The 106300-nt window shown below is 34.8% G+C and overlaps 1 protein-coding gene across 3 annotated transcripts; it reads left to right on the plus strand.

Moving 5' to 3' along the window:
* The first annotated feature begins 9541 nt into the window (after window positions 1–9541).
* LOC121376904 (transmembrane and coiled-coil domains protein 1-like) lies at window positions 9542–100090 on the plus strand. Of its 3 annotated transcripts, XM_041504688.1 has the most exons (17): window positions 9543–10588; window positions 19481–20345; window positions 36854–36961; window positions 51558–51681; window positions 66428–66484; window positions 72071–72266; window positions 73107–73260; window positions 74787–75015; window positions 75908–75952; window positions 79200–79232; window positions 86077–86156; window positions 86848–86902; window positions 87687–87909; window positions 89194–89325; window positions 89830–89919; window positions 93464–93642; window positions 97152–100090. In XM_041504688.1, exons 2-17 carry the CDS (start codon window positions 20147–20149, stop codon window positions 97276–97278), a joined length of 2031 nt encoding a protein of 676 aa, XP_041360622.1. In that variant the 5' UTR covers window positions 9543–10588; window positions 19481–20146; the 3' UTR covers window positions 97279–100090. The 3 variants fall into 3 exon arrangements, with proteins under 3 accessions (XP_041360623.1, XP_041360622.1, XP_041360624.1); XM_041504689.1 differs by lacking the exon at window positions 66428–66484 and having other exon boundaries at window positions 9542–10588; XM_041504690.1 differs by lacking the exons at window positions 9543–10588; window positions 19481–20345; window positions 36854–36961 and having other exon boundaries at window positions 51600–51681; window positions 66395–66484.
* Window positions 100091–106300: the final 6210 nt, after the last annotated feature.

Below are 106300 nucleotides of genomic sequence, written 5' to 3' on the forward strand. Positions count from 1 at the left end.
AGTATCATAGAACAGTACTTAAGCAATACGACTGGTACCACTAAAAGTAGGACAGCAGTGTGTCGGTCTCCTTACTACAGTCCGTCCCACAGGGAATGTTTTTTTCATATAAAATTTACTACAAAATATTTATTTGAGAGCCGATTGACTTGTAAATTGCACACAAAAATATTATTTGTTTGTTATTTCCAAAACACGTTTACGGTTTTTTTTTTTTTTTTATGTCAAACCAAACTTTTTATAGAATGATGGGGACAGACTATTAATCTCCAAACATGGCCGTGGTCATCACGAAGTGGCAAAAGTGGTATTGTGGATCTAGACTCAATTACTGCACCAAATAGATGAATTCTCCACAAGCGTCTCTTCTGCGTAAGATGGCACGCACATGTATGATCTGCGCTATCTGCGTCATCGTTTAATTTTGGTCATTAACCAAATACACATTATAAAATAAATTTTGGAATAAACTGTATATATTGTTAGCGCCATATTGCAGAAATGAATGTTTGTCACAAGAAGTCTAAATTGATGTGGTGTTGGCGTTAACGCTGCTCGTCAACGGCGATAGTGACGTTTCTCATTGCAACGTTGCTCAACGCTGACGATATCGCTGCCGCAACCGAAATATAAAGCCGGCTTAAATCTGTAAATATGAAATATTTATTTTCTTTAAAAGAAAAAACTAAAAATACTATCGATTTATTGTTCATTACACTGCTGATATAACACAATGTAGGTCTAATGCAGGGGCGGATGCAGCATTTTTCTAGGGAGAGAATGCAACATTTAAAAAGGGCACCTCCAGTATTAAAGGCGCAGATCCTAGTTTCAGCCCGTGAAAATGCACGCCAAGTTTAGTTAATCTACACATTTGGATAAGGTTACAACAGAGACAAGCTATAATCTGTGATGTTTAAACGCGGAAATGCGGTCTAAAAATACCCACGGTTTGTCTCCATAACCATTACTTCTCAGATGAACGTGCGTTTTTAGAATTATGATAAATGCATTTTGGGGTATTGCAAAAACCTGAATGACCAGAACCAATTCAGGTGTACGAAAGTTAATATTCTAAATAATAAAATGTGAGTACTTCTAATATATAATTATCAAAAACGGCTTTAATAGTGAAAAAGACGTCACAGTGTTTAAAAACTAAGGTCTGTCACTTTCAGGGAGGGTATGCATTGTTAAAAACAGCGCCTACAGCATGGGCTACGGTGCAATGTGTGTATGTGTGTGTGTGTGTGTGTGTGTGTGGTAGCCATAACTACCCTCCCATTTTTCACTGCTCAGAAGGCAGGAAATGCCGTATTTTAACACCTTAAATTCAACATTTGTCTCTGTTGTAAAAAGATGAGATAACTACTACTGGGTTTTTTTTTAGCTTATAGTAAAAGGGCTAAGGCTAATCGTGAAACAAAATGCAAATTGTTACCCATTATTGTTTTTATTGTTATACAACATGAAGTTATGAATCGTGACATCAGAATACGATTGGAGGTGGATGGGGGGGGGGGGGGGGTGCAAAAATTATAGAAAAATTCAAGCAAAAATCAGCTGGCCTGAACACTTTCACAAGGTACTTCCATCATTCTACCCACAATTTTAGTTGTAATCCATATAAAAATACGTGGCGATTCGTTTGCAACTCTATATAGCTATTTGGTGGTAATGCTAATTAATATAAATAAATGTTGTAATCCAGATTCGACACTTTTGTTTAATTAGGGCACCCCAAATTTTTGAATTACTCCAATATTCACAAAATGCCCCGGCTGTACCCCCGACATAGCCTAGTTTTTAAATATTAAGGCATATCTTTTACTATTAGCGCCGTTTTTGTTAACTGAAATCATACTTTACTCAGATTTTATAGTTTGGTTTTTGGTCATCCTGGTGTTTTTAATATCACAGAATGCATTTCTCATATTTTTAAAAACGCAAGTGTGTCTGAGAAGTAACAGTTATGGAGTCAAGTTTCAAAGTCACAGACTCATGTTTCACTCAGTTGTAACTTTATCCAAATGTGTTGCAGGTTTGTAGATTAACTAAACTTAGTGTTAATTTTTACGGGTTGAAACTACGATCTGTCCCTTTAAACTTTATTTTTAAGAAGACCACCAGAGCACATCGATTTATTAATCATAGACTACTGGATGTAAAACATTTCATTCTGACATGTAGTCAAGAGAAACCTAGGCCTAACAGCACATACAGCCTTTGATATAGCCTACCAGTCGTGTGGTAATGGTTGGGGATTTCAATCATTGCTATTTTATTTCGTTTGTTCATGTATTACTATTATAATACTTGAACAAACAAAATAATATAGCAATGATTAAAATCGCGATTTGTTAAAATACAGGCTGATATACAATTAAAAAACAATCTAAATGGCATAGAGTAATTATAGGTATTTCATTTTTATATTAATCAATATTATAATAATGTGTGTTCTATGAAAGGACATTTTATAAGTCCATGATGAAAATTATATACAGAACATGTAATAAATGTCAGTGCTCCCCAAACCGTTTTAAATCACAATTATATGTATCCTATCATGTTAATTAGCAGGTTTTGATGGGGAAGGGAAGGAAACTATTTTAACGTGCCCACATCCTTACGGTTCAGGCACGCCAACTATGGATTCAGGTACTGGCATAGCCAGTCCATGATTCCATGGCCGGGTTTTGATGAGTTCATGTTAGGTCGAAGTATTTATTTTTAAAATATTGTTAAAGGGAGATAACTTATAAAAATAGAAATGCCCAGAATTAATAGAGTGATTGTTCTTTACATTTTCCCCATAATACTTCCCAACATTGACTTCCGCTGATGAATTTTTGGAAGTAGTGAGAACGTTAATGTGAGTATTTAACATATATTACATTTAAGAAATAATTGAAGCAATGCTTAGTGATAGCAAAATATATACTTAATGATATGGAAGTGAATATAAATGTTGAATCAAGTCTGTTTATTTACTACTTAAGACTGACATTTCTGATTTTGAACTGATGTTTAGCCTTCCACACCCGACGATGATCCGTGACATTGCCTGTCAGATGAGTAATTAATGTTTTTTGTTTTGTTTTTGGCGCAAGTTTGATCTTGACTGTGAATTTTAATTGGTGGTGTCACCCTTAGAGAGTCAGTTTAATTGTTAACACAAACTTATGAAGAAATAGTTAATTACAATTAATGTAAACAGTGAAATGTTTTTTTACTATAATATTATAATTTAATATTAATTATAATATTATATAAATATAGCAAGGTGAACAACAATATGTCAGTAGGTGGCACATCGATCATATGCAGTCAACTTATTTTTTAGACAGTTTAAGATTATATACAACGGTGCATAATAACACTGAAACTTATTAAAAGAATGGGGGTGGTACGGGTCGAACTGTTGATTAGCAATATTTCTAGTTAATTGAAAATTGATTAGAAACTACTGTTTGATGTTTCAAAATTTTGAAACGATCTCTGAAAATCGTAGTGAATTGCGACCGATACTGAACAAAATGTTCCCCGACATAGCTGTAAGGTCAAAGAGGATAGTAATAAGTTACTTGTTAGCTTATAATTTATATATAATAATACACTAATATTTGCAATATTTTCTCCTTTCCATTAAGGGTATGAAACCAGTTTCCCTATTTAATGACTGGTGTGGTGTTTCTCTAACAGCACCACAATTCTAAGGAGAAAATCTAATTGCATAGACATACAGGCTCTAATGTTTTTTTGTAGGAGGGGAAGCCTGTTTTAAACAAAAATGCCCAGATCTGGATAACATTTAAATATTCATATTAGCATTACTACCAAACAGCTACAATGTATATAAGGTTGCCATCAAATCACTCTACATTTTTACAAGGATTACAACTAATATTGTTGTAGAATGATAGAAATACATGTACAGTTTGAAAATGTTTTAGATAAGCTACTTTTGCCTGAATATCTCCATCTTATTTGCTCAAATTTGAGGTTTTGCTCCAGCCCTGGGTATACAGCTGTTACCTCCTGCCCCCTGTCTTTTATATGCTTAAATGTCTAACGCAATTTTTAAGAGAGTTTGTAATATATCAACAAAGTCAAATATAGGAAGAATAAATTATCTATATTTTTTCTAATAACCACCCAGATGAGGCCTCTCCATTTGAAAATAGCAGGAGAGCAATCCACTGCTCTCCTGAATATGATCCCAGGCGAGAAATACCAAATAAGGAGAGCAATTTCAAAAATTAAAAATAAACAACAAACAAATTGTGTATAGCTTTATTTAGAATGTAATAGGTTGATAGTTATACAAATTTTCCTTTTGCCATCTTGGCAATAGACTGGAAACCCCTTTCAGCTACGATCTAACGTCCACCGGTGTATGATAGAAACAGATTTCTCACGCAAGCATGCGAAACATTTCTATTTAATAATTTGAAACAGTTGACAGATTACCAAACTCACATATTGAAATATATTCAGTGGTGGAATAACTAATTATTTGTGTGCAAACCATTTTGACTTTTAAAACTAGGGTTATTTTTCAAGAGGTATTTTCTTAATCGTTTACCGGTGGACGTGACGTAGAGGCAGTAAGTAACACTAATAATAATAGCCCGTTATCAACGTTTACACTTCTGTTGCAGTGATAGTTTAGTGTTAAAGAATGAAACGGCTGTTTTTACGATATTGCCTTAATGGGTTTACAATTTGAAACAATTCTTTAAGTCATGACTTTTTTCAACAATAGCCTATAGCGAAACGATTGAGGCGAGCAATAAACTACTCCAGGTTTTAGGTTTTAGGCGAGTATGAGGCACGCGAGAGTCACTGCTAGCCTCTCACGGAGAGGCCTGCAGATAATCTACATTTATCATTTTACTGGCTTTATCAACCAGCCTTTTATGTGAGAGTCCCATATTCCCGATTTATGGAATGTAAACTCCCATGTTTTTATGAACCTCAACCTTTGATTTTTACGGGTACATTATCTGAACATAACCTAAGATTATTGGTGTTATCTTTTTACGACTGAAATTCATGGTTTCAGTTTTATCGGGACTAAGTTTTACACGATAATCTATTTACTGTTCAGGTAAAATTTCTACAGTGCTGAATGGTATTTTGCTGGCCACTTGACAACCCTTCCACCAGCAAACATTCTTGGTCGACATAAAAAGTTAAACAAAAAACCAACAACTTTAAAACTGTTATTTAAATGGGTGTGAAGGAATACTTGGACTACAAATTGGAGATGGGCTTCATGATCAAGCATACCCACATCCACTTCAGCAAAGTACGGTTGATGTGAAATAGACAAAATGCTGTGCGATGTGAATGCAATTAAAATGGTGACAGTAAGAACTTTCAGCACTATCAAGAGCAGCCTTTCACCTTTGAAAATATCAGGGAAGTGATAAATTATTTGCCTTGTAAGCTCCCTGGAGGCGAGTGATTACGGTGATGTTTATGATACTCACGGAACATAGAAATGTAAATAATCCCAACTAATATGTAATAATAATAATCATAACTTACGGGTATATGATCAACAGAGAATATTTTGTTCAGTATCGCGTCACTATACATGTACATTACACAAGTTTTAGAGATAGCTACAAATTAAACATTAAACATTAGTTGGTAAATTTTCAGTTGACTAGAAATATGCCTAATCAAGATTTTGAAAACAAATTGTTTTTAGTATCAATTGTTGGGGTCGGCTGAGTGTAAACCACCTTCTGTGAAAACAGTGAGTGGAATGTGTGCAGTTACTATATTTTAGTTTAACAATTAAAATATATAAAAACGCTTTTGAGATGAAATATAAAGATCACTTAGGTACACAAGTGCGATCGTGCACCTCATGTGAAGAACTGAAGTATGATAAACATAATTAGAAACATGTTATTTCGTTTGGGTATTGTTTGTTACAGTAAGCATTGTCACCTGAGAAAATCATAAAAACCATGCATTGTGAGCAAAAAACTTGATCGCAAACAAAGCATCTGTTACAGGACCTGCTGTTTTGTTTGTGACATGTTTTGAGGGCTGTTAATGTAGTCCTGGATGCAGATCTATGCCATGGCAGTTTTTCTGCCAGAAAGAAATTTTTGGGTATGGCACTATGGAATTGAATGCAACCACAGTCAACAGAGGGTATGCGGGGGCCTCCCCCAGAAAGAAAATGGGTTAAGTTTAGTGTTAGGGTTAAAAAAAAGCATACAATAATGATAAGAATAATTAATTTTGTCAGAAAATTGACTTAAAAAAATAAAATCTGCCAAATATTTGGGTATGGAGCCATACCCATTTTACCCTCTGGCAGAAACCCTGCTGATGGTGATAGTAATACTTTTGACCAACACATTAAACCTGGTTGACCATTGTCAGCTTATGTTGAGCCCTGCATTAACATATTGTAATAAATCTTTTAGTTATGCACTATTCCGCAGGCAGGATAGCACATACCATGACCTTTGATATACCAGATGTGGTGCACTGGCTGGAATGAGAAATAGCTCAAACCAACCGTGCATCTAGCAAGCGCTTTGCCACTGGGCTATGTCCCACCCCTTATCGAATAAAATAACTTTATTGAATGAAACTAATGTGCGGGGTGTGTTCAATTCTAGTTCTCACTGCTGCGTACACTGACAAACTAATGTGCGGGGTGTGTTCAATTCTAGTTCTCACTGCTGCGTACACTGACAAACTAATGTGCGGGGTGTGTTCAATTCTAGTTCTCACTGCTGCGTACACTGACAAACTAATGTGCGGGGTGTGTTGAATTCTAGTTCTCATGTGCGGGGTGTGTTGAATTCTAGTTCTCACTGCTGCGTACACTGACAAACTAATGTGCGGGGTGTGTTCAATTCTAGTTTTCACTAGGGTTAAAAAAATACAACTACCAGCCCGACGGTCTGTTTTTTAATTTTGTTTGATAGGTGATGTTGATCACTTACATGTACCAAGAGTTTTTAATAATGTTTTGTCATATATCTATATATTTCATTTGAAGTGAAGACACTGTATATTATAATATTGTTGTAATGTATTGTTCCTTTGACTTACGGACTAATAGAAATTCTGGCGATCGAGCTAGTAAATTTTAGTTGGTTCTGGTCTGGAAGGCTAGTTAATATTTTCCATTTCTGCACCCCTGTATATGGGTATAACTTTAGAAATGGTATATTTTAGGATATACATATACGTACAGTCCTTACTGAGAAAGGCAAGTGATCACCAACCCCTGCAATTTAGAAAATGTCCACGGCAAAAAAGCATGCCATTGAAAAACAAAACTGAATATAGTCCACAGCAAAAGAGTGTCATGGAGAATTAAACACTCCACGGCATTATCGTGGACAATTGCAGGGGTTGGATCACTGTATATTAAAAGTATTTGTAATAAAATTTATAATGAATTTCATTTGAAACTTCGTGTGATTGCTTACCTGACATCATTTAAGGAGAATGATCCTCAGATCACCTTGACTTTGCTCATGGTGAAGTCTGCATGTACATGTATTTCAATAATAATGAGAGAGAGAGGGGAGAACTAAAATAATAATTCATTCCTACATTGTGTGACTTGGTTGAATGTCCATCATGGTATATAATATTACAGGGTAGTTACTAGTGATTACCACCACCACCTATAACTGGATACACATAATGGGGCTGAATTTACAAAGTCTCTTTTAGACTTACACACGTGTAACTACATGCATTTACTATGCTTAAACACCTGCATTAAAGAAAAACTAGCTTTGAAATTTTGGCCCCACTATGTGTAAGTAAATGAAATGCATGAATGGTAAAAAAAGAAGAAGAGAGAAGCTCATTTAACAGTGATGGTGTTACTTTAAGTAAAATAAAATAAATACCTGGCACACAGTTATCAGGTGCATTCAGTTGTTCCTACCTGTACATATATCTGGGCATATATGATGGCTGAAGCATCTTTTTACCAGAAGTTATACAATGAACTGTTACAGTATTGGTGTTGAGTACAACATGCACTACCTCTTCTCGGATAATGTCATTGGATTATTGTGGGAACACTTTCTGTTAGAATTGAATTGGTGTTTATATTGTTGTGATGGAAAAACAATGGTAGGTGATCCGACTGTTTGAGTTGGTAGGCCATGTCCATTGTGTAATGTGTAGTTGTACCCAGTCGACATTGACAGGCTGTTATCACAATATTGTCTCAGCGGCCAGTGTTTGTGAGCATTCTGTGATTCTGCCAAGTTCGTCTAGCAAGATAATACTTGTTGTCAGTACACGTGTATTATTTATAGTCTGTCATATCATCCTACAAAAATAAGTTTTGTAATAATTTCACTTTGGTTTGACATAAGAAGAAAAGTAAAAGTGTTTTAGAAATAACCCCAAAAAAACCCAAACTATTTTTGTGTGCAATGTAGAAAACAATAGGCCCAGAAATAAATAATTTGTAGTAAATTCCATAGCACAAAAAAAGGAGTTCCCTGTGGGAAGAACTATAAATAAAACTTGTACACTTTGAAAATTGTGAAAGCCACTTGAAATGTTTGTGCACATGACATGTTCATTTTATTAAAGTTTGTTTTTAAAGTTTCTTTTGTTTAACAACACCACTAGAGTTCATTTTATTATTACTTGTTTGTAAAAGGATAATGTGTTAATGCACTAAAAGAAAAGCACAGGCACTGCCTCATAAATAATAAGCCATGAAATAATCAAGTATTTTAAAAATAAGGCAGTGATGACAATGTAGATGTTGTTTCCATTACAACTACTACTTCTGACTGTAACTTTGAAGCTACCAGGCCTACATATCTGCATATACAGGGTTTCTGTCAGAGGGTATGAAGGGTAAAATTACGTACCCCAAAATCTTGAAATTAATTGATATATTTTTTGAATTTTGAGAAAGATTATAGTAAGAGAACTGCTGTTTAAAATGTGTGCAATGTCCAGTTCCTGAAGATTTCAAACCCATAACCCCCTTCTTGGGGCACTCTTATTCTGTTTTGTATTTATTATGTACTCTAACAATTGTTTTCTGGCAGAAAGCCTGATGTACAGTTTATCAAATTTTTAAAGAGCTATTTCATTATCAATGGTTTGATTGTGTTGTAGATGTTTATTAAACTAAAAAAAATCCCACAACACTTAATTTATACTTGATTTGCTGTTCATTTATACAAATAGGGTTTTGCAAGGAAAGTTAAACACACCATTCAAGGTCAACAGACAGACAGTACATGTCGGAAGAGACAAAGAAAATTGTAAATTTATCCTGGGATACTGTTTGTTGACAAAAGTATGACCACTCAAAGATTTGCCTCATTGTTGACAGTGTCTCTTTGTGTTTGCTCTTTATATTGTAAGACTTGAACTGTCTTTCTCGTAATCTGTACTGGCCCTGACTACTGGCGAAGAGAGAAAGGCCGGTTCAAGCCTGCACAACAACGGGATTTATCATTCTAATTGTGCACAGATCAGGAGATTATTAAAGGGAAATAACATTGTAATATTTCATGTCTTGCACTGGGAGAGTTATTGACTTGTGGTACATGTATGTGTGTGACATAGGCGAAAGTAATAAGTATAGACTTTGCCTTCACTAATGCTGAAGTAATACAAGTGAAAATGCTGAAGTGTGTGTCAGTGTTGATTATAATAAGATTACGGTGACCAGCTGGTGGTGATTGTGAAATGCAGGATGTATACTGAGACTACCCAGTCAGACTGTTAGTTAAAGCTTTATTTATCAGTTCACTTATCCATGCAAAAGAAGCCTGCATTAACACTGACATTTTAGTAATAGCATGAACGTTGACAAAGTGTTACTGCATGGTAATAAACATACAAATATTGTGGTGTATCACAACATCGGGGTTGACCAGTACTCCGGAAGGTTATATACACACACACATTTACAGTGTTACCGGAGTACGCAGTAATGAACAGGACATGAATTATCTGTGGATGTGATATCAATCATAAAAGTGACAGCAGGTTCCTATACGTTGTGATTGATGAGAAAATACATGTGATCAATGCATCGGGAGTTTTAATTTGACACCAAGAACTGAGATTTAATATAGCGACATGTAACCGAGAATGTTAGAAAGTATTAACACTTTGTTTCGCAATGATACTCATTCGTTTTTTGGTAACAAAATCGCTGTGAAATGTATCAACTTGTTTTAGTATGAAAAGCTTGTTTTCACATTGTGATTGGTATGTTAACTTAAACCATGGAAACTGTGATATTTGTCCGAGAAGTTTTGTCATACGATTGTGATGTCGGCCTAGGATCCAGTTGCCGTTGTAGCTACATCATTCTGGACCTACTGTGTAATTTGGTCATTGTGTTTAACCAGTGTTAGTCCCACCCAATCATCCATGGTGCAGTTTGTCCGCGGAGTATCTGTTTAGTTCAAGAGTATTTAGAATGAACTGAAGCTAACGTGACAGCCCTGCCTGATTCCTACATCTGTACATACATGTACATTTGTATGCTGGATGTGACTTGGAATTTATTGAACATCCTCATGTGATGAGTCTTTAAAAAGTATCCTTTATACTTTGGTGAAGATTTTGACAAATATTTTGCTAATGTTGGATAGGGCTTGGAATTTATTAAACATCCTCATGTGATAAATTTTTAAAGTATCCTTTGTACTTTAATTGGTAAAGATTTTAAATATTTTGCTAGTATGTTGATTAATGGAACAGTTTCTAAAATCAATTAATTCCCAGGTTGAAGTTCAGTTTGGAGTTCATCATTATAATATTACTGCAGGTATGATGAACATAAAGAATGCTGCCTACATTGTAAAGCATAACATTCTGTAATAGTTATAAACATAATTTGAAAATAAAAAATAGTTATTTAAACAGTTATAGTATTCAAACAGATTGGTAATGAAATATCCATTTTAACTTTGCTGCATCTTTTATTAAGTTCATGCATGCTGTCCTGGACACAAGTCATGTTTAAGGATTGTCTTTTATTTCATTTACATTCATCGGGGTATGAACCAAAAAAATCATCTGCAAACTGAATTGGCGAAGCCGTTCACACATAAGTTTGAAGATGATTTTTGTTGTTTATACCCCGATGAACGTAAAAGAAATAACAGATAATTATCAGGGCTCAACCTGTTTGTTGCCAAATTAGCAAACTGGTAATTTTTATACAAAGTGGCTACAACATTTAGTCTTTGCATGACTATGAAAATATTCTTTGAATTAGCAAGTTTTAAATAATTTTCAACGAAATATTCCACATATCTGAAAATTGGCTACTGGTAAACGAAAATTTGTTCCAGTGTTAAGCCCTGAATCATTATACAGTATAATTAAATTTGAAACATACTTACTAATAATAACACTAAATGTTCCAGGGATTCTATAATTTTATAAAAATCCACTAGCCATGGGATCAGTGATTTTAAAAATGTACTAACCATGATTAAAAATTCACTAGCCCTACTTTAAATAATACACTTTTACTAATATTAGTAATAATCAGATATTCCACCTACAGAGGGAGATAGCTATTAAAAATCCTTAGATTGGGGGTGGAAAGAGGAGGCAGGATATTCATATTTACAAAATATGTAAATGTAGCATTTGACAAGTTTTTTTTCTACTACCTGTCGGGCTAGTTATGGCCCAACACTGAATATCACTAGCCATGGGAGTGGGGCTACCATAATTTAGAAGCCCTGATGTTAATATTTTACTTTGAATTTTTTTTGTTTTTTTTTTGTTCTAGTAAAAAAATAACATACAATTTAAAGTGACATCATCAAATATGACTTTCTCTGACAATGTTATTTGTGTTTATTGAGAAATAAATAAACATGCATTGCTACGACTGGATCAATGGGATGATGTTTAATTGTAATGAATGTAATGTAAATTTAATTATAATATTTTGTATCCATGAATTTCAACAGCTAAAGTAAAATTAAATGTATGTTAGATTCTTTTGAGTATCCATGGATACATTAAGATTTATTTTTTGAATGAAAACTAATTCTAAATACTTTTTAAGGCTTATGTGTACATATATGTGCAGGTATCTAGACTAAAATAAGTAAAGTAGTCTTAAAATATTTTAAATTTGTATCATGCTACTTCCTGAAGGAAATTTGTTTGCAGAATAATGACAAATATAACAATCATTGCATTCCTGCATTAAATACTCTCTAGATGTTTTATCCATGATATATCTGCTGAGCTAATCTTTTGAACTATTTTAACAGTTTTACCATATTGATACAAACATGCTTGTTTAAATGATGTTTATTTTATAAGATATGTAGATTTGGCTGATTATTAAAGCTGAAATATATAATGCAAATGTATTCAGAACATGAAAAAATTATCTTGTGTTAACTTAATTCAAAACACATAAAAGAATGGAAATACTTTTTATTTAAATTATTACAAGTTTACTTTATTTGAATAAATATTATAATCGTAATATTATATTAATATGAATGAATATTAAAACATATTTCAGGAACATGTTTAACGTTATAGGATATCCTGTACCTGTGTTATCACACTTACATACACATCACTTTTGTGAAAACATCGATCTGCATGACTGACTCTATAGAAGTACATGTAGGTTACCTTCATTTTACTAACTACAGATTTTTGAAGTTGACTTACATGTACATGTATGTCACAGGGGACAATATTTCGAAATCTGAGGGAACCGGAAGTCGGTTCACGTGGTTTTAACCTAGGTAACCAATTGTTCGGTTACGTGAATTGTATTTGTGTAACCCGTGGGTTACCTGATCGGTTACCTCAAAATTACGTTGAAATTTTATTTTAAATACATAGTTTTTAGCTGAAACATAAAGTTAAAACAAATACAAAAGAAAATATTTTACCAAAAAAAAAAAAATGTCTTTAATGCTTGCTAAAGTTAACAATATTATAAAAGAACTGAACCTCAGCTCCAGTACTGAAATAAAATACAGGGGCGTAACCAGAAATTTTCTTAGCCCGAGCGGGGATATTTGGGGAGCCTCCCTCTGTGAAAAGTTTGAAACTCAGGATACCTGTAGATGCAGTCTGAGCCTTTTCGGAGGCCTTTTTTTTTTTTTTTTTTTTTTTTTTTTTTTTTTTTTTTTGTAATCTTTTTTTTTGAGTCGATTTTAAGAGGATATTTTATAGAACAATTACAGACAGCCTCGACCTATTCCCAGATTTAGTTTTTGCATTACGTCTTTGAAATATATACATAATCATTTGGAGGAATTCCGTTTTGCGGTGGCTATGCTACTTTCACTTTATTGATGGTACTTCTATACTACAGTGACGTTCCAAATGTTTGTTCTTTTAAAGCTCATTGTGCGATGTTAGTATTTTTCAATTTTTGTGACACTTTTGGATTCCTGTTTACGTTAAAACTGTTTTTAACGTGTAAAATTATAGGCAATCCAATTTGTCGAAATACTAGTAGTATGTCTGCGTGAATAAACGTCCTGTAATCGTGAAGTTTGCAAGTTTTAATTTCTGAATGTTTACAAGTCATGACGTAACCAGTTTGCGGGTCACGTAAATTTAACTTTGTGTAACCGACACGCGAACCGAACGGCGGTTCGCGTGAAATATTGTGTCCTGATGTCATAAACAAAGAACATGTTGCCTTTGGAATTTGTCAAATGTTGCATTGTTTAAAGTTAGAAATAAACATAATCTTTAATTAGAAATGATCCATATGTTATACCTGATTAAATGTCTCTAGATACACAATCTATCTTATTAGTGAAAGTACAACCACCTACATGTATCTACATCATTGACAATTCAGAAAAAATACTTATATGTAGTTTTACTTAAAATTTTCTTATCCTTATTAAATTTTAAAAATTAAAATTGTTTTTAACACGTTATGATATGATATAAATGACTATACAAGTGATTATATACAGTTTTCACTAAGGTCCAAATTTGCGTATCGAATAAAGGCCATCAGTGGAAAAACTAAACATTGATCCACATTGAATTAAACACATCTTCTTCTTTTTTTATATCAAGTGTCAGAATGTGATGACATTTTTAAAAGGACAAATCTAGCATTTTAAATGTTTTTCAGTGGACAGTAAAATCAGTGGTAATGTAAAAAAACCCAAATAAAAAAAAAAAAAAAAAAAAATGTTTCTAGCTTCTACAATGTTTACACAATCCACTAACTATGGGATCAGTGATTTAAAAAATGTACTATAGTCATCATTAAAAGTTCACTAGCCCTGCTTTACTTTAAGTTAATACAATTTTACTAAATAATAGTAATAAAAATCAGATGTCATCTAAAGAGAGAGAGATATAGCTTAAAAGCATGGCAATAGTAGTTATATACTAGCCCAACATTGAATATCACTAGTAATGGGAGTGGGGCTACTATAATCTAGAAGCCCTGAGTTCTCTAGATTGTGTTTATAATTTTTATGGTGTCACACTACATTGACTTTTGTGAAATTTTTTTAAACCTGAATGCTCTATTATTCCAGTCTATGTCCAAAAAATAATTTTTGTTGTTGGCACTATCCAAAATCTATGGAGGAATCATTTATGAAATATTTATCGATTACCATGTTTTATTTTATATATGGATGTGTAAATGAAATATAAAAGGCTACACTTAAAAGTTGGTAAAAGCTTTCATTATTATTTTGTAAGGGTGAGTAGTAACTATCATAATCACATACATGCTTAGCCCATGAAAAATGAACTGAGGATGTTATTTGCATACTTTAGTTAATTTAACTAAAACTATCTCACTGTAGATGGAAAGAATGATCTTTGCCAGTTTGCTACTTTGATGTGTATACATGTAATAAAGTTGAATTTCATTGGTGATTATATTCATGATCTTGTACAGGCTTTCTGCCAGAAAGTAATTTGAGGGTAGGTAATAAAAACAAAACCGAACATAAGTGCCCTTTTTAGGTGGTTATAGGTTTGGAATCATTTAAAATTGGACCCTGTATTTCATGTACTTTGATTTAAACAGCAATTTTCTCACAATACATTTTGTAAAAGATAAAAAAAAAAATATCCATTAATTTCCAAGATTTTTAGAGTACATAATTTTACCCTTCATACCCTTTGGCAGACTGCCACACACACCCTGTTGTAAGTATCTACTATAGGTGTAAGCATCAGTACCCCTTTTTGAGAAGTTGAGTGACCTGTATTTAAGTAATAAGTATAACACGGTGTGTCAAAACGAGGTTTGCTTGACCCAGGACACTGAACTGCTGTTGTTGTGTCCATGTACAATGGTGATGTCATGCAGTTGCCAAGACTTCAATATTAACAGTCTTGGGCGTGATCCACAGCATGACATCACAGTATATATAGACACTTGATCTGAGTCACTTCATTTTATCAGCAGGAACGGAAATGCTGATTCTATTACCTTGGTCAATAAATTGTTTATATGTAATGCATTGAGTCATCCAATCGTGCAAATAATGTCTCTGTTCAATAAATAACTGTAGCTGTCGGACGATCTTGAAATTGAAATATGAATGGTACAATGTGAAATGAAACAAAACGATCATTGCAGTTAAGTTGAGTTCTCCGACAAATGGTAATATATATCCTTTCAAGTGACATGTGACACTTTTATTGAATGTAAATTAATTAAATGCTACGTGTAAAACATGTATAGATAGCATTCCTCTTACACATAGCATACATATTTTAACTCTATGAGTTAATTTGCTTTTATTGCCTCAGGGGTATACATTGTTGGTTTTGATGTATGGTTAAGCCATCAGACTACAGACTGGTAGGTACAGGGTTCGCAGCCCAGTACCGGCTCCAACCCAGAGTGAATTCTTAAATGTTCAATTTTAATGGGTAGGTGTAAGGCCACTACACCCTCTTCTCTCACTAACCACTAACCAACTAACAACTAACCCACTGTCCTGGACAGACAGCCCAGATATCTGAGGTGTGTGCCCAGGACAGCATACTTGAACCTTAATTGGATATAAGCATGAAAATAAGTTGAAATGAAATTGATAATACATACATGTACATGCATGTACTCAAAATGATTCTGTGTCATTCCATAGAACACAGCTCAAATGTTTGCACATAGCTACAAATAACTGATAATACTAATAGTGGTAGTCAAAACTTTTTTGTGAAATTTCGCTATAACTTACTAAAATAATGAAAGAATATAAGCCTGCTTGAAATAAAATATCAGTTAAGATTTATATGTTTAATAATAAAATTACCATCATCGGAGAATAAAATATCAGTTAAGATTTATATGTTTAATAATAAAATTACCATCATCAGGAATAAAATATCAGTTAAGATTTATATGTATAATAATAAAATTTATGTTGTCTGATAATGTGACTTTATATTGGTACTTGTACATCAAAGACTGTGGTATGTGCTATCCTGTCTATGGGATTGTACATATAAAAGATCACTTGCTGCTAATTGAAAAGAGAAGCCCATGAAGTGGTGGTAGTGGGTTTCCTCCCTCAATATCTGTGTGGTCCTTCACCATATGTACGATGCCATATAACCGTCAATAAAACATTTCCCTCCTTCCTTATATTGGTACTTAGTCTTACTGAACATTACTGTTTGAGAACTAAACAAATAATTCAAAATAAAATATGAACTTTTTGTGATATTATTCGTAATTAGAAATATCTTGGTACTATGATGTCACACGATGGCATCATCGGTTGGCGCATTACAACCTTACAGGAACGTTAGCAAAATGAGTTGAGTGATGTAAACTAAGATCAATTATGGGTAATACTCTCGTAAAGCTTGTGACGATTGAAAATTATTTCACTTGGGACATAAACATGATACGAAATTGAAGCTTGTTTAATATTCTATAAGTCTTTTTTAAATTTAATTATTATGATTCAACTAGAGGGGACTATAGGTTTCATCCTTCTGTCTCTCTCTCGGTCTGTCTGTCTGTCCCACATAGAGTTTTATTGATTGTTTTTTCATAATGCTGTGAGATATTGAGCAGAAACTTTGTGTATAGCTTTTTCAAGTACTGTTACAGATCACATTTGACTTTTATGGTGATTTGTACTCTTTTTTTTTCTCTCTCTTTTTTTTGACAGTTATGGCCTTTTAACTCAGGAGATTCAAAAGTTTGTTTTCTGGCCTTTTTGTTTTTTGCAATGCCTCAAAATATTGAGATAAAATTTTGTATATAGGTTTATTGTGTACTGTTACAGATCAAATTTAACGTTCATGGTGATTTACCCATTTTGGGGTACCCATTTATCCATTTTTGACCGAGTTATGGCCCTTGAACTTGGGAGATAAGAAAAACTGTTAGTCTCGGTATAGGACATGTATTGCTTTAGCAGTGCTCTCAGAATGCTTGTTGAAAATGTTACGTTGTCATCAGTGGCAATTGATTTTATATAATGCAACCTCAAGCTGTTTACTGACATTAGATACATATTCACTTGACCAGTTTCCTATTGTAGTTCCTGTAATTGTTATAAGATATATATGTGTGTGTGTGTGTGTGTGTGTGTGTGTGTGTGTGTGTGTGTGTGTGTGTGTGTGTGTATATATGTACATGTATATATATATGTGTATATATGTACATGTATATATATATATATATATATATATATATATATAAAAATACATATCTCGAAATAATATGAATACATACCGGTAGTCATGTATGCACAGGACAAATTGTTTAGTATTTCAACCACTTGAATATTCATAGCTTTAAAAAAATTTTTTTTAGATTTTTCTAAATAGGGTAAATCCATACATGAAAGTTACATAACATCACTAATCACGCAATGTGTATTGAAAACACAAGTACATGTGCATTGTCAATAAGACATAAAAGATTCAGTTGAATTCTTGTCATAAGAATGATGCATTTACATGTAGTTAACTACAGGTATAATTGAATTACTATATGCACTGTTCGAAATTAATTTTTTTGGCCAGTATCCCATTTGGATACTAACATTTCAAAATGTGGTATCCCACCTGAGAATTTAGTATTATATGGTATCCCGGTGGGATACTAGGTCTGGTATCCAAAATTAAATTCTGGTATCCCTGGGATATCGGGATACCGTTAATCTTGAACACTGGTATGTATTCTACAAAAGTTCTCATACAGTATTTATATTATAGACAACTAAGCAAATATACACAGATAAATTTTCTCATTTTACTCTGCATACAGTTATATGTTACTAATAGAAAACATTAATTTAAGAGTAAATGTCCTGCAATTATAAAACATTTAAGACTGGTAATCTATTGGGATATTATGAGCACACGTGAAAAGGAAGTGCGTATAACGAATGTGCTCTATAATACTCCATCATAAAAGTGAGTGACTGTAATCAGTGGATAATTGGTCCGATTGGCAAGCCGTCAAGGCTGGACGGATTTGATTGACGGGAACATCACCTCTGGTACTAACACACTCAGTAATATTAGTATTGAATAATAGAAATAACAAACTGGATGAACACAGGAAAATAAGTGTGTTTACACTATGATATGTGATATATACATGTAAGTATATCTGGACATAGGAACTAATGTTTGGGTTAGACAGTTTTTTAATACGTAAAATATTTAATTAAAAATGACTCAAAAATGGTTTTATTAGCCACTGACTTAATGTTGTAGCAACTTTATATAAAAATTACTAATAGATTAATTTTACTTTGTGTATAGGGTGAGCCCAGCTAATGTAATTAATATAATTGGACTTATCATGATATGCATGCATGGATAAACAATTATATACAGGTAAAGAGGTAGCTTCAGTAAATTGATTTATTGTCCAGTGCATGTAAGTGATATTCTTATTGTTCATATTATAATATGCAATGGTTAGTCATCACACATAAGGCTAGTACGTTGTAACTGCTGGATTTGTATATCCTAATGTGGAGGTGTATACATTTATCAATCTCTCAAAACCAATAAAAGCAGAGACGCACCACAGACCAATCTGTTTAATTGGATTGACCAAAACTTGTGACCATAAGACACCATCACCTCCAGGCAAAGTGATTGGATTCAGTAACTTTTAAGTCAAGGTTAAAGATTAAAGGAAAAGACCACTGTTCCTAATTCATCAGTACCATTCATGAAATTAAACCTTACTGAAATGTTAATTAATTATATTAGATTTCTTGAATGCATTGCTAGTTTGAAAAAAAAGAAAGAAAAAAAAGAAGAAGAAAAATCCCACTCAAAACAACCACAACCTCAAAACCAAAAAAACCCAAACTTCCCAAACAAAACAAAATGCCCCCAAAGCCATCAATGTATTTAATGTTATATATGTGTTTATTTTATAAAATGAATAGCAACTTTTGAAACCTTGTGTTTGTATAATCTGGACGAAAGCTTTTACCTTAACACTGAACAGTTACTCTTACATAAGATGTGGTCAACTTGATGATGAACAGTTTAACTTGTCAAGACCAGCCGACAGATGAAGTGGTGTGAACCCTGGAGATTTCTTAATAGTTTGTGAATAATACGAATCGACTTCTGTTTGAAAACCGTATACCTGTTGACTTTGGATTTACTGGAGGAAGAGTGGCTTATGAAGAATATTGATAAAACCAATCTGGTGAACTAAGCTTATTTTACACAGCAGGTTCTGAAAGTCTTCCAGTTATCGAGTTTGTTCTGCTTTCTTCAAAAAATTTTAAACTGTTTTCGATCAGTTGAAATATAATGATTTCAAACCAACCTTCAGGTATCGTATTGCCTGGATGGTTTTTCATTTGAGTTAGCAGAAATCTAGTAAAGCAAGTATACACAAAAGATGTACAATGTTTTCAATCAATTGAACTATTTTTATTACAAAACAAAGTTTCAGATATCGTTTTAACCGGATGAGTTTTCATTTGAGTTAGCAGAAATCTGGTAAAGCAAGCATACAAAGTGTAAGCAAGCATACAAACTGTACGTTCTGAGATTGGAAATTCAGAACTGGTCAAGATCTGTTCCTTCTTGAGCCATGTATGAAACAGTGACATACAGAATGACATTTGTAGATACCTTTAATATACTTTGCTCAGGATGAATGTGTTTGTTCCGAGTTTTGAATATATATTTATGTCATCAATTAAATGCTGTTGATGTGAGTTCACTCGGTATGAAAATGAAGGCATCACTGCATGATCTGGATAGCTGGTATCGGGAGCACATGCGCAAGCGCAACATAAGCACACCAGGCACTCGTACCGAACTGTTGTGGCAGAAACAGCGACTCAACCTTCCAGGTATTTGTCAGTTTTGTTAGATTAAGAGCCAGGCGAAGATTGCTGTTGGAAGGCTTCCAAATAAGCAGTGTGTCTGGTAACCCATGTACAGGTTACCACAAAACAAAGGCCTTTTTTGAATTTAATTTAAATTTAAATTCTCTCTTTCCCTTGACTTATGTCTCATTTCTTCCCGATCTACCAGCTCCTCCTGTCTTTCAACTTCTTTCGCTGTCCACCTCCACATCCCAGTCCTTGTCTCTTCAACCATAACTGGTGCTTGTCTTTTGTGGCTATCTGTGCCACACACCTGCCATTTCCCATCGGGTTTAGCTGTGGGATTATTTTGACCACTCCGGAGTGTTCAGTAGTTACTTCTGGCATTGCTAAGAGGCACTTGCAACCATCTACATGTACTATACTCCCTTACTACCGGCAGTCATTACTATTACTGTAAAATACCTTCACAGACACACATTACTACTCTGTTACACATTCTCACTGTACTGATACTGTATGTGTATCTAATTAATACTCAGTTGGCGAAAATTTACGTGGTATAGTTTTAGTTTCATAAAAAATTTATTACCGTATATCGCTGTGTATTAGCCGACTCCATGCATTAGCCGACCCCCTAGTTTCACCCTCCAAATCGGCTTTAAAATTATCGACCTTGTATATAAGCCGACCCCCCTATATAAAACTAACCAAGTCAGATGTGTGTGTGGTCTCTACAAAATGACAAAGTACATCTGCTTTCAAACGTCATTTGTCACAGCAAACTTATCCGGAAGCAGTAGCCGATTTCTATTTATAGAAACGATGTCCGGTTAATTTATTTCTCGTAAAATATAAGTACCAAGATAGCGAAATATACCTAAACATTCTTGATTGCAGCCACACATTAAAAACACAGTGACTGTTTGCATTGTTGATTGTGCTAATCGGTCTTTTCATTACTAGTCGGCTATACCCTACCATACCCAACCACCCGTGTCGATTAATCCCAAGCCGACAAACAAAACAAATGAAGCTGGAACAATTAACGTGTTCACCGGTTTAGTAAGCAGTTTTGTAATGACACGTGACCTGCGAAGTTTTCCGAAATTGTTTTGATCGGTCACCATTTATTGTTGTTTAAACAGATAAATATTACTAAATAACTTTTAAACACCAACATTTATTAAAGATGAACATATATATACAATTTTAATATCTTTTATTTGTAATAGCTTGTGTTAAAATGCAATATTAAACCTTTATGAAAGCGGAAATGCAGAGCACAATAATGACAATAGATCGAGTCGAGCCGTGACGTCACTATTCTAACTTTACATTTCCAATAAAATGTTGACTCCTTAGATAAGCCGACCCCAGCCTTTGACTTGATAAATTTTGTATCAAAAAGTCGGCTAATACACAGCGATATACGGTATATAATATTTAGTGAAATATCTTAAAATATCAGTGAAATAAAAGTGTTATTAATCACTCAGTGACAGTAACACATTTTAGAGTGAAAGTTTCACTATTTCACTCTAAAATGTGTTATTGTCACTGTAGAAAGTGTTATCTTCACTGTAAGAAAGCCGGAACGATTTCGCTGCTGGCATTTTAAAAATAAAGGTAAATTGCCAAAAGTTTTATAATAAATAGAAAATTTCAAAATCTCGTGAAATTTGCAGTCGTATCACAAGCAAGCGTGACTCGTGAGATATGATTGCAAACTTCACTCGATGAGATATAAATCATATTTGACAAAAAACATGAAATATCCTATATGTAGAGTATGAAATACTCTTCTCAACTTTCTTGATGCGTGGTAACCTAGTAGCCTATAGTCCTTTCCATAGGGCCACCGTTTTCTTTCTATGGTATTTGTACTTCAAGTTATTTATTTCTGAGCTGATTGTTTTCTTAATTGCACACAAAATAGTGTGTTTTTTTAGTTGTTTTGAAAACACTTTTACTTTTCTTCTTATATCAAATCAAGCTGGAATTATTTACAAAAAACATTGTTGACTTAGTCTCATGCCTGTCTATAGTCTGTCCCACAGCAAACACCTTTTTTCTTACTATGGACTTTTTAACAAGTTATATATTTCTGAGCTGATTGATTTGTAAATTGCACACAATTAAAAAAAAAAAAACTGTTATTTCCAAAACACATTTAATTTTCTTCTTACGTCTAACCTAACTGAAGTTATTTACAAAAATATTTTTATAAAATGATGGGACGGACTATACATGTAGGTCTACCGGTAATCACGTTTCTCTCCTTCCACCCCTGTGAAGTTCACAAAAATTCATTATAACTTCATTGGTATAGCTGAGGGTGTTAAAGCCAACAACTGTCTACATGTACATAACGTGAAAACCTAGTTACGTTTAGGTCTTGAACACACACTGATGGTTAATAAAACAATTCATTATAACTTCGTTGGTATAGCTGAGGGTGTTAAAGCCAACAACTGTCTACATGTACATAACGTGAAAACCTAGTTACGTTTAGGTCTTGAACACACACTGATGGTTAATAAAACAATTCATTATAACTTCGTTGGTATAGCTGAGGGTGTTAAAGCCAACAACTGTCTACATGTACATAACGTGAAAACCTAGTTACGTTTAGGTCTTGAACACACACTGATGGTTAATAAAACAATTCATTATAACTTCATTGGTATAGCTGAGGGTGTTAAAGCCAACAACTGTCTACATGTACATAACGTGAAAACCTAGTTACGTTTAGGTCTTGAACACACACTGATGGTTAATAAAACAATTCATTATAACTTCATTGGTATAGCTGAGGGTGTTAAAGCCAACAACTGTCTACATGTACATAACGTGAAAACCTAGTTACGTTTAGGTCTTGAACACACACTGATGGTTAATAAAACAATTCATTATAACTTCATTGGTATAGCTGAGGGTGTTAAAGCCAACAACTGTCTACATGTACATAACGTGAAAACCTAGTTACGTTTAGGTCTTGAACACACACTGATGGTTAATAAAACAATTCATTATAACTTCATTGGTATAGCTGAGGGTGTTAAAGCCAACAACTGTCTACATGTACATAACGTGAAAACCTAGTTACGTTTAGGTCTTGAACACACACTGATGGTTAATAAAACAATTCATTATAACTTCATTGGTATAGCTGAGGGTGTTAAAGCCAACAACTGTCTACATGTACATAACGTGAAAACCTAGTTACGTTTAGGTCTTGAACACACACTGATGGTTAATAAAACAATTCATTATAACTTCATTGGTATAGCTGAGGGTGTTAAAGCCAACAACTGTCTACATGTACATAACGTGAAAACCTAGTTACGTTTAGGTCTTGAACACACACTGATGGTTAATAAAACAATTCATTATAACTTCATTGGTATAGCTGAGGGTGTTAAAGCCAACAACTGTCTACATGTACATAACGTGAAAACCTAGTTACGTTTAGGTCTTGAACACACACTGATGGTTAATAAAACAATTCATTATAACTTCATTGGTATAGCTGAGGGTGTTAAAGCCAACAACTGTCTACATGTACATAACGTGAAAACCTAGTTACGTTTAGGTCTTGAACACACACTGATGGTTAATAAAACAATTCATTATAACTTCATTGGTATAGCTGAGGGTGTTAAAGCCAACAACTGTCTACATGTACATAACGTGAAAACCTAGTTACGTTTAGGTCTTGAACACACACTGATGGTTAATAAAACAATTCATTATAACTTCATTGGTATAGCTGAGGATGTTAAAGCCAACAACTGTCTACATGTACATAACGTGAAAACCTAGTTACGTTTAGGTCTTGAACACACACTGATGGTTAATAAAACAATTCCTCAAGCCACTCTTTAAGCCAGATATATCTGTTGCAAATTAACAAAGTGGAATCACTTTGGCTGATTTGCATTCTCTGTTGGCTATTGTCACCTGATTCGCAGACGCCAAAAACTAAAATGCAAACTTGCGTGTATTTAGGCTGTCGGAGACATTTTTGGTCAACGTATGTCCATGACACAGGTGTGTAAAAAATTTAATTTGAAAAGTGTGAGGACCAGTTAAGCTGTATCCTAATTGAACGCGAGCGACACAATAATATTTATATTCTAGCCAGACGCGACTATAACGACAGTCTCCCAATTTTGAAATTATCTTTGACTGTTAAAATCATTATTGTAAGACATGTCTGATTGGTTAAAATGTTTGTGTCGCTCTTGTCACATGAGAACAATAGAAACAATTCCTATCGGTATTGTGTCGTTTTGCTCGACTAAATCAGTCTGTTACGCTGTACACGTGCAGTTAGGATGCAGCAATTGAAGTCAGTGGTTTCTAAAACAAAATTATCGCATTGTTTGTGTCCCCAGCATCTGGTTAGGATAGCATTGAAAACTGCCCAGTTCAGGAGGGTGGGCAAAAGTTAAAGTTTGTTTTGTTTAACGACACCACTAGAACGCATTGATTTATTAATCATCAGCTATTGGATATAAACATTTGGTAATTTTGACAAATAGTCTTAGAGAAAAAACCTGCTACATTTTTCTATTAGTAGCAAAGAATTATTTATGTGCCCCTGCGCGTGCTGTAACCTCACCGTGGTGCAGGGGTGTAACATTCTCTTTGAGAATGGCCAATACAGCACAATTTGAAGTTTAGAGTAAAATTCGGTGTCCGTAAAATTCTGTGATATTTGTATTTGTATTTTTGCACAGTTCTTTACACTGTTTTTGTTTAAACCTTGAATTTTTATATTGATGTTGATCATCACTTTATTTATTTGCATTACCATAGTTTGACACCCAATAGCCGATGTATTTTTCATGCTGGGGTGTCGTTAAACATTCATTCATTCATTCATTCATTCATTCATTATTATTTATGCGTACCATCCCACAGACAGGATAGCACATACTACAGTCTTTGATGTACCAGTCGTGGAGCACTGGCTGGAATGAGAAATGGCTGGGGATCAATGCTAGACTGACCGTCTTTACCACTGGGCTGTATCCCGCCCCTGGAGGGTGAGCAATCACAGTCCCTCGCTAAACTGGTTTTCACATCTAACGTTAAATAAATGTAATGTGTTAAAACACAATGGTGCCAACCAAATTGGTCAGGGGTGCTTGCCAGGGTTTCTGCCAGAAAGACAATTTTTTGGTATGGCGTTATGGAATTGAATATTTACAATGTATGTGCTGAATGACAAGGGGGTATTTGGGGGGGGGGGGGGGGGGGGGGGGGGGGCGGTGTCCTTTCCCAGAAAGAAAATGGGTTAGATTTAGTTTTAGGGTTGAGAAAATCATACAGTAAGGATAAGAGTCATTAATTTTGTCAAAAGGTTAACTTAAAAAAATTAATCTGCAAAAATAATTGGGCATGGGCCATACCCATTTTACCCTGTGGAAGAAACCCTGCTTGCTCTCCTGAAGAAGCCAGTTATGAGAAGAAGCCATTTATCCAGAGCCATCACCATGACGGCGAGGACCCCAACCCACAAACAACTTGTCTACCTTGGCCCACCAGGACCATTGTGTGAAATTTGACACTCTCAGTTAAGAAGTGTATTACTTTCCAGGTCAGACATAAACAAAACCCGTTATGGCTTTAGTCTAAGTAGCTCACTGAACATTATATAATGCAGTACATTTGTAACACGAGACTGCAGGTCTGAATAAAAGTAATATGCCAGTCGTTTTTTTGTGTGTACTAATGCTATTTACTCTGCCTGATTATTTCATACATGTATAGGTCTGTGTTATGCAAGGTACACTGAAGTTGGAAACTGATATACGGTAGGCCTGTTAATAAAAACATTCTCTAGATCTATATTTTATTGCTGTATACAGAATGTATTTTTTGAATGGCTCATGGACAACTGCACCCCATCCCCCTTTTCTTGCCCATCAGTTCAATCTGAGTTGTGTGAAATATTGAGTCATATTTGTTTTATTCAACCACGTTTCTCCTCTAGTTGGGGCAGATGTAGCCCAGTGGTAAGGTGCTTGCTTTATGCACGGTCGACTAAGATCGATCACCATCGGTGGGCCCCAACAGATTTTCTCTCTAAGACTTTATGTCAAAATTACCAAATGTTTGACATCCAATAGCCAATGATTAATAAATCAATGTGGCCTAGTGTTGTCGTTAAACAAAACAAACTTTAACTTTTACTTCTAGCACTGAATATAGTTTGATGAGTGTGATTTTCCTCTCTTTGACATTTCGAGGAAGGCAATTTTTCACTGTGGCTTTGTCAAAAATAAAAGTCTGTATGTTAGACCCTGTAATTGTGCACAAAGATCAAAAGACAATATGCCAGTATGTTTCTACTGGTACATTGTACATGTATTAATACTGCCTGGGTGGCTGACAATGTACTTACTTACTGTGCATGCATGTATACCAGTGGTGGATCCAGAAATCTATTTTGGGGGGGGGGGGGGGGAGGCAATGATATGTGGCTGAAGGCACAAATGTTCCCGAAGTGATTCCTCGGGTTCTCCAACATAAAAATTAAAAAATATACTTGTCGCAACATTTAAGGGGGGCCCTGGCTCTTGGGGGGCCCCCTTAGCACTGCCACTGAATACTTATGGGAAAAAAAGAAGGGAACACCTGGTATTTGAGACCAAGTTTAATTCACTACTAGGGTAGTTACGTCTGTGTAAAATACAGAGATGTACTGTGGGATCTAATGTCAGCACTGGGATTATCTGTCAGCTGGTGTTACTGTTAACTTCCCGATATTGTGGACAACGTTTGGGTTGACCGTTAACTTCCCAATACTGTGGACAAGGGTTTGGGTTGACCGTTAACTTCCCAATACTGTGGACGACGTTTGGGTTGACCGTTAACTTCCCGATACTGTGGACAAGGGTTTGGGTTGACCGTTAACTTCCCGATACTGTGAACGAGGGTTTGGGTTGACAGTTAACTTCCTGATACTGTGAACGAGGGTTTAGATTGACTGTTAACTTCCCAATATTGTGGATGAGGGTTTGGGTTGACCGTTAACTTCGTGATACTGTGGACGACGGTTTGGGTTGACCGTTAACTTCTTCCCGATACTGTGGACGAGGTTTAGATTGACCGTTAACTTCCCGATACTGTGGACGAGGGTTTGGGTTGACTGTTAACTTCCCAATACCGTAGATGAGGGTTTGGGTTGATTGTTAACTTCCCAATACTGTGGACGAGGTTTGGGTTGACAGTTAATTTCCCGATACTGTGGATGAAGGTTTGGGTTGACAGTTAACTTCTTGATACTGTGGATGAGGGTTTGGGTTGACAGTTAACTTCCCGATACTGTGGATGAAGGTTTGGGTTGACAGTTAACTTCCTGATACTGTGGACGAGGTTTGGGTTAACTGTTAACTTCCCGATACTGTGGACGAGGTTTGGGTTAACCGTTAACTTCCCGATACTGTGGACGATGTTTAGGTTGACCGTTAACTTCCCGATACTGTGGACGAGGTTTGGGTTGACCGTTAACTTACCGATACTGTGGATGAGGGTTTAGATTGACTGTTCACTTCCCGATACTGTGGACGAGGGTTTGGGTTGACCATAAACTTCCCGATACTGTGGATGAGGGTTTGGGTTGACCGTTAACTTCCCGATACTGTGGACGGGGGTTTGAGTGGCAGTTAATATTTGCTGTTACTATTTATGTGTTCCATTATTTCTCTACATCAGTTTATATGTTTTTATTAGCAAATACCTATGATAGTTGATTTGGTGTATGCACAGTACCACATTATGTACAAGATGGAATTGTGAATATATGGAAATAAGTAGATGCATTTTGGCTGATATCCCAACTTTACGATGGCAATTGCATGATCATTATGTACAAGATGGAATTGTGGATATATATGTACATGCATTCTGGCTGATATCCTAACTTTACGATGGCAATTGCCCGGTCATTAAATACAAGATGGATTTGTGGATATATGAAACATGTAGATGCGTTCTTATTGACCTCTCAACTTCACAATGGCAACTTTACGATGGCAATTGCATGTCATTAAACATAAGATGGAATTGTGGATATATGGAAACATGTAGATGCTTTCTGGCTGACATCCCAACTTTACAATGGCAATTGCACGATCATTAAGTTGGAAAGTAATGTGTAACTATTTTTTGCAGACCAGCAGGGGTGATTTTCTTCAATTCCAAGACTATTTTGGTCTTGTTTTTTTCCCAGTGGTTAGCACCAAGCAAGATGATCTTTGTGCCAGTGTTTGTGTTAACTGGCTGGGTCTGAGGTCTGTATACAATGTGGCAGGGTGTGTGTGCTTTCAGCAGATACCACTCTACCTATACATATTACAATTGTTTACAGCAGGGAAATGGCCCGGCTCCTGTACTAGGTGATTGTGTGCATTTCATACAGGTAGACAATGTACCTGGACCACTATTGATAGCTTTAGAAATGCTGCTACTTCTCTAAAAAGCTACACATTTAAACAATGCTGCATTTTATAAATAATGTACCATGCTTTAGGGTGCTTGAGGTAGAAATAAAACCAGAGGCTGAAATAGTCCATTCCTGTTCAGATACAAGTACATGTACATACATGTATACTGAATTCTCTGATTCTCTCTGTTTGTCTGTGATCAAAGAAACTCTAGTTAGTTGTATTTTTAGATCTGTTGCTAAGTTCACCTTGGCTTCATGTTAACCTCTGTGCCCTTTCCCAGGCAACTGGCAGAAATTATTGTTGGTCAGGAACCCTTTTCAGTGATTGTCATCTGTTAAATATATTTCTTTCTTTCATTATCATGCATCAATGTACGTATACATGAAATTGTTGAATCTTCACATGCCTAAATTTAACACACATTATCTCCCCTTAATGGATAAGTTTGCAAATCTGACAGTGGGAAATTTTAATTTGTTTTTGATTTCAACTTATTTTCGTGCTTATATCCAATTAAGGTTCAAGCACGCTGTCCTGGACACACCTTACTATCTGGGCTGTCTGTCCAGGACAGTGAGTTACTTGTTAGTTGTTAGTGGTTAGTGAGTGAGAAGTGGGTGTAGTGGTCTTACATCTACCCACTGAGTTGTTAAAATTGTGGCAGCCGGTACCGGGCTGCGAACCCTGTACCTACCAGCCTTATGTCTGATGACTTAACCACGACACCACCAAGGCCGGCCAGTGGGGAAATGCCTGAGCTGTTTGACTGTCTTTGAAGAGTGTAGATTTTATTGTTGGTACCCCTCTAAAAATATACATTATATTTTCAAAATGATTAATGTTTTTAATACTTTATTAAAAATGTTGTCGTTCCACCTGTCAGGATTTATATTTATGTATACCGTATTAATTAACTAAAAGGTTAAAGTCACAGACCCAGCATGTAGTTTTAACCAGTGAAAATGGACACTGAGTATGATAATCTACAATGTACAAACCTGTAACTCATTTGGATAAAGTTACAATAGTGTGAAACAAAAATACCCTCTAAATACATGTATAGACTAGAACTCACCTCCATAACCATTACTTTTCAGAGGTATGTGCATTTTAAAAACTATAAACAAAATGCATTTTGTGAGATTAAAAAGAAGTTTATTTTGTTTAATGACACCACTAGAGCACATTGATTTATTAATCATTGGCTATTGGATGCCAAAAGTGGTAATTTTGACATATAGGCTTAGAGAAGAAATCCACTATATTTTCCCATTAGCAGCAAGGGATCTTTTATTGCGCCATCCCACAGACAGGATAGCACATACCATGGCCTTTGAATATACCAGTTGTGGTGCACTGGCTGGAACGAGAAATAGCCCAGTGGGCCTACCGACGGGGATCAATCCCAAACTGACTGCGCATCAAGTGAGCACTTTACCACTGGTCTACATCCCGCCCCTTTTGTGAGATTAGAAACATCAAGATTACCCAAAACACTTTGGATGTACAGAAATGGATAATCTAAACAATAAAATCTAAGTAAAGTATATGTACGAATCAAAAATCGGTTATCAGAATTGGCTCTAATAGTGAAAACTACATGTATGCTGTAAAAACTAGGGTCTGTCACTTCAACGTGAGAGTGGATCATCAGTGCGACTGTTGAGATTCTTGACACGAGGCCTTCAACACTATTAATTGTATTACAGGTATGGGTTCTTGGTTTTCTTCACATAGAACTAGAGATACAGGTATTCTGTGCAGGGCTCAAACTTATAACCACCACACTGACAGCAATTGCCTTCGTTTGAGATATAAATTGCTGAGTGTAAGGAGTATCACCGAAGGCTGGATAAAAATTACTGCCATTGATAAAACTCCTCAACGACAGCAAAATGAATATACCTGGCATACACTATCTGTCAGTATTTAACATTTGTTCATCTGAAATATGTCCATGTGCAACAAAATAACATTTCAATCATATTTATTGGCTGCAAAAGTCACTTTTTAAAAAATTGCCTTAAACAGGCTTAAAATTGCTGCCGGTGAGCCGTTTACCCACATAATTAAAAAAAAATAAGCTATGGATAAAAGAGTCTTAAGTTCGAGCCCTGTTGCGTGTTATTTGTTATTTGAATCGGAAGTTTTCTTATACAAATAGCAACACTCGTCCAGTTTTGACCGGTTTCCCTAATACACAGCAGATGGTGGAAAGCCGGGATTTATTCCAGCAAACAGTTTGATAACTCTTATTGATTATGGATGCTATTTGCGGCCATGTTCGTGACATTAGGCACTATTAGCCCCATTACAAGGTAATAGGAAAATTGACCTGATAAGGAAAAGAAGCATCAATGTGTAAATACTGAATTGTTATTTAGTGCACTGCCAGCAGAATGAGACGCATTGCTAAACATTGATAATCTTGTTTTTTGTGATCATCATGGTATTTGTCAATATTTGCTGTAAGTGCGTGCAACTCGGTATGGAAATGAGACCATATATATGAAGAGTTCATTTCCAAAACGCGATATATAACCATTTGTGTTATTTTGAGAAAAACATGGTTTCATGCATTGCAATATAATGAAGCATGTATTATATGGAGCACAGTTTTACCGTCCTTTTCAATGGACATAAATTGCGTTTTTATGAAAACTTGATTGTCTCATTGATTAGCTCCAATATTTTCCACAAAACAGCATATAATGTAAATAAACAGGGATGCACATGAGCATCGTTACTTAATATACTGGATATGATATTTGGCCATGCAGATGCATTAGAAAAGCTTGTGGTTAAAATGATATACCCAAAATGTCCACTCCGTTATTGTGTACAAAAGCACATATTATCGTTACGGAATAGCAAAACTCCCTAAAATACTATGTGTAGCTTTTAAACTGCAAAATGTAAGTTAACCACTCACAAATTTATATGTTTCTTAAATTTTAATTTAAAATATTAAAATAAAACTACATGCAACTTTTAAGTTGCACCTTTTATTTTTTATTTTATTGTCTTATTGTCTTTACCGTTATATTGTCTACAAAAAGGACCAATTTTTTTTATCAGTTTGAAAGTTGTCCACCAGATGGCACTGTCACATCTACGTCAAGCTTAAATCAACATGTTAAGTACATGAATACTAGCTGGGTATCTTTATAGGCAAGTTATTTTTAATTCTTGAAAACCTTTTTCAATGTCACAATTAGTGTCTATCTTTACTGTTAGTTTAATAAAGTATCCTGGAAGCATGAGAAACCCATCATTTCTATTTTTTCATTCAGTAAATCTGTTTTTAAAATCCATGTGCATGATTGCATTGCTGAAGTACATGTACATTGAAGATGACACAAATACCATATCATGTGTCTTTACCATTATAATGTTTATCTTTACCCTTATCTGTTGAATAATGGAAAATACTGACTTGACACTTTCACAATCATTCATTCTAGCATTATATCTTACATATATACCTGTAATAGTAACAATGTCTATGCTCATTTATAAAAGTATTTACCATTATTAATTTTCTGTGCCAAGACATAATGGTAAAGCCAATTGTTTACTATAATGCCTTACAATTAAGGGTAAAAACAGAAGCATGAAAATATTTTTATGTACATTTAAAAAAAACTATACATCTCTACCGTAGTTTTGCTACTTGAAATTATTCATCACTGAACATATCTGCTTTAGAGTTTACTACTAAAAACATTAAAAACAACATTTTATATAATTAAAAATTCTTTACCGTTATTTGCCCCTTTTTGTGAAAATAACCCATACATATGTACATGTACCTTCACTGCTAACTCCAGAACTGGAAAGTGGCGAGGCGTAGCCCAGTGGTACAGCGCTTGCTTGATGCACGGTTGGTTTGGGATCGATCCCCATCAGTGGGCCCATTGGGCTATTTCTCGTTCCAGCCAGTGCACCACAATTGGTATATCAAAGGCCGTGGTATGTACTACCCTGTCTGTGGGATGGTGCAGATCCCTTGCTGCTAATCGAAAAGAATAGCCCATGAAGTGACGACAGTGGGTTTCCTCTCTCAATATCTGTGTGGTCCTTAACCATTTATCAGACACCATATAACTGTAAATTAAATGTGTTGACTGCGTCGTTAAATAAAACATTTCTTTCTTTCTTTCCAAAATTGGAAATTAGTGTATATATGTGTTTTGGCACTGAAATCTTCAAATATTCCCCTAATATTTTAAGACCGATTCATAATTTTGATATATAATACTCAAAAGAATTTAAGGGTCAAAAATGTATAACCAAATAAGTTTCAGAGTGTATTAGATTGATGATGTAAACTACACCAAAAATTTAATTTATTGTTCCATATTTACAAAACCCCACAAATAAACGTCACTGTATACAAGAAAGTCACATGACATGCTGTCAAAGTTGAAGGTTGTCAAACATGGATTTTACACATTAGAACATTCGTTTAATAGTGTGTGAATCCACCCCTGGCGCGAATACACTCGACACATCGTTGCCTCATGCTGTTGATCAGACGTCTGAAGAACTCTTGGGGAATGGCCTGCCACTCTGCCATAAGAAGTTGACCCAGATCATGAAGGTTGGCCGGAGGGGCATGGTTATCCTGAACTCTCCTGCCTAATTCGTCCCAGGCGTGCTCTGTTGGGGCCAAGTCAGGCGAATATGCTGGCCAATTCATTCTGGCGATACCTTGTTGTCTGAGAAAGTCCGTTACCACCCTGGCGCGGTGGGGTCTGGCATTGTCATCCTGCAGAACTGCCCCGCCACCAATCTGCTGAAGGCCTGGGAGAACCAACGGCCGGATAATCTCATTCAGATAGCGGATTCCATTCAGATTGCCATCCACCACATAGAGGGGGGTCCTGTGGTGGATAGAGATGCCGCCCCACACCATGACGCTGCCACCACCGAACCGGTGACGTTGTCTAACGTTAACGTCAGCGAAGCGCTCCCCAGGACGTCTGTAGACACGAACCCGACCGTCGTTAAACTGGAGACTAAACCTGGACTCATCAGTGAACATCACTCGACCCCACTGAACACGTTGCCACTGCAGATGAAGTGTGCACCAGTGACGTCTGGCCGTTCTGTGACGTGGTAGGAGTGGTGGTCGAACAGCCTGGCGACGGCAGCGTAGATTATTGGCTCTCAGACGATTGCATATGGTTTGATCAGACACTCGAGTTCCAGTCGCAGTCCGCAGATTGTCACGTAATCGGCGTGCAGTGGTTGTGCGTTGACGTAGAGCCATATTGGTGATGTAGTGGTCCTCTCTATTTGTAGTGCTTCGGGGTCTTCCCGAACATGGACGATTTCGAACAGAATTCGTTACTTGGTACCGTTGCCACAGTCGGCCAACGACACTCTGACTGACACCAAGTCTCAGAGCAACATTTCTTTGCGTATTGCCATCCTGAAGCCAAGCAATAGCCCTTCCTCGATCTTCGATAGTCAGTTGACGTCGTACCATTGTCGAATTTGGAGTGTGCACCATACATGAATGCAAGCTCCAATTATATGGAAATTCAGCATTGGGAACATGGAATACACATGCAAAGCGTGCAAATGAAGCGCTTTGTGAAAAAGCAAGTTATGGGCACTTAGCAGACCTTTCACTTTCGCCCTAATCTACGTGCAAATGTAAGCATGTTGTCGACAGTGTCAATGACAGTGTATTTTAATTTTTTTATGGGTTGCTTAGACCCACTTTCGTCAAAATGGAACAATACCATGCATGACATTATGGTCTAGCTAATATAATTGACATTCAGAAAATAATGTCGAAAATATCGTCTGACCCTTAAATTCTTTTGAGTAGTATATATATATATATAATAATCTTCTATGCAAGACTATATTTAGTGGAGTAAATGAAAGTTGACACCTGTGCCTATGACAGGCATACGCTGCCCACATGTTGCTCTGAATGTGCACATTAAAGCAGTAGACCATGACCATGGCTGTTAGTAATTGTGTGGTTTCTTCTCTGTATGTAGGAATTGTAAATTACTAAATCAAACATTACCTTCCTTTTATGTTAAAAAGTTTTAATAAAAATGTTCATTTTGTTATGTTTTAACATTTGTACGTACAAGTCAGTGTTCGAAATAAGCACTTGTCCGTTTGTCTCGGCAAGTGCAAATCTATTTGGATAAGCAAAATGTGCCTTGGTGGTTGTCCAGTGGACAAGTAAAATATTCAGTGGAGTTTCATTTTGAGCAGTCAAAAACATCATCCTGATGCTTGAATGAAACAAACCATTTATTTGGACAAGTGAAAATATTGGTGGACAAGTAGATTTCTAGATGTATTTGTCCGGTGGAATAGTAAAAAATTCTGCTTATTTCTATCTCTGCAGGTATGTTGTTTGTAGTATTTGTAATTACAAATGCATATACTGCAGTGACTGCCATTTAACGTATAGCGCCCGTAAAAATCATATCTCGGCATGCAAAAAAATGCTCCCCTTAACAAATTTGCAAGGTGAACATTTTATACTGTTATCTTATATAATTTTTGAGAAATTGAAACTGAAACCAAAAGCTTTCGTTCAGAAAAAGAAAAACAGTGGTGTCTTCCTTAATATAACATGTATCAACTGTTCTCATTGGATGTATGTAAGCCGAAGTCATACCGTCTATCAGAATATTCCAATCATTCAGAACACTTCGGCCTATTTCTATTCGTAATCAGCCGAGGTGTTCCGAATTATTACAAATTTGCAGAACAGGGGGGTGAGGTGTGTTGCTTTTGTAGCAATCTCGCAAATTACTTGTAACCAATGTCAAAATAAAACAATATTGTTATGTTTATTTACTTGTTTACTTACTAGTAACTCCCTGTTATATTTAATTATTGGTTTAAAGTTTTACTTTCAAAATGTTTGAGTATTGTCAGGGGATGGAAATTAGCGTTTGCCGAATTTGTCGTGTAACACTTATGCCTGACGTCAGTGAAAACTTAAATAGAACAGTCATTAATAATTAACTGTTTGACAGTGGTAGTTATATAGTGATAGTCGTAAAGTTAATCAGTGAGAATGGTTAGTAATTAATTATTAATGAGCTGTTAAAACTTCAAAATGACAGTTATTAAATTAATATTTGTTTGATGATTATTAGTGGTAAACTTGTTAATAGGACTAAAATGAAAAGTAAGGATGGTTAGTATAATTATAAATGACAGTGAAACATGAACAGATATTAATATTATTATCAGTTTGGTGACATTTACATTTTAACAATTAAGGTACATGTATGCTAATTTCTGAGGAGAGCAATGACTCTCGCAAAACAAATTCAGGGGAGTTTTTTTTAGCTCCTGAAGATTTTACAAATGGCAGTCACTGATATACTGGTATATGTACATACGTGTTGGACATGCACTAAACAGCCATTTAAAACTGATCCTTTATTGTGAGTTACAAATGTTATGATGTGCACTAAATAGCCATTTAAAACTGGTTCTTCTTTGTGAGTTACAAATGTTATGACATGCACTAAACAACCATTTAAAACTGGTTCTTCTTTGTGAGTTACAAATGTTTTACCTGTACGTGTGGAGTAATGCTGGCTGTTTACATGTTTAAACACTTTCCAGCAGGAATGTCATGAGTAAGTCAATATATTGATCACGGACATTATCACCGATACGACAGACCAGTCTCTCAACTTGCGAATTGTCTTTCTCTCAGACTGGCCAATGTTTACGATATTGTGCTTTGGATTAAGACATACATCGTGTTGCGTGAAATCGTGCTTTAAGTGGATTATTGGATGAAGTACTTCTGTCAAAGGCTAGTAATAATTTGTGTCTTGCACATATGTCTTTATGGTGTATTGACCCGTGCTGATAAACTGTTCAGTCCTGGTTGTTTTGGGGTGAGTGTTGTTTCGTAATTTAATCTTACTGATGCCAGTATTTTGCATATTTCTCAGACAACAGTGTCTGCAGTATTGTACTTAGAACTGTTGTTGATGAAGAGCTGGTTGTATGCTGTGAACTGAGTAATTTTTGTGTTGACAGGTGTAATGTTGTCATTTTCAGTTCCGGATGACCGCCCCGCCCTCCACGTGTCGAGCAGTACAGGAGAACTAGTTGAGTTTGGAGCCTCCCCGAGTGTGACGCCTCACAGCAGGCACTGCTTCTCAGCAGGTATAGTACTTCTCAGCAGGTGTAGTACTTCTAGTATGTGACGCTTCTCAGCAGGTGTAGTACTGATAGTATGTGATACTTCTCAGCAGGTGTAGTACTGATAGTATGTGACACTTCTCAGCAGGTGTAGTACTGATAGTATGTGACACTTCTCAGCAGGTATAGTACTGATAGTATGTGAGGGTGGGATTTAGCTCAATTGGTTGAGTGCTCGTTTGAGGTGCATGCATTGCAGGATCAAACCACCTCAGTGGATCCATTCATCTGATTTTTTTTCTTCTGTGGTGTGGTCTTTCCTGTCTGTAGGAAAGTGCATATAAAAGATCCCTTGCTGCATTAGAAAAAATGTAGTGGGTTTCCTCTGATGACTATGAGTCAGAATTAATCAATGTTTGACATCCAATAGCCGATGATGAATTAATCAATGTGCTCCATTGGTGTTGTTAAACAAACTTTCTAGTATGTGACACCTCACAGCAGGTGTAGTACTGATAGTATGATTGCCTCTCAATAGATATGGTACATCTATATTTCAGCAGGTATAGTACTTCTAGTATTTGACACCACCCAGCAGGTACTGCTTTTTTCAGCAGATACACATCTAGAAAATATACACATTGGAAGTAGACACACAAAACTTGAAATATATCAATGTTGCACAATAATTAGCTTTGTTTTTATAAACACAAATGTTTGCTAATCATTGTTGTCCTAGGTAGTACAGTTATAAAGTGTTTAAAATATTTCTCATTTAGCCGACATCCGGTGGCCAGTCACCATTCTGTTGATATACTCGTTAGGTTGCAACCCACCATCCAGTCCTCTGTGAATTTCCGTGAAAATATCGCCTTGGAATAAATTCCATGTAAAATAGCATGATATCACAAGGAATAAGTTAAAATTTGGTTTTGTTTAATGACACCACTAGAGCACCTTGATTTATTAATCATCGGCTATTAGATGTCAAACATATGGTCATTGTGACACATTCATTGAGAGGAAACCCGCTACATTTTTTCGTTAGTAGCAAGGGATGTTTTATATGCACCATCCCACAGACAGGATAGCACATACCACAGCCTGTGATATACCAGTCGTGGTGTACTGTCTGGAACGAGAAATAGCTCAATGGGCCCCTTGACGGGGATCGATCCTAGACCAATTGTGCATCAGGCGTGCACTTTACCACTGGGCTACATCCTGCCCCTAAACACAAGAAAGAAAGAAAGGAATGTTTTATTTAACGACGCACTCAACACATTGTATTTACGGTTACATGGCGTCAGACATATGGTTAAGGATCACAAAGAGTTTGAGAGGAAACCCGCTGTCGCCACTACATGGGCTACTCTTTCCGATTAGCAGCAAGGGATCTTTTATTTGCGCTTCCCACAGGCAAGATAGCACAAACCATGGCCTTTGTTGAACCAGTTATGGATCACTGGTCGGTGTAAGTGGTTTACACCTACCCATTGAGCCTTGCGGTGCGCTCACTCAGGGTTTGGAGTCGGTATCAGGATTAAAAATCCCATGCCTCGACTGGGATCTGAACCCAGTGCCTACCAGCCTGTAGACCGATGGCCTAACCACGACGCCACCGAGGCCGGTGCTAAACACAAGAAATAAGACCCCACCACTTTTTGAATTGTGAACCTATAGTCACTTGGTAATTGGTGTGAAAAAATTAAATTAATACATTTACGTTATTTACCATTTTGCTCTTAGCTACCCATTTCTATTTGGCCACATATGGTACCACATTCGAAAATGCTGTTACATTGTAGCAACAATAACAAATAATGTCCAAAGATAGTTACTTAAAGATTACGAATGTTAACCTACATGTAGCTGTAATTATGTATTAACTTAAAAAAAAAAAAAAAAAAAAAAAAGATACAAAAATTGCAATTATCAATTTTTAATTTATTAAACAAAATTAAAACCAATTTTCTATACCCGGCTTTATAGTTCCTTTACATAGCATATGAATCAACAACAGAAGAAATATTTCAAGAGTTTCAGTCATTTAAAGATAATTATTTTAATTGTAATATAGATGAAAAAATACATTGTATATAAAAACTTATCTTTAAATTGAAGAGTTTAAGGCTTTTAGTGAAACTTAATGGGACATAAACCATTTTTAAATAAACCTGCAAAATTACCACAAAATATAACGACGCGTGACAAACTGATGTCTTTAAACATACAGGTAGGATCATATACATTCAGGTACCTGCATATATAAAACTTTCAGCACACTTTTATCTGATTTTGACACAGTCTAATGGTTAGCCACCTAAGAGAAAGCATCATTTTAATGACATACACTCTCGATCATAGTGTAGTTATAGCCAGCAAGTGAGAGAATATTTAAGTGGTATAACAGACTTCGTGGCTTGAGGATGAAATTGCTCTTGTGCTCCATAATGTCTGTCTAGGGAGCTATTAACATTTATCCTGCAATCAGTACATACATTGGCAAAGTATGTTGTGTAGATAAATTTCTATATATTCGGTCATAACAGAAAATATACATGTAGGTCACAGAAATAATCTTAAATAATTTATTTGTCAAGATAAAATGTCTAGATAAATATCTATATATTAGGTCATTGACCAGAAATATAGATAGTGGGTGGGACATAGTCCAGTGGTAAAGCGCTCCATTGATGTGCGGTTAGTTTGGGATCGATCTCTGTTAGTGGGCCCTTCGGGCTATTTCTCATTCCAGCCAGTGCACCACGTCTGGTATTTCCAAAGCTGTGGTATGTGCTATCCTGTCTATGGGATGGTGCATATAAAAGATCCCTTTCTACTAATGGAAAAATGTAGCGGGTTTCATCTCTAAGGTCTCACTACACAGTTCACTTCTGGTGGAGAGTTTATTCATCACGGTTCACTATAGTTACTAATTGTGACATGTGTTAATTGTGGTTTACATATTCACTTCTAGGAATTGAGGAAGAATTAAAACGATATGTATGTTTAATGGTAAGCCTTGTGGCTGTATTTTGCCCATGTTCTTTTGTATTATTGTGCATTGACCTTTTGCGACATGGGTATATAGCGCAAGAGACATCCGGAGTGAATCGGTTAATGAACCACCTGTTCGGACCGGTACTACAGCCAGATGCGGTCATATAGCAAAAAACTGACACGGAAATGTTCTCAATTTTGGAGTAAAAATAAATGCTTATACAGTGTATAATGTATGTTCACAATGGTATATGTTGTTAGTGCCAACGAGAACCTGTTCTATTGGCAATCTTCATTTGAAGTTGGCAATTTTAACATGAATTTCAATGGCTGATGACATCTGTGTAGTCAGACCTAAGACTATATATCAAAATTACCAAATGTTTGACATCCAATAGCCAAAGATTAAAAAATCAATGTGCTCTAATGGTGTCGTTAAAGAAAACAAGCTTTTAAAAGATATAGGTCACCTGATGTAAGCCCTAATGTGACAAATGTAGCTAGCGTCTTCATTTGGAAGACCTCTAGATGTGTTTTGAATGATGTCATACTGCTTAAATAAGCATTGCTCATTTTATAGTACTATTTGCATACAAAATTGGGATAAATATGATTTTCTGACTATTCTTGTATGATTTCAGGATACATAAAATAGCTGGTTACTTTCTTAAGATATCGGCTTTATCCTGCTGAGGTCGAATGGCAAATGCCATTGGCAGAGCCTCTCTACATTAGCCATTCTAACCTTCGCAGGTTAAAGCTAATATCTTAAGAAAGTAACCAGCTATTCTCCATGTATTGAGCTCTTTAGTTTAAAAAAAAAAAAAATTCCCAGCATCATATTAAAAATAAATATACTCTAAGCAAGTGATTAATGTAGTGCCGTTATGGAACTTCTATCAAAGGTTAAGTACTTCACAAGTCACTACATGTATATTCAGTATTTATAGTCACACAATTGCCATCACATGCATTTTCATCTCTGCATAAATCCTGGTTGGAACGACTGGCCAGGTGGCCACATTCAAAAGATGGAATGTAGGGCCTAAACACTAACAGGGCAGAACTGATTTTGAAGATGATCGAGAAGATATATAAATGTAATTTGTTGAGGCCAATATTAAGGGCAATATTGATGACAGACTCCTGTAGGAAGAAAAGCTCGACAGGAGCTACCAAAACATGTGAAGAGCATAAACTAGGTAACGGAAAATGAGGTTAAGAGCAAGGTTTTAGCTGTCATTCGCCAAATCTTAATTGAAGTTCAATTTGGCAAGTATATTTCATTGTTAATTCGCCAAAATACTAATTTGAAAATCACATACTGTTTGTAGATTTATAAAACTATATGTCAGAATTACCAAATGTTTGACATCCAATAGCCGAAGATTAATAAATCAATATGCTGAAATATTTTGCTTTCTTATAAGAGCCTCAAAGTACGTTACAAAATAACTAATATGCTAAATATTCCAAGCTTTATATAGAAGAATGACATCTTTATTCATATGTGAGGTTACTCTAGATCTTTTCTGTGTGTACACTACACCAGTGTAAGATATTGCTTATGTCATAACAATTACTCAGTATCTAACTAGTGTAATATTGGCATGTGCAGACTGGCATGTTAATTTTTTTTTAATTACATTAGTATTCGAATGACGTCACTTTGAATCTCCCTGCAATAAAATAATTGGGTGCATTACACGTCCTCTTTCAGAATGCTAGAAAACATTAAGTACATAATTGCTGTTAATGTATCTAACTGTGTTTGTACCAAATAGTTTAACTTAAAAGTGTACCATCACGAAATATGGCCATGAATTGAAATTGCGATAAGATAGGCTATTATATTTCGGTCTATTGTATACGAAGCCAAAATGATGTGGCAGCAAGTTACTGTCATATACAAAATGTCAGCATCACATTTAGTCAATCCCATTCACCCGTCTTTGCTGGTCTGATCAACAATTCAGTTATTATTGTGAATTTCAACTCCTCATTAACTGACGATAAATGCAAGCTTCACGCCAACATCTAAACTGTACATTGCTGATGTCTTGTTGCTCATTGTGACGTCATTTAAGTTTATGAGTGATGTAGATCACTTGCTGACCCATTTCATAGAAAAATAGGTGCTTACTTTTGTGTTGCAGCTTGTTTGCAGTTTGTTTGTAATAAATAAAATACTAAACGAGCTCGCCTGTCTTACCATTTTCATGAAACTCATGAACAGTGTTTGTATCTGACTCACTTTCGCTCGTCGGATACCAAAACTGTTCACTCGTTTCATAAAAATGGTATGACAGGCAAGCTCGTTTAGTATTCTATAGTTACATCATTCAAGGGACTTAACTCTTGGTCATTTTTCCTTTTAGTCAAAAAGCAATTTTAGGTACAATTTTCATAAATTTTTATAAAATTTAAATAACCTTTATTGGAAATGAAAATATACATAATGTTTTCTCCTGATATTTGACTACAACTTGGCAAAAAAAACAAGTTGTCTGGTTTAAATTTTACTTCATTCAGAAGTTAACCTTTAAAGTACTTGTATGTTTATATTTGGAGAGACAAACACAGCTATGGTAAGTATAGGCCTTCTTGGCAGTCCCAACATACATTGTACACATCCCACTGAAATAATCCATGTTTCCAACACATCCATCTTACACTCTTAAACATTTATAAATTGGCCTTAACTTAATTTTCTCTCAAACCACAAGAGATTGGTGAAAGTACGTCTAGTGAGCAACAGACAGCGGTGGTTGTACACATATTACAGTTTACAGCAGATCGATAGCTGATACCGCATTACAAGTAGTTAATTGACTGGTGTGTATCAATATGCATTATAGATGACATTTACACACCATGCACCTCTTCATGATATTAATCTTGTGTGAGTTGTTAAGTCTTAAAACAGGGCTTTATAGATCTGAATAATATGAGTACAACAGGTTTTTTTATGTTTCGAGCACTCTGAGGGCTTGTTAGTATAGTAACGCTATTAACAGCTAAAAGGTTAAAGTTTGTTTTGTTTAACGACACCACTACAGCAGATGGATTTATTAATCCAGGGAACATTTTGTTTTCAAAATCTTGCTTAGCTATATTTCTAGTGAAATGAAAATTGATTAGCAACTACTGTTTAATGTTTTAAAATTGTGTAGGAATCTTTGAAGCTTGCGTAGCGAATCGTGATGTGATACTGAACGAAAGATTCCCTGTAATCATTGGCTATTGGATGTTAAACGTCAAACATTTGGTAATTCTAACACGTAGTCTTAGAGAGGAAACCTGCTTCATTTTTCCATTAGTAGCAAAGTATCTTTCATATGCACCATCCCACAGACAGAATAACATAATACCACAACCTTTGATATACCAGTCATGGTGTGGTGGTTGGAATGAGAAAAACCCAATGGGCCCACTGATGGGGATCGATCCTAGACCAACCATGCATCAAGCATTATAGATATTCAGAAATGCATTTCGAGTTAATTTAATATGACAACCACTTAACATTTCAGTGGTTTTCAGGTGAAAAGTTTTGATCTCAGCTTGCTTGTACTTAAATTAATTTGGGCTTGTACTTAAATTAATTTGGTGCAATCTAAAGCTCTGCTTCAAATGACGTTATATACATGTATATACGTACTGTCAGTTGGTACATGTGTATCAGAAAACATTTTCTTTTTAAAATTCTGATTCACAACATTTGGTGATCAGCTGAAAATTGTGTGGCAACAACATACATATATACTACATTTTTGTATTTAATGTTTCAGAATATTGTAGCGATCTTTACATAGCGAATTACGATGCGATACTGTTCCTTGCACTTGCTTTTCTTTTGATGTCCTTAATTTATTTACATACATGTACTGTCCTTATCCATAAACATACATAAGTCAGGCCTGTCAACCTTTAGACAAGAGAAAGCAGGAGGTGTGTGTTGAAAAAGCAGGAGATTTTGTCAAAAAGCAGGAGATTTTTAAATTCACACAATTTAACCCAAAATCGCTAGATTTAAAAAAAAACATTATTACAATAAGTTATATGAATACTTTATGATGTCATATATACTTCTTAACCTTAGATCTTGGCATTAAAAAAAAAAAAAAAATATTAATTTTTTTTTTTTTTTTTTTTTTTAAAGTTTAAATATTATTATGATTTAATACATATTTAAAAAAAAAAAAAATATTATCCAAAAATGTTAAGAACATGAACAAGAAATAAAAAATTTAATTAGTACATTTACGGTATTACACTTACAGCCTTACAGGTTGCGTTACATTATCATTTGTGGTTAGTGTACCTAAGTACCAAAGACAAATTTATATAATCTTATAAATTATATTCAGTTTTTACTATAATGAGGAACGGTGGCGTGGTACTTATTTAAAATCATTATAATGATGCAATAAACATTGTATTTTCATTAATCATAAGTAAAACCTCATTACGGACATCGTGTGAAATATACCGGAATTATACCCATTTCCGTGAGTAACTTTATGTCATGTCAAACACAACATTTTTTAATTGTACAAAATAATTTCTTGAAGTGTACCCTTATAACCAACATTTTACTGCACAAACATACAAAATTAACTGACACAAGTATGTTTATACAGTTAATTGGTCTTTTCGTTGTCTTGCTGTGACATGTGATTTTAACATGCATCGTGTGTATCGCTGTCAACTCGGAGTCTGGCAGTTCAGATTCGTCATACATTATGTAATCCAGTGGGAAGACATTTTACAATTCAGAGGTGTTATTAGAACTAAATTGGATAGTTTTTTTTTTTTTATATGGTGAATGTCAATACACAGCCTGTTGAATTAGCGGCACAACACGCTTTTGTAGCCATTACGATGACAACAACATTATAATTACATGTCATTTTATAGCACTCCATGTGCTTTTTTAACAATATAAATAGGCTATCCCACAATTTTCACTTCGGCAAAGGTTAAACAGTCGGGACAATTCGGCCTGTTACATTCTCAGAAGCCGAAAGTAGTCGACATTTGCCGAATGAGAAAAAAAAAAGGCAGAGTTACTTCCCTTCTGTTATTTTGACAAAAGAGGATCGATTTTTTTTTATACTTACAAAAATGTCATTTAAAAGGAGAAACTGTCTCCCGCACAGGTGAAAGGAGATTTGATCAAATACCGGGAGACTCCCGCGGAATCCGGGAGGGTTGACAGGTCTGACATAAGTCAATGTATGATACTTATACACTTACTTAAATTACTTATGTAGATAAGTATCATATTGATTTAGGTGTATTTTTTAATATGAAACCTGGACTCGTACATTAGCAGGTCAAAGGTTACTGGTTAGTGCTTAGTAAGAGAAAAGTTGGTGTTATAATATTACTCTCTCCCTCGGTTGGAGCCCCTCTAAGATGTGGAAGAAAGAAAGGAATGTTTTATGTAAACAATGTTACTTAATTATGGCTATGTGGCATTAAAGACCACACAGATAATGAGAAAAGAAACCTGCTGCTGCCACACTGTGGGCTACTCTTTCCAGTTAGCAGCAAGGGATCTTTTGTATGCAACATCCCACAGACGGGATAGTACATACCACAGTCGTTGTTGCACCATTTGTGGAGCTCTGGGTAAAATTAGAAATAGCCCAATGGGACCACCAATGGGGATTGATCCCAGCCTGACACCAGGCTGCGTCCCGTCCCCTCTAAGATATGGACCCATGTACATGTAGTATACATGTAGTATTAGGTTTGTTAAGCACTTCTTTGTGTATGTCACTGTTGATATTCCATTTTGAAGCAGAGTGCTTGCCTAAGGTGCTTGGATCAAAGGATCTAACCCCCTCAGTGGAATCATTCTTCAAATTGTTTTTCCATTCCAGCCACCAGTGCCCCATGACTGGTACATGTATATCAATGACTGTGGGATGTGCTATTCTGTCTGTTCAAGCTCCCTTGCTACCAATGGAAAGATGTAGCATGTTTTAGAGCTGAGTGGTATACCATATATATAACTGTTCGGTATAATATCGGTATCATGTCAATACCGAATTACTTTACCGAGCAAATTTCAAAATAGCTAAATTGTGGTGTTGAAAAATGTTATCTGCCATTTAGTAAAGAACTAACAATATATCTAATGAACACAAAACAGCTGAAAACAAGAGAGAGATGGAGGCCTTGTGTATGGAATTGAATTTTATTTAGATGAAATTAGTGGGTGAGACTTAACTTGGGCATGCATTCATAGCCGAGTATATTGAAAATACCGCTCGATATCGCTATTGGTGTTGTATCAATACCAAATACCATACTGATATCGAGATAAATTGCCCCAAAAATACTGATTCAGAGTTTGAACCTGAAATTTCAATTCCGTCCAAATCTAGCAGGTTTCCTCTAAGACAATGTGGCACCATTACCAAATGTTTGACACCCAGTAGCTGATGATTAATAAATTAATGTGCTCAAGTGGTGTCATTAGGTAAAACAAATTGAACTTAATTTTGTATTTCAATACTTCAAAATACATTTTCAGGAAAAAGAACATTTCACTATAGGTGTAGATGCATAAAGCTGCTAATTACAGTAATACATATATGTATTAATATATTATTACAAATTATTGTTTTATGTGGATATATATATATATACACACACATGTATATATATATATATCTATATATATCTTATCCTTTAATAATTTAGTATTATATGTTTATTTGGCCTAAACCAATATAGGAAATGTTCAATAACTTTGGATTGGCTGGAAACAAAATCGACCGAGGAACCTACGTTCAATACCCTTGTGGCATATACTGATTATTTGGTAATGAGGAAGTGCTAATCTCCGGGGCATATTGGATTTTCTAATTGTTAATAACATCTTGGTAAACAAGGTTTTGTTACTGCTTTTATCTGGCAGTCACTGAACACACTGGAATGTTACATCTACCTGTATGAAGACTGGAGACATTTGTCTATTTTTCATCACATGACATTATGGACTCATTTACTTCAGGGGGGCAGGATTTAGCTCAGTAGGTATGTGACGCTTCTCAGCAGGTATAGTACTTCTAGTATATAACACTTCTCAGCAGGTGTAGTACTGATAGTATATAACACTACTCAGCAGGTGTAGTACTGATAATATGTGATACGTCTCAGCAGATATAGTACTTCTAGTATATAACACTTCTCAGCAGGTGTAGTACTGATAGTATATAACACTTCTCAGCAGGTGTCGTACTTCTAGTATATAACACTTCTCAGCAGGTGTAGTACTGATAGTATGTGATACGTCTCAGCAGGTATAGTACTTCTAGTATATAACACTTCTCAGCAGGTGTAGTACTGATAGTATGTGACACTTCTCAGCAGGTGTAGTACTGATAGTATATAACACTTCTCAGCAGGTGTCATACTTCTAGTATATAACACTTCTCAGCAGGTGTAGTACTGATAGTATGTGATACGTCTCAGCAGGTATAGTACTTCTAGTATATAACACTTCTCAGCAGGTGTAGTACTGATAGTATGTGATACGTCTCAGCAGGTGTAGTACTTCTAGTATATAACACTTCTCAGCAGGTGTAGTACTGATAGTATGTGATGCTTCTCAGCAGGTGTAGTACTTCTAGTATATAACACTTCTCAGCAGGTGTAGTACTGATAGTATGTGACACTTCTCAGCAGGTGTAGTACTGATAATATGTGATACGTCTCAGCAGATATAGTACTTCTAGTATATAACACTTCTCAGCAGGTGTAGTACTGATAGTATATAACACTTCTCAGCAGGTGTCGTACTTCTAGTATATAACACTTCTCAGCAGGTGTAGTACTGATAGTATGTGATACGTCTCAGCAGGTATAGTACTTCTAGTATATAACACTTCTCAGCAGGTGTAGTACTGATAGTATGTGACACTTCTCAGCAGGTGTAGTACTGATAGTATATAACACTTCTCAGCAGGTGTCATACTTCTAGTATATAACACTTCTCAGCAGGTGTAGTACTGATAGTATGTGATACGTCTCAGCAGGTATAGTACTTCTAGTATATAACACTTCTCAGCAGGTGTAGTACTGATAGTATGTGATACGTCTCAGCAGGTGTAGTACTTCTAGTATATAACACTTCTCAGCAGGTGTAGTACTGATAGTATGTGATGCTTCTCAGCAGGTGTAGTACTTCTAGTATATAACACTTCTCAGCAGGTGTAGTACTGATAGTATGTGACACTTCTCAGCAGGTATAGTACTGATAGTATGTGACACTTCTCAGCAGGTGTAGTACTGATAGTATGTGACACTTCTCAGCAAGTGTAGTACTGATAGTATGTGACACTTCTCAGCAGGTGTAGTACTGATAGTATGTGACACTTCTCAGCAGGTGTAGTAGTACTGATAGTATGTGAAGGGTGGGATTTAGCTCATTTGGTTGAGTGCTTGCTTGAGGTGCTTGAATCGCGGGATCAAACCACCTCAGTGGATCCATTCAGCTGATTGTGTTTTTTCTCATTCCAACCAGTGCACTACATGTATATTTCTGTCTGTGGGAAAGTGCATATAAAAGATCCCTTGCTTCATTAGGAGAAATGTAGCGGATTTCCTCTGATGACTACGAGTCAGAATTACCAAATTTTTGACATCCACTAGCCGATGATTAATCAATTAATGTGCTCCAGTGGTGTCGTTAAACAAAACAAACTTCATTTGCTTCGAACTTGTGTTCTTTTTTTGCCAAAAGTCAGCTCTAGTCGCATTTATTAGCAGTAAAAATAAGATGATTGTTTTGTTTAATGACACCAGTAGAGCACATTGATTAATTAATCAGTGGCTATTGGATGTGATACATTTGGTAATTTTAACATGTACATGAAGTCTTAGAGAGGAAACCGACTACATTTGTTCATTTGTAGCAAGGGATCTTTTATATGCATTATCCCACATACAGGATAGCACACACCATGACCTTTAAATACCAGTTTTGGTGTTCTGGGTGGGACGCAAATACCCCAATGGGCCCACCGACGGGGATTGATCCCAGACCGACCATGCTACGTTGTCTCACCCCCACTTATTAGCAGTAGTGATAAGTTGTAATGCTTCGGACCTGATTTCAAAACAAATTCCCACAATAGACATCAAGACCGTGACTTTGTTTAGTGTCACCGACCTCGGTTGTGTCGTGGTTAGGTCTACAGGCTGGTAGGTACTGGGTTCAGATCCCAGTCGAGGCATGGGATTTTTAATCCAGATACCGACTCCAAACCCTGAGTGAGTGCTCCGCAAGGATCAGTGGGTAGGTGTAAACCACTTGCACCAACCAGTGATCCATAACTGGTTCAACAAAGGCCATGGTTTGTGCTATCCTGCCTGTGGGAAGCGCAAATAAAAGATCACTTGCTGCTAATCGGAAAGAGTAGCCCATGAAGTGGCGACAGCGGTTTTTCCTCTCAAAATCCGTGTGGTCCTTAACTATATGTCTGACACCATATAACCATATGTCTGACACCATATAACCATAAATAAAATGTGTTGAGTGTGTTGTTAAATAAAACATTTCTTTCTTCTGTTTTTTTTTAATGTCAGAGCTCGATCACTAACACCTTGGTAGTCTGTTGGTTTACTTTTGGTGAGAGACTACCATGTTTACAATTAAGTTTGTTTTGTTTAATATCACAGCTCGATCACTAACACCTTGTTAGTCTGTTGGTTTACTTTTGGTGAGAGACTACCATGTTTACAATTAAGTTTGTTTTGTTTAATGTCATAGCTCGATCACTAACACCTTGTTAGTCTGTTGGTTTACTTTTGGTGAGAGACTACCATGTTTACAATTAAGTTTGTTTTGTTTAATGTCATAGCTCGATCACTAACACCTTGTTAGTCTGTTGGTTTACTTTTGGTGAGAGACTACCATGTTTACAATTAAGTTTGTTTTGTTTAATGTCATAGCTTGATCACTAACACCTTGTTAGTCTGTTGGTTTACTTTTGGTGAGAGACTACCATGTTTACAATTAAGTTTGTTTTGTTTAATGTCATAGCTTGATCACTAACACCTTGTTAGTCTGTTGGTTTACTTTTGGTGAGAGACTACCATGTTTACAATTAAGTTTGTTTTGTTTAACAACACCACTAGAGCCCATTGATTTATTGATAATCGACTACTGGATGTCAAACACATGGTCATTTTAAAAATATATCTTAGAGAGGAAACCTGCTACATTTTTTTTTCAATTAGTAGCATGGGATCTTTTATATGCACTATTTCACAGACAGAAGAGCACATGCCACCGGCTTTGATATATCAGTCGTGGTGCAGTGGCTAGAGCGAGATATAGCCGAATATGGGCCCACCGATGGGGGTTGAGCGCTGCAGTGAGCTACTTCTGCCCTAGCCTGCTGTTCATAGTGAAAAGTTTTACAGTGAACAGTTAAATGTTGTTCAGTTCTTGTCTCAATTCATTTGGGCAATACCCTAAAATGGTAATTATTCTTTTAATTTTAAAGTAACAGTGACACATTAATTATCAACCTTGTATAGTTAATCAGTATTTGTCTCTACCGATTAACATAGACTCGGTTGACATTTTCCATATTAAAAATACTTGTGCGGAATCGTCTATATGTATGCGTGTCACAAGTGTATCTACTTTGATGTAGGTTTCATTGATTACTAAAGTATGTACACCACAACAGATGGCCTAATTTGCAGGTGAAATGTCTTCCTCGCTGTAAACCTATGCCAAGTATTGACTAATTTACTCATTTAAAAATCAATGGCACATCACACACTTACAGGCCGAGGCACGCAGACCGTTCACATACTGAAGTGGCCAGCAAAATAAAGTTAGTTTTTTTGTTTCTTTACTGACACCACTAATAGAACACATTAATTTATTTAATCATCAGTTATTGGATGTCAAACATTTGGTAATTTTGACATATAGTCTTAGAGAGGAAACCTGCTACACTTTCCCATTAGTAGCAAGAGATCCTTTATATGCACCATCCACAGCAGGATAACACACTCACATTTATCACCAATCGCAGGACTTGTAATATTAACTGCTCTATCAAAAGTTGGGTGAACCTCAAACTTTGATCCGGCAAGAAGTTATTTGGTTTAGTACTACCTAATCACCGGCCTCAGTGGCGTCGTGGTTAGGCCAGGGGTCTACAGGCTGGTAGGTACTGGGTTCGGATCCCAGTCAAGGCATGGGATTTTTAATCCCAAATACCGACTCCAAACCCTGAGTGAGTGCTCCGCAAGGCTCAATGGGTAGGTGTAAACCACTTGCACCGACTAGTGATCCATAACTGGTTGAACAAAGGCCATGGTTTGTGCTATCCTGCCTGTTGGAAGCACAAATAAAAGATCCCTTGCTGCTAATCGGAAAGAGTAGCCCATGTAGTGGTGACAGCGGGTTTCCTCTCAAAATCTGTTTGGTCCTTAACCATATGTCTGACGCCATATAACCGTAAATAAAATGTGTAGAGTGCGTCATTAAATAAAAATTTTTTTACTACCTAATCAATACACTGCCAAAAACAAGAATTAATGTTTTTAATGACAATGTTTTTCTCTTGTTGAACAGAAAGCGTTTCGGGTGGCAATGATGCAGCTATCTGTGGTGGGAGGAGTCTGGACGACATAACGAGTGCAGGAAGCAAGTCCTCCTTGATTGGGACATTGCTGAACAAGATCAACAGACCAGCCATGTGAGTGTCACGTCTACCTTCTTCTTACTCTTGTACTTATACGTATCTTGTATCTGTGCTTAGTTTTCTATACATATGGTACTTCCTTGCTTGCAAGAACTGTGCTGCTGTTTGCGTGTGTGTGTATGGGCATGTGTATGTATTACGAAACTGTAGACTTTATGAAGTGAGATATATACATGTAAATCATATTTATAATGCACAAAAAAGTTAAATTTTTGTGTTTATTATATAACTTTAAACATGAGAACTTTCAACATTATACTTTTATTAATTGTCAGAAAACACACCACAAGTTGATATTCTTTGAGCAATTAATGTAAATTGTTTAACCAAGCAATGATATCATTTTGATAAGTGATGTCACTACAGTGGGAACAGTCCTGTTTACCCATACACATTTTCCATACTTACCATGGAAAAAACTGAGGAATATAATGTATGTATTACGAGTTGACAATAAAACATTATGCATATGAGACAGAATCAGAATAGTCAGAACAATCACAGATGCTAAAAATTGTCTCCCATACTCTGTCCCTGTCCCTTTTTTTTTATTACACGAATTCTTGCGCTTTAGATTACATCAAAGTCAAGGCGATAAATGTTGTTCCAATAATAATCAAGCCCAAATTAAGTACAAACATGCTAATCTCAAAATATGTCGCCTCAAAAGCACTGAAATGTTAAGTTCAATAACATTCAAATAACTTCAAAATATATTCTGAATATTAACAACTCTCCAGCGGCTGTTAATGACAGTACTGAACTAAAACAACATTCGATCCTGCATCAAGAAAAGACAAAAGTCCCCATTGTGCCCAAATTAGTGAGATCTAAAGCCCTAACATATTTCACCACCCAAATGTAACTGTCAGTCCAAAAATATTGGCAGGAATTAATACAGTATTCTACATGCCAGAGAGACCATGTCTAAAGTACATGACTGTTCACAGCATATGCTCTGCACTATTTGCAGTCTGGACTGTTTTTGATCATGTTTAGTGGCAGGACCGACTCGGGTCATTTCTCACAGTGACAGATCTCTCAAATTACTAACAAATGGTCTTCTGATGTCTGATGGTCCCTAGTATGGGTAAACAGGTCTGTGAACTCTAGACTCAGAATTCTATTTACGTGCCCATATACCCCAATGGTTTCAGGCACGTCTGTACCAGGTCCGGTCTCTGGCATGGCCAGGTCTGTAGGAATAAGACCTTTAGGTTTTAAAGTGATAATAGTTTATACAGTCAAATCTTACTAGTAGCATGTGCTGTTTATTTCATGATGAAGAAAACTTGAAAAATGCTGTGACTTTTAAGTTATGAAATGACGATTACAGCCAAAACATACTAATTGCTGGTATAGCATGTGCTGTTTATTTCATGATGAAGAAAAATGTGAAAAGTGCTGTGGCTATTTCTCACATGTATTCAAATCTACCTGTATTAAAATGTGAGTTTATTCCATATTATTGATCAGATGGAAGTTTAAAACTAATTTAAATACAGATAGATAAAAGATAAAAAAACAAGCAAACAGTGTTTACGTATGTTCATGACATTTATCTAGTTGGAGTAAGATGATATGACACCATATGGAAGCTAACATGTAACATAAAAAATTAAAGCTAAGTGTCAGTTATGTATAAATAATCTTGCATATACATGGCAATAACATCAGATGAGCTGAATCATCTCAAATTGAAGAAACCATTTTCTATTATGCAAACCATACTTTCTTGTACAACTGCAATAAGATACCAATTATTTTTCTTTTAAAAAAAAATACAGATTCCAAATAACTGATTTTAAAAATCCCACAATTTTTTGAAAGATTATTTTCTACTTTTTGAATATTAATTATGTGCAGTGAGCACCAAACTGAAAATAACGTAAATCTACAGTCAATACCAAACTCAAATCTACATGTATCTCTACAGTCAATACCAAACTGAAATCTACAGCTACAGTATATCTACAGTCAATACCAAACTGAAATCTACATCTATCTCTACAGTCAATACCAAACTGAAATCTACATGTACCTCTACAGTCAATACCAAACTGAAATCTACATGTACCTCTACAGTCAATACCAAACTGAAATCTACATGTATCTCGATCTGCAGTCAATACCAAACTGAAATCTACATGTATCTCTACAGTCAATACTAAACTGAAATCTACATGTACCTCTACAGTCAATACCAAACTGAAATCTACATGTATCTCTACAGTCAATACTAAACTGAAATCTACATGTACCTCTACAGTCAATACCAAACTGAAATCTACATGTATCTCGATCTGCAATCAGTACCAAGCTGAAATCTATATGTACATGTATCTCTACAGTCAATACCAAACTGAAATCTACATGTATATATATATCTCTACAGTCAATACTAAACTGAAATCCACATGTACCTCTACAGTCAATACCAAACTGAAATCTTCATGTACCTCTACAGTCAATACCAAACTGAAATCTACATGTATCTCAATCTACAGTCAATACCAAACTGAAATCTACATGTATCTCTATACAGTCAATACCAAACTGAAATCTACATGTACCTCTACAGTCAATACCAAACTGAAATCTACATGTATCTCTACAGTCAATACTAAACTGAAATCTACATGTATCTCTACAGTCAATACCAAACTGAAATCTACATCTATCTCTACAGTCAATACCAAACTGAAATCTACATGTACCTCTACAGTCAATACCAAACTGAAATCTACATGTACCTCTACAGTCAATACCAAACTGAAATCTACATGTACCTCTACGGTCAATACCAAACTGAAATCTACATGTATCTCTACGGTCAATACCAAACTGAAATCTACATCTATCTCTACAGTCAATACCAAACTGAAATCTACATGTACCTCTACAGTCAATACCAAACTGAAATCTACATGTATCTCGATCTGCAGTCAATACCAAACTGAAATCTACATGTATCTCTACAGTCAATACCAAACTGAAATCTACATGTATCTCTACAGTCAATACCAAACTGAAATCTACATCTATCTCTACAGTCAATACCAAACTGAAATCTACATGTACCTCTACAGTCAATACCAAACTGAAATCTACATGTATCTCGATCTGCAGTCAATACCAAACTGAAATCTACATGTATCTCTACAGTCAATACCAAACTGAAATCTACATGTATCTCTACAGTCAATACTAAACTGAAATCTACATGTACCTCTACAGTCAATACCAAACTGAAATCTACATGTACCTCTACAGTCAATACCAAACTGAAATCTACATGTATACAGTCAATACCAAACTGAAATCTACATGTATCTCGATCTACAGTCAATACCAAACTGAAATCTACATGTATCTCTACAGTCAATACGAAACTGAAATCTACATGTATCTCTACAGTCAATACTAAACTGAAATCTACGTGTACCTGTACAGTCAATACCAAACTGAAATCTATATGTACCTCTACAGTCAATACCAAACTGAAATCTACATGTATCTCTACAGTCAATACCAAACTGGAATCTACATGTACCTCTACAGTCAATACCAAACTGAAATCTACATGTATCTCGATCTGCAGTCAATACCAAACTGAAATCTACATGTATCTCTACAGTCAATACCAAACTGAAATCTACATGTATCTCTACAGTCAATACCAAACTGAAATCTACATCTATCTCTACAGTCAATACCAAACTGAAATCTACATGTACCTCTACAGTCAATACCAAACTGAAATCTACATGTATCTCGATCTGCAGTCAATACCAAACTGAAATCTACATGTATCTCTACAGTCAATACCAAACTGAAATCTACATGTATCTCTACAGTCAATACTAAACTGAAATCTACATGTACCTCTACAGTCAATACCAAACTGAAATCTACATGTACCTCTACAGTCAATACCAAACTGAAATCTACATGTATACAGTCAATACCAAACTGAAATCTACATGTATCTCGATCTACAGTCAATACCAAACTGAAATCTACATGTATCTCTACAGTCAATACGAAACTGAAATCTACATGTATCTCTACAGTCAATACTAAACTGAAATCTACGTGTACCTGTACAGTCAATACCAAACTGAAATCTATATGTACCTCTACAGTCAATACCAAACTGAAATCTACATGTATCTCTACAGTCAGTACCAAACTGGAATCTACATGTACCTCTACAGTCAATACCAAACTAAAATCTAGATGTACTTCTACAGTCAATACCTAACTGAAATCTTCATGTACCTGTACAGTCAATACCAAACTGAAATCTACATGTATCTCGATCTGCAGTCAATACCAAACTGAAATCTATATGTATTTCTACAGTCAATACCAAACTGAAATCTACATGTACCTCTACAGTCAATACCAAACTGAAATCTACATGTACCTCTACAGTCAGTACCAAACTGAAATCTACATGTACCTCTACAGTCAGTACCAAACTGAAATCTACATGTACCTCTACAGTCAGTACCAAACTGAAATCTACATGTACCTCTACAGTCAATACCAAACTGAAATTTTCATGTACCTCTACAGTCAATACCAAACTGAAATCTTCATGTACCTCTACAGTCAATACCAAACTGAAATCTACATGTACCTCTACAGTCAATACCAAACTGAAATCTACATGTACCTCTACAGTCAATACCAAACTGAAATCTACATGTACCTCTACAGTCAATACCAAACTGAAATCTACATGTATCTCTACAGTCAGTACCACACTGAAATCTACATGTATCTCTACAGTCAATACCAAACTGACATCTACATGTATCTCTACAGTCAGTACCAAACTGACATCTACATGTATCTCTACAGTCAATACCATACCAAACTGACATCTACATGTATCTCTACAGTCAATACCAAACTGACATCTACGTGTATCTCTACAGTCAATACCAAACTGACATCTACATGTATCTCTACAGTCAATACCAAACTGAAATCTACATGTATGTCTACAGTCAATACCACACTGAAATCTACATGTATCTCTACAGTCAATACCAAACTGACATCTACATGTACCTCTACAGTCAATACCAAACTGAAATCTACATGTATCTCTACAGTCAATACCAAACTGAAATCTACATGTATCTCTACAGTCAGTGCCAAACTGAAATCTACATGTATCTCTACAGTCAATACCAAACTGAAATCTACATGTATCTCTACAGTCAATACCAAACTGAAATCTACATGTATCTCTACAGTCAGTGCCAAACTGAAATCTACATGTACTTCTACAGTCGGTGCCAAACTGAAATCTACATGTACCTCTACAGTCAGTACCAAACTGAAATCTACATGTACCTCTACAGTCAGTACCAAACTGAAATCTACATGTACCCCTACAGTCAATACCAAACTGAAATCTGCATGTACCTCTACAGTCAGTACCAAACTGAAATCTGCATGTACCTCTACAGTCAGTACCAAACTGAAATCTACATGTACCTCTACAGTCAGTACCAAACTGAAATCTGCATGTACCTCTACAGTCAGTACCAAACTGAAATCTACATGTACCCCTACAGTCAATACCAAACTGAAATCTGCATGTACCTCTAAATGTACAGTCAAAACCACATTGAAATATGCATGTAGCTGTAGGACGAGATGTAGCCCAGTGGTAAACCGTTCGCTTGATGTGCGGTCGGTTTAGGATAGGTCCCTGTTGGTGGGCCCATTGGGCTATTTCTTGTTCCATGCAGCCTGCGCACCATGACTAGTATATCAAAGGCTGTGGTATGTGCTATCCTGGGTGTGTGCATATAAAAGATCTCTTGTTACTAATGAAAAAATGTAGTGGGTTTCCTCTTTAAAACTACATCAAAATTACATAATGTTTGACATCCAATAGACGATGACTAAGAAATCAATGTGCTCTAGTGGTGTCGTTAAACAAAACAAACTTAAGTCTGATGTCTATAGCCTCAGTGGTGGTGGTAGACTACTAGCTGACACTGATGGCATAACCACTACACCAATGACACTGATGGCATAACCACTACACCAGGGACGCTGACATGTCAAAAGGCTTTACTTGTGTTGGTAAACAAAACCGATCTGGCGGTGTTATGAAAACGCATTTGAGTAAACACTGGGATGAAACTCAACACTGATCTAACTGGGTTACTGCATGATGGTATCTTTGCAAAGCACAGTTTACTCTGGAGAACCCAGGACATAATGCAGTCAGCCATGTATTTGATATAAAAGAAGTCTATTTTGTTTAAAAACACCACTAGAGCACATTGATTTATTAATCATCGGCTATTGGATGTCAAACATATGGTAATTTTGACATATAGTCTTAGACAGGAAATTTGCTAAATGTTTTCATCAGTAACAAAGGATCCTTTATATGGACCATCCCACAGACAGGATAGCACATACTACAGCCTTTGATATACCAGTCGTTGTGCACTGGTTGGAATGAGAAATAAAATAGTCCAATGAGCCCACAGACGGGGATCGATCCTAGACCAACTGCGGATCAAGCGAGCGCTTTACCACTGGGCTATGTCCCATTCCATATTTGGTATATGTCACATAATTATAGCGAACTTCACTGAAAACACATGACCCAATTTCCAATTGTTATTGTTTTCGCATGTGTGAGGTTGCTAAACAACACACAGTAACCCTGACTCATGAATAAAAACATTGGGTTATTTATTGCCTGCCAGAATACAGCCAGTCATACAAAATCATTTTTAAAAGTATTCTAATATTTTCTTTCCATATCCTTTTATAACTACAAATGTGATAGGTGTGTTTTCAGTTCAATTCGGTATATTTGGCTATGTTTCTCGATACCGAAATGCACAGATAGTTTTACTAAATGTTTTCAACAAATCACTTTTCGCCCATGAGAATACTTGCAGTTATGAGGTAACACAATGGATCAAATGCAGTACTATACAAGTATTGACTTTGTGTGTCTTGATGCTGATTAGTGAGAAGTGCAGTGTAAATCTGTGCAATATATTGATCGATTGGTGCTTAGTTTGTCACAGATTTCCCATTGTGTGTTTAGCAAATGTGCTTAGGAAATCATTAATACTAATACAGTGAAACTCCACAAAACCGAACCCTCATAAAACTAAAAATCCTTCAGACTTGAGTAATACAACATGCTAATGGTGTTATCCATGTTAATAAGTCGTGTTTGTGGGGGTGAGGGGGTGGGGTAATTATAGCATGTATGTGTAGTAGAAATAGAGTCTTCCAGCTAAACAAGAAGTGCACTTCTAAACAAAAAAGGCACTTCTTAATAAAAGACACATCTAAACAAAATGCACTTCTAAACAGAAAGAGATCTTCTTAACAAAAGGCATTTTAAAGAAAAGGGCACTTAAAAATATAAAACTTCTTAAAAAGGGCATTTCTAAACAACGAGGACACTTCTAAACAAAAATGGCACTTCTTAACAAGGACATTTCTAAACAACAAGGACACTTCTAAACAACAAGGATACTTCTAAAACAACAAGGACACTTCTAAACAAGCAAGGACACTTCTAAACAAAAAGGACTCTTCAAAACAACAAGGACACTTCTTAACAAGGACACTTCTAAACAACACGGACACTTCTTAACACAGACACTTCTAAACAACAAGGACACTTCTTAACAAGGACACTTCTTAACAATGACACTTCTAAACAAGGACACTTAAAAAAACCAAGGACACTTCTTAACACGGACACTTCTAAACAACAAGGACACTTCTTAACAATGACACTTCTAAACAACAAGGACACTTCTTAATAAGGACACTTCTAAACAACAAGGACACTTCTTAATAAGGACACTTCTAAACAACAAGGACACTTCTTAATAAGGACTCTTCAAAACAACAAGGACACTTCTTAACAAGGACACTTCTATTAGTTCTAAACAATGACACTTCTAAACAAGGACACTTCAGAAAAACAAGGACACTTCTTAACACGGACACTTCTAAACAACAAGGACACTTCTTAACAATGACACTTCTAAACAACAAGGACACTTCTTAATAAGGACACTTCTAAACAACAAGGACACTTCTTAACACGGACACTTCTAAACAACAAGGACACTTTTTAATAAGGACACTTCTAAACAACAAGGACACTTCTTAATAAGGACACTTCTAAACAACAAGGACACTTCTTAACAATGACACTTCTAAACAACAAGGACACTTCTTAACAGTGACACTTCTAAACAACAAGGACACTTCTAAACAACAAGGACACTTCTTAACAATGACACTTCTAAACAACAAGAACACTTCTAAACAACAAGGACACTTCTTAACAATGACACTTCTAAACAACAAGGACACTTCTTAACATGGACACTTCTAAACAACAAGGACAGTTCTTAATAAGGACACTTCTAAACAACAAGGACAGTTCCTAACAACAAGGACACTTCCTAACAACAAGAGCACTTCTAAACAAAAAGGGCATTCCTTAACAACAAGGACACTTCCTAACAACTAGGGTACTTATTAACAAAACAAGCACTGCTTAACAAAAGTGAACTTTTCCATGCATTTTGGGAAGTCATGAGGATCTTCTAATTATGACCCATAGTAATAAACAATAGTAAAAAATAAACTGGAGAACAATATTTAATGTTACAAAATATATTATTTTTCATAAGAATTTGGTTAGCCTAATTAAAATGTAAAAAAACCGAAGGTAGTTCCTGACATTCAACATGTATAGGTTTGTATGCTTTATCATATTTTGTTAAAACCTGTGAATCAACAAGGCCCTATTTGACATGTTAATTAAGATGCTGGCTTTATCCTGTGCAGATCCAGTGGTGAATGTCTTTACTTCATACATGATGTAGCATTTGCCATTTTAACCTCTGCAGGATGAAGCCGATACCTAAAGGCAGTAACCAGCTATTCTCTACAAATACATCTATGTGGGCATCTCATAAACACTGCTCAGTTTAATTAACCCCTTTGATGAAAAACTGCATTGTGTGTACTCGGGATAGTAATGTGATAGGTACATTCAGTGATGATATTAATGTTTACCAAATTGAGCAGCAGAGTGACCAAGAAATTAAATCATCACATTCAGCTAGGTTTCAGGGATGGGATGTAGCCCAGTGCTAAATTGCTCGCCTGTTGGTGAACCCTTTGGGCTATTTCTCATTCAAGCCGGTACTCCACAAATGGTGTAACAAAGGCGGTGGTATGTGCTATCCTGTTTGTGGGATGCTACATATAAAATATCTCTTGCTGCTAATTGGTAAGAATAGTCCAATGCATGGCAGAAGCGGATTTCCTTTCTCATTACCTGTGTGGTCCTTAACAATATATCCGATGCCATATCACATAATTAAAATGTGTTAAGTGTGTCATGGAATAAAACATTCCTTCCTTCCCCTAGTTTCACCTTTTTCTTGGAATTTTCATTAGCTACATGTAGTTTAAAATCCTTTCCAGCAATTTGCAGCATAACATATTGTGACAAACATGCTATATACCTGCTGCATTGTATTTTAAAAAATTATCATCTACTTTCTGGTGTATATTATTATAATTTTTGTCCTGTCAGCCAATTTTTTGTTTTGGTAAATGCAAACACTAAAACCTTGTTTCATCGAACACCTCTCTGAAGCAGACAGGAACAGGATTTAGCTCAGTTGGTTGAGTGCTCGCTTGAGGTGCTTGCGTTGCAGGATCAAACCACTTTGGTGGATCCATTCAATTGATTGTTTTTTTTCTCATTACAATCATTATGTCAAAATTACCAAATGTTTGATGTCCAATAGCCTGTTGGGGTTCGATTTAGAGACATTTGACTGTTAACAGCAAATTACACTGCCATACTGAGTGTTTAACAAGACTGGTATTGGAACTAAACGTTCTGAAGATTTAAACATTGTGCGTTACTATTAGTCCAGTTAAAGTGTTAATGTTAGACTAATACAACATGCAAATTAAAATATTGTTACTAATTAGATGATATTATTAACATAGGCAAATTGTTAGCGGTCTATTTATGTCTTGGTGAAGGGGAATGAATGTTTTAATACTGTAGTATAGTGAGTCATGTTACATGCATGTACATTTTACTATAACAAAAGCTACACACAAATGTACTCTGGTAGATATTCTGTACTAATAGCTTTCACTACAGTTAATACCAGTATCACATATTTTGAAATTGCAGAGTATGTACCGCCTTATCTTGTTTATATAAGAAGAAAAAAACCCCAAATGAACTTGTAGGCAACAAGTACCATGAAATTGTATCATCTGCATCAAATATTTGAATTTCCTTATTTCGAATGCTTCAAACTGTAACATTGAATGAATGAATGAATGTTTAACGATACCCCAGCACGAAAAATACATCGGCTATTGGGTGTCAAACTATGGTAATGCAAATAAATAAAGTGATGATCAACATCAACATAAAAATTCAAGGTTTAAACAAGAACAGTGCAAAGAACTGTGCAAAAATACAAATACAAATATCACAGAATTTTACGGACACCGAATTTTACTCTAAACTTCAATTTGTGCTGTATTGGCCATTCTCAAAGAGAATGTTACACCCCTGCACCACGGTGAGGTTACAGCTCTCGCAGGGGCAAACTGTAACAAGACAAATTACTATAGTATTCCATATATAATACAGATATCCTTAAATTACTATAGTATTCCATATATAATACAGGTATCCTTAAATTACTATAGTATTCCATATATAATACAGGTATCCTTAAATTACTATAGTATTCCATATATAATACAGGTATCCTTAAATTACTATAGTATTCCATATATAATACAGGTATCCTTAAATTAGCAATGTTCGTAATTACTGGTTATATTCTCTCCACAGAATCATCAATTGAGGTGTGTTTTTTTATTATTTGATTTACAGATTTTTTTTAGGGACCCTTGGCCATCCCCAACCACACCTCTTCCCCTCCATAACCTTTTATATTTAACTGGTGCCACCCCCCCACCCCACCCCCCCGATGTGCGTGCTCCTCAAGTATAAAATCCTGCCAATATTACAGCTTATAATACGGGTACATTCGTTTAATTCAGCTACTTAGCATTTATGTTGAGTTGGTTTATACAACATGCCAGGTCATAACAAGGTGTCGGCAAAGAATTGGCTAATACACAGCCATACACAATACACACATATTGGTTACTGTACTAACAGATCAACACCTGAAATTAATATTCCTAGAATGAAATTGTAAGTATTAAATGTGATATTCAAGTATTGCAGACCTGTCAACCCTCCCGGATTCCGCGGGAGTCTCCCGGTATTTGATCAAATCTCCTTTCACCTGTGCGGGAGACAGTTTCTCCTGTTAAATGACATTTTTGTAAGCATAAAAAAAAATCGATCCGCTTTTGTCAAAATAACAGAAGGGAAGTAACTCTGCCTTTTTTTTCTCATTCGGAAAATGTCGACTACTTTCGGTTTCCGAGAATGTAACAGGCCGAATTGTCCCGACTGTTTAACCTTTGCCGAAGTGAGAATTGTGGGATAGCCTATTTATATTGTTAAAAAAGCACATGGAGTTTATAAAATGACGTGTTATTATAATGTTTGTTGTCATCGTAATGGCTACGAAGCGTATTGCCGCTAATTCAACAGGCTGTGTATTGACATTCAGTGTTGCCATATAAAAAAACAGAACTATCCAATTTAGTTCTAATAACACCTCTGAATTGTAAAATGTCTTCCCACTGGATTACATAATGCAACTATGACGTATCTGAACTGCCAGACTCCCGAGTTGACAGCGATACACACGATGCATGTTAAAATCACATGTCACAGCAAGACAACGAAAAGACCAATTAGCTGTATAAACATACTTGTGTCAGTTAATTTTGTATGTTTGTGCGGTAAAATGTTGGTTATAAGGGTACACTTCAAGAAATTATTTTTGTACAGTTAAAAAATGTTGTGTTTGACATTGACATAAAGTTACTCACGGAAATGGGTATAATTCCGGTATATTTCACACGATGCCCGTAATGAGGTTTTACTTATGATTAATGAAAATACAATGTTTATTGCATCATTATAATGATTTTAAATAAGTACCACGCCACCGTTCCTCATTATAGTAAAAACTGAATATTAATTTATAAGATTTATATAAATTTGTTTTTGGTACTTAGGTACACTAACCACAAATGATAATGTAACGCAACCTGTAAGGTTTAAGTGTAATACCGTAAATGTACTAATTAATTTTATTTTTTCTTGTTCATGTTCTTAACATTTTTGGATAAAATAATTTTTGTTTTTTAAATATGTTTTAAATTATAATATTTAAACTTAAAAAAAAAAAAAATATATATATATATTTTTTTTTTTTTTTTTTTTTTTTTTTAATGCCAAGATCTAAGGTTAAGAAGTATATATGACATTATAAAGTATTCATATAACTTGCGATTTTGGGTTAAATTGTGTGAATTTTAAAAATCTCCTGCTTTTTGACAAAATCTCCTGCTTTTTGACAAAATCTCCTGCTTTTTCAACACACACCTCCTGCTTTCTCTTGACTAAAGGTTGACAGGTCTGGTATTGTACAGTGAATATTATTAGACATTAGTAGACCGCAGTAATAAAGGGAACTTATACTTTTAATACAAGAAACCTAGCATTTTTAGCATGAACATTACCAGTATTGTAAAATCCGACGTGATATTTATATTAAAATATTTAAATGATTTTTGTTTTAGGGGAGTGGGTGGGGGAGGTTACTAACATTTGACCTACTTTCTTCCTACTCTTACTATTATGAATTTGAATGTTTTTATGTGCTTAGTATTTGTACGTATCTGGCATGTGTGTTTTCTTTTACTTGTATGTACATGCATCTACCTGTTTGTTTGAGTCCACAGTACATTTAATATTGGTTAGTCTGGCTAAACCTGTAATATATAAAACAAACAAATCAGTAATGAATCAATAAATTCAGTTAATCTAAAAAATATAATAACTTTATTAACACATATATATATATGCAACATGTATATTTTGGTATAGTAGTTAACAAAATAGGGTTTAGATTTTTTTCCAAATGATTGACATATATTAATAAATTAAATACAAACTATATTTGGACATTTTAAATTTATTGTTGACTCATACTAAAATTTAAAAGCTGAGCTTATAATAATACTTAATTTACCCATGTGCAATCAACTTTGAATTTGAAAGAATTAAGTTTATAAAGTAAATAAATTTGAATCTGAATTTATGAAAGGTGATCATTGCAGATTAGCAATAGCATGTTGTTATTTAGATGAGTTTAAGTTTTAAATGTATGCGGACAAAGTAAGACATGATGTGGCTAGACACATGTATGTATTTACTGTAAATTATTAAACATACCCAGCTGTTTAGGAATGTTACACATGACTAAGTGATAATACCTTTCATAAATATAGCCCTCGATATTTGTGGTTTGTAATGAAGTTCCTCAACAGATGCAATTCATGTTGGTATGAAAAACAGAGGATAAGACCCTTTACTTTTAAAACTGTTTAGAGTCTAAACTTAAAACTCCAACGGAGACTGAGACTTCAACGTCATGGCAACAAATTGCATACATGTGATGTCATTAAAGATTTGAATCTAGAATTTTATAAACATGGGCCAAGATTTTCTGATGAGCAGTGCACGTGTTGTACTGTAGATTGCTTGACCAACTGGCATGTTGCCTGTTCCAGCCAGTTCTCTACAACTGGTTTATTAAAGACCATTGTATGTGTATGTGCTGACTTGACTGAGAAAAGTGCATATAAAAGGTATCTTTCTGATAATCAGAAGTAACCCATGTGGCAGTTTGCACTGTCACAATGACCACAATTTGATAGCTGGCCATTGTCAGTTAAACGATGGACCAAAGTTTAAAATCACAGACCCTAGTTTCAACCCGTGAAAAGGGACACTAAGTTTGGTTAATTTACAAACCTGTCACCAGTGTTTCTGCCAGAAAGAAATTTTTGAGTATGGCGCTATAGAATTGAATACAACCACAGTTAACGGGCTATGGGGGGCCTCCCCCACAAAGAAAATGGGTTACATTCAGGGTTAGGCTTAAGAAAATCATACAATAATGATAAGAGTAATTAATTTTGTCAAAATGTTAACTTAAAAAAAAAAAATTTTTGGGTATGGCACCATACCCATTTTACCCTCTGGTAGAAACCCTGGTAACACATCTGAATAAAGTTACAACAGAGTGAGACAAGAGTCTGATGTTGAAACGGGGAAATACCCTTAATAAGTAGACTATAGAGCTCCTCTTTATAAACATACATCTAACTTCTCAGAGAGACGTGTGGGTTTTTTTTAAATATAAAAAATGCATTTTATGGTATTAAAAATACCAAGATACCAGATACCAGAAACACTTAGAATGTACGGAAATGGCTAATCAAAACTATAATATCTTAAGTAATATCTGATTTCAGTTGTTAAAAACTGCTCTATTAATAGTGAAAAATGTCGTAGTGTTTAGAAACTAGGATCTGTCACTTAGTAAACAACTATTAGTTTCCCACCCAGTAAGCTCAGCCTGTTTTGTCGTCTTGTCTTGTCTTGTGTGTGTAGTAGATTTAGTTTTAATAATTGTAGGACTGGCTCATGAATGGTGTTGTGTTTTGTTAGTTTTAAAAACAGCATGGATTCTGTTCCCCGAACCCGGAGAGCGAGCTTGCCCGTCAGGTATGTGATGGATGTTAACATAGTTACTTACATAGAGCGCTGCCATAGTTACGCTGCTGTCCACTTTTATACGCTGCTTTACATGGTGATTAGTCCTTTCTGTTACGTCTTTTTCTAGTGGTGAATCAGTTAATCAACACCTCGCTTAAACTGCTTAAGCAGCGTTCTCATTAGGTGATTTATCACACCGACTAGTTGCATGTGATTTGTGGTAGCGAATCGCAATCATGTGTGTGGGAAGACGTTACGTCTTAAGATTCCATGACGTAAAACAAAGCTTGTCAGTTTAAAAATATTTTGCGGGAAATGTAAGTGCATACAAACTTCCACTGAAATAAAGAAAACATGAATGTAGACAATTTACTGATGGCATTATGTACCAAAACAGTTATTGACCACATCTCGACAATAATAGCTAGGTTTTATGTGGACCCATGAAATCTGGACATTTTGACATTTGTATAAACAAACACAAACCCCATGAGGTGACAAAACTGACAGTTGAATTGTAATGCGATTTGATTGGCTGAGACCTTACGATTTGTTGTAAAAAACAGAACAAATTGTAATCAGTACAATTCCGACACGACTTGTATAATATTAAAGTCATTCTGATTTAGGTTTTCCCACAGTACGATTCGATCGCATGCAACAAGTCGGTACGACTACTCGCATAATAAGAATGCCCCTTCAAGTTGTATTTAAAAGTTGATGTTGAAGAAGCTTTTTGGATTGGATTTACAATCTTAACATTTGGCGAAAGTCATGGTTCATGGTTGGTTGGCCATCTGCTGTCTCATTGCAACATATGTCCTGGTATGCATTGTGATCCTTAAAACAAAATTGTAAACCTTCATCATTTGTGAATACAACTAGCAATAAAGTTATAACACAAATAACATCTTATGCATATCATTTCAAAGCATTTTGCCTCCAAAAGTTTGACATCCAGTAACATAAATTATATCTGTTTGTTTTTCTTTGGGATGTTTTGCATTCATTCATACAATACTTAATTTTGCACCAAAGTGATTGTAAACATGTTTTTTACATGCAAGATCACAGTGATAAGCTCTTGAATGATGAATCATCATGTTTTGATATACACATGTACATGGCATATGCTAATAAGCCCATGCCACTTTACCAAAAGGTTTATGTTGTTTGAATCATTAATGTTGACAGCTGTATTTCACCACTAACACATCTGTTTCATGTTGTATTTTGTTATACTTAACATGTACATATCTGTTGTGTGTGTGTGTGTGTGTGTGTGTGTGTGTGTGTGTGTGTGTGTTTGTTTGTGTGTTTGTTTGTCTTTGTTTGTTTTTGTTTGTTTTTCAATGTTACTAATCCAGCTAGTGAATTATTGATTCCTAACCTAACATAAAATCGTTTAACATTGCATTCATGTGAACTAATTGGCACCCTCCACAATAAACTAACATAATGTCATTTGCAGTTAAAGCATATATTCTGTGTTTTGTTTCTAATGATAATTAACTTTATGCATTGTGTAAGCTTGTCACCCACTTGCATGTATGAGTTGAATGTTGTGTTTTATTTTTGTTTTTGTTTTTTTATTTGATATTGTGTATTTTTGGCATGTACTGTTAATTGTTGCACATAGTTCAACTATGTTAACTGTATATCATAATTATCACTTACGACAATTTAACACTTAAATGTTTTTATTTTTTTCATATAAATGTCAGACCTCAACTTAAAAAACAAAATTAAGGAGAGTGATTAATTGCTCCCCTGATTTAGATTATGGGGAGCCATTTAAGATATTACCATATTGACACCATATAAATTGACATACTAAGGGGAGCTAAAAATTACTCTGCTTCAAGGAGTGATGGAGAGTAAGAGTGACGGTTCCCCTTAAACAGTGTGGTGTGGAATTCTCCAACCTTCCTGTATACCCTTAAAATTAATGATTATAATTAATAGATGTGTAATTTTTGGATTTTTGGCATCCTAAAAAGTGTTTCTGTACTTGTTCTATGCTGAAAAGTTCACAGTCATCCCTGGCTTTTCTAGACCCATGCAGTGTATTGACCATGTTTTGCCCAAGGTCATGCTCATTTCCACTTTAACAAAAAGTTTATACTCATGAAACAGTTGTAATCAAATTTTTATACCCTTATCCTAAAAGTGCCTAATCAGTGAACTGTGGTAAAGCAGTGACTTCCCTTGACGGAGAAAAGACTAACACCGTGAAATTACTTTTGTTCATTGTCATCTAATTTTCGTGTAATTCATGGACTATTTGCAGTCAACAAATTTAAATACAATGAAACTATAATGCATGTACATTTATACATATATAATACAAATATATGATAATAACTTTTTGATCCATGAATTTAAGTACCAACAAAATGTATATTTGAGCAAAACCATCAAAATTTAAAGCTGTCAAAAATAAAGGATTTTACAGTAAACTGCAATATTTTCCATAAAGTCATCAACTGTCACTTGTAAGTGATATCACAGACATAATGTTGGCTCATAAACGAACATCATTGCCCATAGTTTTGAAGCTATCTCAGCACTATGATATCATAAAACTGTTGTAGGCTATATGGCATGTCTTGTAGTGACGTCATCATAGTATATGATGATTGTATGATATTTGTAGAGCTGAGATAGCTTAGCAAATCTGTAATCTGGTTATTACATGCAATATTCGATGGTAGTGTAAGTAAACCACATGATTGTGGTTTGTCTGTCACAAACCAAGTTCATCTGTTCTTTGTTATTAGCAAAAAGTTCCAAAACCCACCAAAATGGTAACATGTTAGATTTGCACATTGCAGGAGTGTTATTTACACAGCCTTATACCTCAGTTATAATATACAGACTTGCAATGTTTTTAATATTGTTTTTATTATAGCTTGGTAAACATTAATTTTATTAGTTAAGCTATAAAAGTAGCATATCAAACACATCTCCATGTTTTGCTGTAACCTAGCTGGTGCCAGTCAGTGCTGACAAAATCAGGTACACAATGTATACATGTAGAAAGCTAGTGAAGACAGTTATCTGCTTTTTCAACCCGATTCTGAGCCTTGTACTTCCATAAAATAAAGGTAAATTGTGGTGAAGACACATCTGATAGTTTTGTGCAGACAGTACATCACATGGCCTTGAATAGACCAGTCATGTGCAGACGCGGCATAATGTACAAAATAGTGATACGGCTCGAAGTTGCCAGACTATCCTTTCAAATTCACCTGTGAAGGACATTTTTACAGATACAACAAATACAACAAATATAACACACACACACACACACACACACACACACACACACACACACACACACACACACACACACACACAAAACAAAGGTTGTACTGCCATGCCGTACCTCTTTGAAAACTGGTTCGGCCATGGCTGTATCGGCCGTACTGTATGCACCGCCATTGATGTAGCATTGGATGGGGCAGGACACATTTTGAGTAGATTGAGGATGATTGATCCTATGAATCATCGCCCAGCAAGCGAGTGCTTTACCACGAAGTTACCTTGTATAATACTTGACAGGAGTGTTCACAGCTTCTGTAGCAGTGTCTCAGCTGAACAGCTGAACACTGATAACAGTATAATGATCAAATATTAAACATTCCAAACTGAACAGTCAGGGTTGATGCCACAGGGTACGAAGGGTAAAATGATGTACCCTAAAATCTTAGGAATTAATGAATATATTTCAATAATCTTTTGAAAAATTATAGTAAGGTAACTGCTGTTTAAAATTTGTAAAAGTACATGAAATGCAATGTCCATTTTCTAAAGATAGTAGGAGTATTTATGATCCTGACAGTGTTAATAATAGTGATGCAGTAACACTGCACATTGTAGCATTTGGTTTGTGCTGTTGAACACTTACTACATGTGTACCTAGCTTCACTGGTATACGCGTTATACATCTGACATGCATGGCCATCCTGCACTGTGCACAACATTTGGCATACGAGGTTAATTGAAATGATATAACTATTATACGGGATTTATCCAGGATTATTTGGCAGGATCCCAGGTCTAATGAGATTGGGAAAAATAGGGCGATTTAATCATTGGGATTTCTTTTTGCTTTTAAGACCATTGAATGATAGCAAAACACTATTGTTAAATTAATTTATCAAAACAGTCAGGGTTTCTAGAATTTTTATAAAAGGTACTAGCCACGATTAAGAATTCACTAGCCCTACTTTACTTAAGTTAATACAGTTTTACTAAATAATAGTAATAATCAGATATGTCATCTATATAGAGCTTAAAAACACTAACATTGAGGGTTGAGATCGGGGCAGGCTATTCATATTTACAAAATAGACAACTGCAATATCTGACTATTTGTTTTTCACTAGCCATGGGGCATTGCAATATTAGTTATTTACTAGCCCAACATTGAATATCACTAGCCATGGGAGTGGGGCTTCCACAATCTAGAAGTCCTGAAAACAGACAATAATTACAAAAAAAGTTTTTCATCAAATTGTGAATTTTCAGTGCCACTTGCTTTTGGGAAGGGGCCTAAGTTTGGTACTGCAAAATGCCTGGATAAATTTCTGATAGCACAAGAAAAAAATAATTAATCTAAGTTAAAGGATAGGTTTTGTAAATCTTATTTTTCACTTTAATCACAAAGTTGTGAAGACATAAATACCTTTAAACAAAATTACAGTAACAGCCATGTTCATCGAACTAGTGATTCTTAGCAGCTTTGTTTTTCTAATTTATGAACTTGATAATTTATCATCTTAGTTATACTGTAGATTAGTTTAACAGTTAATATTAATGCATGCTTACATACAGGTGTAGTCCTTGTGGAATTGCAAGAATTATTTCCTTCTTGCATCAAACTAAAACCATTTCATGTTTGCAAAATTTATGTCCACGACAACTATTAGCTATATGTTCAGATGGTTAAGAATTAATAAGATAAATAGGTAATTTCAGTACAAATTATACATTTTTATGTCTTTGTTACTAAGTGCTGAGTATATGTAACCTAACAGTGCTAAGAAGATGCTAGTATTTTTACTGTTGCCATTTTTTGTTTGTGTATTTTGTGGAATTGAAGTGAGTTATTCTTATCATGTGGTCTATTGATTCATAAATCATGACCCATCATTAACCTTTGTGCTCAAAATTCATTAGTCCATGATCCAAGTAGCATATTAATTCAATAATCCATATCCCATAAGCTCTTTTTACTTGTTAATCCATGTCCCATGTTTTTAATTCATTAATCTATTACCCATATAATCTGTTAATATTTTAATCTATTACCCATATAATCTGTTAATTCATTAATCCATGATCTTTGTGTTCTGGTAATGTGTATTCCCAATCACTATTCACTGATCAGACTAACCAATATATCCCATTGTATTAAATTTTATGAAGTCCATTTTCCTGAAATTTGATATCATGAACTCCTGTATCACCCACAGTTCCTGCTGTTAGAGTTTAGTCAGTTTTAATTGTCACAGAGCACCAAGTACCTAGTCCTAATTGTATCATCAAATTAATAATACTAAGACATTGTTTTGTTTGTGTATTGATCAGGAAAAAGTCAGATCCTGGCAAGGTGTTGACTATAAAGAACTTCATGAAGGGATCCAGCAAGAGTCCCAGCTTGCCACGGAAACCGGTGTCTTCAGAAGTGGCGTTTGTGAGTCGACCGTACCACGGGTCTGGTAACCTGGTGCCACCTGCTGACGAGGGACCGCAATCAGCTCACAGCACTGAAGATCTGGAGGCTGTGAGTAGAAGTTGACCACCCCACCATCACCACCACCTTCCACCTCCCTTTTATACTTGTAGTGTGTGGTCCCTAACATTTCTATAGGATGTTTATAGGAATATTTGTTTATGCTTCTGTTATATATATGTGTTTTCTTCACAGTGCTAAATACTTGAACTACACCATACCACAGTACAAATCGCCATATCACAATACATGACAGAACCATGTCACACTACACAACAGAGCAACGCACCACACAGCATTGCAGTTTTCACTCTCGCTCCCCTCCACAATCACCTGGACAGTTTTAGAAGAGTTGCAAATTTATCGCTTCCAACAAAAGTTGGTAATAAATTTTATTTGAAACTTCATGTTATAGCTCGCCTGGCACTGTTTCAGGAGAGTGATCTTCAGCTCACCTGGATTTCGCTCATGGTGAAGACTGTTGCACCTCACCGCACTGCACCGCACCACACCACACCGCACCGCACCACACCACACCACACTGCACCACACCACACCACATCACACTACTCCTCACCACACCACACACACCACACCATACCACACCACACCACACCACACCACATCACACCACACCACACCACACCACACCACACCACACCACACCTGACCACACCACACCACACCACACCACACTTCACCAAACAACACTACACCACACCAAACAACACCACACCACACCACACCACAATGCATTACACGTACATAACATGTCACATGATGTGTCAATTTTTTTATTATTTTTTTTAAACAATTTAATATGCAGTGTTTTTATTATTATTGACTAACTGACAATTGAAGTTGAAGTGAATACAAAATGTTTTGAATCAGGTGGACTCTGGTAAGGAGAATGGATCAGACAATGTGACAGATGAAGACACGAACGTGGACGAGAGTCTGAAACGGGAAGCTGCCATTGAGCGAATACAGAATAAGTTAGCCAAGACCAAGGATATGATAAAAACAGAACTGCAGCTAAAAGAAGGTTAGTTATACATTAAATATGTCATTAAGCAGGCATTAAATTTTAGAAATATGTTTTAGAATTTTGCCAGATTCATTGTAAACGTAATTTAATATAGATGTTTTGTGACCCTATCTCATATGTTACGCTTCTGACCCAAAATCTGGGATTCATGGAAGCACGGAGCTTAATTCCTTTTTTTTTTTTTTTTTCAGTTTTATTTGATAACACTTAATATTAAAATCTAAATTATTTTTCATGTGCGTGCGTAAGGCTTTCACATGCTCATATACATGTACCACTTAGGTTTCGAGCACGTCCACCCCAGGGTTTGGTCTCTGGAGGCCAGGGGCCCAATTCGGGGCAGATTTATTTTTCAGTGGACATTTTGTTTTAAAATTTTTGAATTGTATTAAACAACTACTATTTAATGTTTCTGAATTGCACTGTGATATCTGAAAACTGAATTATAAATTGTAATGCAATACTGAACAAAATGTGTATTGCACTATATATATATATATATATATATAGGCTTTGTTGTTTATGAATGCTGTTCTGTTTTCAGAAAATATCAAGGCGTTCCTGAATACCACAACACCAGTGTTTGTTGTCTGTGAATGTCAGCAAGTACCTGACTAGGACAACACTAAAGTTTATCGAAAGCTTGTTTTTTAGTGAATGCCAAAGAGTACCACGACACTAATGTTTGTTGTTTATTAATACTGTCGTGTTTTCAGCGAACGTGAACAAATACCTGTATACTACAACACCAATGTTTGTTGTTTATTAATACTGTCGTGTTTTCAGCGAACGTGAACGAGTACTGTATACCACAACACCAATGTTTGTTGTTTATTAATACTGTCGTGTTTTTAGCGAACGTGAACGAGTACTGTATACCATTACCACAACACCAATGTTTGTTGTTTATTAATACTGTCATGTTTTCAGCGAACGTGAACGAGTACCTGTATACTACAACACCAATGTTTGTTGTGTATGAATGCTGTAACTTTGTCATGTTTTCAGTGAACGTGAATGAGTACCTGTATACTACAACACCAATGTTTGTTGTCTATGAATGCTGTAACTTTGTCGTGTTTTCAGCGAACATGAACGAGTACTGTATACTACAACACTAATGTTTGTTGTCTGTGAATACTGTTTCTGTGAACATGAACAAGTACTACAACACCAATGATTGTTGTCTATGAATGCTGTCATGTTTTCAGCGAACGTGAATGAGTACCTGTATACTACAACACCCATCTTTGTTGTCTGTGAACGCTGTAACTTTGTCGTGTTTTCAGTGAACGTGAATGAGTACCTGTATACTACACCACCAATGTTTGTTGTCTATGAATGCTGTAACTTTGTTGTGTTTTCAGTGAACGTGAATGAGTACCTGTATACTACACCACCAATGTTTGTTGTCTATGAATGCTGTAACTTTGTCGTGTTTTCAGCAAACGTGAACGAGTACTTGTATACTACAACACCAATGTTTATTGTCTATGAATGCTGTAACTTCGTCCTGTTTTCAGCGAACGTGAACGAGTACCTGCGGGTGGCGGCCAGCTCGACAGACAAGCAGCAGGCTCAGCGGATCAAGGCCGTGTTCGAGAAGCGGAACCAGAAGTCGACGCAGATCATCAGTCAGCTGCAGAAGAAGCTGGAGGGCTACCAGCGCAAAGCTCAGGACATCGAGATGCATGGGGTCTCCGGACACAAGCAGGCCAAGGCCGTCCTCAAGGACATCGGGCAGGGCATGAAGTCAGTCTATACGTTGTCTTGTCAATCTATAATCTATACGTTATCTCGTCAGTCTATATGTTATCTTGCCAGTCTATACATTATTTCGTCAGTCTATACGTTATCTTGCCAGTCTATACATTATCTCGTCAGTCTATACGTTATCTTGTCAGTCTACGTTATCTTGTCAGTCTACGTTATCTTGCCAGTCTATATGTTATCTTGTCAGTCTATATGTTATCTCGCCAGTCTATATGTTATTTCGTCAGTCTTATGCATGTAGCTAACGCCAAGGACATTGGACAGGGAATGAAGTCAGTCTATATGTTATCTTGTCAGTCTTATACATGTAGCTAATGCCAAGGACATCGGACAGGGAATGAAGTCAATCTATATGTTATCTTGTCAGACTATATGTTATCTTGTCAGTCTGTACATTATCTCGTCAGTCTATACATTACATGTATCTTGTCAGTCTTATACATGTAGATAATGCCAGAGATGGACCATTATATAGCATAGTATGGCATAGTGACACAGTGCTATTTTTATCTTTTTCTGTGATGTAGTCCTAGTATGGTTACTAGATCTCCCATATGTATAAAACTTTAATAAAAGTCCCTAACTCATAACTTTAGCAACATGTTCATTTTTGTAATACTGACAAATTAAACTCATCTGTTTCACATTAACCACTGAAGTGCTGTGGATCCATGGCATATGTTTTGCCATGGTCATGTTCTTAATTGTCTGTGTTATAAGATATAATCATATGTTTTGCCATGGTCATGTTCTTAATTGTCTGTGTCATAAGATATAATCTAATGTTACATTGTTAATGCTGCATTCAATGAGTGATGCTTATTTTTATATTAATTTTTTTTAAATTGAATTTGTTCTCTCTCTGTTTTAGGGATGTAGGAGCCAACATAGTGGATGGTATCACTGGTTTCTCTGGGTGAGTTTTCACAACTGATCGCTGTATTTTTACTTACATATTCAAGGATCTGTTGTAGATTGTAGCCAGGACATTCTATTGGTTCCTTGGAAAAACATATCAATTTATTATAGACACAATGGCAGGGAACGTTTTGTTTTCAAAATCTTGATTAGCGATATTTCTAGTCAATTCAAAATTGATTAGCAACTACTGTTTAATGTTTTAAAATTCGGTAGCGTTTTCTGAAACTTGCATAGTGAATCGCGACTTGTTACTGAACAAAGTGTTCTCTGAATGGACTTTTTAGATTTCATTCTTTTACCAAATATTACACTTTCTTTGTGTTAAACCAATAGCTGCTAAGGGTATGTTCAGCTCAGAGAGTTGGTTGCAGATCGTGATTACATTTTAATATTTTTTTGATTCTACTTAATTACCAAAGATAAGTGAGGTTTTCTGTTTTCTTCATACATTTAATGTCAGTGTATGGAAAAAATGCCAGTAATCTTATGATGACAGATTTGTTGGTTGATATCTTGTCAGTTTAAGCCTCTGATATCTTTACTTATTAAGATGTCAAGTGCTGTATAGTGGTAATAACACATGTTATAGTGAACAGGGTGTTATCTTCACTGATAACAATATTAATATTATTACATTGACATTTTTGGCTATTTTAATGAATGTTTAGGGTGTATACTACCAAATCAAATCCCATAGACGACAATAGTAACATATGTGGCTAAAACTCCTACCTGCAACGTATCAACCGACATAAACGCCACGGATATAAATACTACCACCCCTTACACTTAAAGTGAATCAGAAAAAAATGGGGGTCAAGCTGCTCGTTTCTGAGATAACGGGTAGCGTCTATGACTACCCTAGTTTCGCACAAAATTCGAGTACTTTTTTTTACAGGTACCCCATACATGTTTCAAGCACAAGGCTACTTGACACATTGGTACTAGATGAAATAAAATTGCACATTTGTTTTACCCAGATGAAACTATTATTTTTTACAACCAACACACTCACATTTATAACCAATCACAGGACTTGTGGTGTTCACTTCTCTATCAAAAGTTCGGTGCACCTCGAACTTTGACCCAGCCGGAAGTTATTTGGTTTAGTACTACCTATACTGATAACATACATTTTTCAAAAAGTGTCCAGCTATGTGTCTTTATGACAACCAGGGTCTGGTGTATTCTGACATAAACTGACAACCTCACTGAAACTGTTGTTTCTACAGTGCAACCTAATATAATGTACACCTCATAAGGCTTATATATTGCACACAGTTTTGTACAAATGCAATATGTCATATTAAACAACAAAATGTTTTAAAATAAAACTGCTGAAGATATTTACTTTCAGTTGGGTGTGTGTACTCAGGTATATATGTAGAGACAACAAAGATAGTCAGAGTACCTCTACCCCTTTAAAGCATTCCATTAAAACACATGCACTTGATTGGCCCCTACATTTTGAAGACCTTAACAGGCACATCAAAGAAATATCAGTATTAAAAAACTACACTGCCTGAAGAAGGAAACACAAACATGACTGTACCTGTATGAAGTAATGACTTAATGTCCTGTACATTAGTGTTGGGCAGAAATCCTGTATGCTGGGTGTGGGTGTCTTCAAGTTACCAGGTGTGGGAATTTCAAATCCATCGGCCATGCTGATTTTCATAATGAACCATCAAAACTATTGGCAGCCACCAATATTCCTGACTATATTTTATTTATAGCCTACTGTAGTTGGAGGTTTTAATAGTTGTGATATCTGGAATAATCATGCAGCTTTAACACATTTATTTTTGATTAATTACTGAAAAAAACTTTTTTTAAATGACAAAATTACCCGAACATCTATTTTCTTGCATTATTTTCTTATCCGGATGAATACAATATGTACATTAGATGTATTCCTACAATCTGTAATCCAGCATTTTATTTAGCTAGTAACATTAGGTAATACAGCTTTAACAATAAAATAAATTATCAACTTAATCCAAGGCAGATAATCAAATCTGAAAAAAATTGGTTCTGAATCTAGTATAAACTCAAAATGCTTTTCATGAGAGCTAACTAAGTGATTATTAAGAAAAAAAAATGATCTGGAGATCTAAGTATATGTTTAACAACCTTATTGTTATGTACAAATAAGAACAGAAGGCACAATAGTGACAACAAATTTAATTATGTTTTTGGTCAAGCTTTTCTTCAAATTTACTTTAAATTTTGCATAAAACTACAAATTTGTCTAAAATATAACTTAGCACCCTATAAATATGTCAAAATGACAATAAAAATCAACTTCTTTACAAATTTGAGTTTTCAGAATTTCATACATAAAACATTAACTATGTTAATGGAAACTAAAGACATTAACCCACTATTGGCACATGCTATTTTTCATATAAAAATAAATTGCAGTTAAAATCTTAGTTCAGGTTGCCTATATATAATACCATATTTAAGAGCAGTTGTATATGGCAAGTCAAATACCATGTAAAAAGAAATTATTGAAATCTTTACAGTACGAATTATAGGCCAAAACCAACTTTTCTTCAGTGATAACTTTGATTCAAACTCCATTCTGAGCCATGTACAGAGATTATTGTCAAGGTCAAGGTCATTGTGAACTTGCATGATCGAGTGATGGCTAATTAATCAACCAGTATAGTTTAATTAAATAAAATGACAAAATCATAATATTTTTTATTATGCACAGAATATGTGCTATAGGGTGTACACTACCAAATCAAATCCCATAGACGACAATAGTAACATATACGGCTAAAACTCCTACCTGCAACGTATCAACCGACATAAACGCCACGGATATAAATACTACCACCCCTTACACTTAAAGTGAATCAGAAAAAAATGGGGGTCAAGCTGCTCGTTTCTGAGATAACGGGTAGCGTCTATGACTACCCTAGTTTCGCACAAAATTCGAGTACTTTTTTTTACAGGTACCCCATACATGTTTCAAGCACAAGGCTACTTGACACATTGGTACTAGATGAAATAAAATTGCACATTTGTTTTACCCAGATGAAACTATTATTTTTTACAACCAACACACTCACATTTATAACCAATCACAGGACTTGTGGTGTTCACTTCTCTATCAAAAGTTCGGTGCACCTCGAACTTTGACCCAGCCGGAAGTTATTTGGTTTAGTACTACCTATAACAACAAGATAGTATTAATTCTAAGCTTAACTGAATGTCCTTTATATTTTCAGTGGTGTAGTTGGTAACATCAAGGGAGCAAAAGAGTAAGTTCTTCGTTTTTTATATAGTTAAATTTTTGTTACATTCATGACAATATAATTAAATTTCCGTTACATTCATGACAATATAAATAAATTTCCGTTACATTCATTACAATATAATTAAATTTCCGTTACATTCTTTACAATATAATTAAATTTCCGTTACATTCATTACAATATAAATAAATTTCCGTTACATTCATTACAATATAAATACATTTCCGTTACATTCATGACAATATAATTAAATTTCCGTTACATTCATGACAATATAATTAAATTTCCGTTACATTCATGACAATGTAAATGTAAATAAATTTCCGTTACATTCATTACAATATAATTAAATTTCTGTTACATTCATTACAATATAAATAAATTTCCGTTACATTCATGACAATATAATTAAATTTCCGTTACATTCATTACAATATAATTAAATTTCTGTTACATTCATTACAATATAAATAAATTTCTGTTACATTCATTACAATATAATTAAATTTCTGTTACATTCATTACAATATATAATTAAATTTCCGTTACATTCATGACAATATAATTAAAGTTCCGTTACATTCATTACAATATAATTAAATTTCTGTTACATTCATTACAATATAATTAAATTTCTGTTACATTCATTACAATATATAATTAAATTTCCGTTACATTCATGACAATATAATTAAATTTCCATTACATTCATTACAATATAATTAAATTTCCGTTACATTCATTACAATATAATTAAATTTCCGTTACATTCATTACAATATAATTAAATTTCTGTTACATTCATTACAATATAATTAAATTTCCTTTACATTCATGACAATGTAAATGTAAATAAATTTCCGTTACATTCATAACAATATAATTAAATTTCCGTTACATTCATTACAATATAATTAAATTTCTGTTACATTCATTACAATATAATTAAATTTCCGTTACATTCATTACAATATAATTAAATTTCTGTTACATTCATGACAATGTAAATGTAAATAAATTTCCGTTACATTCATTACAATATAATTAAATTTCCGTTACATTCATGACAATATAATTAAATTTCCGTTACATTCATGACAATGTAAATGTAAATAAATTTCCGTTACATTCATTACAATATAATTAAATTTCTGTTACATTCATTACAATATAAATAAATTTCCGTTACATTCATGACAATATAATTAAATTTCCGTTACATTCATTACAATATAATTAAATTTCTGTTACATTCATTACAATATAAATAAATTTCTGTTACATTCATTACAATATAATTAAATTTCTGTTACATTCATTACAATATATAATTAAATTTCCGTTACATTCATGACAATATAATTAAAGTTCCGTTACATTCATTACAATATAATTAAATTTCTGTTACATTCATTACAATATAATTAAATTTCTGTTACATTCATTACAATATATAATTAAATTTCCGTTACATTCATGACAATATAATTAAATTTCCATTACATTCATTACAATATAATTAAATTTCCGTTACATTCATTACAATATAATTAAATTTCCGTTACATTCATTACAATATAATTAAATTTCTGTTACATTCATTACAATATAATTAAATTTCCTTTACATTCATGACAATGTAAATGTAAATAAATTTCCGTTACATTCATAACAATATAATTAAATTTCCGTTACATTCATTACAATATAATTAAATTTCTGTTACATTCATTACAATATAATTAAATTTCCGTTACATTCATTACAATATAATTAATTTCTGTTACATTCATGACAATGTAAATGTAAATAAATTTCCGTTACATTCATTACAATATAATTAAATTTCCGTTACATTCATTACAATATAATTAAATTTCCGTTACATTCATTACAATATAATTAAATTTCCGTTACATTCATTACAATATAATTAAATTTCTGTTACATTCATGACAATGTAAATGTAAATAAATTTCCGTTACATTCATTACAATATAATTAAATTTCTGTTACATTCATTACAATATAAATAAATTTCCGTTACATTCATGACAATATAATTAAATTTCTGTTACATTCATTACAATATAATTAAATTTCTGTTACATTCATTACAATATAATTAAATTTCCGTTACCTTCATGACAATATAATTAAATTTCCGTTACATTCATGACAATATAAATAAATTTCCGTTACATTCATTACAATATAATTAAATTTCTGTTACATTCATTACAATATAAATAAATTTCTGTTACATTCATTACAATATAATTAAATTTCTGTTACATTCATTACAATATATAATTAAATTTCCGTTACATTCATGACAATATAATTAAAGTTCCGTTACATTCTTTACAATATAATTAAATTTCCGTTACATTCATTACAATATAAATAAATTTCCGTTACATTCATTACAATATAATTAAATTTCTGTTACATTCATTACAATATAAATAAATTTCCGTTACATTCATGACAATATAATTAAATTTCCGTTACATTCATTACAATATAATTAAATTTCTGTTACATTCATTACAATATAAATAAATTTCTGTTACATTCATTACAATATAATTAAATTTCTGTTACATTCATTACAATATATAATTAAATTTCCGTTACATTCATGACAATATAATTAAAGTTCCGTTACATTCATTACAATATAATTAAATTTCTGTTACATTCATTACAATATAATTAAATTTCCGTTACATTCATAACAATATAATTAAATTTCCGTTACATTCATTACAATATAATTAAATTTCTGTTACATTCATTACAATATAATTAAATTTCCGTTACATTCATTACAATATAATTAAATTTCTGTTACATTCATGACAATGTAAATGTAAATAAATTTCCGTTACATTCATTACAATATAATTAAATTTCCGTTACATTCATTACAATATAATTAAATTTCCGTTACATTCATTACAATATAATTAAATTTCTGTTACATTCATGACAATGTAAATGTAAATAAATTTCCGTTACATTCATTACAATATAATTAAATTTCTGTTACATTCATTACAATATAAATAAATTTCCGTTACATTCATGACAATATAATTAAATTTCCGTTACATTCATTACAATATAATTAAATTTCTGTTACATTCATTACAATATAATTAAATTTCCGTTACCTTCATGACAATATAATTAAATTTCCGTTACATTCATGACAATATAAATAAATTTCCGTTACATTCATTACAATATAATTAAATTTCTGTTACATTCATTACAATATAAATAAATTTCTGTTACATTCATTACAATATAATTAAATTTCTGTTACATTCATTACAATATATAATTAAATTTCCGTTACATTCATGACAATATAATTAAAGTTCCGTTACATTCATTACAATATAATTAAATTTCTGTTACATTCATTGCAATATAATTAAATTTCTGTTACATTCATTACAATATATAATTAAATTTCCGTTACATTCATGACAATATAATTAAATTTCCATTACATTCATTACAATATAATTAAATTTCCGTTACATTCATTACAATATAATTAAATTTCCGTTACATTCATTACAATATAATTAAATTTCTGTTACATTCATTACAATATAATTAAATTTCCGTTACATTCATGACAATGTAAATGTAAATAAATTTCCGTTACATTCATAACAATATAATTAAATTTCCGTTACATTCATTACAATATAATTAAATTTCTGTTACATTCATTACAATATAATTAAATTTCCGTTACATTCATTACAATATAATTAAATTTCTGTTACATTCATGACAATGTAAATGTAAATAAATTTCCGTTACATTCATTACAATATAATTAAATTTCCGTTACATTCATTACAATATAATTAAATTTCCGTTACATTCATTACAATATAATTAAATTTCTGTTACATTCATTACAATATAATTAAATTTCCGTTACATTCATTACAATATAATTAAATTTCCGTTACATTCATGACAATATAATAAAATTTCCGTTACATTCATGACAATATAATTAAATTTCCGTTACATTCATGACAATGTAAATATAATTAAATTTCTGTTACATTCATTACAATATAATTAAATTTCTGTTACATTCATTACAATATAAATAAATTTCTGTTACATTCATTACAATATAATTAAATTTCCATTACATTCATTACAATATAAATAAATTTCCGTTACATTCATGACAATATAATTAAATTTCCGTTACATTCATGACAATATAATTAAATTTCCGTTACATTCATGACAATGTAAATGTAAATAAATTTCCGTTACATTCATTACAATATAATTAAATTTCTGTTACATTCATTACAATATAAATAAATTTCCGTTACATTCATGACAATATAATTAAATTTCCGTTACATTCATTACAATATAATTAAATTTCTGTTACATTCATTACAATATAATTAAATTTCCGTTACCTTCATGACAATATAATTAAATTTCCGTTACATTCATGACAATATAAATAAATTTCCGTTACATTCATTACAATATAATTAAATTTCTGTTACATTCATTACAATATAAATAAATTTCTGTTACATTCATTACAATATAATTAAATTTCTGTTACATTCATTACAATATATAATTAAATTTCCGTTACATTCATGACAATATAATTAAAGTTCCGTTACATTCATTACAATATAATTAAATTTCTGTTACATTCATTGCAATATAATTAAATTTCTGTTACATTCATTACAATATATAATTAAATTTCCGTTACATTCATGACAATATAATTAAATTTCCATTACATTCATTACAATATAATTAAATTTCCGTTACATTCATTACAATATAATTAAATTTCCGTTACATTCATTACAATATAATTAAATTTCTGTTACATTCATTACAATATAATTAAATTTCCGTTACATTCATGACAATGTAAATGTAAATAAATTTCCGTTACATTCATAACAATATAATTAAATTTCCGTTACATTCATTACAATATAATTAAATTTCTGTTACATTCATTACAATATAATTAAATTTCCGTTACATTCATTACAATATAATTAAATTTCTGTTACATTCATGACAATGTAAATGTAAATAAATTTCCGTTACATTCATTACAATATAATTAAATTTCCGTTACATTCATTACAATATAATTAAATTTCCGTTACATTCATTACAATATAATTAAATTTCTGTTACATTCATTACAATATAATTAAATTTCCGTTACATTCATTACAATATAATTAAATTTCCGTTACATTCATGACAATATAATAAAATTTCCGTTACATTCATGACAATATAATTAAATTTCCGTTACATTCATGACAATGTAAATATAAATAAATTTCTGTTACATTCATTACAATATAATTAAATTTCTGTTACATTCATTACAATATAAATAAATTTCTGTTACATTCATTACAATATAATTAAATTTCCATTACATTCATTACAATATAAATAAATTTCCGTTACATTCATGACAATATAATTAAATTTCCGTTACATTCATGACAATATAATTAAATTTCCGTTACATTCATGACAATGTAAATGTAAATAAATTTCCGTTACATTCATTACAATATAATTAAATTTCTGTTACATTCATTACAATATAAATAAATTTCCGTTACATTCATGACAATATAATTAAATTTCCGTTACATTCATTACAATATAATTAAATTTCTGTTACATTCATTACAATATAATTAAATTTCCGTTACCTTCATGACAATATAAATAAATTTCCGTTACATTCATTACAATATAATTAAATTTCCGTTACATTCATTACAATATAAATAAATTTCTGTTACATTCATTACAATATAATTAAATTTCTGTTACATTCATTACAATTGTCATCCTATTGGTCCAGCCGTAGCAATGGGAGTTTGTTAATTTTTTGTTGAATGTAAAAATTATGTCGTCGGGGAACCTAATGACGTCATTTTATATTGGTAATTTGTGCTACTGAGCATTATTTCTTTTAACCAAAAAAATTATTCCAAATAAAATATGAACTTTTAGTGTTATTATTAGTAAGTATGTTTCAAATTTAATTATACGTATTGTCTGTAATTGTTTTTACGTTCATCTGGATATGAACAAAAAAAAATTATCCTCAAACTTATGTGAGAATGTCTTTGCTGATTCATACAGTTTGCGGATGTTTTTTGTTTTTTTCATAACCCGACAAACATGAAAACCCCCACAGACAATCCTTAAATAATGTCATCCCATTGGTTCAGATGTAGGAACAGGAGTTCATTTCTAGATGAATGTAAAATTACGTTGCCAGGGAATGTCATATCTGATGATGTCATTTTTTATCGGTACTTTGTCTTATTGAGCGTTATTGTTTACGGACCACAAATAATTCAAAATAAAATATGAACTTTTAACATTATTATTAATAATTATGTTTTAAATTTAAATATAAGAATTATGTGTTGTTTCTTTTATGTTCATTGGGTTATGAACACAAAAAAAATCATCTGCAAACTGTATGAATCGGCGAAGCTCTTTTCACATAAGTTTGCTGATGATTTGTTTTTCATACCCAGATGAACGTAAAAAAACCCCCAGACAATCCTTATATGATTAAAAAAAGGAAAATAAGACAGTTACAAATAAAATTGACATCCTCTAGCCTTTATAAAAAATCAAGTGAAATTTCTGAAATAATAATGTGAGCAATCTTTTAGAAACATTCTGCCTGTTTTTAACGTTATTGTTATCATTAAGATCTATCAGTCAGTGTTTATTGAAGATCATTTTAAAATTCTTCTTCCAGTTCAATAGTTTCCAAGCCTAAGGAGTTTGCACATCACATAAAGAAGAAGTTTGGGAGTGCCGATAACATCAACCAACTAAGTACGTGACACATTTACTTCCACATAGTTTGCTTTAATGGGTGTTGTGCATTCCATAAATCTGGTAGCTTGGGTCAACAATTTAATCAGGGGACTGTTTAGGACCAAGGCCCTCTTGTTATTTTTGAAAATAATTTTTAATGGAATTTTCCATGTTCAGCCATCTACATTATGACTGATTTGGTCGCATATGCGACCATTATCATTCATTTGGCAACTAAACCATTTCATACTATCTATATAAAAATACAAGTAGGCACCATCTGGGTTCTAGGTGGAAAAGTTAAAACAGAGGCCTTGGCCCTGATTTTCGAAGCTATCTTAGAGCTACGATATTGTAAAACCGTCATCGGGTATGGCATACGTCGTTGTGACATCATAGTTTATGATGGCTTTATGATATCGTAGTGCTAAGATAGCTTCTTACACCTACCCATTGAGTCATTAAAACTTGCTCTTGGTGGGAGCCGGTACCGGGCTGCGAACCCAGTACCTACCAGCCTTATGTCCGATGGCTTAACAACGACACGACCGAGGTCATGCAGTTTAAAAAAAACACATTAATAAGACTGAAATGTTGTATTAGTGGATATGTACAAAGACTTTTCACATTTGCCCAGATATGTTTGGCTGTATCTTGCCAAGCACTCGAGACACATGAACATTGTTAACTAAGTTGTTTAATGTTTTAGATGATGGCCAGGAAGAAGGGGAAACACAGCCGTCGGGAGGAACTCTGCCTGCGAGGTGAACACTTACAGTCATTGTTAACATCACACACGTGTGTATGGCTCATCACCATTATCTAATCTTACCTCTCCAAGTACACCTGATTTCTCTGTGAACCTAGAGGCGGGACGTAGGCCAGTGTTAAGGCGCTCGCCTTATGCGCAGTAGGTCTAGGATCAATCCCTGTTGGTGGGCCCATTCGGCTATTTTTCGTTCCATCCAGTGTACCAAGTCTGGTATATCAAAGGCTGTGGCATGTGCTATCCTGTCTGTGGGAAAGTGCATATGAAACATCCGTTGCTACTAGTAGAAAAATGTTTCATGTTTTCTCTAAGACTATATGTCAGAATTACCAAATGTTTGACATCCAGCAGTCTGTTTAATAAATCAGTGTGCTCTAGTGGTGTCGTTAAACAAAACAAATAGAACTTTTGATTATTCATAATACATAGGGGGTGGAAGTGGGGGGCCAATGTTGCTCCGGATCACCTATATAAATCGAATCATGTTCCAATATCTCTTTGTTCCATAGCCTTTGAACATTAATTCTTATAAATTACAAAGAAAACAAGCTTTAAACTTACTCATGTTGTAGATGGTGGTTTGTTTTAGTTTCCGATACGGCTCGAAAGAAGACAATTCTAGAATTCATTAAACATAAAACAAACTTTAAACTCACTCATATTGTACATGGTGGTTTGTTTCAGTTTCCGATACGCCTCGGAAGGTGACAATTCCAGTAATTGTTAAACAAAAAACAAACTTTAAACTCACTCATGCTGTAGATGGTGGTTTGTTTCAGTTTCCGATATGGCTCAGAAGACGACAATTCCAGCATCACATCCGGCTCGGGGTTTGGAGTCCACAGCAGTCCACACTCTACGTCACAGAACATGTCACAGGCTGCGGTGTTGACACAGTCAGTGATCGACCCCATCATGACGGAGCTGGAGGATCTCAAGAGGACCAAGTCGAAGCTCAACGAGGCGCTGCAGCTGATCACAGACGAGTTCGATAACTACAAGGTGTGTGTCACGGTCCGCTGGTTTCCAGTACCCAAACGAATCAACCGGACAGGACTATAGGTTTCGTCTCCATCCTTATGTCTGTCTGTCTGTCTGTCTGTCCCACATAAACATGTAGCTTTTCGGACATGTTTTTCACAATGCCTCAAAATATTGAGCACAACAATGACATTTTTGACAGGGTTATGGCCCTTGAACTTAGGAGATACATAACTTTTGTTTTCCGGATTTTCTTTCACAATGGATTTTCCGGTTTAAATTTTTATATTTTTGAAACAATTATGTAAACATATGTGTAATCGATTAATTAATAGTAATTTATTACAAATGCCTGTAAAAATAATGATATATGACACAACAAAATATGACACTTGCAACTTTTGTATATCCATTGCGTTTGCAGTCACATCCTAGTGTTTGTAGCAGTTATTGTTCATTTTCTTAATAATATGTGGGGAATTGTGTATACAAAATTACTGGAAGGTAAAATCTGGTTTGAGTTACTGCAGACATTAGGACTACAACAAACACCATGTTCATACAAATACAAATATTCTAAATAGGGAATAACTGGTTACCGTCTTAAGATATCGGCTTTATCCTGTGATGGTTAGAATGGCAAATGCATTCACCATTCGACCTGAGCAGGATAAAGCCGATATCTTAAGACGGTAACCAGTTGTTTCTTTTATCCTGCAATCCTACAGGTATAGTCGAAAAATCATTATTAATCTCATTTTTATGTACTCAAATCGAGTATCATCAACCTAGCAAGGCTTTTGCCGTATGATGTCATACAAGATACATGAGGTCATTCTTTGTAAGATACTAGCTATGTTTTGTATTGTTATCGCAAAACTAAAAGTTATTTGTATTTACTGTACTAAAACAAATGATTTAAAGACTGTGTATTGAAAATCTACTCTGAAATACACGAGTCAAGACAGGTTATGTCATGTGACCTGTATTTTTGGCTAGTGGCTGAAAATATAGATATTTATCTAGTCATCATATCTTGCCAATGAATACAGTGATTGCAGGATAAAAAAAAAAATGTAGTCACCAAAAAAAGTCTCTATTAATCGTATACATGTTATAATGACAGCAAGTTCAGGCCAGTCCCTTTAATTTAACATATTTTATTCACTTTATTCTAAGAATTGAATCAAGATAAATATAACCTACTGGTGTTGAATTATGGGTACTGTTAGTACTATGTTTCATTCATTATTTATGTAATAACTGACCTGCACAGTATTTGTGATCATGTGGGTTTTTCTTTAGATATCTGTCCATGGTGAACTAAGTTTACTGCGGAGCATGTTAGAGGAAGAAAAATACAAAGTAGACCGACTGGAAGATCAAATGAATGACCTGACCGAATTACACCAAAACGAAATAACTAACTTGAAACAGGTAAAGCAGTTATCAGTGAATAAAAAACCCTACATTAAAAACAACTCTTGACAAACGCCCCCTTTTTTTCCCTTGTTTTGTAATGAATGTCATGACACCCACACCCCTAAAGCATTGTATCGCTCCTAAAGCCTCATTAAGGAGTATGTGAGATACACTGCAAAATGAAAGGCATACTGTGTTTCAATCATGTATATATACATAGATTGATACAAAAAACAAACCAACAACAACAAACAAAAAATGCCATCTGACCCAACTTTATATGGACTTTGATTTCATTTGTTATTGCGTTAATAACAATAATACAAATTATTAAAAAAAGAAAGATTCAGACATTAATCTACAAATAATTACTTTTTAATGTTGTTTGTAATCTTGATATTAGTGTATATTCTTTTTTTGTCTTAGTAAAATAAAAATATTTTTTTATCTCAGTGTGTTAATTAAGACAGCTAATGTGATGTATTGTGATATTTACTCTGACACTTGATATGTTTGCAGGACATAGGCAGCATGGAAGAGAAGATCGAATATCGACTTGATGAACGAACGACAGATCTCAGTGACCTGGTAGACAACTGCCAGACAAGGGTGGGTGTGACATGTTCTTCACTTGAGAAGAGTTGGAAGGAGAGATTTATGTGTTACTTTGTCGGCAGCTTTATATAGGGGTCGGGATGTAGCCCAGTGGTACAGCGCTCACTCGATGCGCGGTCAGTGTGGGATCGATCCCCGTCGGTGGGCCCATTGGGCTGTTTCTCGTTCCAGCCAGTGCACCACAACTGGTATATCAAAGTCCGTGGTATGTACTGCCCTGTCTGTGGGATGGTGCATATAAAAGATCCCTTGCTGCTAATCGAAAAGAATAGCCCATGAATTGGCGACAGTGGGTTTCCTCTCTCATTATCTGTGTGGTCCTTCACCATATGTTTGACGCCATATAACTGTAAATAAAAAATATGTTGAGTGCGTCGTTAAATAAAACATTTCTTTTTGCTTTATATACATGTAGCTTTGTTTATCACAAACTACAAGTTTGAGATTGATGATATGTGGGTCATAATAACACTTGAGGATGGACCTTGCAATGCATTAAAACAAATATATTTTAATTGTTAAGTAATAGGGTTTAATAGGGGTTTTTTGTGGGTTTTTTAACAAAATAATTTGAATTTTACAATACAAATTCAGGAAAAAATATTTGTATTAGTTTTGTTTAAGTTTTTCTTTCTATACAACAAATAACACACAGTGTTCACTTCAACGAGTTTGTAAGAAAAATATTTATTTTAAAACCAGGTATATTGGGATACACATTTAACTAGTTCAAGGAGAATAAATTTTAGCTCTCCTTAGCATGTGAATTTACTATATGGTATTAATATGATAACATCTTAAATGGCTCCCCATAATCTAAGTATGGGGAGCAGCTAATAACACCTTAATTTTTTTCATGGTATACAAAGGCCGTGGTATGTGTTATCCTGTCTGTGGGATGGTGCACATAAAAGATCCCTCGCTACTAATGAAACAATGTGGCAGGTTTCCTTTCTAAGACGATATGTCAGAATTGTCACATGTTTGACATCTAATAGCCGATGGAATCATGAGATTGGAATTCTGTGGCTTCTGTTGGTTTTTCCATCAGACACAATAATTTTCATGAGATTGCCCGATTCAGCATCAGTCTTTCATGCTGAAAGTTGGGCAATATTTACAGCACATGAAATTGGAACATCCCTTAGTTGGGATGGTGATACGAAAGTGTGTCTTTGTATCCATTGCCAATAACTTTTGTTGCCATGTTGGCATTACGGGCAATGAAAAGGCAGATTCTGCTACCAAGTCTGCTTTGAATCGCCTTGTGTCTGTGTTGGTGTTCCCTATGGTGATTTTAAATATCATATTAACCAATATATTTCTTCGAATTTGCAAGATAATTGGAACGGTGCGGTCGCAAACAAGCTTCATTCTTTCAAACCAGTCCTGATAGTGTGGCAGTCCTACAGACAGTGCACAGAGGATGAAGTAGTCTTGTGCCGTACTCTCATCAGACATGTACTGTAGTGATACATATTTCATGCATTCATTTATTTCAAAGAAGGACCCTCCGCCTCAATGTGAACATTGCCAGTGTACACTTACTGTGCGCCTCATTTTGGTGGAGTGAAATCAACTAAGGCTGACGAGATGTGATATATTTAGCATCAGAAAATGTTTTGCAATCTTTTATATTCCACCCAGAATTAATTTTAAAGTTTTAAAAACACTTTGATTTCTATGCAAAGTCTTAAAATATACTTACCTTGATATTAGTATTGTGTTGTACGTTTTCACACAGCTCATTACACTGTGGTTTTACATAATTATATAAATTTTATTCTTAACGTAAATCATATTTATAGGATATTAAACAAGCTTCCATTTCGTATCATGTTTATGTCCTGAGTGAAATAATTTTCAATTGTCACGAGTTTTAGCGAGTGACAATGAAAATTATTTCATGAGGGACATAAACATGATATGAAATGATAACGAGTTTAATATTCTATTTATTACCCACAATCGATCTTAATTTATATCACTCATTTTGTTTTGTTGACGTTCCTGTAAGGTTGTAGTATGCCAATTGATGACGTCATTGTGTGATGTCAAAAGTGTTGCGTCCCACTTGGCATTCTAGTGGGATGTATCACTTTGATATGTACCAAGATATTTTTAACCATAAGGGTAATAAGTCCATATATTTACCTTTTCTGACAGCCAATAGCTGATGTGTATTTTTTATACTGGGGTGTTGTTAAATATTCATTCCGATAATTAATAAATGGATGTGCTCTAGTGGTGTCATCAAACAAAACAAACTTTAAACAAAATAAACTTTTATATGTCATAAATTACCAGATGCTTCATATCCAGTAGCAATGATTAATAAATCAATGTGCTCTGGTGGTGTCATTAAACAGTGCTCTAGCGGTGTCGTTACATCAGTGCTCTAGCGGTGTCGTTACATCAGTGCTCTAGCGGTGTCGTTACATCAGTGCTCTAGCGGTGTGGTTACATCAGTGCTCTAGCGGTGTCGTTACATCAGTGCTCTAGCGGTGTCGTTACATCAGTGCTCTAGCGGTGTCGTTACATCAGTGCTCTAGCGGTGTGGTTACATCAGTGCTCTAGCAGTGTCATTACATCAGTGCTCTAGTGGTGTGGCTAAACTGCTCTGGTGGTGTCATTAAACAGTGCTCTGGTGTCGTTACATCAGTGCTCTAGCGGTGTCGTTACATCAGCGCTCTAGCGGTGTCGATACATCAGCGCTCTAGCAGTGTCCTTACATCAGTGCTCTAGTGGTGTGGCTAAACAGTGCTCTGGTGGTGTTGTTAAACAGTGCTCTAGTGGTTTTTAAACATCAATGCTCTAGCGGTGTTGTTACATCGGTGCTCTAGTGGTGTTGTTACTGATGGAGCCGTTAATCAGTGTTCTAACGGTGTTGTTACATCAGTGCTCTAGCCGTGTCGTTAAATCTGTGCTCTAGTGGTGTCATTATGTCAGTGCTCTAGTAGTGTCGTTACTTCAGTGCTCTAGCAGTGTTGTTATGTCAGTGCTCTAGTGGTGTCGTTATGTCAGTGCTCTAGTGGTGTCATTATGTCAGTGCTCTAGCTGTGTCGTTACGTCAGTGCTCTAGTGGTGTCGTTACATCAGTGCTCTATCGGTATCGTTACGTCAGTGCCCTAGCGGCGGCGTTACGTCAGTGCTCTAGTGATGTTGTTAGGTCAGTGGTGTTGTTAAGGGACACTAAGGCATATTTTGGACTATTATAGCCATTTTTGATAACTGAAATCATACTTTACTTAGATTTTATGGTTTAGATTATCAGTTGCCGTACATTTGAAGTGTTTTTGGTCATCCTGGTGTTTTTAATATCACAAAATGCATTTTTCATATTTTTAAAAACGCACATGCCTCTAAGAAGTAACAGTTATTGAGTCGAGCTTTAGTCTATTTTTAGAGGGTATTTCACAATTTCAAAGTCGCAGACTCATATTTCAGGTTTGTAGATTAACTAAACTTAGTGTTAATTTCCACGGGTTGAAACTAGGGTCTGTCCCTTTAAAGAAAGCCGCCGCTGTGTTACTTGCAGATCCAGCGTCTGGAGCAGCAGCAGCAGCAGCAGCAGATCCTGTCGATGGAGATGGTGGAGAACGTGACGTTCCGCACGCTGCTCACCAAGCTGATCAACGTCGCCCTCGCCATCGTCGCAGTCATCCTCGTCTTCGTGTCCACCGCCGCCAACTTCGTCTCACCATTCCTCACATCAAGGTACTGGCAAACGCAAATGCAGATTTATATCCCAATCGTTTGTCGTTTTGTTGTGAATTTATCGATGTATAACAGCCACAAATTGTATAAAACGGGTGGGAATTCTCCTCGGATCAGCTGTTTTCCTCTCATCATGGAACATTGTGTTTCCTCACATTTTAATCGTCCTTTCCTCCAAAATGTGTCGGATGGCACAGATTTTAACCTAGGATTTCAAGAATTTCCGGGACCCCTCTAGATTTCCTCTTTTTTTACAGTTCACCAATTCCCACCCCTGATAAAATCGTATAGCGTAGCGATAGTATTCTACATTTGTGACTGTTATACATCGATAAATTCACAACAAAATGACAAACAATTCTTATAATTACAAACAGCACAACCTATATAGTTAAAACTACACCTATTTTATAAATCAGTTTCTAATGTTCTTCCCATGATGTAATTTTTTTCTGAGGTTTATAGTTTAAAATCCTTCACTACATTATGCAGTTTGTGACAGTTGTACATTGATAAATTCATTTAAAAATGACAAACAGTTTTTTACAGTTTTAAACACAGGAGCATGTGCAAAGGGTGAGTTTCGTCGGTCTAACCATGCCCTTGATCAAGCAAATGTTCTCTTTTTTTCAATACTTTTTTTCCGCGGGAAAGCAAGTCTTAACCTCTCATAAATTTCACTAGCCACCCTCATTGGAAATTTATGCACAAGCGCCTGAACGCACCATATTTAATTAAAATACATATGAATCAGCTTTTAGTGTCCTTTCCATGACCTGTTTTACGTAATGACATCATTTTCTGAGGTTTATCGAAGTATAACATTCAGGGTTTTTTTCAACGTCGTCCAATCAGAATAAAGTTAAATCGTATAAACGCAAAAATTTTGTAATTATAATATTACAAATCTGTTTAACCTTCTAACTGCTGTATTGATTTATAACTTTTACTCACATATTTTCACTTTAAAATTTTATAAATAGATAAAATAATGTTTTATAAATCCGGGTTTATTGTTTTTTACTTGCCATTCAGGTGAGTCATGTCAGCACTTTAACTTGCCCATGCAAATTTTGAGTTGCCCAAATTTTATTTAAAAAAATAAAAAAAGAGTAAAATGAATGTATTTGGTGTATGAGTTCAGTTTCAATGGGCATACACATCCTGAATTATTATTAAAAGTAACTTTTTGGTTGGTTTACAAACATTACATTTTCGACATTCCAAAATAAAATGCTGTAATGAATGCGAAAATTTTTGGTCGCCGGGTGTGCAACTCACAATAGGGTTTTGACTCGCCTGATGTTGTTTTCACTCACACCCGGATTAATAGATAAAATAATGTATTTAAACATGTGAAAAGGTTAGTACTATTTTCATGATTTTTTTATAATTTTTATAATATTTGAAATCAGTTAATTTGGTTTAAATTTATGCAAAAAATCAATAGAGTCATGCATACTTTCGTGCAGTTGGTGTTAGCTGTCCAGTATTTACTGCCATTATTCCCAGTCACTGTGTTTTGTTGACCACATTTATTCTTGTAATTGTTAAATCTGACCACTGAAGGTGACAATTGACACGGTTCGACAAATCCACTAGCCCTCGTTCCCGGCTAGTGAATGTTTGGTCTGGACTAGTGCAAATTATCAACGGTAGTACTATAAAAGATCCTTTGCTACTAATGGAAAAATGTAGCGGGTTTCCTGTCAAAGACTATATGTCAAAATGACCAAATGTTTGACATCCAATATCCAATGATTGATAAATCAATGTGTTCTAGTGGTGTCGTTAAACAAAACACACTTTAACTTTTGAAATCAAATTGAAATTATTTATTAAAATCATTGTTCATGGAGGCTGGGAAGGACTATAGAAATATCCATCTTTTCCGTTTAACAAGTGATAAAAGATCAAATTATTTAACAGACAAAGGACCAAAAGTTAAACTGCCTGCCATGAATTTCACTACAAATGAGTACAAATGATGAATTTCACTACAAATGATGAGTTAATATAGAAACGATAATTGATAAGTATTTTTTTCTTTTTCGAAACATATTTCGTACACATGCGAGACAAAAAGTCATTAACTAAAGATAAATACATCTTAACTTTTATAAAATATAACAATTTTTATATATATGATATCTAAACTGAATTTGTATACAGTTGAATCTGTCGATTATGGCCACTTAGGGAATCAGGCAGAAATGGTGACGACAGACATCCTTCATGAACTGGTCCGAAAATTATCACTTAAAATCTAGAACTCTGTTAATGTAGCATATACACAGACATATATGTCAGTAAGAAACCACAAAGCAAATACACATCTACCTGTATTCAATTGCAGTGTTCGACAAATGTTTAAGAAAGTCACTAGCCCTATGTATTATGCACCATCCCACACAGTGTGACAAAGACACTATGTCTGGTGTATTTTGATGTCTTCATCTGTAACTGTTACATCAATCTGATTAAAAATAGCTCTACTGGGTCTACCAGTAGATCTAACAGCATTGCGTGGACTCCCATGTCCAGGTGACATTTCATCTATAAATAACAAATTAAATATCGACCAATTATACTTTGCCTTTTATAGCGTTGTCCGGGAGCATACAAATTCTAAAAATATCGAACGAGACTATTTATGCAATAGGTGAACTTGTTGGACTGTTTTAACATTGAAAAAACGGGGAAAAGTGCAGTAATAAACTCTGGATTGTATATTAGTATAAACAGGTTTTGTGGCTATACCATCACGTTTTTTTTTTTTTCGTCTTAAAACAAATTTTATATAAAATTTTATATTGCAATTAGTTTCCGGCATACTACGTAATTCACCCGAATCATTTTGTATACCCTCGGCATAATCCTGAATGTTTTCAAATTCTTTTCAAATCACTGTCATGATTTTGCAAGTAAGGTTTTGAGTGGGCGAATGAAAGGTCAACTGGACATGAGCTCCAACGGACTGCTGTTAGATCCACATGTAATAGTGGAGCTAATATTAATTAGATTGCTGTTGCATGTTTTCAGTGTAAATTAACTGCGTTCATAACTTCAGATATATTTTGTTTTATAAACACCCACAATAATCGTGAGAATTCTACTTTGATTGATGTATATCTATCCTGTTGATTATTAAGAAAAACATTAAACTGTGGTTTGCACAAACTACAGTTGCCAGTGAGAAAATATAAATGTGGTGTCTTGTCACATTCAATTTAATGCGTAAAATTTTTGACTGGTACCATACTCACCAGACCCAGACCCAGACCCAGACACAGTTTGTTTTGGCCCTAAGAAGAAAAGTAAAAGTGTTTTGGAAATAACCAAAAAACAACCCACACTATTTTTATATGCATTTTAGAAAACAATCTGCTTATAATTAAATAATGTGTAGTAAATACGATAGAAAGAAAACGGCATTTCCTGTGGGAAGGACTACATTGTATTTATGGTTTTCTTATTAGAATGATTTTATGCCAATTGGTCTTTTTCAGAATGCGGATACTTTCGACAGTGATTTTGGTGGTGGTGCTGGCTTACGCTTGGCAGAACCGTGAAATGATGGTAGCTTTCTTTCACTATGTGGGACATCAGGTGGACAGGCTGCGGTCTCCAAGCTAGGTCCAGCCTTGTTGTCAAATGAAGAAACAATGCTTCCAGTCCATGGCAATATTTGCTGAGATTACTTCCGTTTCGGGAAAAAAACAATGTGCTTCCAGTTTCTACAGGATTCACAGTTTACAACGAATTTACCATCCTGCAAATTTGAATCTGTTACAAGAGCGCTTTGTCAATGGTAAAAACAGGTCGATGGTGTCAGTGTGATTCTGGGTAGAAATGTGCGAGTTGTTTTATAAACAACTATAGTGTATGACGGTGTGCTTTCGTCTGTGATTGGTCGGTCCACTGGTTTTTGGCTGTGATTTGTAGAACGGACAGTTAAGATGCTCTGGATCTCTGCTATCTTACTACACAGGTTGGCGACCGACAGGTTCTCACAGTAATGACGAATTGCTGTCTTGGTTGATGTCTAAAAAACCAACACAAACAATGAAAATAAAGATTCACTGAATTGTAATGCGTCTTTTTAAATTGGTGAATGAACCTGACAGCTGCACTTTGAATAACTGCGTCAATGACTGGCATACAAATCAGGAATAAACTATCATTTACACAAACAGGAATCAACATACGAAACCATTGTTAAATTAATGCAATGTTTTATTTAATTATTTTTTATTTTTCAACCATTGGGAAGTGAGTTTTATAATGTTCAAATGGTGCTTTCTTGTACTTGTCTTGTCAGATGTCGGAAAGCTTATTTATTGCTGTGTGGACAGGTCTTGGAGAAAGGGTTATTCAAAGTCTCTCTGTGTACAAGAGCACAATGAATTTATAAGGAATAATTTTGATACCTGTCAAGACACATTTTCCTGTTTAAATCCACACACATTCACACAAGCAGGTTTTAAAAAGTGAATTACTGTGTAATGCAATTTGTTTAGCAAATTATCATTAAGTCTAATGTGTCTTACATCATTTTTTATTATTATATTTTTTCAACTTAACTGACCTCAACTAGTGGCATTTCCCCCCTACTACATGTATAGTAGACTGGTTCCAACAGCCCAACAGCCAATGGGATGGCTTAAAATCTTCCAATGAGTCTTCTGCTTCCTGTTCCGGTCACGTGATAGAAGCTTCCTTCTTTCTCTTTCGGTCCAGACGTCTTTCTTTTAACTCTAGTATAAAGCAAGTTTTCTGATAGAGGGGTGAACACTGCTGATGGAACTGCCAACAGCATGTAAAGTTCGGCCTTGTACATACTGTATCGAATAACAGTGATATTTATTTCGGTTGTCATCATCCCTCTGTGAAAACCAACACCGAAGGGATATTATTTGACGAGGATTTGTTATGAATTATTTATTACAATTGTGACAAATCGTCTGAATAATTTTTATACAAACAGACTGTAAATATCCACAATGTTTATCTTAAAAATAAAACAAAAACACCCATGCGTAAGAATACATTTTAATTTGTTGCTCATTCTAGTTAGTTTATTTTTATTTCTATCTTTTTTAATTTTCTGCACATTATTTTTTTTTTTTTTTACTAGACTAGTGGATTTTTCAGGATGAACTACTTATTCTTTCATTTCATGTTATGAGTGAATGTGTTCCACCGTATGATACACTTTTCATAGGTTTATGGAATCAAGTTAAGAACGTCTGTATTTTGATACTAGAAATTGTGTTTAATACTGGAATTCAACAGGAAAGACCTTTGAAGTTTATTAAATGTTATTGATTCCTAGTTTACCTTACATAGATTAGTAACGATACATTTCTTTTAATTAGTAATTTATTGAAATTTTCTTGTTTAACTGATTAGAAAATATCCCAGCACAAAAATACACCTCGGGTATTGGGGAACATTAAATAGTGACGCCTAATGGCCGATGTGTATTTTTTTATGCTGGGGTGCAGTTAAATATTCATTCATTGATTCATTCATTAATTCATGTATTAGAAAATATTGTTTGATATACTTATTTACTACCCATGGTATACAATGGGAGAAATATTTAGTTTGTCACTGAGGAGAAACTATTGCAAGACACAAATTTTACATGACCAGTATGAGACAAATGTTCAGCATGATGTCGCACATTTTATATAGAACAGTTGAGCTTACATTTATGCAGCTTTATTACTGCTGTTAAGATTACTGAATACAGTTTCTTCATCAATTTCTTCTCTTGAATAAAAAAAACACTTGCTTTTCAAGAATTATCTTTACGAACAAACAAAATGTGTAGTGCTGTGCACACAGGGTATTAGATGGATTCCATATAGAGACAGGGTTCAAGGTAACACAATAAATCGGAATGTTTCCTTTTAACTTTATGATGTTTAACCAGTTAACTGCACTAAAGTATTTTATTTCAAATGTATGTAGATTGTTTCTTTATGAATTCTGAGCCATTCCCGTTAGAATCTTTAGTTATATATTCATACTTATTTATTTATATTATTTTTCCACTTTGAATGCCATCGTTAGTAGATGTATGTACTGATCAACTTTACAGCTCTTTATGTCATCAAAACCAAACAAAATATCAAGTAGATTTTCACTCATTTGAATATTTTAATTAACCAAAATGTTCATACCTGGTGTCTGTTTTATCAGAGGTGATAAACTTGTATCATCTAGACATCCATTGATTCAAACATCTTTTGATCATGCAAGCTATATTTAGCTAACTTAACTTATAGACAATGAGCGGCGCCTACGAAGTCTCTTTTCACTTTTATACTTTACACTACTATAAAGCAAAATATCTGAAAAGTGTGGGGTGGCACATCCCACCCCCCCCCCCCCCCCCCCCCCCCCCCCCCCCCCACCCCCCCCCCCCCCCCCCCCCCCCCCCCCCCCCCCCCCCCCCCGTTTCCTACGCCAGTGGCTATTAGATGTTGAACATTTGGTAATTCTGACATATGGACTTAGAGGCTTTGTTTGTTTGTTTGTTTTGTTTAATGACACCGCTGGAGCACATTGATTATTAATCATTGGCTATTGGATGTCAAACATTTGATAATGTTGACGCATGGTCTTAAGAGAGAAAACCCGCTACATTGTTTCATATAAAGCCAAAATTAGGATACAGATGACTAGTTTAATAACTAAAGTAAAATATTCCTAATATGGATTACATTTACAACTTTCATTACGGTCTATATTTAATCAAAGAGAAAACACTGATCAGTTATCTTTTCCATAATATGTAATATTGTATTATTATAGTCCCAAATGTTACGTACATGTACATGTATGTTGAAATGTTCAAAAGATTTGCATTTAAATGTAAAGACTGTTGATAGTATATTGTAGCATCGTTTAAATTCAATAGGTTAAACATGTTAAAGAAATGTTTTTGTTGCTTCTAAAGTCTAGATCACATTGGACGACACGATTCAACTGGACATTCGTGTTGCGTCATGAGTCACAACCGCTTTGGTTGTGTCAAATCAAAAAAAATTTGGTTGTAGACGACTGTTTTTTCCAATACACACTACGAGACGCGACTCAACTTGACAGTCAAGTTGTGTCGCGTCGTTTAGGTCAGATCAGGTCATATGTTTTAATGTGCACATTCAGAACAAACTGTTGGCGCACACGCCTGTCATGGGAGCAGGTGTCGACTTTCACCGGCTAGTAGCCCAACCAGAGTCGGTAGCGGGCGAGGCGGCGTTTAATATGATCTAGGCTTTAAATAGTGTATTGATATGAAATTTTTAAAAACACTCTGCATTCATTGGTATGCAACCTTATATTTTATCATACATAAACATGACATGCAGAGATGCCAAATTGTAAATATGTATGTGTATGCATGTGCTTGTGTGAATTTGTGAATGGTATACTTGGGTTAGAACGTTCAGCTGGTCTGCTAGAAAAGTGCAATTTTCATTTTATTCATGTGTTTCCTATCCTGTCTTACTACAGTTTGCTACTATTATGTTTGTGTGTGCTTTGCCGGTGAAGATAATTATCACATATAAATTGGATTAGGACATTAATGTATGTGTTGTTTTTGTTGCCAGATTTATCAAACACCTTATCACGCACAAGCCATCACAAGTACTAATAGTAATAGACTGATATAATTCAGCCATTCCCATAATTTTCTTTTTGATTGTTTTTTGTTTTGTCTATTCTCTGTGAACAAATGCAAAATTAAATTTCTTTTATTTGCCAAATTATCAAATTTTCTTTTGACTCTTTTTCTGTTTGTCTATTCTCTTTTAACCAGTGGCGGTTACAGAAAATTTATGTAGGTTTGGTTGGGGGGGGGGGGGGGGGGGGGGAGGGGAGAGCTTAATGACATGTGGCCAAAGGCCACAAATGTTCTTAAAGTGATTCCTTGGATTTTCCAACATAAAAAATTAAATATTAATAAAATAATAATATAGCTGTTGCAAAATTTAGGGGGGGGGAGGGGGCTGGTCACAAAATTTATGGAGGGGGCTGGTCCCCTTAGATCCGCCACTGTTTAATACAAAACCTGTTGTTTTGTTTTTGTTTTTATCCTGCAACCATTGTATTGATTGTAGTGGCTGTTTAAAATACGGATACACTGTCACTCGCAGTTTGTTACTTGCCACATGACCCATCTGACTCGACTCGTTCGCTTTGACTACATATTCAGTTGCATGTGCTTACACATTTAATAATTTTAGTTGAAATAAAGATTTCTATTGTGGTAAATAAAACATTTTTAGTTTGGGAATTATAAGTTTAAAAGTCAGTGACTATTTTGGATGTGACAAATAAACAGTTTACAAGAATGATGTCTTAGATTTTATATATTAGACTGCTAAAAACTTGTTTGTTTATACTTATTTTCGTGCTTATATCCGATTAAGGTTCAAGCATGCTATCCTGGGTACACACCAGCTATCTGAGCTGTCTATCCAGGACAGTGGGTTAGTGATTAGTGGTTCGTGAGAGAGAGAGAGGTTTGTGTAGTGTAGTGGCCTTAAGTCAGTGTAGTGGCCTTAAGTCAGTGTAGTGGCCTTAAGTCGGTGTAGTGGTCTTAAGTCGTTAAACTTGCTCTGGGTGGAAGCCGGTATTGGGAAGTGAACTCGGTACCTACCAGCCTTTAGTCTGATGGCTTAACAACTACTTGTTTGGCTTGAGCCTATTGATGCTTAGGAGTAACAGCCATTGTAACATGTTTTCGACTAATAGAAACATTTTAATGGCTAAAATTACATATTTAATTAAACAGAGCTACATGTAGCTTTGCCACTTGCCAGATTTGCTAATTGCAAATTTTAGGAACATTTAGCAAATTTTATTTAAATTTGGCAAAAACAGTTTGTGTAGTAATTGATATTTTGTTGAAATAACTATAGGTTTTGCATTTTTTAGATAATTTGGCAAAATCTTCTGATTACCCAGAGCTAGCCCTATTGAAATAAATTCTTGTTTAAAATGTCAGTGTCTGTATATACAATATATTTCTTGTTATCCAAATGTTTGTAGGTAGTCCAAACAGTATTTTACCTCTAAATAATTTTGAACATACAAACTTATTTATGTTGGGAAGCAAAATAAAAGCTGAGATACTACAAACATTAGGATGACCAGAAAGAAACTTGATTTATAGAATGTGATGTTCTAAACAATGAGCTGTATTCAGGATGTAACTTCAGTCGTTAAAAAGGATTCATTATTTGGAAATATGCTACAAGTTGCAGGATAATAACAAAATAACAGGTCAATGATGTAGGTTATCCATCTTATCCTGTTCTTTTAGCAAGCCTTGTGGAGTTCTCCATTTGTACATTCTTATTCATAGGATAAAGCCAATATATAGAGGATTCGTCATGCCTTTTTTTTAATATGGAAAATATCAACCAAGTTAATTGGCATTTGTCGAGGTTTCTATATACAGTATTCTTACAAAATGTTGACTTGTCTGTAACATGCTCACCACAAGCTATCCATCGACGGATATTCCACATCGTCGGACTATTTTGAAGACAAAAGTTTACACTGCCACATTGAACCTCGGCAACTAACGTCATGTGGGGGGGGGGGGGAGGGGGGAGTACGCATCCTGACCTCCCTTGCGTACGGGCCTGTAGAACTGTTAGAATTTAGAAGCGAAGAGTGGCTACCCACCATAACACTTTATAATCGTTTTGCAATCGTTTCCAGCAAATAAAAACCATCATGCATAGTCCCACGGAAGGACATATGCCAAACTACACTATTGCCATTAATAAAGAAATGACGTCAGACAACTGTTAGTTAGAAGCGAAGTTTTTATCCGCAGTATCCAATAGCCTAAGAATCGTTTTGCTATGATGGGAGCAGACAAAACCTCAATTTCATGTCGTACACGACATGACATTGTACCCACTGACGTATGGTGCTATTTTGCATGATAACGCGCTATCCCTTGCCATGAGGTAATCAATAACTGTGAGAAATGACTTCACACAATAGTTAGATCTTAAAAGCGAAATTTGGCTACCCACAGGATATACACTTATATAAGTATCGTTGGGCACTGGTTGGGACAGAATAAAAGCATAGATTTCATATCTGGCACGACATGACGCACCTATAACTCAAGCATTGCCATTATGTATAAATGAGAGAATGAAAAAAAAGGAAATGAAATTTTCCTGCATTCTAACGAAGTCAACAATTTGAAATGGTTCTATGGCGTCAGACATTATGGGTAAGGACTATTTTAATTTGTTTAGGAAAACCCACGGGCGCCACTACATGGCTACTATTCCGATTGGGGGGCAAGGGATCTTTTATTTGCGCTTCCCCTGGCACCTAGCACTTGCGTACGGGCCTGTTACAACTGTTAGAGCTCAGGTCGAAGCAAGTGGCTACCCACGGCATAAACATTGATCCAAATAATCACTTAGCAATCAGGGTTGGGAGTCAGTATCTGGATTAAAAACCATCATTTCGACTGGGATCCTACACGACATGACACTGTACCCACAAAGTTAAATATTGCCATTATGTAACAATGAGAAATGACGTCAGACAACTGTTAGAACTTAGAAGCGAAGTTTTCCTATCCACAGTATAAACAAAGGTCTAAGAATCGTTTTGCAGTGGTTGGGAGCAGAGTAAAACCATCAATTTCATGTCGTACACGACATGACACTCTACCCACTAACGTAGACTGGATATTTTGCATGATAACGCGCTATCCACTAAGCTTGATAGTATCATTGTGTTACTGTGAGAAATGACTTCATGCAAGTGTTAGACCTTAGAAGCGAAGTGTGGCTACCCACAGGATAAACACTTATCTAACAATCGTTTAGCAGTGGTTGGGAGCAGAATAAAACCATCAATTTCATATAGTAAACGACAGGACACTACCTACTAAGTTCAATATTGCCATTATGTAACAATGAGAAATGAAAAAAAAAGAAGAAAGAAATGTTTTATTTAACGACGCACTCAACACATTTTATTTACGGTTATATGGCGTCAGACATATGGTTAAGGACCACACAGATTTTGAGAGGAAACCCGCTGTCGCCACTACATGGGCTACTCTTCCGATTGGCAGCAAGGGATCTTTTATTTGCGCTTCCCATAGGCAGGATAGCACAAACCATGGCCTTTGTTGAACCAGTTATGGATCACTGGTCGGTGCAAGTGGTTTACACCTACCCATTGAGCCTTGCGGAGCACTCACTCAGGGTTTGGAGTCAGTATCTGGATTAAAAACCCCATGCCTCGACTGGGATCCGAACCCAGTACCTACCAGCCTGTAGACCGATGGCCTGCCACGACGCCACCGAGGCCGGTATAAATGAGAAATGACGTCAAACAACTGTTAGAAGTTAGAAGGGAAGGTTTGCCTACCTACAGCATAAACAAACATGTAAGAATCGTTGGGCACTGGATGGGAAGGCAACAACAAAAAACTCCGATCGAGTTCATGTCCTACACGACATCGTGCTCTACTAACTACAATGAATATTGCCATTATTGTAGAATAACGTCAGGGAATTGTTGACACTCGAATGCGAAGTTTCGCCCCCCAAAGGATCAATACCTATATAAGAATCGTTTTGCGCTGTTTTGGAAGAAAATTTAACCATCGACTTCAAATTATACATGACATGGTGCTCTACCCATTAAGCTGAATATTGCCATTATGTAACGATGAGAAATGACGTCACACAATAGTTAGACCTTAAAAGCGAAATTTGGCTACACACAGAATATACCAAGTTATAAGTATCGTCGGGCACTGCTTGAGATGAGAATAAAAGCATAGACTGCATATCCTGCATGACATGGCGCGCTATCCACTAAGTTCAATATTATCATTATGTTACTGTGAGAAATGACGTCATTTAACTGTTAGACATTACAACCGAACTGTGCCTACCCACACCATAAAGACTTATCTAATAATCGTTTAGCAGCCGTTGTGAGCATAATAAAACCATTGATTTCATATCATACACGACATAACACTAACCACTAAGTTCAATATTGCCATTATGTAACAATGAGAAATGACGTCAGACAACTGTTAGTAGTTAGAAGCGAAGGTTGCCTACCTACAGCATAAAGAAATTTCTAAGAATCGTTGACCACTGGTTGGGAAGGTAACAGAAAAGAACCCCGATCAAGATGATATCCTACACGACATCGCGCTCTATTAAATACAAGGAATACTGCCATTATGTTAGAATGACGTCACGGAATTGTTGACACTAGAATGCGAAGTTTCGCTCCCCAAAGGATCAATACCAATGTAAGAATCGTTTTGCTCTGTTTTGGAAGAAAATTTAACCATCGACTTCAAATTGTACATGACATGGTGCTCTACCCATGAAGCTGAATATTGCCATCATGTAACAATGATAAATGACGTCACACAATAGACCTTAAAAGCGAAATTTGGCCACACACAGCATATACCAAGTTATATGTATCGTTGGGCACTGCTTGAGATGAGAATAAAAGCATAGACTGCATATCCTGCATGACATGGCGCGCTATCCACTAAGTTCAATATTATCTTTATGTTACTGTGAGAAATGACGTCATTTAACTGTTAGACATTACAACC

Source organism: Gigantopelta aegis, chromosome 7 (genome assembly GCF_016097555.1).
Source record: "Gigantopelta aegis isolate Gae_Host chromosome 7, Gae_host_genome, whole genome shotgun sequence".
Taxonomy (NCBI): domain Eukaryota; kingdom Metazoa; phylum Mollusca; class Gastropoda; order Neomphalida; family Peltospiridae; genus Gigantopelta; species Gigantopelta aegis.

Bases quoted from the DNA above. Each gene is read 5' to 3' on its own strand.
- LOC121376904 (XM_041504688.1), top strand. From the start codon at position 20,147: ATGTGTTTGTTCCGAGTTTTGAATATATATTTATGTCATCAATTAAAT. The intron at 20,346-36,853 runs GTATTTGTCAGT...TGTCATTTTCAG, and splicing joins ACAGCGACTCAACCTTCCAG to TTCCGGATGACCGCCCCGCC. The intron at 79,233-86,076 runs GTAAGTTCTTCG...TTCTTCTTCCAG, and splicing joins AACATCAAGGGAGCAAAAGA to TTCAATAGTTTCCAAGCCTA.